Source organism: Artibeus jamaicensis, unplaced genomic scaffold (genome assembly GCF_021234435.1).
Source record: "Artibeus jamaicensis isolate MK-2021 breed Jamaican fruit bat unplaced genomic scaffold, CSHL_Jam_final contig_432, whole genome shotgun sequence".
Classification (NCBI taxonomy): domain Eukaryota; kingdom Metazoa; phylum Chordata; class Mammalia; order Chiroptera; family Phyllostomidae; genus Artibeus; species Artibeus jamaicensis.
Window position 1 is genome coordinate 12,589,183 of NW_026521828.1, and position 102,158 is coordinate 12,691,340.

General features: G+C 54.8%; 2 protein-coding genes, 1 long non-coding RNA gene and 1 pseudogene across 11 annotated transcripts; 2 read left to right on the plus strand and 2 right to left on the minus strand.

Moving 5' to 3' along the window:
* Nucleotides 1–7,209: 7,209 nt before the first annotated feature.
* Nucleotides 7,210–65,858, minus strand: NDST1 (N-deacetylase and N-sulfotransferase 1). Of its 8 annotated transcripts, XM_037161920.2 has the most exons (17): nucleotides 65,665–65,858; nucleotides 64,783–64,840; nucleotides 64,329–64,512; nucleotides 36,633–37,530; nucleotides 30,437–30,931; nucleotides 27,247–27,334; nucleotides 25,971–26,125; nucleotides 25,136–25,321; nucleotides 24,475–24,603; nucleotides 21,544–21,726; nucleotides 20,521–20,617; nucleotides 19,190–19,313; nucleotides 17,248–17,422; nucleotides 15,095–15,265; nucleotides 14,439–14,548; nucleotides 12,782–12,884; nucleotides 7,210–12,003 (listed from the first exon to the last, which is right to left on the minus strand). In XM_037161920.2, the coding sequence occupies exons 4-17, from the start codon at nucleotides 37,143–37,145 to the stop codon at nucleotides 11,884–11,886; spliced, it is 2,649 nt and encodes an 882-aa protein (XP_037017815.1). In that variant the 5' UTR covers nucleotides 37,146–37,530; nucleotides 64,329–64,512; nucleotides 64,783–64,840; nucleotides 65,665–65,858; the 3' UTR covers nucleotides 7,210–11,883. The 8 variants fall into 8 exon arrangements, with proteins under 8 accessions (XP_037017815.1, XP_037017819.1, XP_037017817.1 ...); XM_037161924.2 differs by lacking the exon at nucleotides 64,329–64,512; XM_037161922.2 differs by lacking the exons at nucleotides 64,329–64,512; nucleotides 65,665–65,858 and adding an exon at nucleotides 65,258–65,399.
* LOC119061382 (uncharacterized) lies at nucleotides 65,857–72,784 on the plus strand. The gene is made up of 4 exons (XR_008391751.1): nucleotides 65,857–65,945; nucleotides 66,424–66,994; nucleotides 68,049–68,712; nucleotides 72,157–72,784. It is a non-coding gene; the product is annotated as an uncharacterized LOC119061382 (long non-coding RNA).
* Nucleotides 72,785–87,302: 14,518 nt separating this feature from the next.
* On the minus strand, nucleotides 87,303–87,814 carry LOC119061383 (GTP-binding nuclear protein Ran-like; annotated as a pseudogene).
* Nucleotides 87,815–88,661: 847 nt separating this feature from the next.
* On the plus strand, nucleotides 88,662–93,642 carry RPS14 (ribosomal protein S14). 2 transcript variants are annotated; one of them, XM_037161947.2, is made up of 5 exons: nucleotides 88,662–88,771; nucleotides 90,002–90,152; nucleotides 90,737–90,898; nucleotides 91,906–91,982; nucleotides 93,534–93,642. In XM_037161947.2, the coding sequence occupies exons 2-5, from the start codon at nucleotides 90,004–90,006 to the stop codon at nucleotides 93,599–93,601; spliced, it is 456 nt and encodes a 151-aa protein (XP_037017842.1). In that variant the 5' UTR covers nucleotides 88,662–88,771; nucleotides 90,002–90,003; the 3' UTR covers nucleotides 93,602–93,642. The 2 variants fall into 2 exon arrangements, with proteins under 2 accessions (XP_037017842.1, XP_053521919.1); XM_053665944.1 differs by lacking the exon at nucleotides 88,662–88,771 and adding an exon at nucleotides 88,899–88,920.
* The last annotated feature ends 8,516 nt before the right edge of the window (nucleotides 93,643–102,158 follow it).

Sequence of the window (102,158 nt, forward strand, 5' to 3'; positions counted from 1 at the left end):
TTGCTCGTACTTTCAACCTGCCTGGAACCCTGTCCTTTTCTGCAGCTGCTAACCAATCCTGCAAGACTCAGCTGAGCAGCCGGTGCACTGGATGCTGGCCTGGCCCACTGGGCTCCAGAGCACACCCCCGCCAGTGAGTCCAGGACAGAGCCCCGGGGCCTGTGGGCCTTTCTCTGGGACGGGCCCGAGGCAGAACCTATCCCTGTGGAGGAGGGAGAAGCTGCCTCTCCCCTCTGTCGGGCATGGCGCCACCTTCTCACACTGGCCTTCCCTTGTTCCTTCTCTGACTCAGTGGTCTGTGGGGTGGAGGCCGCTGCACCCACGTGGCTACATGACGTCATTTGTCTGACAGGTCACCTAGCAGCTCCTCGCCTTCCAGCAGTGCTCTGAGCCCCACTGAGACCGTCTCTGGAGGACGGTTTAAGGAACCCGCTGCCCCTGCCGTTTTCTGCACAGACTCGGGGTCTTCATATCGCCAGTGGCCACGGCTCAGCCAAGGGCTGGGCGTGCACATCTCTCTGGGCACCGCCACCCAGACCCGCCTGCCTTTGGGACGACGGCTCCGTAAGGGCTGTTACAGAAGCATCCCTGTGAAAACAGCTACGGGCGTGCTCAAGGGGTAAGCTGCAAAAATGTTCGGTGTGGCTTTGTTGATGCTACTAAAAATCCAAAGTCACCCACATGCTCAGCAGTTCGGCGACGTGTGGTGCATTACAAAACTGAATCCCAAGATGAATAATCGATGACCCCAGCAGATGGTCACAATTCATCTCGAAGAGGAAAGGGGCAGATAGAAAACACTGTGTAAAAGCAGGGACACCTGCAGGGACAGAGGTCAAAGAAGCAGGGGTGCAGAGTGAGTGTGAGCTCGGACGCCAGAGGGCCCAAGTACAAAGGCAGATCTGCCACCCTGCAGCCGGGAGACAGCGGACAAGTCACCGGACCTGAAAGCAAGCATCACAGTGTGAGGCAGGAGGGCTGGGAGCAGGCGGCCAGCGGAGCCCCAGTACCCAGTCTGAGAGGCTTCTGTGCCGTGCGCGCCTGAGTGCGGGCGGGGCTGAGGAGGGCGCTTTGAGTGATGTCCGTTCTCTCACGTTCGCTGATTTGTTTTTAATTTTTCTGTACTGCATGTATATTACTTGTCTAAAGGAGGCAGCCCAGCGGAACTCATTCCTGCCAGCGGGCTGTTGAGGGTGCAGCTTGTGATGGTGCACTGCTCAGGGCTGGCAGGACCCCACCGGTTCTCGGCACCGGGGCGCACCTAACACACCCCACCAGAGAGACTGAGTGTCCCCAGGGGACCAGAGTGGTCTCTTCACAACAATCTGGTGTCACCACAAAGTGGGAATGACACAATGCATTGTAGTAGAAAAACACCTAATGACACATAAAGATGCTGATGACTTATGATGTTCAAGGAGAGATGTGCAAAAATGTCCTTTCTACAAGAACAACGGGACACATCGGATGGAGAGGAGACGTCCTGCGGTGCGAACAGCGGTTGCCCCAGCCTGGAGGACACACACGTGTGCATCTCCCTCCCATTTATCTGCATGTTCTCCAAGTCCCACCGTGCCTATCTGCAACTTTTGTGATAAAATAACATCTCTTCTTCAGAGGAGAGGTTCAGCCCAACATTTTGCCTGTATTAAGTGTCTCAGTCACGGGGGACTACATCTTTAGCCTCTTTCTTGCTTCCCCTCGCTCCCCACCACTGTGCGCCCCACTTTCTCGCCCACCTTTCCCTGGTGCCACCTTTACTTTCCTGCCTGGTCTTTGTGAAAGGCCTGAAATCCTTGTTGGGAGGAGGCGAGGCAGAAGCCGAGGTGCAGGTCCAGCCTGCCTTCCCCGTCGGGTGGTGCCTGGCCACCCCACACCGCCTCCTGGAGTATCATTCTAATTAGTGGGGACGCAGAGCAGACCCAAGGGCAGAACTATACACACCAGAGGCAAAGACCCGTAAACAGCTGGGTAACCAACTCCAGCCGCGCAGCGGACTCGCCCCCTCCCCTCCTTTACAGTGGGGGCCGTGTGGGGCTGGGCTGGCCACTGAGGACTTGCCCCTGCCTCCCCTCCTTCCCCATAAGCTAGTGGCAGTTAGAGATTGAGTAGGTCAGTCTTAAGTGCTTTTACGTTCAAGTGAGCAGGGAGTATGGGGGCCAAGGCTCCTCAAAGTCACCTGAATCCTATTCCCTATGCCCCTGAGCCTCCATTCACCTATGTACAAAATAAGTAAGAAAGAACTAAGGAACTGGATGGGCCTTCTCAGCTCCACCACATCATGCTTAACTCAAATCTGTGCATGGGAACTAAATGCCTACAGTATACCTATCTGCAGAATGATGAAAATACGTACTGTGATAATAGAAACACATGCTGTAATCAAATTATCTACAATACAACCCATATATCATATTCTATAGTATTGTATCACACTTGTTAAATTATATTTTAATCTTTTTAAAGGACTACCCATGAATATCTGTGATCACGAAGTATACAGAGGCAAGCCAGGAAGACTTCCTGTAAGAAGAGGGATTGAAGGGCTATGAATCTGACAGAGGAAATGAGCCTCCAAAAATGTCATGATGGAGGAGAAGGGAGGAGAAGGCCCGAGGGCTGTTCGGGGCTCTTCCAGGGAAGGGATCTGTGCCCGTCTTGCTCCACACACACACAACTCGGCACGGCAGGGGGGAAGCTCAGTATCGTTAAGTGGCAACTCCCCAGTAACCCATGGCTTCAACACAGTCCCCATTAAAACCCCAGCCACCTGCTTTTACAGAAATTGACAAGCTGATCCTAAAATTCACATGTACATGCAAGGAACCCCAAACAGCCAAAAACAATTTTGAGGAAAAAAGAACAAGGCTACAGAAATTAGTCCTGACTTCAATAATTACTGCAAAGTCGCAGTATTCAGGACAGTGTGAAACTGGCTGTAGACCAATGGAACAAAATTGAGGGTATAAGTCTGTACTTATATTTGTGGTCAGTTGACCTTTGACAAGGGTGCCATGGCGATTCAATGGGAGAAAGAACAGTCCTGTCACAAAATGCTGCCGGAACAACTGGATACCCACCTCCAAGAGAATGAAATTAGACTTCGACCCCACATGGTGTACAAAAATTAACTCAAAATGGATCAAAAACCTAAATAACCTATCTGATAAAGTTCTAGTATCCAAAATATAAAGAGAAACTCTTACAATTCAACAACCAAGACAAAACAACCCAATTAAAAAATGGGCAAAGAACCTGAATAGACGTCTTTCCAAAGGAGACATACCCATGGCCAGCAGACCCATGCAAAGACTCCCATTGTCATTAGTTATCAGGAAAATGCAAGTCAGAGGCCAGAATGAGATTCCACTTCACGCCCATTAGGACAGATATAATGGAAAGTGAGAAGTTCTAAGGGGACCATGGAGAACCTGGAGCCCCAGGAATGTAGGACTAGCAAGTGCCCGGACCTTTGTGGACAATGGCTTGAAGTACTACTACCCGCTGCAACACGAGGGACCTTGAAAACAGTAACTTTTCATTCTCTTTCCCCTCAGCTCTTGGTAACCACTAATCACCTTGTCTCTATGAATTTGCCTGTTCTTGATATTGTATACAAGTGGAATCATCCAATATTTTCCTCTGTGCCTGGCTTATTTCACTTCGTATAGTATTTTCAAGTTTAACTCCTGCTGTACCATCTACCAGAATCCCATTCCTTTTTCCCAACTGAACAATATTCCACCATGTGCACAGACCATAGTTTGTCCACTCACCCACTGATGGGCATTTAGGTTGAGCCCAGCTTTGGCTGCTGTGGATCACGTTTAACTTTCTGAGGAACTGTCTTCTGCAGCGGCCGCACCGCTTTTACAGTTTCACCAGCAACATAGGAGGGCTCCAGCTTCTCTGCATCGTCGCCCAAACTAATTTTCCTTCTAAAAAATTGTAGCCATCCTGACAGGTATGCAGTGGTTTTGATTTGCATTTCCCTGGTGGCTAAGGAGGTTGGGCATCTTTTCATGTGGGCCATTTGTGCATCTTCTTTGGAGAAATGTCTTTTCAAATTCTTTGCTCATTTTTAAATTGAGTTGTTCTTTATACATTCTGGATGTTAAACCCTTACCAGACATATGGCTTGCAAACATTTCCTCCTATTCTGAGGATTGTCTTTGCGCTGTCTTGACAGTGTCTTTTCATGCACAAAAGTTGTTAATTTTAATGAAGAATAATTCATCTATTTCTCCTTTGTTGCCTGTACTTTGGTGTCATATTTAAGAAGCCATCACCAAACCCAAGGTCATTGAGATGTGCATTTATGTTTTCTTCTAATAGTATTATAGTTTAGCTCTTCATTTAGCTCTTTGATCAACTTTGAGTTAATTCTGGTACATGGTGTGAGGTAAGGGTCTGACTTCAAAGTTCTGCATGTGATTTGTCTACAATGGCAATGATAATACCTACCTCAGAGGGTTGTTGTAAGGATTAAGAGGTATTATCTAGTTGACTCAGAGTGAGCAGTACTTTTTATTATTCATATATTTTAATTTACTGATGTTGTTTATCGCATTATTACCCCATCACCATTAACCAGCAGCCCAGTCTTGTGGGCTGGTTCACACTGACCTCAGCTTTGAGACGCTGGTGTGATATTGCCCCCTGGTGGACATATTGTGAACTGCACCACATAAATTGGACCCACTAGAGTAAGTCAAAATTCAGCTCCATTTCCTTCCTCTTACCTGTAAATATTTCAGTGTGTACTACTTAAGAACAATGATATACTCTTACATAACAGTACAATAATCAAAATCAGGAAATTCAACACTGATACAATACTATTATCCAACACACACCGTCTATATTCACATTTTGCTGGTTGTCCCCAGGGTCACACACGCCATTTGATTGACTTGCCGGGTCCCTTTAGCAGACTTTAATCTTGAACCAGGTCTCAGCTTTCCCTTATCTCTCAGGACCTTGACATTTCTGGAGCTCAGGCCAGTTATTTTGCAAAACGTCCCCCTTGGCAGTTCTGCCATTTTCCCTTGACTCATGTTACCAGTTTTACTCAGGAATGTCACAGGCTGCGTGTGTCCTTCTCGTAAGATGCTGGTCTGTCCCAACGCTGTGATGTTAGTGAACTCTGAGGCCCCCATCCCGGGCCAGAGGGCAGCAGAGATTTGCTTGCAGTCACACAGCAAGTCAGGATCCTCAGCTCAGGGCCTTGACAAGTGCTCAAGGAACTTCAGCAAGAACGTCCCCCACTGCCCTTGGGCCCAGCCCCGGATGGGAGCCCCCCGGCCGGTGAAGGTCAGTGGTGTTACGGCCTTCACGGCCCCATCTCACGCCCGTCCAACTGCCCGCAGCACCTCCTTTCTGCCTCGCCCAGTTCTAGTTACTCTTATTAGAACTTTTTAATTCCACAGATGAATACATTATCTTAATTTTTTAAAAACGTTTCGGCCAAAGCTCAAGTCCCCTTGGAAGACCCCTCTCCCCTGTCCCCTCCCCTGTTGCCAGTTCAGTATGATATATGTATGACACATAATATATCTATACTCCCAGAAAAATGACACACTATGTAGTGATCTCTTTCCACAAATAGTCACACAGTATAGGTAGGTCCGTCTTGCAGAAACGTCCCCGGTAAGACTAATGTTTTCAGCTGCACTGTCGTGTTCCAGCATGTGGAACATGTGGCTCCACCGGAGGCTATGTAGCTCATTCCCTGCGGACGGACATCGAGGTTGTTTCCGGTGCTTTGCTAGTCTGAAACACCCACCCTGGGCTTCTCCGAGACAGATGCTCCTGGGGTCGCAGACTCCCAGACCAGCATCCCCACTGAAGGGGATGCGCAGGGGCTAGTGTGTTTTTGCTCACCCCACCTGGTAGATTTGCAGGACTCTTGGGACCTCTGAGAGCAGCCCAGTTGGCTTTTCACAGTATGTTTCAAGGAATCGGCGGGCCCCAGATAGGATGGGGGACAGGGAGGGGGAAGTGGAGCTGGTGAGAGGCCAGACTCTCACCCCCACTCCAACCAGAGCACCCAGACTTCACCTGGTTTCCAATTACATTTCTCTTTTACAGAATCTTTGCTGTTTTTAAAAGTCAAACACTTCTGATGGAGCCCAACCCCGTAGCTGGTGCAGGTGCTCCTTCTGGAACTGTCCCCACTGGCGCAGCCTCCAGCCAAGTTCTCGTCGGCGGTGCTGCATGCCCCGTGCCGGGCTCCCAGATGGCACACCGAGAAGTCATCTCTGCAAGTGCGGCTCTCGTGCTGGTGGGGTGGGTGTTCCAGTGTATTCCAGCTGGGTCCCAGCATGCCCCTTAGCAGCGCCCCACATTTGTCACCTTCTCAAGCTCACACTAGGTGGCACTGTGTTGAAATGCACATTGCTGGGTCCCATTCCCATAGGTGCTGATTGAGTGAATTTGGGGGGGGGGCCTGGGAATGTGCATTTTCAAAGCTTTGTAGGGGGGTTTGAGGGAGCAGGTCCAGAACCATCACTGTAGACATCTGGCCAGGGCCCTCCCCAGCAAATCCCAACCAGGCTGGGGGGGCTAGAAAGGCATTTGTTTCATCCAAAGTTTTTGTTCCTTGGACAGAGGGACTCTGAATTAATTAGAGCCTGTATGGAACCGTCCATCTGAGCCATGGTTCCCTTATGCGGGTGCCTCAGCATGCCCCGGAGATTGTTAAAATGCAGGTGTTCAAGCCCATGCCCAGATCTTCTGGGCAGCCATCTCTGAAGGTATGGCCTGGGAATCTGGTGTTTTAAGCAAATTCTCCAGGGGCAGCCACTAAGTCCAGTTCCCTCCAAACCCCTAAAGGGAAGGAAAACTGAGGATGAAAAGGTAAAAGGGACTTGTTCCCAGTCACACTACACATTTGTGGCAGAACGGGGTCTAGATGCTGAGCCTCAATGCCCAGGGCTTTGTTCAGTCTGGCACTTAAAGACCTGGGCTCTTTCCTCACCTGAGATGCCTCACCTGGCGGGCAGCTGTGGGGCGGGCCTCTGCTACCTGGAAAAGCTTCCATTTACAACCCCTTGGAAATGACCTGGGATTTGACCAAGTCACAGTGTGTATGTGTGGGGGGGGATAGCCAGAGGGGCCATGCGTGTGAACATCTGTATCTCCATCCTCCTCTGCAGGCCCTGAGAATATGTCAGACAGACAGACAGACAGACAGACATGACCAATGCGTACAAATGGAACCCCACTTTATTAGCAGTTAGTTCGAAATTGTACATTAATGGAGGAAGGTTCCCACTTTTAACACAACCCAAAACGGCTGGTTCAAGAGCCCTGATTGGGTGAGCTGGGTAGCACCCCCTTTCCACGCCTGTCCCCACCCCCACAAGGGAAGGAAACCTCAGCCTGCTCCCCCCGCATGCCCCCCACCCTCTCTAATTAGCCCTCTCCTCTCCCCAGGAAATGACATGAATTTCATGCACAAATTACAAAAGGAGCCCTCTTGCTGATAGTAAAAGCTCGCACAGTCAGAGACCTCTCCTCCCTCACCCTCCTCAAGGGCCACAGAGGGGAAGGAGAGAGGAGGGAGAAACTTACTAGGATAAAACGCTGCCAGAGGCCCTCAAGCCCTTGACGTGGACCCCACACAAAAGAGATGCCCACCCCACCAAAGGAGCTGAAAACCTTTCTGTCCGTCAGAGGGCAAACCCTGGGGGCAGCCAGACCCAGGACCGCAAACCCGGAGCTCAGCATCCCCCCGAGTGTGGCTGGCGTGTGGACGGGGGTGGGGATGTGCGCGGGGCCTCTGTCCTCACTTCGACAAGAGTAAAGCTACTTCCTTTCTGCCATTTGAAGACCCCCGCGGTGGCTCCCCCTGCTCGTCCTATAAATGGGGAAACAGGCCCTGGGAGGAAACCTGTCATGCCGAGACCGAGCGTCCTTGGGTGGGGTGACACTTCCCAGCTCCTGCCTCCAGCCCAGTGCTTTCCTCCTCCTCCCACGATCTGTGGGAGGCAGTTCCCTGGCTGGACCCGCCCCTGGCACATCCTGCGGCCTGGCTCTGCTCCAGTGCGCACGGACCATGGCCTCCTGGAAGTGAGGACCCTGAGACCACAGCAGAGAGAAACTGAGACAGAGACTAGAAACAAAGAGCTAGAGAAAGAGACGGATGCAGTCTGGGCCCCTGTGCTCCGTCACCAGAGAGGTCTCATTTCCGAGAGGCTCTACACTGCTGGGTCCGGCCTCTGTGCACAGGCCCCTCCTCCCTGAGGGCCCCCAGCCCTTCCTCCAGACCCTGCTGAGAGGCTGCCTGCCTGGTCCCCCACTGAGCTCCTGGAGCTCGGCTGGCCCCTCTGTGCTCGTCTGGCACGCGGTACAGGTGACAGCAGAGGGGCACCTTAGGCTGGAGGGAAGCTGTGCGGTCAGCACAAAGCTCTGCACGGCCTGAATCGTTCCCGACGGCCCAGGGGCCAGGGAACTCGACCTCCAACAGCGGAAGGAAGCCAGAGGACAAAGACACAACGGCGGGCTCCTCCGGGACGGCAGGCCCGCTGGCCTCAGAAATGACGCCACTTAGAAGTCAAAGTGAGCAGGAGGACTTCTCAACATTCAATGAGCCTTAAAAACACCAAAATGCAATGTGTGCCCCGACTGGACCCAAATTCCCAAACCAGGTGCAAGTTGTTTGCGGGGAGAGGGATGTGGGCGGAGAGCAGACGCCGGCATGTCACGGCCACTGCGCGACCCTGGGCGACTCAGGGCACCGTCCTGACTGAACAGATGCAGGCTGCCGCATTTTGGGGCGAAGTCCCACGACTTTTACTTTTAGGCAAGCTCAGAAAAAACTCTATGCAGCAAGAGAAAACAAATATACCAAAATGTTCATTTTAAATCTAGATGGTGGGTTAAGAGCCTATGGAGTCAGCCAGCATTGGGACCACCACCATCTCTGGGGCAGCCCAGCAGTTGTCTGCTCCTGGGGACACACCCTGCCCCCTCACCTGGGCCCGAGGCACTGGCCGCTCCTGCTTTGGGGCCCAGAAAAGTCCCATCACAGGATGCCCACCCTACAGCTCGCTCTGGAACCGACCGAAGCAGCGTTAGCCAGACTCCCCCTACAGACCTCCTGGGGGGCAAGGGTGTGTGGTGGGGTCAGCAGGATGGATGGTGAGGTCACCTACATGATTTGGTGCTCTCCCTCACTCTCGATCTCCCTCCTTGGCCAAACGCTTCCAGTGAGCTAGAGAACATTCAACAAGCTGATGCTGCTGGACCTGCCAACCGCTGGTTCTCTCTTCCCACGAGGGGACCTGTGCGCTCAGCAGCTGAGAGCCCCTGAGGGACTTATCTGTCCCCTCTGCAGTACCTGCAGGTGCTGGCAGTGGGCCCTTGAGGAAGATTCTTCAGTGGGAAGGGAAGAGCAGTGACCAGACTTAGAGGTGGCGGTCAAGTCCCCTGCCTCCTGGAAGGGCCCGGGCAAAACCCCCACCGTCTCACACCCGCCTGCTCCTTCCTCGGCCCAGAGGCCCTGAGAAGTGGAGCTGCTGGCCCATCAGGCCTTCAGGGCTCCGAGGGGCGGGGGCCGGCGTCCAGGCCCAGAGGGTAGACTGCGGAACGTGGGCGCTGGAAGGTCCTCTCGGGTCACCGAGCCCGGCCACTTGCTGACCTTTGGGAAGCGAGGCTCGGAACTGGCACTGTGGAAGTCAGCGTGGGGGTCTGGATCCTCGGCGTGGCCGCCCTGTCCTGGGACACGTGCTTTTCCTCCCCCACAGGGTGGACAAGGCTCAGGGCTCCCGGGCTCAAAGCCCCTCGGGAAGTACAGTGAGACCATGCAGCCACCCACTCTGGACCCACTGAGTAGCCACCACTCTCTGGCTCCGTGGAGACCTGGGGAAAGGGCATCGGTTCAGAGCTAAGAGAGACCCGGGCCCTGCAGGCTGGGAAGGGCCTTGAGAGGTGGAGGGTGCGAGGCAGGGATGCAAATGCGGGTCTGAGAAAACTCGAAGGCACCCTGGCTGGGAAGAAGTGGTTTGTCCCTATGTCCTGGAGTGACCACGGGCGTGACTGAGGAAGGGACGGGAACCTGGCACAGAGTAGGGTCCCAAGGAGAGGCTCAGAGGCAGTGTGGCGTTGGAAGAGGCGCGCTGGACTCAGAACTGGGAGCTACAAATTCAGTTCTCAGCCTTGCTCCCAGCCCGCTCCGTGACGTCGGCCAAGGAAGCCACCTCCCGTGGTTTGCACAGCTGAAGGACCCTTCCCACCCCAAGACGCTACGGTCTTCTGAACAAGGCAAGGCTTTCCAGAAAGGTCTTCCTGGGTGTCAGTTCGAAGCTGAACTGGGAGTGGGGGGGTCTGGGGGGGTGGGGAGAGTACCCCAGTTTAGTCACTTCACATTGTTAAAAGGAGGGTAGGAGCGGACCCCAACCAGAAAACAGCCCGGAGACCCGCTGTCTGCAGGGGGCCTGGAGGCAGCTCTGTGGTCCCTGTGGGCCCCCCAGCTCCCAGGGCAGCTCCCCACCTAGCACCATGTGAGGGGAGGGGACAGGCCAGCCTCTGGCCAAGTCGCCCACACCAGCCTGGCTGTTTCCTTTGGCTAAAGCTCCCCCAGGTCTCTGCACTTGCGAAGCTAGATTTCCTAGACAGAGCAGGTCTTCCCTGTGTGTTTCACCGCCTCCGTGCACCTGCGCAGCCCTGGGCAGCCAGGGCTCTTGGGAGGAGACACAGGCAGCTCTCCCAGGGCACCCCGCACCGTCTCCTCGAGGCCTGGACACAGGAAGACGCGGCCGCCCCCTCCCTTCCATCTCATTTTCGTGCACGGGGCTGGGGCTTGCCACCATTTTGTGTGACTTAATTAAAAATAAACCCAACCAAAAAAATATAATATATATATACAAATTATATATATATATATATAACACAGTGCAACCCCAGCACCCAAAGTATAAACTCTGGCACCAAGAAATAAAACAAAATATTAAAATACTTTAGCTTCTTAGTATTGGGGAGGTCAAGGGGGCCTCTGGGAGCCCTCAGCCACGGCCCGCCAGGGCACAGCCTCTCCCCGGCTCTGCAAGGGCTGGCTGGGGGCCAGGGCTGGGGGTGCGGGGCGGCGTGTGCGCCGGAACACGGACCCTGGCAGACTCCCGAGCCACCTCCATCTTCTACCACAGGAAACACCACGCGTGTCATATCCCGGGGAGAGGGGGTGGAGGCCCGGGTCTCTGGGTCCCAGTGGTGTGGCAGTGCCCCAGGCCCCAAAGGAGGCCTCGAGGATCAGGTGGATACTCTAGGAGTCAGCGACTCTCTCCCCGGAAAGGGAAGGTGAGAGCTGAAGATATGAACCAGGACGTATATGGAAGTTCAGCGTCCTCTTGAGGGACCCCACTGTTGTCCAGTCTAGCTAGTGACCGACTTGGGTACCCGGCTGGCCCCTCCGAGGGTCCAGTCTCTCTCCTTGGTTTGGCAAAAGGCCCAGCGGGGCTCTTCCCCCTTACTGTCCACAGGACAGGGAAAATGTGGCCGCTAACACTGAGGGGACACCCTGCTGGGGCGGGAAGTGATGGGACAAAGGGGAGGCCTTGGTCGGTAGAACACAGTGAGGGACAGAAAAGAGAGTCTCGAGGACCCTTTCCTACCAGGGAGTGGCCTCCCCGTGGAAGGCTGTGGACAGGGTGGACCTCCGGCAGCTCAGGAGGTACTGGAGGCCGTGGACCCAGCACTGGATGCTGAGGCGCTTGCGGACCCATCTGGGCTCTTCTCTGGGCCCTGGCGGGGCCCCGGCAGAGTATTGCTCATACTGCTTGGCCGGCCCAGGCCCAGCTCCCTGTTCCGCAGGTCAGTCTGGCTCAGTGCACGGCGGGACGTTCCTGCCATCACAAACGTTCGGTCTGGCTGTGGCGGCTGTGGCTACCTGGTGTTCTGGAGGTCCTCCCGCAGCCAGGTGGGCAGCGTCTGGCCCATCTTGTACAGCAGCTTGGAGAGCTCGATGTTGTGGTCCCGGTAATAGTCCTTCAGGAAGGCGCGGGACTGCAATGGGAAGGACAGCTCAGAGCAGCGGACACTCTCTCAAGAGCGGCCCCTCCTCTTGAAGGCTGCCTCGCCGCCAGCCCATCCCATTCACCTAGTTCTCATTCACAGTCTTCTCCAAAAGGGCAACCTCCAAAAGAAAGCCCCTCCCTCACAGGAGTACCAAAATACAGCACACAAACTCAAAATTCTTGCGATAGAAAAGAGAGAAAATTCATCAAAACCAGGGACAAAAGGGAAAAGGCAAACAGAGCAAAAGTCACAGTGCGGGACTTTTGCCCTCTGTCCTTGACCTGCCTTCTCTCCTACAACAAAGCCTCGTCCTCCCCTGCCAGAGGTCCAGATGCGGCCGCCCAGGCCCGCCTCCAGAGACCCCTCCCAGCCTCCGAGAAGGTTCCTTCGCCCCTCCTGGTCCCGGACTCCCCGAGCCTGGACCTCTGCGACTTCCTGCCTTGGACCCCACGCCCTGGTGTGGACCGAGTCCCCCCTAGGAGGGAACTGCTAGACTCGAGTTCCTTGAAGGCGCAGACACGTCCGACTCGTCCTCAAAGGCCGGCAGCCCTCAGCCCTCGGGAGAAGGGCATGAACGCTCATCTGACTAACTCGGTCCCGACCCGCCGCATCCCAACCCACATTTCCTCCTCTTTAAGAACACCATCCAGAAGAGTCAAGGCCATTAACAAGCTGGGCGTAGGGCGAAGGGGAGGGAAGGCTCCTGCCAGCACAGGGACACTGCCTATTTACCCCGCCGCTGGCAGGCGGCGTGTCCGCCACTTACGTCCAAGTCCATCTCCGGGTATTTCCGGCCCTTGCTTTTGCCCAGACACTTGGTTTTTCCTCCTTCAAGCAGCTGACACCAAAATCCCTTCTTTGGATCGAACCTGTGGAGTGGAGAAGAAAGCCCGTGGAGGGGGCTGGCCGGCTCGCCTCCTTCCTGCTTTAACCTGGGAGGGAGCCCCCCGGACCCACGCCCTGTGCACACTTGGAACCCCAGACTGTGTGGCCCCGTCCCCGACTCCACTAAGAGCGCCTGCTCTCTCCCCCAGTGATGGGCGTGCTGAACTGCAATGGCAGATGTTGCCTTTATTCATGTAAGAGCTGGTCCCCCCCTGAGCTGGAGAACGCTCAGGAGAGGTTCCTGGGGATCGTGAAGGTGGGGTGTGCTCACGCTGTGGGCTGCGGCAGGAACCAGGACCACCGGCCAAGAAACAGGAGGCTCAGAGCACATGAGCCGCCGTCTGGGAAGTTTCACTTTTGGGGTAAATTTCAGAAATGATCAGGCGAAACTGCCTTTGGGATGTGAAGCCATGCTGGGCCTTCAGGGTCCTTGGGAAAAGGAGATCTGAGGCTGTCCCAGGGAGGGGAGGCACAGTGGCATCAGAAACTGGCCCCAGATCAGAAACCAGTAGGAGATTCTGGGCAAATGCGGACAGCAGGAAAACAGAATTCACGTTTGGCAGGGGAAGGAAGCAGGGATTCCCGAAAGGGCCACAGGGTGGGCACAGATAACGCTGCTGCTGCCGCCGCCACCAGCGGCTGCATTTCCTCGGCGCACTCTGCCCAGGCGCCGAGCTGAGAGCGCAACGTGCACGCTTTCATTTCACACAGGGACCCCGGGAGGTGCGAATTATACCTTCAGCCCCAACTAACAGGTGAGGAAAATGACGGCAGAAGGAGTGAAGACATTTTTCCCAACAGTACCCAGTTAAAGAAGCCGCGGGTGGGTCTGAGGTCCTGACCCGAGCACCCCGGAGTCACGGCCCACGCCCCTGGCTGCGGCTCCTTCCTGCCCCACCACGCAGGACTGACTCCCTCTCCCACCCTCAGCCTCCACGACAAGGAGAAGCGAACACTCTTGCTGTGAGTCTTTCCTAGGAGGGCGGCCAGGGAGGGTGGCTCTCTTCCCCCGTCGCTGGAGCCCCTCTCCCAGCCGAGTGTGTCGCTCGCCCGTGACGCAGCCCTGAGCCGCTGCGGCACGAGCCGGCACGTACACACCGGGGGGCACTACCAGTGGGCTAGCACTGGGTTCGAATGACGGGGACTGTGAGCCGTGACAGTATCTGTAGTTTCCTTTTCCCCAAATTACGTCGAAGTCATAATCTTGTACCTAGAAACCCTGTGGGAACCGGGCTGCTCACCACTGGTCTGACTCTGAAAAACCGCGAGACGGGACTGACACGAACGCCCCAGACTGCAACCGACCCGAACAGAACCGATTCTTCAGCTCCCTCTTTCTTGAGTCAATACCTTCACGAACACAACTCAGGCCGTGTCAATACCAGCTTTCCTGCCGAATGCCATCAAACACAGGCGCACCTCCTCACACTTGTTGATGCCAACTGACCGGTGTCTCTCCCGCAATCTTTCAAGCCTTTGGCTTTTGGCCCAGCTGCCTTGCTTGGGAAACCCCATTTCAAGGCCAAAGCCACACTCACGCCAAGGTTTTGTGGTAGTCGATGGTGTTGGTCACCCCAAGGAACTTCTGCACCGTGTCCATCACCTTGGCAGGTTCTGTTCGCAGCAGTTTGCCATCCAAGACCAGAATCTGGAAAAAGAGAAAAAGGAGAAGGGCGATCTGAACCTGTTCTCACTCCAGAGGCCAATGGGCCCCCAGTTCCCTGGGTTGGCAGCCACGGTCACAAACTGGGGCCCCTGCACTCTGGAGAACCTGTTTCCTCCTCCACCTCTGAACAGCGGGTAAGCAGGTGTCTGCTTCCCCTCACTGATGGCATCCTTTCCTAGTGGGAGCCGCCACCAAACCCTGCCCACCCCTCCTACCTCTGCACAGCCCTCTCTGGCCTCTCCCCAAGCTTCTGGCCTACACATCACTCTCCTGCCTAAGTCCTCCAAGTTTTCCTAAAACCCACCATGCAATCTGGATCCCCTTAGGGCTGCTGTCCCTGTTGTGAAGGGACAACAGGACTTAGGTAATTGTCACACATCAACCTTGAGATAAACCAGACTGAAACTCTGGAAGGCCCCAGAGATCTGACTCGCCAGTGCTGGCATTCCGGCCCGTGAGCAGCGAGAGAGCGTCTGTGGCCCCTGCCGGCCGAGATCACCCTCCCAGGGGTGAGGGATAGGCAGCTACCTGGCTGGCGTGAAAGGCGCTGAGCCAGCGTTCAATGTGGGTGGCGTACCAGCCGGGGACCAGGCAGCGGTTCTGGAGGGTGCGCAGCTTCGAGGACGCGTCGGGCCCGGCTGTGATCACCTCATGGAAGGTGTACTTCAGGGCCACTGGGTCATCGTGGGCTCGCTGGTGCTGCAGGCAAGGGGGCGGGTCAACATGTCACAGGAAAGGCACAAAGTGGGAAGCTGCAGTGGCAGAGCCAATGAGGCAGCGAGAAGACCCAGGCAGAAACCAGGAGCCAGGGTTCAAGTCCTGCCTGTGTTTCCCATCATCACCTGACCTCAGGGAAGTCACTGGCCCCTCTGAGGCCTAGTTTCCTCATCTTTGGAAAGATTTTGTTCCTCAGCTCTAGCCTGAGCTGGACTAGAACAGAGTTTCCAAATGTTGGTAATTTGCACACCATCTCTGTAATTTCTGCCGCATCCACAAAACACACCATAAAAAGTATGCGTCAACGCCAAGGTACTTCTGTTTATAGGGATTCACCTTTCTTATTCACATAATTTCAACCTAAAACCCACTACCTGCTCCATAAATGGGAAGTCAAAACAACTGTCCATGCAGAAAGTTCATGAATATAACAAAAAGAATGCAATGTTCTCAAATGCCAGCCAGACAGAAATGTCTGCTGTAGGTCATGATCCGGAAGTCCGTACTCTCTGTTGAAGACACAGCCTAACAGTGTTAGAGAGGACTTAAGTGCCATTTGCACCAAATTAAGAATTTGTCCTTTAGAGAAACAGAAAGTGTTATAGAGGGAATGTCTGTCCTGTCCCCAAAGGTATACATTGAGGCCCTAACCCCCAATGTGGTAATATTTAAGATAGGACCTTTGGGAGGTGAGGAGGCATAGACAGGTCATAGACAGGTCACGAGGGTGAGGCCCTGGTGATGGGATTAGTGCCCTTGTAGGAAGAAGCACCAGCAGGTCTGCTCTCTCTGCCGTGGGAGGCCACCGGAGAGGGCGGCTGTCTAAAAGCCAGGAAGAGCCCTACCACCGGGAACTGTATCGGTGGCACCTTGATCTTGGACTTCTAGCTCCAGAACTGTGAGAAACAAATTTCTGCTGTTTCGGCCAGCCAGTCTACGATGTTTTGTTATGACTGCCCATGCAGACTACGACAGAAGGATTGGGAGGGAATCGGAAAGGTGGAAATGCCAGGTTTGAACCACCTGAAATAACGCCATGGGCTGTGGGCAGCTGCAGAATTCCCACAGTCCACAGATCAGGGACCTGCCACCCAGGGGGGTCCCTCACCTGTCCCCACCCTCCCACTGAGGACCACGTCCAGCTCAGAGGAAAGGGAGGTCTGTGGGGCCAGAGCGCAAAGAGGTCTGCAGCAGGCCCCTGACAGTGGTGGGGGCCCAGCGAGGCCCCGGAGCAGAGGTGGCCACCTAGAGCACCCAGGTGAGCAGGGTGACAGGGAGCTGCCCAAAGTGGCCTGAGGAGGCCTGGACCAGATGGTAGGCCGGGAACTCCCAACACCCTAGTATGTGGCAGACAGAGGACACCCCCCAAAAAGGCCCAGCCTAAGCTGTCCTTTCAGCCCAGTAGGATGGCTCGGCAGAAATTAAGTCAGGTCATCAAAATTAAAGGAAGTTCTGGCTCTTACACAGTCCAGTAAGGACTAGGAGTCACACTGTTCCTGGCATGGACGCAGTCCCGGTAACTTCCTTACCTGGTCAGGCATTTGCACCCTCCACCAAGAATAGCAGGTCCTATATGTCATCCTTCCCTGAATTCCTGCCCTCATCCACACTGTGGCCCAGCGTCCAGGGAGGGGCCGCAGTTCGAATCCGCCCAGATCACTGCCCACCAAATCAAAGTAGGGACAGCCTTCACCTCTTACTGGTGTCATACTGAGAGGCAGGCCCCAGACCAAGCCAGGAGAGCGGGCAGGTAACTGCTGGCTGGGATTCCAAGGGTTTCTGCCCTTCTCTTCCACCAGGCTAGAAGCACTGTGGAGGCGGCCCCTCCTTACCCACCACACACCCCGGAAGCCTGGGGAGGGCACATAGCAGGTGATTAATGAACAGCTGCTGAGTGAGTGAGGAGCTGAGTGGCAGACGGAGCCCCACGCCCGCACCCAGGACCCTGCTCCAGCCTGGCTCACCTGGTACCAGGAGTAGGCCCGGTCCGCCGGGTTGATGAGGATGGTCAGAACCTTGGCTTTGGGCAACAGGGCAGCTGCCCGCCGGGGCGCCACTTCTGAATCAAAGTAGTTGGCGCTTTTCTCAAAGTAGAAGTCGGAGGTGGTGTTGGAGGGGATGGGGAAGAACTCCATGTACCTGCAGAAAGCCCAGGGAGGGGGCTCACAGTCAAGACCCATGAGGAAGGGGCTTGAGGGATAGAGCACAGGGGGCAAGGGTCGCTGCAGTCTGAACTTCCGAAAGCAAGAAGGGTGCATCGCTCCCTGGCAAGGGCTCACTTCCAGCAGGGGTCCTGGAGGAATGGCCACTTCGCAGTCTCCCTCTTCAGAAATCCCTGTGGTGAGGGGAGCTGAAGACTTTGGGTGTGCTATCTGTTGTGGCAGGGGGAGGGGTTGAGTCTCCATCCCAAACGCGCACTCCCAGAGTGAAGCTGACAGGGCCCTAACGCTCACTGCCACTAGGGGGCGAGCTGGGGCTGGGATCTGCAGCTTTCCAGAGGAACCTGCCACATCTCACTGGGAGTAACCGTCCACACCAGTCCTTTGGGACCATCTCTAGGTTAAGGATCCCTCAGAAAACTAAATGAACACTCTGGACCCTCCCAGGAGCACCTATTCACGGGAAGGAGAAGTACATTTTCAGGGGTTCTTGGGAACTGAAGCTCATGAGGCCCGCCCTAGTTCATGTGCAGGACCCCTCCTCCGCCCTGTGAGACAGGGATTCCCCAGGGCGGTCCCAGGGGCCCCTTTCATCAGAGTCATCTGGAGGCTTGTGAGGTTCCTGCACCCACCCTACACATCTCTACAAAGTCAAAATCTTAGGGATGCAGCTGAGGACTTGCTTTCTCTCTTGTTTCTGAATTCTCTTCATAAAATGCATCTTCCTGTCCACGATCCACTGTAATACCTAAACTGAGAAAGCTCTGAAAACTGAAGCTTCCTCTCTATGTCTGTAGCAAAGCCACTTGGCAGCAAAACCTGACTTACTCATCTCACTTACTACAAATATTCACACCCTTTGCCACAGACACGTTGACGTATTTGCTATTGGGCGCTGCCTAGTCCCAGCAGAAGGTGTGGCCTAGACGGGGTGTCGAAGCACATCACCTCTCCGAGATCTGACACACACTGACTTCCAGCAGCACGTCTGGCCACCACATGCTCTAGATAAGAGACTGGAGACGTGGTAGAGATACAGACAGAGACAAGTAGGTAGGTAAATAGAGACATGAAACATGAGAGAGAGAAATACACACAGAAAAAAAATCCCAGCACTGGAAGAATGGCCATAATCTCCCCACCCTGGGAAACAAACCACTGATATAAAGATGACAAACAAAAGTAACACAGAGATAAGGTAAGAAAAGATAAACAGAGAGAACGATGCAAACTGAAAAACACAGAGCCATCCCCACACGGTCCTACACCCCGAGGTGACCTCTGGTGACAGGCTCTACAGGAAGCTGCCATGTCGACCACCCCCCCGGGTCTCCCTGAGGGCTAGTGGGCCACCTCTGAAGGACACATGAGAACAGTGGGAACGGCCATCTCTCGCGTCAGAACACTTGGACTTTAGCCCCTGCTCTGTCCCCAGCTCTCGAGACCTTGGACCTCAGGATGTTTCTGTGCAAGCAAGGGAGGAGCTGGACTCTGACTTCCACGGCCTCTGACATGAGCAGTAATACAGCAGGGCAAAGGGCTTCCTCATCAAGGGTGCCATCCCCGACAAGGCTCCAACACCACGACTCCAGGGTCACTGCACTTTGTCCCTGTTTACAGGAACTTGACTTTGTGTGAGCAAGCACCAGCTGCTTCCTGCTGTGGCCACCTCCTTACAGCAGACCTCCTCCCGGGCAGGCTTTGAGAGGGCTGTCCTGTCCCGCTGTGGACTGAAAGGCCCACTCACCAGTCGATGCCTTTGTGATAGTTGTGGCCGTTAAAAAACTGGATCTCCTCAAAGGTCTCTGAGCTGGGGTAGTTGCTGCTGAGGTCCGGGTGCATGCTCAGGAACAGGTAGAGGGCCGTGGTGCCTGCGGGGATGGAAGGTGGCTGAGACCAGGGCATGGACCCCAACACAAGGATGGAGTCTGAAATCCTGGGTTCTGATTCTAGTTCTCCATTATTCACTGCAAGATCCTGAGAAAGCCCCTTCCCTTCTCTGGGGCTTAGCTTCCATCTATACAGTGAAGGAGTCATACCAAATCTGCAGGGCAAATACATGGCATGCATGTGAGTATCTCAACTCCTGCACCCATTGCAGACATCACTAATCTGCCACAGCATTCTTCATCACTAAATGAGAAGTTGGCCTCAAAATCCTTTTCACCACTATACTCCAGCAGCCACACCCAACTCACTACCACCTCCTCATAATCCCAGAACCAGATGTTTTATGCTGGGCCCTTCCAGCTCTGGACCCCTGCTCTCTCTAGCACTCAGGAGGAGCGCGGGGGGAAAAGGAGCTCTGGACCCTCCAGTCTGCAAATGTGAAATTCCGGAAGGGCTAAGAAATCTGGCTCAGAAGATGCCTCCTCTTCTGGATGCCCTCACTCACACCCATCCTCTCCCTCTTCTCCTTCAGAGTTCATTCCTGCCTTGTGTGTGAGCCTATGGTTAACATGCTAGAATGTTAACCAGCAGGGCAGGAGACTGGACTGGTGATTGAGAGTGTATATTTTAGGGCCACAGAGACCAGGGTTCAAGACCTGGATCTGCCATTTCCTAAGTGTGTTAGAGAAAGTCACTTAAATTCTCTGAGCCTCAAGTGTTTTACCATCAAATGAGGGGACCCACTTGTGCCTTACGGAGTGTGGATGGCAACTGCTTAACTATCATACCACCACTTCTCCCCCTTGCACTTCCAGCAGACATGACTAATGGATTGCCTGACTAGCTGATCGCAGCCCTCTTTGCCTGGAACCAGTTTGACCTGGCACTGTTTGAACTCACCGGGCAGGTCATCTGGGCTGCTCTGCCTTGACTCAGAGACTCCCAGGGCCCAGGGAGAGCTCCCTGAGGCTGTGGTTGCAGACAGATTGAAGAATTCCACGCCCACCCTCCACCCTGTTCCCACCTCCACAGTGACAGGCAATTCATGTTCACCCCAAGTTTACTCCTACTTCCTGGGAAAGAGGGTACAGGTCATTGGGGAATGGGACTAGGACAGGCCGGTCCCTGGAATTCTGGGGCTGGTACAGCGGGCGGTGGGGGAGGCTGACCCAGAGCGAAGAGACCTGCCTGTTTTCTGGGGGCCAATGATGAGGAGTTTTGGGAAGCGGTCACACGTCTTCTCCTTGGACCAGATGTCTTTGTGGCGTTTGTCCTCGCAGGGGTCCTAAGACAACAGTGGACGGGCTGTTAGGGCCCCGAGATCCAGGGGAGGGACTCCCACTGCACACAGGTTTACTGCTCGCACAGCCCTGACTGACAGGTGCTACTACATGGGTCCCTGTCACATCCCCTCCACGGGACACTGGGCTGCTGGCAGGGCAGGCAGGGACCACGTGGGGTCAGTCCTAGCAAAGCGCGCAGCCCAGCACCTGGCGTACCGCAGGGATTCAAAGTACTTGCTGAATTTAACTGCCTGAGATGTATCTCCACCCGGTCACAACCATTTACTATAAAGTTTAGTAAATCTTTTGAAACATTTAGTAAACACGAGAGGCTTGGAGACGATCCCGTTCTGTCGCAACTGCTCGACTCCAGTGCCACGGCCTGGAAGCAGCTGCAGGCAGTACAGGCAGGAATGGGCGTGGCCGGGCCCCAAGAAAACGCTGTTCACAAAAATAGACCATGGGCCACAGTCTGTGGACCCTTGGTCTGAACTATGAGCACAACATGAATTCTAGCTTCTGTGTGCAGTTTTTGACAGCTACCAGGGACAGACTTCCCCCCAAACTGTCCCCGCCGCCCTCCCCTCAGTCTCCTTTCCCATGGTTCGGGGCCTATGGAGAGAGGAAAGCAGAAAAAAACAAGTCTAACCAGGCGGGGCAGTTGCTTTCTATGCTTCATCTACATCATATTTACTTACTTCTGTTTTCTCAGAGGCTGTGTAGGAGTACGCATGCCTGTGAGGTGGCCTATATACACATGTGCACAAGGACGAGCGTGTCTATGCTGATGGGCAAATAAGCACCTGAGTTTGCACTGAGGGTCAGAGGGTGTGAGTGGGCCCCCCGAGCCCATGTCTAGAGCGAGTATCTATGGGCAGTGGGCAGTTCATCCCTGCAACTAGGCCTCTGGTTCCCTGCCCCCACCCACCTGCCAGAGTGGGTCCTTCTCCTCCGAGAAGATCTGGAAGTACTTCTGGGCCAGCTGCACGGGGGGCAGCGTCTGCAGCCGAAGGTTGGTCCAGGAATGCAGGAAGCGCACCAGGTGCTTAAAGGTGTACAGGCCCAGCCGGTCGTTCCCGTAGTTGGACAGGTGCGTCATAAAGATGCTAATCTGCTCCAAGGGAGGGAGGCCGGAGGCAGAAGTTGGTCAGCCTCTTAGCTGCATTCGCTCTACTTCTGACCTTTTGGTTTTGCTTCACTTGAAGGGCCACTCGATGACCAGGTGTAATAGGCCATCAACAAACTCGCTGTGTGACCTTGGGCTGCTGCACAGCTTGGTGAATGCAGGTCTGACTGACCACCGACTATTTCAGCCCTGGAATGGGAAGCTGACCTACTGCACAGTTACCTGGGTATACTGTTTAACTTTTTTTGGTGGTGGTAAGGAGGTAGGGTACATGGACAATAAGGAATATTTAGTTATCCTGACAAACTAAATAACACTACCACTTGATATGTACTTAGCATCTTAATATCTACATTAAAACATGAATGATGGGACTTCCGCCAAGACGGAGGCATAGGTGGATGTGCTGTGCCTTCTCACACAACCAAGTTTAGAGACAACTAAATATTAGCAACAGAAAACACAGCTAGAACACGGAAAATTGAACTTTTCGGAAGTCCGTTAACAACAAATTCTTCAGCCTGACCAGTAAGGGGCGAAACCAGCAGCTGTCGGGGCTGGGTTGCACAAGAAAACTCGGTGGGACGGACTCAGGATCCCGGAATCCAGGCGCGCGGAATCCAGGCGCAGGGTTGGACTTAGTGAGCAACCGAGCGAGCAACTGAGTGAGCGACCATGGGGGAAACAGCGAGAGAGCAGGGCTGCATGTTGACTGTGGTCGCGCATTTGTGCGCGGGTGGACAGGCGAGGGAGTGGGCGGTTGGACCTGGGCCCGGCAGGTCCCACGGCAAGTGGCAGTGGAGGGCGCTGCCATTTCCCTGCTCTGACCCCACCTCCACATACAGCATCATAACCCAGCGACTCTGAGTGGCCCGGCCCAGGGGAACCACCTAAGGCGCTGCTTCCACCTAAGGCGCTGCTCCTCACCCAGCTGCAAGAAACAGCAGAGGGGGCCGCCATTTCCCCGCTCTGACCACGCCCCCACATACAGCGTCACAACCCAGCGACCTGGGAGTCCAAGGCTCTGCTCCTCACACTTAAAGGGCCAGAACAGACCAAAAATGTCGCAAGAATATCTCAAAGCCCCAGAGCCCATAGATCTAAGCGATGAAGAAATAGCAAAACTCTCAGACGCACAGTTTAAAACACTGGTCATCAGGATCCTCACAGAACTGGTTGATTATAGCCACAAATTAGACAAATATATGAAGGCGAAACTAATTGAAATGAATGGAATTGCACAGGGCACCAATAGTAATGAAAAGGAAACTGGGACTCAAATCAATGGAGTGGACCAGAAGAAAGCAAATAATGGCCAAACAGAAAAGAGTCAAGAAGCAAGAATTCAAAGAAATGAGGAGAGTTTTAGGAACCTCCAGGACATCTTTAAATGCTCCAACATCCGAATTATAGGGGTACCAGAAGGGGGAAAGGCACAGCCACCAGTGGAAAACTTATCTGAACAAATAATAAAGGAGAATTTCCCCAATCTGGCAAAGAAAATAGACTTCCAGAAAATTCAGGGAGCTCAGAGAGTACCAAAGAAGTTGGACCCAACAAGGAACACACCAAGGCACATCATAATTACATTAGCCAAGATTAAAATGAAGGAGAGAATCCTAGAAGCAGCAAGAGATAAGGGGACAGTCACCTACAAAGGAGTCCCCATCAGACTGTCAGCTGATTTCTCAAAAGAGACCTTACAGGCAAGAAGGGGCTGGAAAGAGGTATTCCAAGTCATGAAATCCAAAGACCTACAACCAAGATTGCTCTATCCAGCAAAACTTTCATTTAGAATGGAAGGACAGATAAAGTGCTTCTCAGATAAGATTAAATTCAAGGAGTTCATCATCACCAAGCCCTTATTATATGAAATATTAAAGGGACTTATCTAAGAAAAAGAAGTTAAAGAAACATGAACAGTGAAAGGACAACAAACTCACAATTATTAACAAACACACCTAAAACGAAAGCAAACTAAAAGGACAGCTAGATCAGGAGTGGAAACATAGAAATGAAGATCTCAAGTAGGGTTAGCAACAGGGGAGTGGGAGGAGGAGAAGGGGGGAGAAGGTACAGAAAATAAGTAGCATAGACAGCAGATAGAAAATAGATGGGGGGGGGGCAAGAATAGCATGGGAAATATAGAATCTAAAGGACTTGAGACACATGGTCATAAACTAAAGGGGGGTAATGGTGGGGATGGGGGGGTAGGGTGGAGGGGAATGAAAGGGGGAATAGAACAACTGTAACAGCATAATCAATAAAAATTAAATTAAAATAAAAAATAAAAAAATAAAACATGAATGATTATTTCCATTTTAAAGATGAGGAAAGAGAGGCCCAGAAGGCTCAGGTAAATAGTTTACACTATACTCATTATATATAGCTCATATATAGTTATAGTTTAATATATTAATAATTTGCTATGTATATTAATATATACTTATATATTTATACACACACACCAAGACTGGAAAGAGAATATGGTCTAAAATGTTAACACTATTATATGTGTTGAAGTGCAAGATTCACTTGCAATCACTTAAAAGGGGGAAAAGATAGCTCAGATTCTCTGTCCAGGGTCATGCAGTAGGTCAGGGACACAGCCAAGGCAGGAGAGTGGGTTTCCCAAGTCCTGGCCCTGGCGCTGCTCCCCAGGCCTGGGGCGGCCGGCCTCAGGGCAGCCAGGCCATCCGCAGCCCCTCCTCACCCGCAGGGCAGAGCACTCACAGGATTGAGGAGCACGGTGAGGAAGAGCTCGCCCCCGTTGATAATCTTGTCCAGCTCGCTGGAGCCGCCGGGGTACTCGTTGTAGAAGATGGTGTGCGTGAAGAGGCCGCAGGTCTGCCGTGGGAGGACCTGGGGATGGGCCGAGGGGAGCTCTGGCACCTCCCGGCACGGACGGGGGTGGGAGGACCCTTCCTCAGAGCAGCCAGGGTGTCTCCTTCTATGTGACAGTGGAGCCCCTGCCCTTGAGGATCTTCTCCCACCAAGACCCACAGCCTAAGACGACACCGGCTGACTCCTGGAATGCCAGGTTTACTAGGGTTGAGGCTTCTGTTGGGCTTGCACATGCCTGTACCCTCGTGCGTGGAAAAGGGTCGGGCATGCTATCAAAGCTCATGAAAATTGTTCAAGTAAGCAAACAAATGAGAGACAGAGGCCCGTTCCAAGGCCTCACCAGAAGTCCCTTTAAAGAATGTTCATCCTATCACAACGGCTAAGAAGGAGCTTGTGGAAAGGGCAGACCAGCGGCCGTATTCACTGGGATGGAGACCTCCGATGCCAGAGGGGCGGCAGAAACTGGCCTGCAGCCCCTCACCAGCTCACCAGAGCCATGCCTCCCGGACAGTGTGTGCATACCCGCCCCTGCAGCCAGGGGCTCACGTACCATGATGCCATTGTGGATGAAACCACGGCGGTAGCGGGCTGGCTTCAGGTGCGGGTACTCCTCCGTGCTGGTCACTCGGATGCTCCACACCTGCTTCCAGGCCTCGTACAGCTGCACGTGCACAGGGTACACGCCCGAGTGGTGGGGCGCCACTGCATACCCCATGTCTGTGGGAATGCCGTGCTCCTGGAAAGAGGGTGGGGAGCAGGGTGAGCATGGGGTTCCGGCCCCTCTGGGCCTTATTTCCCCCTTTCAGAATGGGAGGGGGAAATCAGAGGCCAGAATGGCAGGGCAGGGGTCCAAGGCCTTGTGGAGCAGATGACAAACTGAGGCTTTGGAGGGAATGAGCTGGGCTCAGAGTCTCCGGGTGAGACACCGACAAACTGAGACTCCAACTCTCTGCCCAATGCCATGCCCTCCAGTGCTCAGGAGAGAGGACCAAGACTGGGCTTTTCCTGCCTCTCTGGGCCTCGACCCAGCAGGCCCAGGCTCTGCCCGCACTGGGCCTCACTCCCTCCTGCTGGAGTGCTTCCTCCAGCTTTCCGGAGCTCCCATTCTAGCCTGAGCAGAAGAGCGTGGGCTCAGCAGACAAACAGGCTGGGGTTGAGTCCTGGCTGGGCTCTCATTAGCTGGTGTGGCCTCCCTGAGCTTCAGTTTCTTGTCTAAAAGTGAGGCTGTGGACACCCGCCTCCTGGAGCGTCTGTGAGGCTTCTGTGAGACAGTGGCTGCTCACACAGCCATCAGACCAAACTGTGAAAGCAGCTGGGGGCCCGCTGTCGGGCCCCAGCCCAGCCCCTAGCCCACCCGGCTCTGGCCCGTAGGGAATCTTACTCACGACAGCGAACTTCTTGTTCAGGGCCATCTGCTCAGCCAGCACAGACTGGTTGTGGAAAAGGTGGGGCTGCATGTGGCTCCACATGTGGGGGAACCACCAGAACTCCTTCACGTAGGACAGCAACAGGTCATCCCCAGCGTCTTCAGCATCAGTACCTACAGCCCAAGCACAGGCGGCTCAGCCCGCCTGGCCCACCTCCCACAGGGTCCTCCAACCTGGGCTGGTGTGCAGGAATGGGGCAGGGGGTGGCATGGTGACACCCTACCCCCACACTCCCACCAAGAGCTTGGAACAGCTGCCGGGGCTGCAGCATAGGAGCAAACAGAGCCCTAGTCCAGGGCCCTAGATTTCATTCTAGGGCGTGACTTTGATGCACTCGGGACCTTGGCCAAGACCTTCTCTGTGCAATGCAGGCTTCAGAGGCAATGGTCCCAAAGTTTCTTCCAGCTCTGACACACCTGTTCCAGTCCTATTCCTATTTTCTTATCGGGTCATTCATCTTTTACTTACTGATCTGTTGGAGCTCTTTGCACAAATATACACATAATGTTTAATTCCATCATGCACATCCCTGCAACCATCTCCAATACGCTTCTAAGGGTGAGAATATCCAGAATGTGGAGGGACAACCCAGTGTCACTCTTATGTGGCTCGGGCTGTACTGTGCACTTGCCCCCAGAACTGCGGACTAGCGGGGACCGGCCTGGGACTCAAGACAGGCCGTCCTTGTGGCGGCGAGAGGAGCCGCTCACTGTGGAGACGCTCGGTGTGTCCCTTGGGTCGGCGTGTGGGGAACCCGAGGGGCTCGGAGGAACCCAAAAGAGGAGAGGAGGCACGGACCAGGCCGCCCGCAGCCCTCCACCTCAGGCCCGAGGACTTGAAAACAACTCGTGACAGGGCGGGTATAATTATAGGACATTTTCACTTTCTATGCTATACATTTCTGTAATTTCTTAACATTCAATCACATTTTTAAGCAGAAGTAGTACAAGTCATTTTAAGAGGTGGGGGTGAAGGGGTGACAAGCGGGAGAAAACGCTTCCCCAGGACACCGCAGCCTGCAGGCTGGGAGACTCAGCTGCTGCTGTCCCCACAGGGCCACTGCCTGGGGCTGCGACTGTTCCGGGAGCTGTTGGTTGCTGGGTAGGAGAGTGGGGAACAGGGATCAAATGCACCACCAAGGTGGCCCATCACATCACCTGCAGTGCTCTGAGGGTCTGTCTGGACCTGAAGGCCACAGGAAGTTGCTAGTGGGGACACAGGCAGACCCACTTACCTGTGTGGAAGAATTTCCCTGAGTAGCCCAGGTTGAAGGTGAAGTTTGGGATGTGTGTGCGTAGTTCATTCTGTGTATCAAACAGTGCCTAAGATGGGCAGAGGAAAAAGAAGGGGGTGAGGGGAAAGCCGGGAGCCCTGCCCCCCCCCAAGGGCCTGGATGCGCTGTGTTGCTGCAGACCGGCTGAAGTCTGCAGGGCCCTGTGAAAAACGAAAACGAGGGACTCTCGCTCAGAGGCGAGTGACAGCGGAGTCTCACACCTGGTCCGGTCCTTTGGAACGTGGGGCCCTGAGTGGGCGCACGGGCCCCACACCCATGACGCCAGTCCCTCGTGGCCACCTGCACTGGGATTCTGGCACGATGAGTCCTAGACTCCAGCCTGGCCCTGCTGTGCATCCTTGAGAAGGTGTCAGTTTTCCCAACAGTAAAGTGGGGACAATAGCATCTCCCTTATGGAGCTCTTGGAAGAATATAATAAGAGGTTGCACGTTAAACTGCCTGACGTTTGGTCAATGATAAAAAGTGGCGGCATCACAGGTCTGCCTGTGGTCACTGCCCCTGCAAGCCCCTTATCTCCACCTGTCAAATGCAGAGGATTTCTGCTCATAGGTGAAACCAAGGCTGATGTCAAAGGGCCACAGCCTCTCCAAAGATATACTGGACACCCAGCAATGCCATGTCCCTGCGCAGGGCACGCCCAGTGCTCTGCAAGTCAATGAAGGGTTGCTGACATTTCTGAAACAAATGTACGATTGGATTCTGGGGTCAAGGCTCAAAAACGTCCTCGCATGACACAGAGGCTGCTAAGAGCTCTGCAAGAGCCTGCTGTCCGAACAGTCTGCAGAGCCAACGTCCTGGCCCTGCTGGGGCCACAGACTGCCTGATGACACCCACGCTCCAGCTGGGTGGCCTTGGGCAGGTCACCGCAGCCCTCTGAGCCTCAGTGTCCTGCTCTGTGAAATGAAGCTTAAACAGTGGGCACCTCAGGGGGCTGCTGCGAGGAGCCGGAGAGGCAGCGCACCCAGGGCTGTGGAGCGGGCACCGCCCGGCCTGCCCTGCACACACCGCTGCTGGTGCCTTGTTTGAACTGCACCGCACAGCCAGCACTGTACCCCTTCCTGAGGCAACATTCGTGCCTCTGAAAGAGCGGCTCAGTCGCAGCCTGTGCTCGGGATTAAACAAAAAAAAGTAAAACAACTCTGTCCTTTTTGACTCACGAGGACATTTAAGGCAAACGGGACCCTGGCTGGCGAGGCGCTTTGCGGTGTGTGCTGAGCTAAGTGTATGGCGGAGGGCCACTCCTGGTGGTACTCTTTTACAGAACTCCAAACTGCTGGCTGTCCTCCCACTCCAAAAATGCGGAAAGTGGGAACTCAGCAGGGTACCCCCAGGGTTCCTGGGGACACGGTGAGCCTGGAGCCTACCTTCCTCATGGGGGCCAACCCTGACAGGCAGCAAAGACCTAGGTTACAGCAGGAGCCAGCAAGCTTGGGCCACCAGATGACCCCCAGTGAGATCTCAGGAGGAAGCAGGGTTTGTGGAGCAGATCGAGGCAATGCTGCCCTGTCTGGGGGGAGTGCAGCCGGGAGGGCTCAGGGCCCAGCTGTCTCACACACCCCTCAAACCTCACCCAGCACCTCTGGGAGAGCCTAGGGTGTCAGAAAATACCCCGAAAACCTCCCAGCCACCTTGCCTTCTTACTTTATAGTTGAGACTCGGAGATGGGAAGGGACATACCCAAGTCACCCAAGTGAGGGTCAAACTGAAACTTGATTCCCGATTCCCAAAACAGTGCCTACTCTCCAACACCATCCCACACCGCCTGCTCCGCCCTTCTCCTAGGGAGGTGCGAGGAAGAGCAGAAGAGCACTCACTCTTGACCAGGCGGGACAGTGGCACCCCAGCCCCACCCCAGCCTTCCTTCCAACCCCCAGCAGTGACTTCAGAAGGATGAGTCGGCACAGGTGATCTGAGTTACTCGGGGAGAAAAGCATTCCTCCTGGACATCTCTTTTCCAGTCCTCCTGCTAACATCAAACAGAAGTCTCGGTCTGCTGCTAACTCGCCTCTGACACTCGCTAATGTGGGAGAAGAGCGGACAGGCAGTCAGAGGCAGGGGTGTCTCTGCATAGTCCGCCCACTGTGTTGTCACTGGAGCAACCGTTCGACTGTCACGCTGCCCTCCATTTACGGCAATGGGGTCTGCCTTCCCCACTCACACACGCGAGGGCCTTTCCTTTGTTAATAACCGTGAGTGAGTAAAACAGTGAGTACACGAAACTTGTATTTTAAGGATGACTTAATGGTCTCAATGTGCAGGCTTCTGTTCAGTTCTGAGCTGCGTGTCAAACTTTGTTAGTTTGGTAAACACATTTTGAATTAAACATATGCATTCCACTATCTATACAGACCTCAGTTAAAATATGCCTTCTGTGAGATTCAAGCTCTAGTTCTAAGAGTTCAGTAATTCTGGTACTGGCACAAACATTTTTGGGAGTTAAAAATCAGCCCTGCCTGGTATAGCTCAGTGGATTGAGCGCGGGCCTACAAACCAGACGATCACAGTTCAATTCCCAGTCAGGGCACATGCCTGGGTTGCAGGCCAGTTCCCAGCAGGGGATGCACGAGAGGCAACCATACATTGATATTTCTCTCCCTCTCTCCTTCCCTTCCCCTCTAAAGATAAATAAATAAAACATTTTTTAAAAAATCAGCCCTGGCTGGTGTGGCTCAGTGGATTGAGTATCAGCCTATGAACTGAAAGGTTGCTGGTTTGATTCCCAGTCAGGGCACATGCCTGGGTTGCAGGCCAGGCCCCCGGTTCATAGCACGCAAGAGACAACCAATCCGCGTGTTTCTCTTTCTCCCTCCCTTCCCCTCTCTCCAAAAATAAATACATAAACCTCTCAAAAAATGTTTAAGAAAAAACCATGCCTGGATTAAACCATGCCTGCCCCGGCGACTGGGTCCCTCCCTCCACAGACACGTTCTTTCTTGAGTTCCACGCTCCAGACGCAAAATTGAGTTGAGTCTTCAGAGTTGAGACTTCAGTGTAGTGTTAAATGGCCCTGGCTTTGAGTAAGGCAATTAACAAACCCCCCTGGCCAAGGGAGGGGGACTAACAGCACAGGGGACATGCAGGCAGCGAATTCCTGACGCCCGCATGTCCCCGTCTGGCACGCGGGCCCTACCTTCACGTCCTCCACCTTCATGCGAGTGCCCTCCTTGCCCACGAAGATGTCATCGATGTCCACCAGGATGTAGCGGTCCAAAGGCAGCGAGAGGCGCTTGCCCGTGAGGAAGGCCACGGCGTCCACAAAGACAAGCTTGTGCAGCCAGAAGTTGAGGTTGTTGCCGAAGAGCACGCGCTGGATGCCATCGTGCAGGCCCAGGTCCTGGACCACGGTGGCGTGCAGCGCGGCGTGCAGGCCGGCATCCGCGCCCAGGTGCGGGATGGACTCGGACGAGCGTGTCTTGGCCAGCAGCACCGGCTCGTAGGTGGAGTGGTTGGACTGGAACACAGTCCAGTCCTCGCCGGGCAGCACGCCCTTCTCCACCTCGCTGGGCCGAGTCACGTAGAGCAGTGGGGACCGGGGGTTGATGCTGCAGTCCTTCAGGCCCAGGTTCGAGTGCAGGAACAGGGGGAAGCCTTTGAGCTGCGCACTCAGCAGGCTGTTCTCATTGGCCTGCAGTCGGGGTGAGGCAGGGAGAAGAGAGCAGCTGTCAGACCCGGAACCCCAGGGACCACAGCATCTCAGGTGTGCGGGAAGTCAACAGTGTTGGTGAACCCTCACAGCAGGCTTGCGCATCTCTAGCCCTGCAAACCCAGCTCCACCTGGCTGACAATGTACTAGCGAACACACATACCATCCTCACCAAAGTCAGGCCCGGTTTGAGCACTCTACAGGCAGAGGTGCTGGTGATGCTCAGTGACCCCTGTGATGGAGGCATCGCTATCATCCCCACTTTACAGATGCGGAGAATGGGGCCCAGAGAGGCTAGGTAACTTGCCCAAAGCCACGAAGAGAGAGGCCCAGCAGCTGACAGCATGGACCCAACCACCTGGCCCCAGGGAAGCTGGGTGACCTTTCTGTGCCTCAGCTCCCTCTGCTGTAAAATGTGGCTGAGAACTCGGTAGATACCTCAAGGGGCAGTGGAGGAGGAGGAGTGGACTGCTGGCGGAGTGCTTAGGACTGGGCCAGCACTGACTGCTCATTCAGCCCCCACATCAGCCCAGGAGGAAGGTGCCTTTGCGACCCCACTTCGCCGGTGAGGAAGCTGAGGCTTCGTGGGGAGCGTGGGCTTCAGCCACACAGCTGTCAGGAGGAGCCATGGTTTGCCACCGGGTGTCTAGTTCCGCAGCCCACACACCAGGCCGCCAGACTCCACTTCCTGGGGTTCCCAAACTGCTTTTGCACACAAAACTTTCTTCAGGAGAAACCTGACAGGATGCCAGGAGACGAGATCAGAGAGGAGGTATCTACTGGGGGTGTGTAAACAGTGACGTTCCATCCTGCAGCACCCCCAACCCCCTTGGGCCCCTAGCACTTCCAAGGCCACCCCCTCACAGGGTCTGTCTGCTGCTGCCCAGCTCCCTGGGGACCTGCAGACAGTAGTCCCGGACCATACTTCTCCTCTTCCCTGGGCTCCCAGCCTCTCAGCCACCTGCCTCTGGATATGGTACAACTTGTCCTTGTCCCTGCACCAGTTCCATTCTGTCTTCCTGGCCTGGCAAACTCCTGCTCATCCTCCGAAACCCCATGCATATACCCTCTTCCCTGCACTGGCCTCCCTGGGACCACATTAAAGCCTCGACTACAGCAACTTTTACCTGGGCTGATGCATTCCTATTCAGGGTCTCTCTCACCAGCCTGTGCCATCTTGAGGGCAGAGGCTATGTCATTTCTACCTCTGGGTCCCCGGTGTCCAGCAAAGGCTTGACACCCAGAGGAAGCAAACACCTATTTGATGAGCAACTGACTTTTTAAACAGAATGAAAGAGGAACACATGGCTCTCCAGCGCCTGGCACGCAACCGCTGTTCAGTGCAGGTTTCATTTGTTCGCTCCACAACTTGTCACCGTGCTGGACACTGTTCCGTGTCAAGGACACAGCGAGAAAAAAACAGATGGGGTCCTTGCCCTCATGAACCTTAAAGTTGAGCAAGAGAGGAAGACAACAATCAAAACCGCAGAGATAAACACGAAAGGTCAACGAGGCTCAGGCTGCACAGAGGAGGCCCACAGCTCTGGGGCAGCAGATAACTGGCCACAGTCGACAGGCTGCAGAAAGGCCTCCTGGACACGGGGACTTTCCTGCAGAGTGGGACTGGAAGAATGAGTAAACATCCACTAGGGGAGAGGTCGAGGCCAAGTTCAAAGAACAGCAAGTGCTAAGGCCCAGAGGCAGGAGAGGGCTCAGCACAGCCAAGGAGCAGTAGCAAGAGGCCAACACTGAGTGATCACGAGGGAGAGAGGGTGAGGCAGAAAGAAAGGTCAGCTGGGGCCAGACCTGCAGGGCCCTGAAGGCTGCAAGTGGCAGCAGGAGCCATCAAAGACTCCCTCAAAGAGATGACAGGTTCAATTTGCATTTTAAAGGCCCATCTGGCTGGTGTGTGGAGAATGAGTGGGGTGTGGCAAAGCAACAGTGGACAAAGGGCAGCAAACCAGGCCAGAGAAGGAGGCGGGGTGGTGAGCAGGGCTGCCCCAATGCTGGCCTTGTGAGCACTGCACAAGGGCACCTGGCTGTACCCCAAGGGGCAGTCGCATCTGCCCAGAAAGGTGCCTTTTTCTAATTCCCACAAAGGCTCTGCAGGTCCCTGGCCTTGTAAGCTGTGATAAGGAGCTACATTTGATGTTACCAGTGTGTGCAGTACCTACCAACTCCCCATGCTGTCCCCAGCTGGCCTCGGTGCAGAGCACCCCACCCAGAGAGGCCACCTCACCCAGCCCCAGGCTCCCCACGAACCCTAGGCCAGCGCTGGTTGAACAGAACTGCAAAGACAGTGGGGGCCAGTGACATTTTAGGTCCTGTCCGTCACCTGCTGTGGCCTGGGAGGTCACAATGGACCACAGGCACTGGGGGATCCCGTTTCAAAGCCCCGACCCTGAGCTGACTGCCAGGCGCTGACAACTCAGCCGGCTGCCCAGCTGGGAGACACTGAAGAAGGAAAAGCCAAGTCACTGACAGTCCGCCCCAGGCGACAATGAGAGGAGCCGGCTGGGAAAGGGAAAGGGGGGCGTGCCTCACACCACAGAGGCCGGCGGCCACAGCAGGCCTCACCCCAAGGGAAGGGAACCTGCGTGCCTCTCAGCAGCCCTCAGGAGACACTGAATCCTCCCGTGTGGTCCTCCAGGCCGCAGGAGGAAACCCTCACCCGGGCACAGGGAAGCCCGGTGCAGACTCAGGGACTAGCTGATGACCTCGGGAACCCAGGTGTCCGCCCCAGGCTTCGGGCCAGCTTGCTCTGCAGTGCTTACCTGCAGCCGAATTAGAAGCACTGAGTGTGGCTGTCAAATCCTGGCTCTGACTTAACAGCTGTGTCACCCTAGACAGCCATGTAACTTTGTGAGCCTCACTTCCTCCCCTGGAAAGAAAGTGCCGTTTCACAGGGTAGTTGTGCAAATCACTCATGGTAAGGCAGCAAAGCAATGAGCCTGCACACAGTGAGTGTGCAAACAGGAGGTCAGGCAGCCCTTGTCCACCCAGGAACTAGGCTCCTGATGAAGGCCTGCTCCCACTCTGAAGGACCCCACATGCCTTCAGGACTCAGAGCCACAAGACGCCCCTGCCAGCTGTTTGCTGACACAGAGGTGACAAAGCAAGACAGCTGCCATTTACTGAGTGGCCCCAGGGACCAGGCACAGTGCTTGTGTTTTCTACCCACTGTCTTGCTTTATCTTCAACACAGCCCAGTGAGACAGGACCTGTGACTGGCCCCACTTTGCAGATGGCTTGGGTAGTGTCCAAGGTCACTCTGCTTCTAAGTGACAACAAGATCTAAACAAGGGTCTGGACATTTCTCCCCTGTTCCAACACCAGTGGGGACTGGAAAATGAGTCTCCAGATCCCCAGGGTCCACAAACTGCCTGGGTTTGGCTGACCAAAGCAGGTCTTGCAGAAAGAGCCCCCCCCCTGCAAAAAAGTAGCTTGACCACCAGAGGGCGCCCATAAGAGTAAAAAAAAAAAGTCACAAGCTTCTGCTTAAAACCAAGTTGGGTCTTATGCAACAGAGTAGGAAGAGCAGGAAGACCTAGAATTGCCACTGACTCCACAATGAGACTGAGCATGTCCCTGACCCCTCCAGGGCCTCGTGTTCACCTGCAGAGCAAGGAACTGGGGCTAGACAGGATCACGTGCTCTGTTGAACCAATTGTGCCCAGTTACCCTAGCCCATTACTTGGTTCCCAGAGACTGGGGGCTCTGTGCACCGGATGTGCCCTCTAATGCAAATTCTCCTAAATCAATGGTACCTGCGGTTCCTGAACTCACTGCACAATGGTTAAGACTAAGGCCTCAAGAGCCAGACACCTCCTGCTTCCAACCCCGGGTCGGTGCTATTGGACGTGAGTATGGGCACATGTCTTCACCCCTCTTTGCCTCTGTTTCCTTCTCTCTTGAGATCAAGATGGTATCTACCTAGCTTGGAGGATGGCTGGTGAGTTAATTCATGCAAGGCATACAGGACGGGGCATGGCTCTGGGTGAGCACTCAAGAAATGCCAGCCATTCTGAAGCTGTCAGGCTGGGGGCTCTGACTCGATCTGAATGAAGTTCTCAGCAGGAACAGAAACAAAGTCCAGGAGAAAAGGAGAAACAGACCATGAAGACAGTCTGACACTGTGCCACTATAAACCCACGAACCAGGTCAGTACTTCCCAGATAGTGCCCTGCAAGGTGCAGGGTTTTGTGACCGAGCCAGCCAGGGAACAAACCTCACCAGGGTACTCCACTGCAGGACTCCTGGGGGCCTCCAATGACCAGGCCCACAACACCTTCACCAGCAGAGCACCCTGCTGCAGTAAGGCAGGGAAGTACACGCCGCGGGAAACCCGCCAATACACCGGGCTCCTCCCACACAGGGCCCGTGCACAGGGGCAGCCACAAGTGCCCGGTCACGAATGGCCATCCGACAGTGAACATGGGCCCCTTGGGTCCACCTCCTGCTCCCCTCCGCACTCACGTCAAGCAAGACCCGGCTCTGGGACCAGGTCCCTCCAGCGTGGCAGCCCCTTCCGTGCTGCCCAGAGGGCCACACGACTCTTCCCTCACCCCCTTGCAGCCACTTTATCAAGGACGACTCTCCCAGCCATTCCATCAAAAACAGTCCCGAGCACCATACCCACCCCCCCCCCCGTGCCCCTGCCCTGCTTTGTTTCTTTCTGAAGGTGTCACCACCTGCCACATGGCATATTCATTTGTTTACTGTCACCCACCCTAATCTGCGGCAGTGAAATGTCCGCTCCATGACAGCAGGACTTGGCACATTTGGACCACAACTGTGTCCCCAGTACCTAGCACGGGGCCCAGAACAAATTCAGTAAATATTTGCTGAACTGAGAGACGAATGCTCCCCAACACCCAACTGGAGTCCCAAACAGTGCTCGCTTCCATCTGACAGGTCAGAGTCCTCTGGCCAGCGCCTCTGGGTGCCCCACGCAGCTGCCCCCAACCTGCCCCTCCCCAGGGACAGCGTCTCCACAACACTTTCCGAGGGGATCCGATCCGGCAGCCATTCTAGAGGCCCCCCAGAGCCCAGAGTAGCTCGCCCGCCCACCGGGACTTCTTCCTCCCCTTTCCCCCACTGCAAACTGGCTCGGATTCAGGAGGTGCATACATCCCACGCTCCACCACAGACGAGAGGGAAGGTCCTGTGATCTGGAGCCCAAACTCTCTAAGTCTGGGTTCAAATCCTGGCTCTCCCACTTACAGGCTGCACAGACATGTACACAGAACTTCGCCCTCCTGAGCCTTGGTTTGCCCATCTGCAAAATGGGAACGACATACCCCATCCTTCAGGAGGACTGCCAGGACAGGTTTTGGGGGCCTAGCAAGGCACATCCTCTCCTACCTTGCACCCACCCCGGGGATCTCCTTCAGCTGCGTGCCCGCTACAGGCCAAGCTGCATCCGCAGCCACCAATGCCCCTGCCCTGTGCCCCTAATGAAACCTAATCCTTAAAAAGCACTTACTAGGCACCAGCATGGTCTGCTGCAAATGCTTCGTGTATACTCACCCATTTAACCTTCACAGAAACCCTGGGAGGCAGGCACTACCACTACACCCATTCCACAGATAGGAAAAGCCAGGCACTCAGTAAATGAGAGTGGAGACGGGCCTCAGGCTTAGCTGGAGCTCTTGACTGCTTGGGGACCCTGCCCCCTGCGTACCTTGAAGAAGCCGATGATGCCCACGCCATAGGCCACACAGTACTTGTCCAGCAGTTCCCGGTTCCAGGCGTCCAGGTTGACGTACTTGAGGATGTTCTCGTAGATGATGAGGGCAAAGCGGCCTCGGCCCTTGTCAGTGAGTGTGGGCATGTCCCCCTTGCCTGGCGCGATCTCCGTGCGGTACTTGAAGCGGCTCGACTCCAGGATGGCCACCACCTCCTGGCCCAGCTGGGAGTAGAGGCTCTCCACGAACACCAGCACCAGCGGGTCCGTGCGGGAAGGGGCGGCCGCCTGCACGGGCTTGAGCGGCAGTAGGCGGCTGGGGGCCACGGGCGGCGGGTCCCCACAGTCGGGCTCGGGGGCGTCAGCCGAGGGCTCCAGGCCCCGCTTCCAGCCATATAGGTAGTAGGCGGAGACGAAAACACTGAACAGGCAGAAGACGAACAGCAGGAAGAGGACGGTCTGTGGGGACACGTGCCGACACAGCCTGCGGAAGCGTGCCAGGGCGGGCATCCTGGTCCTCGAGACTGCGGCCCCGGCGGCACGGCCCGCCCCGGCCACCCCGAGGCCCCCCGCAGGAGGAGATGCCGGAGCGGTCCACTGACCGACAAATTCACAGACACTTGTCAGGCGAGGCCCTCAGTGGGCAGCAGGAGTGGAGGACCGGGCCGCTGGCCCTTCCTCCCAGCCAGGGGCGCCGTCCGCAGGCTGGTTGTGCTCCTTCCTTCCTCCACGCCCCTTTATGTCACCATGGCAAACCCCCACGTGGTCCTGTGCACAGCAGAAGTGCCCCAGGGCGTCAGGGCCTCCTGGGGGGGCCGGGCAGCTGGCGGGAGGACACTGGCCAGGCCCGGGGGTGCCACATGCCGCTGACTTGGTGGGGCCCCTGGGGCCAAGGCTGTAGAGAGAAGAATCAGAAAGGGAAGAGTCAGAGTGTGGGCTCTGGGGGTCCACTGACGGTAGATGCACAGGGCCTGACCTAGGCAGGCCTAAGTCCGAGTGCTACCGGCCGGCCTGGCTGAGCGATTTGGGCAAGCTCTTTAATCTCTCTGAGTATCAGTCTGCCTACTTAAAAAATGGGGCTGATGTTAGTACCCACCTCATAAGACAGACTGAGGGATTAGGTCCAATGATGCATATAAGTCACTTACAGCAGCATCTGGTGTTTACAATGGCAGTTGCTACTTACTATAATTATCAGAGTCCAAGACTAGACCAAGAACACTCCAGAAGCAGGAAGAAGTGAACAATAAACATTTCCCAGACCTGGAAGCTGGAGGTGGAATTCTAAATCTCACACGAGCGTTCCCCTCAATTACCCGTAGTGCTTTCCCCCATTTCTCTCTCTGAACAGGCCCAGCAGCCCCATCTGTCAGATAAGAAGACTGAGGCTTGCACAGAGCAGCCAGGCCAGAGCTGTGAGGCATCAGTGGCCTCGCCGTGCTAGAAGGCCCCTTCCAGCATCAGTGCCAGCATCTGCAAAACAGCCACCCCGCAGCGCAGAGGAGAACCCAGCGAATTAGTGGGAGGGGCCGGGCACAAGCAACACTGAAGAAACGGCAGCCGTCGCTCTCTGCCCCAGTGCAGCAGGTGCCTCTCTTCCTCAGGGCACACGCCAAACCGTCCACACACCGGGACCCCGAGGGACTGGTGGGCAGGGAGGCATCTCCGTTACTAGGGCTCTGTCCACCTAGGTGGCCAGAACTCCAGGTTCCGGCCTCCCCTTTGGCCGACCGTGGACAGGCAGGCTGCCTGGGCTGTCTCCCTGAGTTCACAAAGTGAACTTGAGTTCAGAGTTCACAGAGACCGCACATGTGCACCCACAGCCCTCAGGCCCCAACTCCGGCCCTCAAAGAGCAGCCCCCCACCTCAGCTCGAGTCTCCCTTCAACATGAGCCTAAGCAGCTTTGGAAAGCTAGCAGGACAGCGCCCAAGACGGTGGGGATGGGGACAGGGGCAGAAGGTGCGAGGGCCTGGGCCGGTGCAGCCAGGGAGGGAAGGCAAACCTCAGACTCAGACCCGGGGGTGAAAACATCCCGAGTCCCCCCAGCTCCAAGGCTACCCGGTGTGTTTGGCAGGGGCACAGCACACAGAGACCCTGAACTTCATTTGAGGACCCTGTCCTAGAGGCAGTGTCTGCAGACGTGTATAAAGATTTCCCCACAGAAACACAGCCCCCAGCGCTATTTATCAATGTATCAGTAAAGGGTGGCACTTCCACACAGAGTGCCCAACACAGGGGACTGCCCTTGGCAATCGTGATGCAAACGTGTGGTGGTGTCCCGGCAGCCCTTCACAACAGGTCAGAGAAGATGTTTACTGACACGGATGTATGGTCACCATGCTGACTGTTGAGGCAAAAAGCAGGTAAAAACAGTATTCACCATTACATTCGGGGTAAAAATGTTCATGCATTGGCCAGAAACTGGTACTAAATACAAAAGAAAAGTTAACGATGAATACCTGAGTGGTTTATGTTGTCCTCTTTTTGTTTGTTTCCTAAACTTTCTACAAGAATCATTTATTTTTGTGAAAATAAGAGAAATAAATGTTTCTGAAAGACAGGCTCAGAAGCGAGGGGCGGGGGTGTGACTCGAGGACACGTCCCGGACACCAAGTCGGCTCCTGGCTCCACGGCCTGCGCCGTATGACCCCACGTACACCCAGCGCCTCTCTGGGCCTCCTGCCAGTTAGAGAGGGGTTGGGCCCAGTGCTCTCTGGGGACCCTTTCACCTCTGAGACCCTACAATTCAGCCTCCGTTATGTGCCAGCACCACAGGAATCCAAGGCCACCAGGAAAACAGGCACCGGCAATGTGGGGGAGGAGTGTGCCAGTGGGGAGGGAGGGCCTTTGAAAGACCTGAGGGCCGCCTAATGTCCCTGGAGGGGCAAGGCCCAAGGAAGGCTTCCTGGAGGAAGTGGTACCTGAACTGACCAGAACAATGAGTAACGCTGCCCAGGGGTGGGAGCGGGGAGGGGCACATACCAAAGCCTGGAGTTGAGGGAGTGCTGGGAGCTTTCCAGGGACTCCACCAGTTAAGAGCAGGAGAAAAGGGGTAAGTTTCCTGGGCGGAGTCAAGAGAGCTGGCTGGCTGGTCCTATCTGTACCCAGGCTGCACCTGCGTCCTACAGACCACAGATAAGGGCAGGCCTCTGCCCTGCGGTCACCATGAGCCCCGCCCCTCGGCCCGGGGCCAGGAAAGGATGCCATGGGTGGGGAGGCGGAGCTGCCCCAGCGGTGAGCTGCTGCTCACCACTGAGGTGTGGGATCACCTGAGCCCGCTGCCTTGGCAGGCCAGGCAGTGTGGCCCAGCCTGTTGCATTAACAGCCTTTCAGTGTGTGCACTAACGATGCCATCGGCGACGTCTCAGGCATCTGGGGGACACAGACCCTTGTGGGAATCAGACAGCATTTTCTCCCAAAGCTATGCTCGTGCCCTAGAAGAGGCTGCAGTGGTCTGGGGAAGTCCAGATCCCACGACCCCAGACTACTCAATGGACCTAAAGCCCTAGGCCCACAGCACCTCGCGGTTACCACGGGAGCCAAGTGGCTTCGTTCAAACCCCAGCCCCAGCGCCCAGGCATCGTGCAATCCCGGGCAAGCTATTTAGCTCTCAGTGCCCCGTTTCTTCGTCTGAAAAGCAGGGGAACTTGTCAGACTCCCCAAAGTCGTGATTACATGAGCTGATCCATCCGCAGCGCTCAGAGCGAAGCGACGTGCACAGTGGGCAGGGTCAGTCACTGTTACCTCGAGCCCCGTCTCGTATACTTGCCACATGGGAGAGAACGGAGCCCGCGAAACACTGTGAAGCTCTGTGCGTGCTCTCTCTCAATCCCCATTTTCAGAGGCTGTGGCCTTTCCCAGGAACTAGATGGACGTGTGGGGAGGGGCCAGATGGTTAGGGGTCAGGAGGCCAGGGAGGAGGCCATGGCAAAGCGCAGGCCCAGGCTCCAGAGAGGGTGAAGGGAGCAAGGGAGTGGGCCCACCAGCCCCCGTCCCCTGGGGTAGGGTGGGGGAGAGCCAAGAGCTTGGTAAACAGCCCGCTGGCCTCTGGTGCTGCCCCGCCACTGCAACCCCGCCCCCCCAGGCTGTTCAAGGCCCTCCCCACAGCCTGCGTTCCAGAGCCCTGGCTCCAGGGACGGAGAACTGGAGGTTTTCTAGTCCCGCCGGAGCCACTGAGGCCTCAAGGACAGCAGAGGGCTGAGGCCTCGACATCCCCTAATGCCTTGTGCCTTGCTGACATCACCAGCCAAACTCCTACCCCTCCCAACCAGTGGCCAATATTGGTCATGAATCTAGGCTTTTCTAATGCAGTTCCCATTGCCTGGAATCTCTGCCCCTACCCCTTGGGACTCTTACTCGCCCTTCGAGACCCCAGTTCCAGTGTCATCCCTCCTCTTCGTCCTCACGCACCCTGCCACCCCATCCCGGAAGGTCCCGTTTCCCAGGCTCCGCCCTTCCCCATTACACAGCCAGAGGCTGGAGACTAGGGTCCTTCGGCCAGACCAAGGCGTAGACTTACGTCCTTTGACGAGCAAAACATTTCTCTTTGATTTAAACTCAGGAGATTTCGCATGAAAGTCAGAACTTCTAAGATGTCTTTAAAAAGAGCCCACTCTGCCCTGGCTAGGTAGCTCAGGTGGTAGGAGCATCATCCTGGTACACCAAGGTTCCAGGTTCGATCCCCAGTCAGGGCACCTACAAGAATCAACTAATGAATGTATAAATAATGGATCATGAAATCAATGTTTCTCTCTCTCCCTTCCTCTATCTCTCTAAAATCAATGAATAAAATTCTTTTTAAGAAAAACAGCGCATTCTGGTGACATGCAGCATACATCCCTACTGGCCACATCAGCTGAGGCACTTGCACACCCTCCCCAGACAGGCTGGCCACACACTCCGCAGTCAGCACAGCCCCACAGTCGGCCCCCCTCCCTCATCTGGCTTCCTGCCCAGTCTCTGGGTGCACCTGAGCGTGTGCTCCATACTGAGGAGGTGTGGGCGTTTCTGCCGCCGCCCGGCGCTCTGCAGGCTGCAGGGCCCAGGGCTGGACCAGGACTCACTGACCTCTGAAGGGGCAGGCCCTGCCCGGCAGCTGGCACACAGAGGTCCTCCCCAAACACCGATCTCCTCTCTTCCCCTTCCCCAGATGCCTGGGTGTCTTCGAGGACGGGGACAGGACTGACTGACGCTGGAAGCTTCCATGACTTCCCCAGGCATCCGTCCTTCCTGAGTACCCAGGATGTGAAGAAGTGAGCAGCTGTTACTGTTCCCAGTTTACAGATGAGAAGACTGTGGCTTCAAGGTGAAGTGACTAGTCATAGTTACATAGGAAATGCTAAATCGACTCAAAATCTTGTCATTTCTCCATGAAACTCAGGGGTTTCTATTTTTAAAAAAACAGTAATACCATCATAATTATTGTCATTGGTATTTTTACTGCTGCTGTGTGCTGAGCATTTATCGTGAGCCTGGCCATGTGCTAATAAGCACTTTCACACACCTCATCTCATTTAATCCTTGAAACTAATACTGGTATTTTCACATTTACAATTGAGAAAAATGAGGCTTAGAGAGATTAAGTCATTTGCCCCAAATCACACAGCTAATGGGTGGCAGAGCTGAAATTTGAATTCAGACCCCACGAGAGGGGGTCCAGAACCTGCAGGGGAAGCTTGGCCAGGACGGGGGACAGCAAGAGGGAGCCTCAGTCACAGAGGCCTCTAGCCCTCAGCCAGGCTCCCACTGTGCTCTCCCAGCCCTAGGTCCAGCTTTCCCTGCCAAGGTGCTGGGGATAATGAATGAGATGCTCTGGTTGTCATGGAGACACCATGGCAACTCCGCACTTTCGGGAAATACCACAGTAACTGTGGCCACTGCTCAGGAGTCGAAAGTCACTCCCTACCCCACCCTCCACTCTGAAATGCTCTGATTCCCCCACAATCCTCTCTAGGGCCCAGAGAGAAAGGAAGCAGAGGTATACGGGCTTTCCTAGAGACCAAGCTGTCTGGAGATCGGGCCGGGGAGGGTGTCTGGCTGTGCTCTGGATGGACAGGGAAACCCTGGGGGTGCAATCGAGAGCTCCCTGAGATGAAGTTCCTCGCCCCTTTCATGGTGAAGTGCACATATCATGTGATCTGAGAGCACTCAGTGCCTACTGTGTGCAGCAGGCCTTCTGCCAAGGGCTGTATATTTGCCTCAGGCTGTGTCGCCCCAACAGTCTGAGAGGTAGCAGTGGGGTGGCTGCCAGCATGGCAGTTATGGGCTCAGGCTGGAGCCAACCAGCCAGGCTCAAGTCCAGCCTCTATTATTTATTGGCCTATGACCTCTGAGCAAACCTGGCAACCTCTCTGAGCCTCAGTTTCCCCAAGTGTAAACTGGGGTTTATGCTTTTAGATATGCTGCCAGACTAAGAGAGATGATGTGGATAAAACAGCCCCATGCCTGGCACTCGGCAACATAGGTTAATAAACTTATTATCCACTTAACAGATTTGGAAACTGAGGCTCAGGAAGGAACTGGCCCAGGGCTGTAGATCAAATTAATAGTGGATCCAGAAAGAGAAGAAGGGGGGTCAGGTCTGGGAGCAGCCTGGGAGTTAGGGACAAGCCGGTGACAGCTCCTGTTCCTTCCCTCTGTGCTGACTAGGAACGAGGGTGGCCCTGGGCACGGAAGATGCAGGGCTCTGGGCTCCAGGGTTCCACGTCTCTGGTATGGGGCTGCTGCGGCCCCTACAGCCCCACATGCTCGCCCAGCCCAGATCTGATTTCTCGCCTGGGCTACTCCTGCCAATGTCCCCTGTGCCTCCTGCATGCACATGCACACAAGTGCACAGACATACTCATGTGGGACTTCCATGTTCACACGGTGCCATCAACAGGCATGTGGGCCACAGGTACAGGAGCAGGGCTGGGGTGCTGGGAGGAGGTGCAGGGAGAGCCTTGGAAGCAGGCTCAGAAGTATGTGAATGGGCCTTGGGCTTGGGGGAGGAGAGGTGGCCGCAGGCCAGGTTCTAACAGCCCTACATGCAATCCCAGGAACACTGCCCACAGCTGACCCAGTCCCTTTCTGCCTGTCACACCCCGGCACAGTCACCTCACCACCCACCACCCAGCCACACCCCACAGCCACCCCGCCTCACCAGACGCCTGGCCCCAGCCCACCCCACCCACCATGCACAGCCCAGGGCAGAAAATCCTCTGCATTTGCGTCCCAGCTGTGCAGGACTTCCTCCAGCTCACTCAATCACACCCCTGGGAGGCCCAGACCAGAAGCAAATCCCTCCTCTGCTGGAATTCGCTGTGTCCCCCACCCCCACAGCCCTGCAGTGCCACCTGGCCCGGGGCCAAGCTGCTGCCCGTCAGTCATCCTGGAGGCCAAGGCCACCATCGAGGGACTGTTGGCGGTCTGGCTCAGAGTCCAGGGCCAAAAAGTGTGCAGTCCATCCTGCAGCGACACACAGGGACACTGAGGCCCAGAGAGAGAAAAGGATCCCCCAGGGGTTGCACCAGACAGGCCTGCCACACCCCCACCTACCTTGGCCGGTTTTCTTATTCAAGAAAACCCTGTCTACCCCCCTCCCTGGCCAGCAGTAGTTGGAGGTTGGACCTTGCCAGCTGTGGATTTCCAAAGCCCTCCTTGTGAGCCCCCCTGCTCTGTGTCCCACCACGAGGTGCCGGACTTATGCGGCCAGATGTCAAGCTGCTCTCAAGACTGGAACTCTGGTGGCCCAACTTCATGGGCAGCTTTCCCAGGAGAAATGGCCTCCCACCCATGGAAGGTACCCGAGAGACTCGAGCCCTGGCCGGTTACCCCCATTTGAATCCGCTACGAGGTGTCTCCAAGCTGAATGCCTCAATAGTACGGACATCACTCACTAGACAGGACACGCTTGTGCTGTGTGCTCTTGGTTAGCCCTTATGACAGCACCATCACCTGCTTTCAGCTCCTTTCACAGATGAGGAAACTGAGGCCCAGAGGGGCCCACGAGCTGCCCCAGTGCTCAGAGCTAATGAGCAGGTGACGGGGACCCTCAGCACAGAGCCACCTGCGTTCGCCATCCTTCAGAACCATAGGTCCTCCAAGCTCGCCCAGGACCTCCCACCCACTCGCCACTCCCTCTAAATGGGGCTGTTCCTGCTTTTATTTTCACCCATTTTACGTGTGTTTTAACTTACAAACAACCTTAAACTAGTCTTCTTGGAAGCAGCCCCACGAAGCATCAGTCAATCCACAAGCAAACGAAGCCTAAAACCCTGGTGCACTCCCAGGCTCTCAGCGGGGGTCCGTTGTGGGTTTCCTGGCAGGGAATGCCCAGCAGGAAACCTCAGGAACTTAGACCTGCTGGTTGGGAATTTGTCTTTCTTCCAACAGGGCTGAGCTGAGCCTGTACCTTTGCACCAGCTCTGAAGAAAGGGCTCACGGAGCAAACAAACAAGACAACTGTGGGAGGGGTGGACTGGGGACAGGCAGGTCAGGGCCAGCTGCCGTGCTGTCCCGAGGACAGGCTCACCTCCAGTCCCCCCAGAGCTCCCAGCGCAGACTGAGACGGGCAGGCCCATTACAGGGCATGCTCCTCATTAGCCCACTCCGCTTCCCAGAACAGGGCTGCCCCCTCCCGACCCCCAAATCCACTTACGACACACTGGAATCCACCTCTGACTGTTTTTCTTAGACTCAGGTCAGAGGCACACAAAAAGACCAGAACATGATTTCTCTGTAAACATCATAATCTCCCCAGCTGACAGCAGCCGGCAGAAACTGAGCTCCTGGTAACTCACCAGCCGCACACTGGGCTGTGCTGAGCACTTTCCCTGAGTTATCACACCCTGTCCTCACATCCTGAGAGGTGGTGTCACTGAGATGCACTTTACAGATGAGGAAACCTAGGCTCAGAGAGGGCAAGCAACTGACTCAAGGCCACCCAGCTGGGCAAAGGTAGAGCTAGGACAGCCCCTAGCCAGGCCACTTACAGCCCCTGCTTGTAACCCCTACATAGTCCTGCTGCCCCGCATTCCACAACCATTCTCGAGCCAGGTCTTCAGCCCAAAGCATACTCAGAAAGAGGTTTTCTGCAGGTGATCAGCCCAGCTGCCAAAATGTAGGCTAACCCAGAAGAAAGCCTTCGCTGGCAGAAGGGGCACCACAGTGCCCAGAGAGGCAGGCCCCCACATGAGAAAGGGGGCTGCCTCATGCCCGCTGCAGGGGCTCCTACTGAGGAAGAGGAGAGAGAGGCCGGAGCGGAGGTCAGAAGTGGCAGAGCTCAGTTAACCACCACGACGGAGAAGGACAAGGGTGACCGACCTGCCTCCTGGTCTAGGGCACGTGTAGCACTCTAGAAGGCATGTTCCACCGGAGACCTCACTTACTTGTCCTGCGGTTCCAGTGAAGTAGAAACAAGTTTACCGTGCCCTGAACTGTCTGCCCCCCACAGGGGAGCCGAGGAACGCCGGTCAAGCCCAGCCCCCCGCCCTCCCACCTGCCCACCCAGGTTGCCAGGTGCCCCGGGAGAGGATCCCAGGAGCAGGCGTGTTTGGGGGTCTCCACCTCATGGATGCGGAAGCCACACTTTACATGGGCTTGAAGTCCACGTCAGCACCCCAGCGCCCTGAACCCGCTCCCTGTGTGTGCCTGCGAACTTGGCCCCTGCCTTCTCTGGGCCTCTGTTTCTTCATCTGGACGAAGCGGGGAGTGAGCTAGACCAGAAGCCGATGGCCTCCTGGGGTCACAGAACCCTTTGAGGATACAACGACGGCTGTTCCTGGGCTCTCTCCTGACAGGCGCCACAGATGCAGGGTGGCTGCAGCTGCACTTTCCAAGCAAAGGACACAAAAACCCTCTGGGCCTGGCCCGCCCTGAGGAGCCACAGCACTCCAGGTCCAGACAGGACTGAAGCCACAAACGTGACGCCTGGGTGCCCTGGAGCCCACCACTGCAGCCCCACCATGCCCTGTGGTGAATCTCAAACTCTCAGACCTGTTGGCTTCAGGTGGATTTGTGGATTTGCCAAGCTCTCGGGAGAGGTTGCAAGAGAAACTGATTCCTTCCTTCCTTCTCACTCCCAGCCACCAGCCACCTCCTTCCCCTCTACGAGGACGCTGCCAAGTCAGCCCTGGCGTGGCCCCAGAGGCTGGGACACTGAAGGAACCTGCTTCTGGGCCTGAAGGCAGAGGGGACCCAGCACTAGGCTCCAGGGCCAGCGGCCCCAACCTCTGGACCGTGGGCCCCTCCTGCGTGGGTATGAACACACGCACACCCTGTGCACACGTACTTCCCGACAGACCTTGGAGGCCTGGACAGGAAGGAGGGCACTAAGGCCACAGTCAGAGGGTACGGGAAGCCAAGGAGAAAATGACAAGACCCACCGAGCTCCAAGCAGCAGCCACTCAGCTCCGAGTCTCTTCTCCTCCTCGCAACGGATCCTCACTCCTCACTTAGCACGGCCGCACCTAATCCCGGAGCCAGGGCAAATGGCATCTCAGTCAGCCCAGTCCCCTCCCTGGCAGGGAGGGACAGAGGGAGGTGCCCTAGGGCACCCTGAGCCACCAACCATATCCCCAGAAGCCTCCGGCCTCCCACCCCCCATCACATCTCTCCTTGGAGGCCACCAGCCCCTACCCCCTGAACCTCAGCCCAATTCAGCCCCCAGTCCAGGGACCCCTCCGCCAGGCCGGGGCCCTGCCGGAGCTGCCTTCCACAGGAGATGAGAAAGTATGCCCCTGACCCTGTGCGGACGAGTCCTCTGGTCCCCCTCCAGAAAGGTGGAGCCCTGACCAGTGTGCCTCACTTGGTTGGGTGGGCACTGTTCCACAAAGTGCAAGGCGGCTGGTTTGATTCCCGGTCAGGGCACACGCCTGGGTTTTAGGTTTGATCTCCGACTGCGGCACATCCAAGAAGCAACCGATTGATGTTTCTCTCTCTCATCTATGTTTCTCTCCCTCTTCCTCCCTCCTTTTCCTTCTCTCTAAAAATAAGTAAATAAAACCTCACGTGCTGCCTGCTGGCAGCAAGCGCAACTGACTTCAGTCCCGCCCGACTGCCTGTGTGACCTTAAAGCAAGGCCCTCCCTGCTCCAGGCCTCAGTTCCCCCCAGCTGTCCTTCAGCGAGGAGGAGGAAAGACTGACGTCCCCTGGCGGGCCAGCCGGTGGTCCAAGCCTCTGTGACGTTGGCTTTTGGCCCCTGCTGCATCCCAGCTGACCCGCCAGGCCCTTCTCGTCGCCCCGCCCTGTAGATGGGGAAGAAGGGTGACTGCCAGCGTGGAGGGGCAAACCATGCCAGAGCACCAGGTGCTAGAGCCGAAAAGGACTGACGAAGCCCAGAGAGGGGGAGCAACTCCCCCGAGGTCACACAGGCAGCGGGAAAGGGGCCAGGCGACCCGGTTCACTTCTCGGCAGCAAACATGTAAGAGCACCTGCAACACTCCTGTGTTTTTAGAGGACACCAGAGAGGGCAGAGGCAACTTGCTAAGGACAGAATTTCAAGCCCCAAGAGCAGCCACAGGAAAAAAAAAGGTGGCGTGTTTGGACGCCTGGGGCCAGGCGAAGCACACAGGGCAGGCTGTCCTAGGACCCCTCGGGTCACACTGTGAGGGTGGCCCAGGATCCCCCCAGCCCCAGGGGAACCCCAGGCACCCCTGTAGGAATTAGCAGTCTTGGCCACCGCTGACCAAGTCACCCGAGGCCCAGCCAGCAGGCCTGGCAGAGGTGATGGGGGGACTGGCCCAGGTAGACACATGGAGACCAGTCTGCCAGGAAGACGTGAAAGCCCTGGGGATCTGAGAGGCTCCAGGCCCTGTGGCCAAGCAGAGGGAGGCCAGGTACACGGCGGGTGATGAGGAGGGAGGGAAAGCTTTGAGGCACTTGGAGCTGCAGAAGCGCCTAATCTTCCGGAGTCCTGGTGGGCACAACACGGGGGCTTGCTGAGTCAAGGCCCACATCAAAGTGGCCTTGCCCCTCCAGACTTGCTGGGGCTTGTTGCGGAGGCAAGAGCCCACTGTCAACACGTGTACATGGTGAGGGGTTCAACACCTCAAAACGCACAGGGTGCGGCTGGCAGGGAGGGAGCAGAAGGCGGGCAGGAGGGCCCCGCTTTCTCTGGAGCACAGACAGCCAGAGTGAGCAGAGACTCGGCAAAAAGCGCCGGGTGACCTACATATCACAGGCTCCTTTTAATGGGACCCAGGGGGCCTCAGTGAGACTCCAGAAGGTGCCTCACAGATGTTCCCGCACTCCCCAGGCTCAGGAAACAGCTCGAAGGGTCAGGAGAGGACAGTTCCAGTCCTAGACCTCCAGGGCGGGGCAAGTGAGGCAGCTGGCACAGATGTCACGCGGGGGCCCTCTCAGGTGCTGCTGGGCTCCAGCGTGGCGGCGGCCCTGGGAGTGAGCGCCACCTCAGAGCAAACACGCCTTCGAGTTAGCTCTGGGGGCCCCACTTGCCTCATCTAGTGCCAGCCTTGTTTGTGACCTCAGTGACGCCTTCCTGGGCCTTCTTTGCTCACCTGTAAAATGGAATAAAGCCAGCTGGCTCCCGGGGCCCCCCTCTCAGCTAGGCGATTCTGTAGGGAGCATATCAGCCCCAGAAATGGGCACAAGGACCCCCACTCCCCACGCTCCATAAACCTGTAAGTCACCGTGCTCCAGCTGGGAACACATCATACAGCTGCAGCTGGGTCCTGGGCCCTTTGCTAATTGCTTGGCTCCACTTCAGCTGGGCATCATCTCACATTTGTGGAAACTGAGGCTCGAGGCAGTCAAGCAACTCGTTCAAGCTCCCAGTTGCAAACTGCTTAGCTGAGATCCGACCTGGTGCCTGGCTTTAATCCCTGCATTCCGTGGCATCAGCCACAGATTGCCCAAACCCACTAGGGCTTGGAGGACGCCACCGGGTCTTTGCACCTCCCACACTGAGCTCGAAATGCTGACACTAATGTGAAAGGCAGGCTGGCGGAGGCCGGGAGGAGGCGGGGACGGGAAGCCCGCGTGGGCGCTGGGCATCTGCAGGCTGACCGGCCTCCAGCCAAGCCAGTTGTCCGCCGCTGTGGCTACAATGTCCACATCACCACCAGCACACCGCAGTCACCGCTGTGCCATTTTTAAATCAGTCCAAAGACGCAAAGCTTTTTCACAGACTGTGCTTTGGCGTCACATGACCCCCTCACAGGAACGGGGCTGGGATCCCCTCTCCCTTGCACACGTGAGGGAAGCGGCAGTCCCCTGGGGGAGCAACTTCCCAAGAAGCACTCAGGAAGGCAGCGCTTGAGAGTGAATTTGGCGCCTGCATCTCCCACCTCCCAGTCCAGGGCTTTACCTCGCCTCTGCGCCCTTGACTTTTCAGTGTCACCGCATCGACTACCGTCATAAAGCAACAATGATCATCACTGAGCTCACTCTGCAGGTATTATACCCAGCACTTCACACAGTCTCTCTCATTTAACCATCACAACATCCTTGTAAATTAAGTACTGCTACCATTTTCATATCTCAGATGGAAACACCATGGCTCAGAAATGTGGAGCAACTGGCCCCAGGTCGCCAACTGAGGAAGGGGCAGAGCTGGGGTTCCAACCGAGGTCAGGCTGGTGCTGGGGCCTGGGCTCAGAACCTCAGGGCTGCTCTGCTCTGTCTGGTACGGAGAGGCTGGGAGACCAGGCGCACTCCAACAGGGTGTGCATCTGGCAGACATGGCAAGGTTACCATAATGGAAGGACAAACAAAGCTCTTGGAGAGCCCACAAGACTGAGGCTGTTGCAAGCATCTGGGCAGGAGGCCAGGAGTCTGCGCAAGGGACATGGGAACAGAGGGAGGTGACAGGTGGGAGGTGGCCTTGCGAGACCCTGGTCAAGTGCCTTGCTCTCTCTCAATTTACCCAGCTGTTGAGAAAAGTCTCTGGAATATCTTCAGAGACCCCTCCACCCCTAAAACGCCGGGGACCCTGGGAAAACAGCCACTGCTTGGTGACAGCCTGGCTGCGAGCCCCGGGGGACTCTGAAATGTCCTTGGCCATCCTGGCCTGGCTCGACTGCGGGAACCAGGCTTGCAAAGGCACAGGGCGGGGCAGCACGCCCACGCACCACTGAAGTGCGGGTCCTGAAGGGGCCACGTTCCGCCGCTGTCGGCCTCTCCACGGCTCCACAGCAGCACGCACCGCCCAACCGGGACCCACATCGGGAACCAAGGCCACATCCGAGTGTCCAGTGGAATGCCACTCCAGGCCCACCCTGCCACCGCTGGTCCTGTTTGGGGCCCTACATGCAACTCAAGTCCACTTGCTGTCAACCGACCCTGGATGCCCCTCACTCACGCTCCGTAAGCTCAACCCTGGGCGGGAGAGACAGGGGCCCTGGAGGAGACATTGGGGAAAACGACTAACCCCATGCCAAGGGACCCATGCAAGGCAGAGGCTGCCCACGCCAAGTCAGCGACACCCCTCAGGAGGGGGAGGGCAGGAGAGTCCATCAGGGCCAGCCCTCAGTTCTCACTCTGGCAGGCGGAAGGGGCTCAGCCCAAATCTCCACACTTAAAGCTGGCCCCTCAAACCACACGTACGACATGCTCCTACTCAATAACCTTCCATGGCTCCCACCACCTACCAGGCAAAACCCCCTTAACCTGACCGACTCCACAGGTCAGCGCTGCCAACGGCCTGCTGAGTGGGTGCGGCGTGGCTGTGCCCACGCCAGGCCCTCGATAAGTGCTGTGTGCACACCTTCTCCCTTAACCCTCACAGTGAGCCTGTGCCGCGGGCACTGCTTACAGATGGGAACGCTGAGGCTCGGGGTGGCTGCGTCACTGGACCGGAGCCTTACAGCCAAGGAATTATGTCCCTGCCAAAGAAAGGATTCACACCCACGCCTGGACTGAAAGCCCCGGTTTTAACCCTTGTGCCCTGTGGCCTCCTCGAGTGCTCCAGGCCACACTCAGAAGCCTGGGACCAGCTCAATGGCTCTGTGCACAGGAGGGGAAGCCAGGGCTCAGAGAAAAGGCCCTCTGTGCTGGCAGCGGAGTCAGGGTGAGGCCTGTGGCCTCCAGCCTCCCCTCCCAGGGCTCCCAGCACTCCCAGTCCCGGAGGAACTCTCACGAGAGAGACATGCCCACGCCAACTCTGTAACAATTAGTCCACAGAATCCGCCTTGCTCCTCCGTCCAGGAGGAGGTTTGCAAAGAGAAAAAAGGCCAGGAAGGGCCCGGGACATCTTCGCTCTTACAGACCAGACCCTCGGCGCCCAGAGAGGTTCCTGAGGGTCCGTGCCAATTCAACACCCCTGACCTGAAATCTCCGTCCGTTCTTCTCCCCCAAACTGCTTGTCCTGTAGTCTGCTCTGTTCTCGGTAAATGTCAACAGTGTCCTCGGGGAGCCACCAGCACCCTGTTCCTCTCACACCCCACATCTAATCTTCTGGCTCATCCTGCAAAATCGGCCCTGAGTCCGGCCCCTGGCCACCTCCCCGTGCCCACCGGGAGGTCCTCCCTTGCCCGAGGGAGTGCAGCAGCCTCCTAGCCAGGGTCCCACTTCTTCCTCCAGCCTCTGCTCCATGCGGCAGCCCTGTATACCCAAGCAAGTCAGACCCCGGCCCAGCCCCTCGCAGCTTCCCCTTTGCTCAGACTGGACAGCAAAGGCCGCTCAGTGGGCTCAGAGGCCCCGCACACTCTGTTGGGCCCCAGCTCCCGCCAGCACGGCTCTCGCTCTTCCTGCTCTGGCCTCCCCACTATCCCTCCAGCACAGCTCGCACCCTCCAGCCTCAGAGTCTTGGCCATGCTGTTCCCTCTGCCTGGAAGGCTCTTCCCTGGATAAATCACGGCCCCCTCCTTCCTGGCATCTGCTGTCCCCGCGCCAGAGGCTCCGTGACCACCTGACACGGCAGAGCCACTCCCTGAAGTCACCCGTTCTGGCCACAACCCAGCTTTATCTTTCTTTCAGGCACTCCTCACACCTGACTAACAGCTAGTGCAGGGCTGGCAGGTGCTGGTTTGTTGATTCTATCCCACCGCTATAATGTCAGCCCCAAGTCTTGGTCTGTTTTGTTCACGGCTGTGTCCCAGTGCCTAAAAAAAAAAGCCTGGAACAAAGTAGATGCTTACTTAAAAAGAACTGTTGAATGAGGGACTGCTGCCTTGCCCACGTGAACACACCTTTCAATTTCTGTGGTCCCCTAGAAGGCTGGGGTCACTTGGAGGCCAATCCCATACCCCACCTGTGCCAGCTGAAACCCAGAGGGTTGTCGCATGAACAGTGCCCCATCAAAGTGTCTTGGGAAAACTGAGTGCTTGGACCAAAACAGGACAATTACGCTGGTCCTTGGCCAATGCCGCTGGCCACCCTTTCGGCTGCTGAAGGAGAACTTTCTGAGTCTGAGAGCTGGGCCCATGGGGCGGCTCCAGTCGCCAGCAGGAATGCGAACCAGGCTGCTGCCGCCCTCCCTCCCAGCCCTCTGGAGCTGCCGGGGTCCAGCATCTACAAAGGCTGTCCCATGCTCCCAGCAGGAGGAGGCGGAGGAGGGGGGCCCGGAGCCACGCCTGCCCTTTTCCTGTTGTCAGCAGGAGGAACATCAGAAGGAAGCTTTGTTCTCAGAATAAAAAACGTGGAGCCCAGTGCCAGGCGGAAATGGGCACAGGCCCATAGGCGACAGTTGAAGGAGAAACAAAACAAAAAAAAAAATGGGATAGAGGATGGTTGAAGGGTCATTTGCACCCCCCACTGGTTTCATGCCTCTGGGGTGGCTGTGACATGCTGGTTTCGCTTCTCCAGGTCCAGGCCTGGAGGTCACCAGAGACAGCCCTGGCCTCAAGCAGACACCTGTCCCAGCTGAAGGATCAGGCAGTGGCCCTGCAGAGGGAGGTGGGGACAGAGGAGTGAGGCCTTGCCTGGCAGTCAGAGACTAGAGTCTAGGCCCAACTTTCCACATGCTCACAGGACACTCAGAGGGCCCGCCCTCTGTAGTCCTCAGTCTACCCATCTGTGCGTGGTATGCCCAGGTCTGCCCTGGAAGGCCCAGCCCACCTGCCACGAGACCACACACACGGGGTGCCCCTCAGCCTGCAGCCAAGTGGCGGGGCTGTCCAGGCACTCCCTCCCTGGCCCTGGGCTCAGGCCCTTCCACCAGGCACAGCCCCTGCCCGCTCTGACGGGGGCTCCCAGCCTGCCTCCCCCGCCAGCATCGGGGCCCTCCTCTCCTGAGCCGTTGCCTGAAGAACGTGAAACTCCTCTGGGCCTGGTCAAGGTGAGGCCAGGAGTCGGGGTTCTCCCTCCGCCCAACACTGGTGCCCGTCCCCACCCCCTCTTTCGTGGCTCACAGGGCACTTTCAGCCATGACCCCTGGGAGAAGCCCAGTGAGCTGGTACACAGGGGACAAAAGAGAAGCCCAGAGGGGGAGGGGCACGTTGCTCCCACACAGCACAACTGTCACCCAGGGCCCTTCCTACCAGCCCTGGGCTCCACGAGCCAGACAGGGTCCCCAAGGTGTGTCTCATGTCCGAGTCTTCCGAGTGGGGGAGGCTGTCGCCTCACAGACAGGACAGAAACTGCACATTTTTTATAAGCTTCCAGGTTTTTCTCGTACCCAGAGCCATATGACCTCCTCACAGCTAAGACTTCTTCCAGGTCGAGACATCTCAGCTGGCCTCAGGGGGTGTCTGGGATTTCAATTAAAAGAAAGAAATAAACCTCAGCTGGACAGACAGCTGGATACTCGAGATGATGGATCAAGTGCAACTCCAGGAGAATGACACAGAGAAAGGCCAAAGGAGGGGAAGCCCGGTCCGGTAAAGCACCTGAAATGACCCGCCGCCCCGGCCCCCTGTCCCCTCCGGATGCAGACCTGGCACTGATACCCTCTGAAAACTGCTGATCCCAGCCTCCCTTCTCCTCCCAGGCTCCCCCAAGCCCCCCAGGAGAGTAAACCATGGGGACGGCGGTGGGTTCAGAGCCCCTCTCCTCGGCGACACCGCAGCACCTCCAGTGACTCTTTACCCACACCGTAAGAAGCTGTCTGTGTACCGGCTAAGCAGCCACAGCTTGTGTGGGAGAGGATTCAGGGGCCGCAGGGCAAGTGGACCCAGGGCCTCTATTAAACGGGACCGTTGCATACAGCGGGAGCACCACTGCCATGCCTGGGCTCAGAAAGGAAGCACTTAGTATGCTCCTGCTGTGTACACTGCCCTGAGCCCAAGCCCGAGCCCTAGCACCGCGCTCCGAGGGACACAGGACCCTCAACGAGCCCACAGAGCAGACACAGAGGCACCACCTGGCGACACGGGAGAGAAAGCAGCCCATGCCATCAGGACAGGGTTGCAAATTCAGAAGCCCAGAGGGCCGGGAAGATCATGCAAGTGTGTGACATGGACGGTGGCGTTGGGGCCGAATAGAGCGCGTGGGCCCCTGTCCTTCCAGTAGTGGCCATGGCAGCATGGAGGTTGAAAATTTTCTGATCTTCCCGTTCCTGAAGTAAGGCCGGAAGTTGAGATTTTTATGTAAAATCTCCTTTGGCAACTAGCTCAATTTTTGGCATGGGCCCAGCAAAATCTGCCTGTGGGGCGGACGTGGCCTGCCAGTTTACCGCCTGTGTTTTCTTAAAAGGGACAGAGGACACGCCGTGGAGCTCAAGGAGAGGCCAACATGCCTGCAGCTGAGATACCAGGGAAGACTTCCTGGGAGAAGAGGCATCAGTGCTGGGCTGCAAGGGTGGGGAGGGCACTCCTAGGGAGGAAGTCGCGGGGAGGGGTGAGTAGACCTGCTGGAGCCACAGGGTCAAGGGCCCCCCAGCCTACTGCCTGCTTTTCCCCTATAAAGGAGTCCCTGTCTCCCTTCCCAAAGCAGGCACAAAGGCATTAGCTCTGTCTGTCCCCAGGTGGCAGGAGGAGGGGCCACCTGCCCAGCAAACCTCCAAACCAAATCAATGGGTGGCAGAATAGCACCGGTTCGATTTCATCCCTGGAGCCTGAAGAACAGGTCAGCTAATGCAACAGCTCCAATGGGGAAGGCGGGGCGGAGGATGGGGAAAGGAGCGGAAGAGACAATGGGGACAAAACGAGGTTGAGGATGGTGTCGTGCCTGGCCAGGCCCGGCCGATTACATAACCCTGCACCAGGACGAAGCCACGTTCAAGGCACCAGGGGGGCCTGGACTGGGGAATCTCAAAATCCAGAGGGTGGGCCCCTCCTCCGGTGTCCACCCCACGCTCCAACTTTGCCCTGCAGCTGCTGGAAAGCCTAGCACAGAGCGCAGGGCTGGAGATGGAGATGAAGACCCCCAGGATAAAGCACTTAAAGGGTCGCACAGCAAATAAGCAAAAAGTTGGAATAAAAAATAATAGCAAACTTTTACCCAGTGATTATTGTAGCAGGCACTGGAATAAGTCACTTTTGTGTATTATCTTATTTAAGTCCATCATATCCTAACTCTTATTACTCCCATTTTACAGATAGAGAAACTGAAATAAAGACACAGTAACTCACCCAAGATCATGCAGCTCGCAAGCGAAGGTGCAGGCGAGACCCCGACAGCGGCCCCACTCTGAACCACGGCCCACCGCACTGCCACGGGGCTGCTTTCCACTGGAACCGCACAGCCCCCTCTCCCAAGCCTGCTGTACAGACTGGCGGCGCCCACTCTCCTGCCCGCACTTTGAGGGAGGCCAAGTCCTCTCACAACCTGATAAAACCTACAGGCTCTCTGCACAGAAATGCCTTCCAAATGCAGCCTGTGGTCTCGTGGGCTCACAGATCCTTGCATTGGTGAGAATGGAGGGGTCAAGGTCACAGGATACACAGGATCAAGACTTAGGAGGTGGCAGAGGGAAAGGACTCCCTGAAGCCCGCTGGACCCCCTCATATCTGTCAACTTGGAGCCCAAACACACAGCCGCTTGGGTCCACAGGCGTGGGCACAATTGGGGCTGAAGGCCTAGTCATCCCTCAGGACTGGGAGAGCAGAATGAATCACGACACACGACAGCCCTTGCCTCTGCACCCACTGGGTGTGACTCCCAGCTCCCAGCTGCTGGGCAGACGGTGCATATCTGAGCCCCGGCATCTGGACAGGGGTGGCATCACCATGAGAACCCTCCCATCCTCCTCCTCCTGCCATGCAAGTCACTGCCCGGTGGGTCCACCTCGCTGAGGACAGGGCCTGGCCTCACCAAGGATGGAGTGGCTCCAAGTGCTTTCAAAGGGACCCCCACAGCCCCTGCGCCCGGCTTCCCACCAGGGTCCTAGGAGAAAGGTAAGTCAATAAAACGGCTTCTTTCAAGACACCACAAGACCCAGGCTCTCATCCAAACTCTTCCACGGCCTCACTGTTTGACCTCAAGCCCCTCCCTCCTCCGAGAGCCTCAGTTCTACCAACTGTAAAATGGGGAGACGACCCTCTCAAGTCCTTCCCCCACCCAAAGCCCTGAGTCTACAAACAAAAGCCCCTGACAAACTTCACGGAGCCCTGGGATCCTGCTTCAGGAAGTTTCATAAACATCCTCCAGAAAAACAAAAGTCAAACTTAAAGACTCTCTCTTTTTTTTTATAGGATATCAAGAAGCCCTTTTTATAGTCCAACTTCCCCCTTCCTACTTCCATTGTTCCAATATCCTCTGAGGACCAAGAAAATGCATTTGGTTTCCGTCTGGGGTTCAGGCTTCTTGGCACTCTTCCTCTTGGAAGCCGCCCCACCCTCCTTGGCAGCTTTCTCCCCAGCACACACCCATCTCTGCCCCCAGCACTGGTCTGGGCCACCCTGCGGGCTCCAGCTACCCAGCCTGCCAAAGATCAGGGGCAGTGGGTGGGGAGCAGGCAGGGACAGTTTTTGGGAAACAAACCCGCCCCTGGTCAGAACAGAGATGGCTCCGGGCTGTGGTCCCAATCGTGACGCCATGTGTGGGCCTGTGTGGGCTAGTCCTTGCCTCCCCTGGGCCTCAGTTTCCCACTGAGAAATGAAGTGGAACAGTGTGTTGAGAAAGCCCTTGGCCTCCTGGGCAGTACCTTAGGACACTGAGACAGAAAAGAACAGCAGGATAGACAGTGGGCTCTGACCTTGACCCCACCCTGCTCCTGCTAGAACCAGAGAAGACCCGAGTTTCTGTCCCCAGTTTCACCCCTTGCCCTCACTGTGGGACCTGGAACTCAGCATGGAGTCTCTCCGGGCCCTGCAAGGCCCGTCCCTGAGACAGGAAGAGTGACGGTGTCTGCAGTGGAGGCCCCAGTTTGGAGGCTGGAGACCTAATGTCCCCAACACAATCCCCAACACACACCCCAGCCTGACTCACTCATGTGACAGCGCACGTACCCTGGTATCTCTAACAAACCAATCTCAGTTGTGCCTGCCACACCAATAGCCCAGGACAACCCCCCACTGCCCCTTCCCCGTGAGATCCCGCTCCTAAGCACCCTTACAGAATTCTCCAGAATCCCTGCACCTACCACCTCGTGGCTCCAGGGCTTCAGTGTTTTCACCTACAAATGGGGACCATAGCAGCGCCTAATTTATAGGATTACTCCAGGGATTACTGCAGATACGATTACAGAAAAGTGCCTAACAAGCATTGATAAGCTCCCAGGAAATGTGAGCGGCAATTATACGATCCTCATTAAAATTATTGAGATGCTTAAAACCCCCAGACTGGTGACAGTGAAGGCCCTGACCCCTCTCCAGCCACATCTGGCTGCGGCACTCACCCACACGTGCTCGCAGCCCTGCCCCGGCACACCCCCGTCTCCCAGCAGGACCCACGCTCTCTGCCCAACCCCAGCTCTGGCCCCAGTCCCAGAACACAGCCAGCTTGCTCCTGGCACCCATCCTCACCACCCACAAATCGCCCCCTGCCCTCAAATCCCCCCACCCTGCCTTCCTCAAGTGGCCCCAGCAACGTCTCCTGCAATCCTGTCAGGGTTCTGTGAACCCCATCACTGCATCGCGAGATCTGCTGCTGGGGTCAGAAAGCTGTTACAAAGTGGGGGCTTCCTTGAAGACAGGGTAGAGCGAGACCAAGCTTTCCTCTGGGTTCCCCACATTCGCTGGGTGTCTGAACATGCTGACGGCTCAAGGAGAGGAGCATCAATTTTTAAAAAATTACCCAACCAGGGTTTCTCGAGCGTGAGCGTGCATCGGAATTACCTGGAGGGCTTCTGAAGACAGACTGCTGGTCCCCGTCTTGCTCCCATCTCTCCCACCTCCCCCTGCACCCCCCCCCCTTTTCTGATTCAGCAGGTCTGGGGTGGGGCTAGACAATTTGCATTTCTAACAAGTTTCCAGGTGATGCTGGTGTTGCTGGTCCAGAGACCAATTTCGAGAGCCACTAACTTGCCCTGCAGGTGAAAACGGGGAGCTCGAGAAGAGGTGATGCTGGCACTCCTGCGACAGCGGGAGAGGAGGCGGGGAGTCTGGGCAGAGGGTGCAGCAGGCGCAGGCCTGAGACCATGACGACACTGGGTTCTCCTCCCCGGCCTCTGCCCGGGCAGGCAAGGTAAACCAGAGGTGGCTGCAGCTGCGCAATGACTGCAGCAAACCTTCCCCGACCGCCACCCTGGATCTGCCCAGACAGGCCGGTCCTCGGCCGCCTGGGGCTGACGGGAATCCACACCCGGCCTCGTGGGGCCGGACCCTGCGTCTGAACCAGGCCAGAAACCTCACCGCCTCTCAGCCACGTGAGTGCCAGGATTCTGCCCCGCACCTCCAGACACAGCCCCTCCCCCTTGGCCAGCTCTGATTATTTACGTTTTCTCATTTCTGGTGCTTCACCTGGCCAGAGCAGCCCCTCAGAATCCAGCGGGCCTGACGGTGACCCCCGGAGCCTGGCCCTCTCCAGGCTGAGCCGTGCACTTCGCTGAGCCTTGGCTGCCACGTCTGCCACACGGGAATGGCAGAGCGCCCATCTCCTACTGCTGATGGGAGAAGGGCGAGGGGAGCTCCCTAATCAACCACACCACCAACTGAAACAATCACCGTAACTTACACGGGCCGAGCTTGGAGTTAAGCACCTTCCTGCAATACCTTTCTAAACACTGGGAGGTGGGGGCAGTTAGGGTTCCCTTTGTACGGATAAAAGAATTCCAGGGCTTGCCCCGGCCCCCAAGTAGGAAGTGGCCCAGCAGGGATTTGAACCCACACTGTCTGGCTCCAGAGCCTAGTTTCCGCCCTCTCCTTTGTGTCTTTCCCAGCCTCTGCTCTGCTCTGTGTCCTAGCCACCAGCTCCAAGACCTGGCCCAGGTCACCTCTCCCTGCCACGGTCTTCTCCCCTATCCCAGCACACAGGGAGGTTGGGCCAGGCCCTCTGGTGGCTCCACCCCTCAGCACACATAGCTTTATGCTTCGCGTCCCTGGGTCTTGGGGGCAGCCCCAGGGCCTGCCAGCCAAGCCACCTGACGGCATGAGTTTTAGATGCCCTTCAACACGGCCTCCAGTGGACTTCCATAACTCGAGCACTTAACCTTAATAAAAGGGGAGAAGAGGAAAAACAGGTGTGACAAAAAGAGGAATCCGCCAGGCTTCCTGGATAAGACCAGCAGCTCCCACACCCCACACGAATTGCCCTGCCTCTCCGGGCCTCGGTTTGGCACCTGAACAAGCCCTCTGGGACCATGGGACAGAAAGTTCAGGAACCCAGACTCCCAGGAGTCTTCCCCCGACCTCTGAAAGGACAGATGGCTCCCTAGATGCAAACAAACAGTAATACTAACAACCAGTCATCGCTGAAGGGCTCCTGCTTGCTGGGCTCTTACTCTGATCTGCTCAACCGCCCTAGCAGAACAGGGTTCCTCAGCCCCTCCTGCAGCTGAGAACGCTGATGCCCAGAGACAGCAGGTAATTGCACTGGATCCCACAGCCAATGCTGGCAGTGCTGAGGTTTGAACCCAGGACTTCTGCGTCCACTCTTCAATGCTGCCTGCTCCCACCAGTGCGGAAATGGGCCACACGCAGCCCCTGCTCCCGCAGCACCGAGTCCAGGAAAGACGAGGCATGTTCGTAAGGACCCCAGCCCAAAGCTGGGCCCCCGGAGAGGGCCGGAGAGCAGGCCCTGCGCACACAAAGCAGGGACCAGGCAGAGCCAGCTCTACGGGATTAGGGATGACTGACTGCGGAAAAGGAATGAGTGCAAGTAGGGGTGACACCAGAGCTGGGCGCTGGTGGGGGAGACCTGGGGGGTGAAGGGAAGTGGCTGGGGTGCAGCAAACTCACCGTCAGCAGAGACATGGAAGCAGGAAGGGAAGGGGTGCACACAGGGAGGGAGAAGCTGGCTCAGCTCCAGGGCTGAGGGGGACAGGAGATGGGGGCACTGCGGTCACATGGCCGACCTCCCGGACCTCACCTTCCCGTAAGTAAGTGTTCATTTATGATACACGTTTTAAGATTTGGTAACTCCAATCTGTATCAAAAAACAAAACATAGGAATGAAAGTGGCCAGGAAGCCCCTTAACACAAACTCCCCTCTACCTAGAAAAGAGCTTCATCGCCGGTGTGACTCCTTTGGTGACAGACTGGCTCTAGCCCTGAGGCCACACGGTCCACGCCATCCATGTCCACCCCTTCCACCAAGCTCCAAACCTCCTTAAACCTCTATTCAAGGAAGGAGCAGAGTAAGCCTGCCCCATGCCCCACCCCTCCCACTCCTTACCTTCAAACCCACCAGGCCTTTCCTCCAACCCCTGCCCATTCAGCCTGATTCATGGTTCAGCTTTTTCCTCATATTTGGGGGAAGAGAAATTGAACCCATTTCACAGATTGGGGAATGGGAGAAAAAGGTTCCAGTCCTCTGTGAAACCACAGTCCCTGGCAGCACAGGCTCTGGCAGCTGAGCGCAGTTCCCGAGAGGCCCCTAGTAGGTCAGCTGGGCTGCACCTGTTCCAGGGGGCAAGGGCCCTCCCAGGTGGAGCACTGCGGGCCCAGCATCTGTGGGGAACTTCCTGAGAGGTGCGAGAAGGGGCAGTTCTGAAAAGCTATGAGAAACACAGGATGGATGTGGGCCAACCACCACCCTCAGTGTTGAGGTTCTACAGTAAAATGGAACTGAAAGAGGTCACCCAGGCCTGAGCCTCCTTGTACATGCTTCCTGGACCCTCTCCAACCCCTCTGCATACCTTTAGCGACAGGGACCTCGCCTCCTGGCTGAGGAGCTTATTCCTGTTAACTCCCCTGTCACCTTGGTGCTGTCTGTGCCCACAGGAGCTACACAGGATAAGAGTATGCCCTCTGCCTGTAGAGAGCCCTCCAGGAACTTGAAAGCTGTGACACTGTCACTTAAGTGTCCTTGCCCAAACCTTAGACCACCTGTGATGGCTCCAGTCCCCAAGGCAGCTACCAAGTCTGGCAGCCCCTCCTGCTTCCCTCTCAAGCCCACGGCCTGAGTCAGACTTTGGTCAGCTCGCTGCTGGACCACGATTAGCGTCATCTCTGGGCTGGTTGCAACCCAGCCAGTCTTGCCATCATTTTTGGCCAAATGACCTGGGCAGAAACAGTTCAGGCCTGCGTTCAAATATAGCTCTGTAAGTGACTCGAGCCCTCTGAGCCTCCAGCTCCCCGTCTGAAAACGGGGCAGGGGTGGGGGTTACCAGCAGCAGCCGCTCCTTTGCAGGGGTATTGTGAGATTTCAATGGAGCGTCTGTGAGAAGCCTGGCACAAGGCACAGTACCAGGCATCGACTCAACGAGCTGCTTACAACCCTCTGTCCTCCCCACCAGCGCAGGACAAAATCCAAACTCCCGTGCAGATACAGCAATCTGCCCACAAGCTGCCCACACCGATCGCGTCGCCCACTGCCCCGATCACCCGTCTGCAGTCTCACCAAAACTTCCTCCCCCAGGAAGCCCTTTGGACAGTAAGGGCCTGAGGAACCCTCCCCTCCCCTCTATCACTGACCAAGTCCGCCATCACTTGATCCTTCTTGCCTTCCCTCCCCCCTCAGTTCAGCAGCCTCTCCAGTCAGAAACCAGCAGCACCTTCAGCTCACTTCCCGTCTCTGTCACCCCGTCCACAGACATTTTCCATATATATTTAACAAATCACCCTAATGTTCCACTTCAAGTAAAGAATGTCCAAATCTTCTCAACAGCCCACATATTTCAAGCCATACTCCAAAGCAAATTCTAGCCCAGCAGAAATCTGCCCCGTCTCCGGGGACTTTCAGGCCTGGCTTTGGTCCCAAAGTACATGGAAGACAGGTCACGCAGGCCCCCCCCCCCCCCCTGCACAGGGCAGAGGGAGACTGGAGTCCATTTCTAAGTTTCTCAGATACAGAGTGTGTTAGCTGGCTCCTAGGAAAACACCAGCCTATGATTTTATATCTGTGACCACATCCTCAACTTGCAATTGCAAAACTGTTCCTTGCATACCCCCTTGTTCACAGGAGCCTAGCTTTCCATCCTTTCTTGCTTTGCTGGCCACCTCCCTTCACCTGTTGATTCTCCAAGAGGCCTCTCCCTCCTCCTGCCTTGAGCACAACAAAGAGAGTCTGACCACGCGCGAACAGTCACCCCCACTGTACGGGACTCCTTTCAGCCTCCTGGCCCCTCCACTCATTTCCCTGCATTTCTGAGTCCCCTCAAAGTCCAGCTGGTAGTGGAATTTCCATGGGTTTCCCACAAGCTGAAAGCGAATTGTGCACCCAGAAGGGCCCGTATTCCCAGGGCCAAGGAAAAGCCTACAGACCCTGAAAGTCCAAGGCGTAGTGCAGGAGCAGCCCTCGGAGCGGTTTCAACAGCAGTGCACCAACTTCATCTCCCAAGAACTTCCCTCATTACCTGCCACCCTCCGTTGTTCTAAAATGTCATTTATGAACTAACAATTTGCTTTCCATGTTTTAAGAAATCGCTCAAAGCCCCATGAGACGGTGCCCCCAGCACCGGGACTGAAGCCAGTGGGAGTCCTCGCTAGCCCACCAGGTCACTCACGGGGTATTTTGTGAGCACCCACAGTGCACCCTGGGCTCCGACACCCACGCACACGTGCATTTTCCGTTAGGATCCTGCAGTCCTGACGCTGGCTCAAAGTCCCCTCCCCCTAACTGTCCTCAAGGCCCTCTGGGGCTCGGGCACCTAGAGCAGCCCATAGCTTAGCACTGAGGTCTCTGATGATGAGTCACACAAGAGGACAGACAATAAGATATCAATCCCCTCGCCTCAGATCTCTCATCACCCCAAGGGCTTCGATTCTGGGCCCTACCTCTGCCCCCTGCTAATCTGCAAGTGACTCAGTCTAATGGAGATGAAAGGCACTGCTCTCCCCTGGGTGCTGGGGAGAGGTCTGTTGACAAAGCCACCAGCTGTCCCCAGCCAAAAGCCAGGGAGTCGGGCTCCTCCCTGTACCACCCGAACTGGGAGAGCACTCCTGCCAAAGATTCAGCCAGTGACAGAAATTGGACCACCACGGAGCTGCAGGCGCAGGCTCCAACTGCCTTCCCCTCCTGCTCCAGCTGCCCACAATAAGAGCCAGGGCATAAGACCTCACCCATAGCAGCAGCAGCCTTGGAGCATCACTTGGGGGTAAGGGTGGTGGGAAGAGGGGGCAGGTGTCCTCATAATTTCAACTGAAATGAAACTCCCAGCTGGGTCACAGCAGGACCTTATGGAGTCCTGTCAGCTGAGACTCAGACTGGGGGAGGGGAGTAGAAACCAAGCCTTGCCACTTCCCACCTGTGGACCTTTGCTGTTCTGTGCCTCGGTTTCCCCTCTGTAAAATGTGGTTAATAGTAACACCAAAGAATGAAATAAGAACACATACAATTAGCCTGGTGCCTGGCCCACGGGAAACAGACATTCAATACTTGTTGAATACAAGCATGCCACTGCTGACTGAGGTCCCAGAGGTGCTCACGTCATCCTTATTCTGGCAGATGCTCTAGTCTGCCCGTTTCACAGGTGAGGAAACTGAGGCTTGGAGAAGGTAAGGCACCAAGGTCACACAGCTGGGAAGTAACAAACACCCAGGTCAGTCCAAACCTCAGACCAGGGGGACAGTTCTGCCCCAGACCATTCTGAATGCTTTGGGGGGGAGTTGTGTGGGGGCGTGGTAATAGCAATGGGGCGTGACTAGAGTTAGGGTTCTGTACCCCCTGGCCCTGGCATGGCTCCTAGCTGACCCAGGGGCTCTACTCTAGGAAAGAGCCAGGAAGCCAGTCCCCAGATTCCCCGCCTGCCCAGAGCCCGTCACGCGTCCACGGGTGCCCCCTCCTCACCCGGTCTCAGGGTGTTAAAGAGTAGCGTTCAAAGCCGGGACTCGTTGCTCCCGAGAACCTAAGGGAAGAGAAGAGCTATAGACCAGGCCGCTCGCAGCCCAGAGAAAACCGGTCCTGCTGCCTTACCCTTCCCGAAGCCGGGACCCGGCCTCTAACCCCCTCCCTCGCCAGACAAAAGTTTCCCCTGTTTGGGAGTAGGGAAGGGGGGAAGGGGGAGGGGGCATTCCTCGTGAGTGACATTATCCGTGACCTACAGCTGCCGCGCTGCCCTCCAGCGCACCCCGGCCTGCCCCCGGCCCCCACGCGGTCCCCCACCCCTTTGTCCTCCCACCCCCAGCGCCGGGCCCGCCCGGCGCCCGCCCGCACCAAACTTGCGCCGGCTGCCGCTGGGGCCCCGCGCGGCCTGCACGCCGGGCTCGGCCCCGCCGTTTCAGGGACCCGGGACCGCCTGGTCCCGGCCCTCCCGGCCTCTTACCTGCCACAGCCGGGGCGCTGCCCGGGGAAGGGGGCGCTCTGGCCGAGCCGCAGGACGCCGGGGTCCTCCGGCCGTGCTCGCGCCGCCGGGCTCCGGCCGAGGCGGAGGTTAACCCCTTCGCGGCCGCCTCCTGCCGCTCCCACCCCCGCGCCGCCGCCGCCGCCGCCGTCCGCCCCGCCTCCGGCTCGCTCTCCTCCCCCACCCCACCCTCCGGACGCCCAGCCCCCAGTCCCGGCCCCCGGCGGCGCAGGGGCAGCCTGCAGCCTTCCCCTCCTCCCGCCGCGGCGGGGTGGGGGTCTCCCTTCAGCCTGGAAGTTGAGGCGAGCTCCCTCGCCCCCCCTGGGCCCGCGGAGCGCAGACCGGCGAGCCCGCGCTCGGGGGAACCCCCCTAACCCAAGTCCCCGTACCCGCTGCGGCCCGGCGCCTGCCTCCCCGATCGCGGCCGTGGGAGCGGGGCTCGATCCCGTGACGGGGCGTGGGTGCGGGCCGGAGATCGGCCCGAGAGGCCCCGGCTGCCGGCGGGCGTGCGGCGACAGCCCCAGGGCAGGGGCCGGGGCGGGACCCCACGCTGCTATCCGGGCTGGATTTCTCGGCTTCCACCCGAATTCTCCCTCGGCTCTCCCGGCCGATTCGGTGCTGCTCGGCGACCACGTGACACAGACTGCCTTTGACCCCTGTCTCGGAGCGGGTAGGGGGCGGGGGCGCGGCGAGAGCCCCGGGGCGGGAGGGGGGTGTCAGATGCGCGACCCGTGAGGGCTGGGAGCTGCTGCCGGGCGTCCCGGAGGTGGTGACCCCAGGAAACAAAGCCCGGGGGAAACCAACAAGTTATTCAGGGTCAAAGAGGGAACAGCGCTCGGGGGTCGGAGAGGCTTCAGAGAGAACCAGGAAACAAAGACCCGCGCCCACCGCGCCTCCCCAGGCCCTGGGAGAGCCCTGGCCAGGCCCCGGGGGGCCTCCCGGCTCTGCCCTCAATGGGCTTAGGACGGCCCACCAAGGCTCCCACCATCCAGGCCTCTGCTGGTGTGACCCCTCCGGGGCAGGCCTTCCAGGCGCCCCCTCCCCACCTTTGCCCCAACAGAAAACCCCCTTATTTCCTTTATTATTTGGTTCATTTACTGCTTTCATTGTATACTAAAATGTCATCTCTCCCAACAACTTGTTCCCAGATGAGTCCCCAGAGCCCGGCACATAGCAGCAGGTGACCTTGTGCAAATTTCTTCTGCCAGTGAGCCTCAGTTTCCCACCCACAGTGTCATTTCAACCACCTCCACCACCCTGCAAGGGCAGCATCGCAGTGCTCATCCTCACCAAACGGATGGGGACCAGGAGGCCCAGAGCCCCAGATCAAGATTTCTGGGAGCCTCATGCACAGTGAGAGCCCCGGCCTACGCTCGGAGCTGACTGCTCCAGGCAGGGACTTCTTCCGATCACTGAGGCAGCCTACAAATGGGGGGAAGGAGGAATTTAATTAGTGAGCCTGAAGGAGCTTGCTAGTATGCAGATTACCAGGCCCCTCCCCCAGAGATACTGCTTCCAGATGGGTCCAAGATGAGGCTGGGCAAATCTGGAAAACAGCGCATTGGTGTCAAAGACCTTCAGAGGCTCAAGATCATCTAACTGGAGGAGCAAAGCTCAAAAACATGAACAGAACAGAGCAAAGAGAGGTAGAGAAGCCACATCTGACCCCGAAAGCAGGACAGACTCATCCTGGTCCCCCTCAAATGCAACCTCCTTTCGGTGAGAGGAAAGGCTTTTCAGCCAGATGAATGTCTCAGGGGAGGAAAGAGGCCGGAGAGCGGAACCAGGCTTCTAACTCCCAGACGCGTTCATGTGACAGCTTTGGGTGGAGCATAATCAGACAGAACCAAACCTAATGGTGGCGGCCACAGCCTCAAGTGCAGGCCCTGCTCAAAGATAGGTTTGTGACTTCCTAGCACACACTCCCAGCACACCTGCAAGATGACCAGGGAAATCAGCACCCACTGGCAAATTTTTCCTTATGATGTATGTTCCTGTGGTCTGTGACCTCAGATCCTTGAACGTGGTCTGAATCTTAGGCAGCCTCAAGAAGTCCCTGGAATCTTACTCATGCAAATCTCTGGTGTGGAAGACCGTTTCCATCCCCAGGAGGCCCCTGGAGCATCTTCTCTGTGCCAGGCACTGTGCTCCTGGCAAGGAGATGCAAGGCGTAAAGAGATGTGGGTTTGGAGATGCTCTGCATGTCCCTCCCTGTGTCCAAAAGCTATCAGAGCTGAAGGTGGGCTAGGGACACCTAGGGCAAGTGCTGTAGCCCACAGCAAGAGGAAAGCAGAATGAGGAAGCTTTGGGGGAAGGCGGCCTCTGACCTGGATCAAGAGGAATGGGTGGGGTGATTGGGGTAGGGAGATGGACATTCTCAGCACCAGGGACAACCTGAACAAAGGCCATGTGGAAAGCACTCTGGAAAAGCTGAGTGTTGCATGGGCGGCAGGCAGGGGGCATGGGGAGATGAGCGGAGGAAGCAGAAAGAATGATCAAGAAAACTGGAGAGAAGGGGTAGGAGCAGGTGACAAGTGACCTTGTGTGAGGAGCTCCACAGATGGCACATTACCTGAGGGCCTGTTGGAGGGAGAAGGTTGGTAGCAGGTGAAGGAAGGGGTAAGAGCCACACTGTAGGAAGGAAGCAGGGAAGGAAGGTGCCCTGAGCTGAGTGAGAGACTGCATCTTGCCATGTGAGCTGCAGATTCACTGCTTTGGGGGAGCATCTGTGAGTTGCTGTGACCCCCATCACTCATGATTCTATTTTCTTCAGGTTTTCAGAGCTGCTGCTCACCAAGCTGGATTCAAGGCCCTCCAGCTCACCGTCACCCGGAAGGCCTGGAAGGAGGCAAGGCCAAGTGTCCCCCACCCCCAGGGAAGGCCTCCGTGGGTCGCAGTGAGGCTGAGGACTCGCGTATCTAACCACACCCTGGGAGACTCCGGGAAGGCTGTCCTGCTCCTCCTCCCTCTCAGGACCCACCCACATCTCCCAGAACTTTGGGGACCTTCTCTGTGCTGACAATCACCGCTGCCCAAACCCCTCCTCAGCCCTAAATGGCCTCCCCCTGCCCACTGAACACTCCCTTGGCCGTCCCAGGACACCTTTCTCCGGCTTCACAAGTCAAAGGCTGGACTCGTGGTCCACCCATTCATTCCTGTGAGCTCAATTCAGAAATCCGACACCAGCCCCTTGTCCCCAAACCACCCATTCACGAGCCAGTCCCACTGGTTCAGCCTCCAGCTTTCTCCCTAACCCACCCTCAGTTCTCCATCCCTGCCACCCTAGTCCAAGCCACCATCTTGTCTCTGCCTTGTATTAATGTCTTGTCTTAACGGCCTCTTAAACACTCTCCCCGCCTCCTGCTGTGTCGTTCCGAAGCAATCTCCTCGCACCCAATTCCTACTTAAAACCACCAACAGCTTCCTACTGCTCTGAGGTGAGTTCCCTGCCTTGTCACGCAGTCTACTGTCTTGTCCGAATTGGTCCCCCCGCTTCACCTTTACTTAGTTCCTCCCTGAGTGTGGACTCAAGCCAGGCTGCCTGGGTTTGAGTGCTGGCTTTACCCCTTCCAAGCTGTGTGACCTTAGGCCAGTTTTCCACCTTTCTGCGCTCAGTTTCCTCATCTCCAAAGCAGGGGTAGCAGTAGTGTGTACTTCAGAGGGCTGTTGTGAGAATTACATGAGCTGAATATATAAAGTCCTCGGTGTGGTGTCCGTCACGTGATAAGCACACGATAAGCCTGGGTTTGAATGCCGGCTTTGCCGCTTAGACACTAAGTGGTTAATTGTGACCCTTTGGGGATCAAGTTAAATTTCATTTCCTCCTGCTGCTTTCCTTACACCCCTAATCCAGACTATGATTCCTGGTCTATTTATCATCACCCCTGGAGTTACTTGTCACCTGCCCGTCTCTCTAGAATGCACACTCTGCAGTGGGGGCGGGGGCGGCACATTTCTCAGCTCCAGGCACAGGGTAGCGACCCGCACGTACTAACTGCCTAAGCAGGTGCAACCGAAGTTCATAGAGTTATCAGAGCACAGAGGACACTGTGTCCCTGCGCAGTACCCACCAGTGGTACTTCATTTGTTTGTTCCTTCGACGTTGGTTAGTTTCTCTCTCACACTGTTCCTCACACCATCCTTGGCTGGCAGGGAGTAGAGGGGCACAGAGATGAACGAGAAGTGAACAAGGCCCCTGTGCTCAGGAATGTATCGTCTGCCATGTAAATGAATCAGAAGATACAATACGATATGTGGTTAGAAGGTCCGTAACAATTTTGTTTCCCAGGAGGTCTTCAGAGCAATGAAAGTGAAACGTAATGGAAACCAAATACCGCTGCCCATTTCAGCCAGCATCCCGGGGTCCCTGAGTGCAAGAAGGGAAGGTCTTCTCCCAAGGGCATCCAGGCCACCCACTTTCTCTGCCTAGAGACCTGGTCAGCCTTCAAGGGCCCGCTGAAGCAGCACTTCCTCCAGGAAGTCTTCCTGCTCCTGCTGTACGGACCCCAGTCAGGAGTGATTTTCTGGGACTATAGTGGGATTTGTCAAGGACAATTCAAATTTCATGTCATTTGCTTCTTTAGAAAAGTGAAAGGTGATCCAATGAATGTGTAACTCAACATGATTTCATGTTGGTCTTCAGTGGAGGTAGAAAAATAGCCTCTGTCAGGGCATGTGACTTGATTTGTGGTTGGATAACACGGCCACCGTAATTACAGCACTGACCACAAAGTGTAACAGTTTCCTCCCTGCCCCCCCTTCACACACAGCAAATCCTTCCAAGGCCAGGGCTGTTTGCTTCTAGCAGAACTTGAAGCAAAGTTCTGATAAAGGAGAAAATCCGTGAAATGGGATGGTAATTCATGCTTCTGAGAAACAATGAATATAAAGTGTTCTGGAGCCCTGGCTGGTGTAGCTCAGTGGATTGAGTGTGGGCCTGTGAACCAGAGGATCACAGTTCGATTCCCAGTCAGGGCACATGCCTGGGTTGTGGGCCAGTTCCCAGACAGGGACACATGAGAGACAACCATACATTGATATTTCTTTCCCTTTCTCCTTCCCTTCCCCTCTAAAGATAAATAAATAAAATCTAAAAAAAAAAAAATGTTCTGGAAACCAGCCGGAGACTGTGAGGCGGGGGACAGGAGCAACGAGCAGTAATTGGTTACTGACTCGGGTGCACGGCACACGCCTTCCACTCGCTGCTCGGCGGTTCAGAGAGCACGAAGCTCGGAGAGGCCAAGCAACTGCCCCCAGGTCACCCCGGCGGGAGTGGTAGAGATGGCCTCAAATCCAGATCTATCCACAACCGAAGGACCACGTTCTTCTCACTGTCTGTGTCACCCCCCCCACACACACACCGTGGGTCTGCCCGGGTCTGGGCTCCGCCCCTCATTTCCATGGGGCTCTGTCCCCACCCTTCTCTCCCGTGACGCCTGTTGTGGCGAAGGCCGCTGCTGTTCAAGGAGCACGGGCAGCTGGTCTCCACAGCGGTCCGCTCCGCGGCCAGGCTCCTGTCGCAGAGGCAGGGTCTGAGGATGCGGCCACACCTTCCCCTGACCATCCCTGACTCCCCGGAGCCGCCACTGGGCCAGACACTCCTCTGGCACAGCCCCTGCCCCCTGTGGCAGTTTTCCTGTCTTGTTTTGTTTTTTTGTAAAGCGTCTTCCCATTCTGTAAACTAATTCCTGGGGCCCCACAGCAGTCCTGAGAGGTAGACACAGTAGAGAATTTCACCACATTTAAAAAAATGATTTATTTATTTATTTATTTTTAGAGAGGGGGAAGGGAGGGAGAAAGAGAGGGAGAGAAACATCAATGTGTGAAAGAAACATGGATTGGTTGCCTTTCACACGCCCCGAACCAGAGACCTGGCCCAAAACCCAGGCATGTGCCCTAACTAGGAATCGAACCAGTGAGCTTTCAGTTCATAGGACAGACAGCATGCAGTCCACTGAGCCACAGCAGCCAGGACTCACTCTGTTTTAAAAATGAGGATATGGAGCTTCGGCCAAACTGTGGGAGATACCCTCAGCTTGCAAAGGAGCCGAGCTGTGCTAAACATTTTTTTGGACCATCTGGCCACATTTTTCCGAGTCTCTGGAGGGTTCAACTTGACCTAGAGAACAGGGCAGGGGGAGTGAAAGATCTTTAGAATCCTCACACCCAGGAGATAATGGCTTTTGTAAACAAATGTAAATTGCTTAATTTCCCTTTTTTTACGGTGTTCATTGTGATGCTCCAATTACAACCCAGCAAAGAAAAACACTCAGAAGCATGTGTGGTCTCTAAATGCTGCAACAGAAATCAGCTCAAAGTCCTCTGAGGGCAACTCGGGGCTGGGCCAAGTTCAGCCCCCACGGGGCAACAGGTGCCCAGGCCCAGAGCTGGGCGAACTTTCCCAAACCTCTGCTCTGACCTCGCCCCCACCCAGGCCTCATCCCAGCCACTCCTCCGCTCTCTGTCCTGCTCATTGTTCAGTTCCCTTTCACTCGATCACCTGGAGTGAATACTTTTCATAGCGTTCAAAGCAAAAGATTATATTAATTTAAAGAGAGGGTGGGATTTCTCCACAAGATTTCCACTGATTATTTTAGTTCATTCTCACCAGTCCCTGGGGTAGGAGGTAGACATAAAAATTCCCACTTTCTAGTTAAAGAAACTGAGGCTCAGGGTCCCGGTGCCTCCATAGCACAGGTCCAGTGAAGCGGGGACGATGGTCAAGGTCACCTGGTCTGGGGGCGTTGCTGCCCAGTTCTCCGTGGCCACCACTCCACACACACTCTCCCGGTCCACTTTGTTGGTTTGCATTATTCTCCTGGGCGGGCCTCCTTTTGTCTTAGTTTAGGATTCCTTAAATAATTCAATCCACCTCCTTACAGAAATGAAGCAACTGAGGCCCAGGGAGCGGGGAGCAGGAGCAGGGGCCTGCCCCCGTCGCTGGTGTCGTGGCTGCGCTGGGACCACCGGGGAGGCTCCTGCCTGTCACTCTCCCCACTGCCCAGCCGCGTGTGTGCATCAGAAGCTGAGAAAGAGGTGGCACCAGTACGGCGAGGCCCACAGGGTCAAGTCTCAACACCATTCCTGAGCCCTTGCAGATGTGCCAGCATGGGGGGCAGGGAGGGGCAGAGTGTTGATTCCAGTGTTGGCTCTGGGATCTTGGCCAGGTGGCCAGACTCTGTCTGGGGTTATTTGCTCCAACAGGCATGGAGATTCTTATCATTCCAAGGTCCTCCATTCACACCCACCTGTAGCTGAGGTTGGGAGAGGGAGGTGTGGGGGAACTGGCAGGGTTACACCCCCACACACAGGGCACAGCTGCACTGATCCACTCGTAAGCGGGGCCTCTGCTCACCCCCACCCACCACCCTCCATTTAGTGGTTAGAGCTTTGTGGTAGGTTAGAGGGTCGTCCCAATACGCCAAGGTCGTGGGCTCCATCCCCAGGCAGAGCACACACAAGAGTCATCCAATGAATGCGCAAGTAAGTGGAACGACAAATCTCCCATCTCTCTCTCGTGTTAATAAATAAACTTGTTTTTAAACAAGTACTTTGGAGCCAGACCATCCGTCCTGTGTCGGAATCTACGGTCAGCCCTCACTTACAGTCTCATAACTTGGCTTCAATTGCTTGTTTGTAGAGTGGGGATAATAGTACCTCCCTCAAAGTGTTGTTGAGAAGATTAAATATTAGGAAGCCACTCAGTGCCATGCCTGGCATAGCTATAGTTGTTACTGTCATCTTGCCCAACACCTCTCTCTGCAGCTCCCCGGGGTTCATCTCAACACCCCCCCACCGCACGCACACACACACACACACACACACACACACACACACACACACACGGAGGCTAACTCCCAGGCCGTCCTCAGCCAGATGACCCACCCTCACAGACCTGTCACCTCTGACCCCTCTACTCCAGACAGCCTGGGGCTCTCGAGGCCTGGGTACGTGCCATGGGTGCCCAGCACCCACCTCTGCCCAGAATGCACTCACCTCCACATTTTCACAAGTCTCGCAGCCCCCTTTCCTTGAAGTCCCAGCTCCAGCCACATCTCCTCCAGGAAGCCTTCCCTGACTGGCCCCTGGTCTTCCTTCTCTGAAATTCTGAGGCCCTCTGAGTGAGTCACTGCCACTTGGCACTCAGTCAGCGAGAAGGCCTCTTCCTTCTTCCTCCCTAAAGTCTCCGAAAACTGGAAAAAAGCATTTCCCAGGCAGATTTGGGGCCCCTTTAATCCCCCTCCTGATTCCTGTGTCACCTCAAGTTCTAGCCACTGTGGTCACCCATCACGCATCTTTGTGGAGCTGGAAACAGAGCGAGGCCGACAGGCCATGAGCACAGGCCACTTACCCAGGTGGACAGACAGGCTAACTTACAAACTGGGAGACGCTGGAAGGCCCCTCAACCCGTTATCGGAACAGTTCTGCTCAGGGGTGGGGAAGCCGAGGTCATCTGCATCTGAGGGTCCCTGCTGGGGGAGGGTTTCCCGAAGCCCACCTACAAGAATAGGTGTCAAGATGGGCCCTGCAGCCTGCAGGACCAGACTCCCACCTTTCATGGGGCAGATGTGGATTTGCTCACAGAGGCGGCGAGGGGCCTGCAAAGTGCTCAGCAGGCCACCCATGAGGTTGAAAGAAGCCGTGGGGAGTGGGTCCTACCCGACTCAGGGAAACGCTAGCCATCCAAAAGCCCAGGAGCTTCAGGGACAGTGAGCTCTCCACCAAGTGGCAACCTGGGAAGGGAAGGGGCAGGCAGAGGCTGGTCAGCACTGCTCGGGGTACCCCAAATACTATCATTTGGACATGTAATAACATAAAGAACTTATTAATGAGATGTTTTAAATTCTTCCTTTTGGACCGAGCCCTCCAAACCCTCTCTGTGTTTTATACTCGCAGCACATCTCAGCTCAGACTGATTGCACTGCAGGTGCTCGGCGGCCACAGTGGCAAGTGGGTGCAGTGCTGCCCCGAGTTTGGAAAACTCAAGTCAATGACTCACTTTTCTCAAATTCTAGGAAGCTGAGCCTCTGAGGTTCTAGAATTCTGCGGTGGATGAAAGTTCTGTAATGCTACAACTGAGATTCCACCGGATTAAAATGTCTCCCAGAGCCCTGGCTGGTGTAGCTCAGTGGATTGAGTGTGGGCCTGCGAACCACACGATCACGGTTCGATTCCCAGTCAGGGCACATGCCTGGGTTGCAGGCTGGTTCCCTGCAGGCCAGTTCCCAGCAGGGGACACACAAAAGGCAACCATACATTGATGCTTCTCTCCCTCTCTCCTTCCCTTCCCCTCTAAAGATAAATAAATAAAATCTTAAAAAAGGGGGCTTCCCCTGACACGCCCGTGTGTGGAAAGAAACGAGGCCCATGCAGAGCCCCTGGTGGGTGAGGGAGCAAGGAGCTGTCCCCTCCGCTGCCTGCACCGTCCGGCCCAGTCCGCAGAAGCAGGGTGGGCGTGCCCGTGCGCCCAGGGCGCTGGTCTCTCCAGCCATCCCTCCAGCTCGTCATCTCTCCATCTGAGCGCACAGGCCAGAAGTGCAGTTCCTGCCTCTGAGTCCTCCTGGGGAGGGCGTGCCCCTGCCTCCCCCTCCTGGTTTCTGTCCACTCCGGAGAGCCCCTGGGGACGGCTGCAGCAGATGGAGCTGGGGAGTGTGATTAAAACCCCATGTGGAATCCCTGGAGGGTGGAAATAGTCTCCCGTTTGCTTGAGGCTGCAGCCTGGAGAGCAGAAGTCAGGCCTGGGGAGGGCAGAAGCCAGAGACCCACTGTCTGGGGCTGGGAAGGCCAGAAGTCTCTCCGTGGTCCTCTGATACATGCCCCAAATGGTTCAGATGGGAAAGCAGAAGGCATTTCCTAAGCCAGGCACAAGGTGCCCGTCAGCCATGGTTCCCCTCTCCCTAATCCTACACTCCATCTCCCGTCTCTGCTTTCATTTTCAGGAAAAGTCAAGCTGCAGACCCAGCAGGGCAGAACGTCAGGGAGGCTGTGGGGAGGCCCCACCCCACAGCGTTATATTCAGGTGGCTGACTTCTTGGGCTTGGGGTGCTCATTCCAGGCCCAGGGACCTCCTGGTTCCAACCTCGCCCTGGGCTCCCCCTGGCCCATGCGCACAGGTCCTGCAGAGGGTCTGGAGAGCAGGGGCTGGAGCACAGGACAGAGTCTGGGTGAGGCGGAAGCTGGCGTGGGATGGGAAAGGTCTCAGTCAGCAATGCCCAGCGCCTGTGTCTGCTCCATCATCCAGCCCTGTATTCCATTGCAAAGTCCTTTTGTAGCCACAGTTCCATCTCATCCTCAGAGCCCAACAGGAAAGGTGGGCAGGAGGACTTTCCCAAGGCACGTAACCCTGCGGCCCAAATGCCGTGCAGAGGCTGGCACCCCCGCTTTGTTACTCTTCCACTCTTTGCAGGCAGGGAAACTGAGGCCCAAAGTGGGGCTATGACCTGTCTCAGACAACAGAGCCAGAGAAAGACCCCTGTGGAACCACTGGCTGGGCACCCGCCCAGAGAGCCCCCACCTTGCTCTGCCCGCAGCACGCAGATACTCTGCAGCCAAGGAGACAAACATCAGGAGTCACCTGCAGTCATGCTTTTTCCAAGCCGAGCTCTTTCCAGGCTGGGTTTCCCCGCTGGGGAAAGCCCCAAGGCTGCTCTGAGCGGTCCAAAGAAGGGAGGAAATGACAGAGATCCTGCTAGAAGGCAGCAGAAAACAGCCGGACCTTTGGTTTCTAGGATCTGGCTCTGCCAAAGTAGGCGGGGTGCGGGGCAGCACGAAGGCAGACCCCGAATCCAGATTTGGAAAAGCACAAACTTGGGAGTGAGGCGGCCTGGGTTCGAGTCCCAGGGTGGGTCCTCACCAGCCGTGTGATCTTGTGTCCATGACCTGGCCTGGGTTCCCTCCTCCGGTGACTGGCGGATGCCCACCTCCAGGGCAGGGGGGTTGGCGTGTACACACGCTAAGCCCATAGCCGGTGCTGAATAAGTGTTAGTTCTCTCTCAAATGCCCCTCCAGGAACCAACCAGACCCAGGCCCTCCCAGTTGCTACCCTTTGCTGCCATAAATATGGTCCATAAATACTTATTGATTAAATAAATGAATGGATGATTGTTGCCAGCCCAAAACACAGCACAATGCAGGGGGCAGCTTTGGACTGTTCTGTCAGGAGATCTGGCAGACCACCTCGACTCACTGCACGGCCCCAGGCTTTGCTCAGAACCTTAGAGCACGGAGTTCTCCCAGTAGCACTCTGAGAATGGGTGACTATTACCCTGTGTTCCAGATGAGGAAACTGAGGCACAGTGAGGCTAAGCTGCTGGTCGGCAGCCATGCCTAGAGGTGGAGCTGCCATCCTGTCCCCAGGGCGCATGGGCCTCCCTGGGGAAGGGCCAGGACTCCTGTCCGGAAGGAGCTCCCCGCACCCAGGCTGCCGCTGGCGCTGCTCAGGGTGTCCTGTGGGGTTTGGAGGTTCCTGTCAATCGGATGAAGTGGGGGCTCTGCCCACTCAAGACTGTTGCTTGGGTCCTTTGTCAGAGACTAATTATCACTATTTTCTGGGTGTTTCCTGCCCAGAGGGGGGAAGGAAGCAAGGGCTCCAGATCCTTTGTCCTCTCTCAGCTCATCCCCCCCCTCCCCTGCCTCCACTTCTGGACCTTCCTCTTCCTTGTCCAACTACTGACCTTAAACTTGAACTTCATTCCCAGGCAGACCTTCTAGCAACAACAACTCAGGGCTGTGCCCTGCCAAGAACCAAAGGTGCTTTCCTCTCCCGCTGGGCAGATTTGGAGACATCCTGCCCCCAGATGTGGGAGACGGGGGGTCGGCGACGTGCCAGTGACCGACATCAGTTTACAACAAGCTCCACAGTGATGGCGTGAGGTCATCCCAACCACCCTGCTCAGCAACAGTTCCACTGTCATCACCCAACTTAATAGAAAAGGAAACTGAGGCCCAGGAGGGTTAAGGGACTTGTTCCTGATTCTGCAGACATTTGGAGGCAGAGGCAAATGTTTACATCAGCTTCCAGATATTTATCATTATCATAATAAGTACAAATATTACTGAAAATATTTACCAAGCTCTGACTCTGCCAAGAGCTTTCCTCTCACGACTGCAGCAACCCTCAGCAGTACAGCCCACATCGCGGACAGGGAACTGAGGCACAGAGAAGCACGCCGTCTTCCGAGTCCATTATCAGCGTTCGCAGAGGGTCAAAGCCAAATCGGAACTCAGCCTGTCTGACTCCAAAGCCTCAGGTCTTACAGGCAAGACAGGGTCACCTCCCCCTGGGGTGCAAGGGTCACGGCGTTTCCTGAAGTGGAACCGGGGTGAGCCTGGCTTTGCCCCCCTGTTCATGGAGCTGCTTCAGGCCCAGGGAACACAACCGCTGGGAGCTCCCCAGACAGCAGGCCATGCAGGGCTTTGGGCACGTGGGGGCCACGTCTGTCTGTGTGCCCTCTACACGTACGTAACAGCAGTCCCTGGTCTAGGTCAATGTGGCCCTGTGACAGCTTCACAGATGACCCCATACAGAGATTCCTTCCCCTCCCTTCCTCCCTCCCTCCCTCACCAAACACCAGCTAAGAGGCCCTCATGTTTCTGCACAGACATTTGCTTCTTTTGCTGACCCCCCAACAGGGACAGCTGCATAGTTTATGGGGCTCAGCACAAAACAAAAATGCAGAACCTCTTGTCCAAACATGAGCATTTCAAGACGGTAACAGGACAGCCTCCGACCGAGCATCCGCCGACAGAGGCGGCGCCCCACTCCTCTCCTCCGCACCCTCTCACTGCCCCCTCCTGCCACCTGTTTTCCATTTACATCCTCACACATTCCAAGTGTTTTCCCACCTCAAGGCGTTTGCAAAGGCTGGTCTCCCCGGCCACAGACCTTTTTCCCCGTCTTCTCCCACGACTGGCTTTTTCTCATCAGTCAGTTCTCAGCCCCAAAGCACTCCTCCGTCTAAAGTGGGCGCCCGCGGAGCTCTCCATCAGGTCTCCTGGTGTCCCTTCCTAGTGTGCATCATACTCGAGACCTCACGTGTAGTGGTCAGCTGTTTACTGTCATCCTCCCAAGGGCAGGGCTCCCTGTTTAGGACTGAACACCCAGGGCCCAACCCGGGGCTCGGCACAGAGTAGGTGTTCAGTAACTGTTTGTAAAACAGTGAATGGATAAATGAATGAATGGACGCAGACATCCCAGTACACCCCTCTCCCACTCCTCACCACCTCCCACCCTCCCTCTACAACCCGGACAAGCACAGGGTTGCTCCCCAAACACCCCAGTGCCCCACACAGCCCCACACGGAGAGCCGATGAGACGCACAGGGGCAGGTGCAGCCGGAGGCCTCAAAGCACGGGCAGATAGAAGTGCAAAGCCCGGAGAAAAAGAGAAAGAGAAGGGGGGGGGGGAGGACAAGAGCAGCAAAAAAGGAGACAGAGCTGGAGGAAGGAGAGAAGAGGCAGACAGAGAGGGGAGGACGGGCTGGGCTTGGTGATAATCCCGTGCCTTCTCTTTATCGGCGAAACTAATAATTACTATTAATGCCTGGCCCCTCCCTGGCCCTTTCATCCAGGCTGGTGGGGAAGATGAAAGTCCGGGGGGCCTCTCAGGTGCAGGTAACAGGGCTTCACAACCACTAATTAAACTTGGCAGCTCCCTCCAATTACGCCCCCCACCCCCACCCCAGGATGCTGAGCCACCTGACTCAATGCCTTTCCCGGTAGGCAGGCAGCAGCTCTCCGGGCCTGGCCCCCTCTGAGAGGTGCAGAGTGGCTGCCCTTGGAAGGGTGGGGCCGTCAGCCCACAGAGACCTGGGGGAGGTGCGGGAAAGGAGAACCTCGTACCAGGTGGCACTGAAACTAACGAGCCCTGCCCTCAGCTGAAATTACAGCCCCATCACCCCTGAGGCTGCTCCCGCCCCACACCCCACCACAGGGCCTCTGTCTCTGGGCCCCGCCAGATGGCAGTGGGGGACGTGCCGCTGGGAAGGAGGGTCTGTACAACAAGGAGACAAAGTCAGCATGTCGGGCTCCTCCACACAGCCCCGAGACCACCGGGGCCCTGGTCTCTGGCTTCCTCAGAGGCCATTTCGCTCCACCTCCCTCTAAGGGGCCTCTTCTCTCTAGCAGCCTTGACTGACGTGAGCCGAGGTCCCCCCCCAACACCTGCAGCGAGGGGCCCTCGCTCCCTCCCATTGTTCACTGTTGAGCTGCCTGGACTGTGGGCTGTGTGATCTCATCCAGTCCCTTGACAATCTAGAGGCTCCTGAAGTTACATCAGTAGCCCCCTCCTTTCCCACGAGCTCCACCTGCCTGCCCCCTCTTCCTGCTAGGACGTCACATGGGTGGCTCCAGAAATAACAGGGCCTGAGCTTGATTTCCACCCTCTACCCAAGTCATGATCTTCCCACCCGGGCTGCAGGCGCCCCATCTCAGTAAATAGCTGCACCTGTTTACTGAGTCCACCTATCGCTCCATCCTAGGACCTGGAATCGTCCTCACCCCTGCATCCAATCTCTCTGTAAATCCTACAGATTCTACTACTAAAGTAGCTCTCAGACCTGAATGTCACCCTCCATCCTTACAGGATGGCCCTGCACCACCACCGTCTCTCACCTGCATGACCATCGTCACCTGCCTTTCCAAACAGAGCCAGAGTGGACTTTGAAATACACCGGTCAGAGTACACCATGCCCAGCTCATCTCTGCCTCCCCATGGTACGTGGAATGTAACGTAACATTGGCTTCCCACCAGGGCCCACCAGAACCCTGGCCTCCTGGACGGTCTCACCTTTCTCCCCTCTTCGCGCCGTTTCCACCCCCAGGCAGCCCCTCAGACTCTCCTCAGCCTCAGCAACTTGGCATCAGCTGCTGCCTCTACCCCAGCGCTGCTCTCTCTCCAGCCCTCCTCATGGCTGCACTTTCTTACTCTTCGGGTCTCTTCCTCGAAAGTCCTGTCCTCCCTGCCTCTAAGTGAGCGAGCCCACTCCTCTAACCTTCTCAGGTCTGCTTGTTTCTTTCACGGCACTTACCACACCCTGTAATGATCAAATGATTGGATGGTTCACTTGTACGAGGGCTGTCTGTCTCCATCATGTGTACGCTACCCATTGCTCATTGCTCTCCAAAGCCCGGCATAGTGCCTGGCACATAGTAGGTGCTCAGCAGATATGCTAAATGGGTAAGTGACTGAAGTACCATAGCCTGGTACCAGCAACCCACTGGGTCCTGTTCTTCCCTTTGGGGTGACCCAGAGCAGGTCCTTTGCCACCAGGCCCTGCGTAGGTGTGGCGAAGCACACCGGGGCTGCATCTGGGCCTAGGAGGCCTGGTAGCAATCTCTGTCCATCTGCTCCGCTGGGAAGCAGCTGTGTAACTTCAGGTGATCTCCGCCTCAGCTTCCTGCTCTGGAAAATGTGGACAAAAATCTGAGCTCCTGGGGGTGTGATAAAGCACAAAAGGAGTGTGCACCCCAAGGCCACCTCACAGCCATGTCCCAGGTGGGTGTCCTGACTTGAGGTGCCGATTTGTATACTCACACTTCCAAACCAGCACCCCTCCCTACCCTGCCACCAGACCTTGCGTGCACACTCACACACATGCACACACACCAGTCTCCATCAAGGCCTGTCCGCCTGTCCTTCCCCTGCAGGGTGGAGATCAGGCGTCATCTAGTGGAGACATAGGGGACAGCAGGCATTGTCAGCCCCTGTGCTCCACGTGGGGCGGGACCAGCCCTGACTGGTGGGTCCTCACTGGGCAGAGGGGAGCCTAGGAGCAAACAAAGGAGCTGCCCATGGGATGCTTAATCTCCAGCTCACCACATAAAGTCCTGACCCAGAACCCCTGTCGGCCCAGCCCCCCGTCTTTCAGCTCACCTCCCACCATTCCCTCCCTCCTGCCACGTAGAACTTCATGCATGATTCTGAATGATCCCAGCTTTCCTTTGACTCAAGACCTTCCCACAGGCAGTTTCTCAGCCTGGGAACTCTCCCCCCGAACTCTTCTCCCTGTCCTGGCTAACTCTTACTCCCACGCTGGGCCTCTGCTGCAGTGGCCCCTGTCCAGAGGCCCATGACCAGCTGGAGCTGCCCTTTGTGGCTCCACCGCCCACTCCGTCCCACATCCCACCCTGCCACTGCCAAGCCTGCTCCTCTGACTCCATATTTCTTGCTTGAATTCTCATTAGACAAAGACCTCGGCTGAGGCCCTGAGATTCGAGTGCTGAGGGAGGCTGGGGCCTGTGCACTCGGGCTGCAGGCTGGCCAGTCACAGCCTGGAGAGGTCGAAACCGGGGTTTCTCAGGAAGAATGCAGGGTGCCGCTTCAGGCGGGGCCCCACCTCCAAGCCCGGGGCCCACGGGGCTGCAGCTGGCCTCTGACTCCTGGCCATGCATCTGGGGTGAACTAACTCCCCCTCTCTGGGCCACAGCTTCTTCTCCTCACTCATTCCTTGCTCCCTTTTGCAAAACTTCCCTCCAGAGGGAGGAGGGGATGGATCCCGTGGGCAAATTAAAGTGTGAACTTTTGCTAAGAATGGGAAGTACAGGGCTGCCAAGCCGGGCTTGAGAGTCCAGGAAAAGCCTTGGGTTTGGCTCTCGCAAGGGCAATACCCTTCTCTGCATTCACGAGCTCAGCAGACATTTGAAGAATGCCTGGACCGCGGTGAGAAAGCCTGGGGTCCTGGAGTCAGACTGCCTGGCTGAGCTCCCGGCGCCACCACTTAGGCCTGGTGACCGCTAACTTGCTTCCTCAGTTGGAAAAGGAGGGCAGTAAAAATTTGCTAGCTCATGGTTAGTGAGGGCATTCAAAGAGATGGGGCACGCAGCTCAGGATGGGGCTGGAGTGTTGTAAATGCTCAACCAACGTGAGGGCTATCGTGGCTGCTGTCGTTCACTGAGTGACCGCAGTGCCAGCCGCTCATCTCGTGCTGCCTGGCCCGACCCAGGGCCTCCTTGCCTGTAGCACTCTGGTCCCTGGGGGCCCAGGGCAGCCCCTCCCCCCCCACTCCCTGGGATTCCCCCTCCGGCGTCAAAGCCTTCCGCCACCCTCAGGAATTCCAGAACATCTGGCGCGGGGTCCCCGCACCCCAGTGTTTTCTCTCATTATGTCCTCTGTCCTGCCCTACGAAACCTGCCTGTCCGGGGAGGATGCTGCTGTCTCTCCCAGGCCCCCCAGGGCTTCTCCTTTCTCTTCCGCAGCCTGTGGAAGTGAGAAGAGGCCGGGAGAGAGGAGGGGGAAGCCACAGGGTGCAAGGGTGTTGTCCTCCCTACTCCTTATTGTCACTTTCAGGCTTTCGCTCCTCCCTTCGGGACACTCATGTTGAATCTTGCTCCTGCACCACAGTACCTGTTGCTCCACCTCAGTACAGGCATCCACCGACCCCTGGGTCGCACCCTGCCTTCCTCGAGGGCTTCACCCTGGACTCAGTGACTCACGGTCAGTGTGTCCCTGTTTTACTTGTCGGTCATCTCAATATTCACACAGGTGATGCTGCCGCTGCGTGGCCTCTGGTCCCTTGGCCTGCTCTCCTTGGATGAGCTGGCCCCGAAGCCACTCACTCCTGTGGCAGTTATCAGTGCCTGCAGCTCCTCCCCAACCCTCATCTCCATCTCATGTCCCCCGTCCCGCACCACCAGCCTGAAGTGGTGGCTGGTACCTGACTTGGGTCATACCTCACCTCACTGTGGACTGCTAACCGTTTGTTCCCACTGCCTGTTTGCTGCCCCTTAGCCCCCAGCTGTCCAGCTTCAACGCCATGCTCCATCGTGGCCACCATTCCTCTGCTCACAGCGGGCTCCACCCCTCTCTCAAGTTCTCATCTCTTGGTGAAACCACAACTCTGGTTACACCCAGCACCCGGCCTGTTCCATGTCTCCATCTATGCCACCGACTGTGAGAAACCGACCACCAGCCTCCAGTGGACCCTTCATCCTGCCCTGGAACCATCCTCTAACCCCCTAGACCTTGGCGACCATTGCAAGCTTCCTCACAGCCTCCGGCCTCGTAGCTGCTGGCTTCCCGCTTCCCTGGTGAGAAGGCTCACAAGCGCCCACTCACACTGCCCCCCTGCCCTCCAGCCTCTTCCTTCTCTTCCCCTGCCCGCACAGAGGCATTGTCCGTGCCCCTGTCTGCAGCCGATGCCTCCGCTCTCCCCTGGTCAAGGACGCGGCTCCATTGTCAATCCTTCACTCTCTCAGAGACCAGTCCCACAGGGTACAAATATCTGTTATCGATCCAATCATAAAAAAGGAAAACCAACCTTTTCATTCTTCTTCTGCCCCTTTGCACACTGTACTTCCCTCTCTTTCTCCCTTAATCTACCCCATTGGAGCATTTGCAGGCCCAACACACACACGGAAACTGCTCTTGTCCTGGTCCCTGCTGCCCTGCGTGTTGTTACATCCGGGTCATTCTCATCCCTCATCTTACTTGACCTCAGCCCATGCACCCAGCTTCCCACTCCCTCCTCCCCGACTCCCTTTCTTCACTTGGCTTCTTGGACATTTCCTCTCTCAAGCTTCCCTCCTGAACTGAGGAGGAAAAAGTTTTCCTTCAGTTCAGGGAACTGAACTGTCGCACATTTCCCTGCTCCCTTCTCCTTGGATTTCTCCTTGTCCCATCCCCACACTTTGACGCTCAGTCCTTGGCTCTCTTCTCTGCCAACACTCAGTCCCTCAGTGGTCACCGTCTTGTCATTTTAAATGCCATCTAGGTGACCCCCCGGGGACCCCCACATTTATACAGCCAGCCCAGTTCCTCTCCTGATTTCAGGCTCATCCATCCCAAACATGTCCTCAACAGCTCTCCTGGGATATGAAACAAACATCTCAAACTCAGGCCCGAGACCGAACATCCGATCGCCCCCCATCCCGGCTGATGGCAGCTCCGGCTTTCCAGTTCCCCCAGCTGTAAACGCTAACGCCATCTTCGATAATCTCGTTTTCTCATGCCCTGTGTCTGAGCTATCAGGAAGTGCTGTTGGGTCTACTTTTGATCACTCCTTTGTGATCAAAGTACAGTCCAATTTTGATCACTTCTTTTTGCCCCCACTGGTGCCACCTCAGTCTCAGCTGCCAATATGTTCTTTCCCCTCTTGACCAGGACCTTTGTGTTAGCTCTCCCCACGCCCCCAGTGAGAGTCCTCCACAGAGCATCGACAGCGAGCCTGTTAGAACAGAAGTCAGGACCTGGCTGGCGTGGCTCAGTGGGCTGGGCACTGTCTTGAACTGAAAAGTCACCGACTTGATTCCTGGTGAGGGCACGCGCCTGGGTTTCGGGTTCATTCCCTAGTCGGGGTGCATATAGAAAGCAACCGATCAATGTTTCTCTTTCACACAAAATTTCTCCTCCTCTCCTTCTCTCTTCCTTCCCCTCGCTCTAGAATCAATTTTTGAAAGAAAAAAGAAAGAAGAATGTACAGCAGATTCCGGCAGTCCTTTGCTCAAAAGCCTGCAATGGCTCCGCTCAGAGTAAGAGTCAGTGTCCTCACGATGACCGGAGGCTGCCGCGATTGATCTGCCTGCCGCCCCCGCTGCCTCTCAGCGCCCGTCGCCCCTCACTCACCTCCTCTCCAGCCACAGCGGGCTCCTCTCCCTCCTTAGGGTGCCGCCCTCCCGTGCTGTCCCCTCTGCCTGCAACACTCTCGACGTCGGCGAGGCCTGCTCCCTTCCCGGCCTCACACCTCGGCTCCAGTCTCTGTCACTCGGGACCACCCCGACTGCCCTCTCTATTCAATTCTGCCGACTGCCGCACCCCTCTCCTCAGACCCCCAATACCTTTTACATTTCTCGAACTTTCCTTCTTTCCCCAGTACCAATCACCTTCTAACACAATAGAAAATTTACGGAGATATCACGTCTGCTGTTCCTGCCAAATGTCAACTCTCAGGGGGTTGGGATCATTGTCTGTTTTGGTCACCACTGTGTCCCAAGTGTCGAGAACAGGGCCGGACACACACGAGGTGGTCAATAAGAGTGACCGAATGAACGAGCGAGGGTGAGAGTGGTGGTCAGCACGTTTCCAGTGCTCACGGCCTGGTGCGTGGGGTGGGGTAGAGTGGAGAAAACCAACAAGGCAACATGGAAGTAGGACCCTGCAGAAGGTGGCTCCTGCCACACCTCCAGCCTGACCTCCCACGCCTCTTCCCTCGTGCACGATACCCCACACTGTACTGGCCATGTTTGGAATTCCTTGAGCTCCCCAAGGGCCTTCCCACCTCAGGACCTTTGCATATCCTGTTCTTCCTGCCTAGACCATTCTTGCCCCCTGCATGTAGGTAATTCCTGTTCTGTTTTCAAGTCTTAGTTTGAAATCTATTATTATTGTATTTCAGAGCTTAACACTAAGTGCCCAATAAAGATATGTGTTTCAATATACATGGAAAAAAAATCTTGCTATTATCCCGTTTTACAGAGGAGGAAAAAAAGGCCCATGGAGGTGACAATTTTTTTCCCCAAGGACCCACAACTAGTAACTACTTGTAGAAATAATAAACATGTTGATTAGATAATCACGGTGGAGTTTGAAGGCAGTGACTTTGATGATTCCTGGGGTTGGTAATAAGCTGTTCCTGTGGAGAACTTGACCTGAAGCGGTCTCGTGGACAGAGCGGTGCTCGTTTCACCGGGCCTTTCCATGCTGAGGGTTAGCGGTCTGGTTGTTTAATGCAATTCTTACGTGAAGCAGGAACCCGCCCCATGAGACTCCAGCCTCTGCTAACACCCCTTCTCCACTGGGAAACTCTCTACTTGTGAACAAAAAGCCCTCTTCTTCACTGAATACACACAGACAATTCACGGAACACATGCAGACTCTCGGCACAGCCCACGAAGAGACGTCTGCGCTCACCGACGTGGAAGCCACAGGACGAGGAGACATGCGGAGCTGCTCCGTGTAGCAGAAGTAAAAACTGACGTGAACTTTCTGGAGGCAGTTTATATATATAGATTATGTAAAATACCTATTCCTTTCTACTTCTGGCAATTTACTTCGAGGAAAGAATGAAAGAATAGTACAGTTGAAAACAGTGTTCTCGACAGTTTTGTTTATATTCGCAAATTCTGAAAATAGCCAAATGTCCAACAATGGAGGACCGGTTAAAAAAATTGGTGGTACAGCTATAGAAAGGGATATCATGGAGCAGTGCAGAATGATTCAGCACAGGCGTTCTGATCGCTGGCGAGGAGTGGGTCGCTGTGGACAGAGGTGAGAGGAGAAAGGCTTTTTGTTTGTATCCTTTTTGGTAACTGCAATTTTTAATTTTTGTGAGTGCATTTAATATTCAACATGATAAATAAAATTTAAAATATTTGTAAAAATGTCACAGATCTCTACTAGCTGTTATGGGGAGATGTCTATAATGTTGGTGAAAAATAGAAGTTACCTGGGGGCGTATAGAACATAATTTCATTTATGTATGTTCTTCTTTAAATTGAGCTGAGGTTGTTCAGTAGTAATACTTCCAGGGCACAAAGGGCTATATGCTATTGAGCATAATCACTCATTTTGTTCAATAAAGCCCATTCCATGGGCTTTATATATGTATAGGTGTATACCCTATACACATCTCACACACACATATGTACATACACACATATACACATACACAAATATATATAACCTACTTCTTGGCCCTTCCCTGTATCTCCATCTATACATTCTTTCAATCTTTTAAGGCCCGTCAATATTGTTTGTAGAGGGACACATGGAAGTAGCTATTAAACATATATGCTTTGAAGTCAGAATCCCAAATCGGTCACGAATGTGTAATCTCAGTTAAACTTCCTTATCTATAAATGGGCAATCAAAACAGTGTCTGCTTGATCACCCTGTGAGGATTAAATGAAGCAATGCAGAGAAATCAGTCACCCCAGGCGGGTGTACAATAAGTACTGAATAATTTATTTTTTCTTTTAGAAATTTGAAGTACAGCTTTATTCTGATTCGAAACAAAAAGGAATGGGAACGATAGCAACAAACAAGGTGTCACCACTGAAGACTGTGACGAGGCGGAAGCAGTCTTATACCTGAAACTCAGTCAGGAAACGGCTGTGTTACGAAACTCACGTTGTCGTTACTTTTGGCTGAAGTTTCATGGTACTGAGATTCTTCTTTGGGTGGAAGACAATTGACTTTGCCTCAGCTTTCCCACCCTTCAATCCACTTTGTTGCCACACAACATGATGAGGATGTTTTCATACATTCCTACCAGATCTCCACGCCAGTTAGGCGTAATCTTGTAAGTAACTCTCAAAGGTACATCAGACATTATAATGCACACTGGCTGGGTGTATATAAAACACTCATCTCTCCGTCCACCAGATTTCTCCAGGGCAGCTGTAGCCCATACATACATTGAACTTAACAGATCCTCTTGTTAGTAAGGAACAGGAGAGGATGGGCCTCAGCACCCGATGTATCTACCTACTTCTCAAAGTCACCAGTTAGATGATGGTTCACAAGTGCGGTTTTTCTGGTCCCATCACTTGTACTGGTCCAATCAGTACAAGTCTGAACTGAACCTGAGGTTCTCTTTGGGCAGCCATTTGATATTCCTCCTGGCCCTATGACTGAATAATTTATTCTTATTTTGACTCGTACATAGTATGCCAAACTCTGATTTCCTGTTTTTATTTTTAAATGGAATTTATTTTTAAAGATTGTTTATTTATTTATCTTTTCATTTTTTGTTGAGAGGAGAAGGGAGGGTAAAGTGAGGGAGAAAACCATGGATGTGGGGAGAAACATTGACCCACCGCCTCTCCTATGTGCCTCAACGGGATACCTGGCCTGCCACCCAGGCAAGTGCCCTGACTGGGAATCAGCTGGGGGACTCTTGGTCTGCGGGTGGACGCCCAACCCACTGAGCCACACCAGTTAGGGCTTTCATTGAATATACTGGGGTGACATTTGTTAATAAAACCGTAGGAGTTTCAACACAACATCTGCAAATTGCATTGTGCAGTCACCACCCAAAGTCAAGTCTTTTTTCTCCACCATTCATTCCCCCTTTGCCCTCTATCATTTCCCCGCAGCCCCATTTCCGTCCGTCAATCACTGTACTGCTGTCCGTGTCTAAGAGATTTTTCTTTCCTCTTTTGGCTGAATCCCTTCATTGCCTGTTTTGTTTTTGTTGTTCCCCTCCGCGCCACAAGGTGCGCTGTCGCCTCCAAGCTGATCAGTCCGGAATTAGAATGGCGGAAGTTTTCTAGCCGCGAAGGCCGCCATCTTAAAACAGTCCCGCCTCACCCAGCAGATGTAATGTGGTGGCGTCCCCAACCAGCTCCCGGGTACACCCAGTCCTTACTCCCTTTAGCAGTCCCTTAAGTAAACTGTTTTTTGAGTGCAAGTCTTAATCGCCTTAGGAACGCAAAAGGCGGCACATTCCAAGAGGCCTATCCCCGTGACCTCAGACACACACTTCCGGGAACAAGAACGTGACCTGTCGCCCCGCCCTCTCCTAGTCTTTCTTTCCGGTGGCGGAGTCTGGACCCGAGAAGCAGGTAGGTTCCTTAGACGAGGGCAATCCGGTGCAATCCTTTGGCAAAGGGGGTCTCCGGGGCCGGGGGGCGAGGGGCTGGGGTCTTTACGCAGAAGCCGAACCAGGTTCCGGGCGAGAAGAGCGCGGCCGGCCGACCGACCCCAGACACAGGTTCTCGCCTTGTTTTGGGAGGCGGAGGTGAAATAGGGGCGAGTGCGAGTCTAGTATTGAAGGCCTTGGCGCCGCATTACGACCACCGCTACGTCTAAGCGGCCGCAGGGCGTGGTTGGGAAGGAGCGAGGATACTAGTTTGATGTGGGCTCCCATCTCTATCCCGCCTGCTTCCTCTTGGGCGGACGCAGGCAGGCGTATATATCTATTTAATTTGTCTGGAAAACAGGAATAATTGTCGCGCCGATCCCATAGGGTCATAATGAGGATCCAAGGAAGGAACGCAGGAAAAACGGCCCTGTATTGGCTGTTTCCTAAGTCTGAGTGGTTTCTAAGTCCGGCACGCTGCAAGTTCTGGGCGCCCGTCCAGGGCCAGGCCTCCCAGAGCCAGAAATTGGGGTTACGGACTGCACGTCGGTGTTTGCTGACCACCTGTCGTGCTTGTTATCCCCGAAAGCAGAGATGGGGGTGGGACTTAAAAAGACTCGTCGGGATCGGTAGGGAAGGGTTGCAATGGGCATTTTCCAGTAAGACACACCTGGGAATCCCAGCTGCCACAGTCTTTCCAGCAGCGGGAGGCCCAGGCATGTCCGTCTTGGGCACTTGGCTGGGATCCCTTGCAGGACATTAGGTCCTTCCCAGAACGTCCAGGGAGACATTGGTCCACCCCGAAAAGCCCTTGCTCATGTGCCGTTTATTACCACTTAGGCAGTCTAGGTGGGGAGAGTGATTATTGGCAGTGCGTCCATGGCACAATTATTGAACCAGTAAAACATGATGGTGTGTTTTAACGTATTAATCTTGTAAACCAAAAGTATAAATAAACGTTAGGAGTTCTTTTAACCCTAGGGACTTAGAAGGGAAGGGAGAGAGAAACTTCAATGTGCGGTTGCCTCTCCACACCCCCCCCCCCCTTTGCCAGGGACCTGGCCCACAACCCAGGCATGTGCCCTGACTCAGCAACCCTGTGGTTCCCAGGCCACCACGCAATCCACTGAGCCACACCAGCCAGGGCCTAGGGACGTTTTTATAAGCATGATTTTTTTTTTTTAAACTTTGGGATTCTTTGATTTTCTTTCAGAAATGGCACCTCGCAAGGGGAAGGAAAAGAAGGAAGAACAGGTCATCAGCCTGGGACCTCAGGTGGCTGAAGGAGAAAATGTATTTGGTGTCTGCCACATCTTTGCATCCTTCAATGACACTTTTGTCCATGTGACTGACCTTTCTGGCAAGTGAGTATCTGGTGGAGAGGTGCAGGGCCAACTAAGCAAGGGGCTGGGGGACAACATAACCCTGGGGCTGAGTGGCCATTAGAGGGGTTCTCTGGAAATAATTAAAAAGAACATCAAACGCGGAAACGTGGTTGGTTGCTTACTAATTTCCCAGGCACTGGGGTTACAAGAGAGGAGAGAGTTTGTTTATGCCCTTACAGTGTGGTGGTCATTGAGGCCTGTGTCTCTTGGTACTTTGTGGAGAAGTGGCAGATTCAGTGTTAGCCCTGGGTACAGGTTTTGGCAGCCATTAGCAAATTTTTGTGATTCATCTGAAGTCACTCAAATTCTAAGTTTGGTTTCCGTGAGTTAAATGCAGAAGTAAGTGAATATACAGTGTTAACACAGTTTAACTATATTGGGTCTTTGAACCCCATGAAGGCAGAGCCCGTGGCAGTGTTGCCAAAGAGCAGGATGCCTGTTCAAGATGACCTTCAGCCTCTGCCATACCCCAGCTGTGGTGCTCTTTACTCATTAGGATGTGAAACGCCCTCGGAGTCCTCGTTGGATGAGGGAGAAATGACCTTGTACTTCCTTGTCCCCAGGGAAACCATCTGCCGTGTGACTGGTGGGATGAAGGTGAAGGCTGACAGAGATGAGTCCTCTCCATACGCTGCCATGTTGGCTGCCCAGGACGTGGCCCAGAGGTGCAAGGAGCTGGGTATCACCGCTCTCCACATCAAGCTCCGGGCCACAGGAGGCAATCGGTAAGCCTCAGTGGTAAGGTCACTGGGCTTGGCTGTTCTCTGGTGACTTTGCATAAGATACCTTAGGTTTATGCATAATCAATAACTGGTTCCTGCATGCTGCTCAGCCCCTCCCCCAGCAACTTACTGTGTTTATTGAACCCTCACTGCACGCTGGTCTGTGTTCCAGGTATTAGAAGAGGGTGATGGGGAAATGGAAAGGGAACCCCCACCCTCCTGTTGGCGCCTCAGCTGTTTAGAGTCAGGCTTTAAACAGCACAGCGGGGGATTTAGGGGGCAGCTCCCATTTTCAGCAAGTGCTGGGAAACAGAAGTACAGTGCTGAGGATGAATTGGTGATGAAGTGTAATTTAAACGAAGACCTAACTGTGCCAAGAGTCAGTCTAGTGAAAGAAGGACGGTGGAGTATCCCAGCTAGAGGCAACTGCTAGGAAAAGGTCAGAGAGGGGAATGAACTTCTTACATCTGGGGGAAGGTGAGGCATGTGGTGCGGCCAGAGAGGTCTTGCTGGGTCGCGAAGGACCTGGTGAGGATTTGGCTCCGGCATGCATGCTTTTTTATGATGGCTGGTGGAACTGGGGTTTGTTAAAGATGACTTCCGTGTGAGGAACAGACCAGACAGGAAGCTGTTAAACCGGGCCGGTGTGGAGATGGTAGTTTCTTGGTCTTGTGTGGGTGGAGTAGTTGGACATGGACAGATCACCAGAGAAGACAGACTGAGCATGTGGCTGAGAGGGGCAGCGCCTTAAACGGACCAGGCAGAGCAGGGGGCAGCCTGACCCAGGAGCCAGGTGGGGCCTGCCACTTGTTTTTGTGTGGTCTGTGGGGTGAGGATGCTGTTCATGTTTCGTTCTTCTTTTTTTTTTTTAACGTATGCCACAAAAGTAAGTGGACTCTAAGTGGCCCACACTGAGCCTACTGTCTGGTCTTTTAAGGAAAGTTCGTAGATTCCTGAACTAGAGGGCTGTGAGATCTTAGAACCCTGGATGACTAGACCTTTGTTCCTAGGACCAAGACCCCTGGACCAGGGGCCCAGTCAGCTCTCAGAGCCCTCGCCCGCTCGGGAATGAAGATTGGACGGATTGGTAAGCAGCCCTCACCCTTGCCTGTAGCTAATGCTTGGACTGGCTTTGAAGCATCGACCCCAGAAAAAGAGTGTGGTGCACCCCTGGACACAGGGCTCAGTCTGGCGGCTGTCGGCAGTAGGTTCGGTAATGCAGACTGCAAGGGCTGCTAGCCTGTGACAGAATGTCTGACAGTGGCTGGTGGAACTAAGAGATGACCCCCCCCTTTCTTTTTTAAAGATTTTATTTATTTTTTAGAGAGAGAGGAAGGGAGGGTGAAAGGGAGGGAAACATCACTGTGTGGCTGCTTATTGCTCGTGCTCCCTACAGGGGACCTGGCCCACAACCCAGGCATGTGCCCTGACTGGGAATTGAACCGGTGACACTTTGGGTCACAGGCCAGTGCCTAATCCACTGAGCCACACCAGCCAGGGTGATTTTTCCTTTCCTTTACAGTGTTCTCAAGTACGTTACTACTGGTGTTTGGTGTGGGCTGCCTCCTGCCTGGTCCTTGCCTACTACAGGCAAAACTGTTCTATTGTGCTTCGCAGATACTGTGTTTTTTACAAGTGGAAGCTTTGCGGCAACCCTGTGTAGACCTAGTATATCAGCATCATTTTTCTAATGGCCTTATCTGATGGTTAGCTTTTTTTAGCAATAACATTTTTTAATTGAGGTATATAGACCTTTTTTTTTTAAAATTTTTTTTTTTTAAGATTTTATTTATTTATCTTTAGAGGGGAAGGGAAGGAGAGAGGGAGAGAAACATCAATGTATGGTTGCCTTTCGTGCGTCCCCTGCTGGGAACTGGCCTGCAGGGAACCTGCCTGCAACCCTGGCATGTGCCCTGACTGGGAATCGAACCGCGATTGTCTGGTTCGCAGGCCCGTGCTTAATCCACTGAGCTACACCAGCCAGGGCGACCTTTTTTTTTTTAAGACACGTTGTCTGCTTTTTGTGGCATACTGTAAATGTATTACAGGCACCAGGGAACCAAAGGTTTGTGTGGCTCACTGCGCTGAAGTGGCGTAGAACTGAGCCTGCAGCATCTTCCGGTGCACCTTCAACTGTCAGGAATGCCAGTCCGGACAAGAGCCAGTGGCAGGGGGCAGCAAAGCACTTCCCAGGGTTGCCAGTCCTACCGATCCTCTGCCTCTGTGTGGCCACAGGTGTTAGCCCTTCTCTGCTGTGTCTGTGCACCTGTGGCAGCGTGTGCTGATCCCTCATTTCAGCCTTTTATTTATTCAGTTACATTGTTTACGAGGATTTTTCTGCTAGGGGGTCTGGGCTAGGGTGTCAGGACCCTGGATTTGTCGAGTGCTTCTGACAGCCTCTGCAAGTTGTGTACCCTCTCTGAGCCTCAGCTTCTCGTTCTGGAAAGCGAGTTCAAACCACTTCAGAAAGTTTGAGGAAGCAGCAGATGGCGCAGCTTCAGAGCCATCTGTTGGGTACCGAGGACTTGCTTGCGGGCGCAGTGGGTCCACCGCTGACCCGTTACACCCTTGGCACAGGGAGCCTTGGGCTTCTTCCCTCCCAGCTCTAGGCAGTGATGTTTTCTCTTCCTCCCTGCAGAGGATGTCACCCCCATCCCCTCCGACAGCACCCGCAGGAAGGGAGGTCGCCGTGGTCGCCGTCTGTGAGCAGGAGTCTCAGATTGTAATAAATCGCCTTTGTGTCACTATTTTGACTCCAGTTGTCTCTCCTTTGTCTAGCCGCCCTCCCTCCAGGGAAGTTTAAATTCATTTCTCTTTAAACAGGTTGTGGGACTGACTCGAGATCACAGGTGCCGTGCTAAGCCAGCAGACATTAAGTAGATACATTGCCTTAGGATGTATGTAACCTATCAGATAGGAACACAGGGTTTGATTCAGCCCCTGACGTGGGACCGTAGATGAGCCTGTGTCCTGCAGATAGGCTTCCTGGGAGGAGGAGCCCTAGCTGGGCGGCGTGGTTGAAGCATCCTCCTGTGCACCAAAGGGTTGTGGGTGTGTGTGTGGGGGGGCAACTGACCGGTGATTCCCTCTTTTCTCTTTCTCTAAAGTCCGTACATGTAACCTCTAGTGAGGATTAAGATGAAGAGATGAGAGATCGGTGCTATGGTTGGGTCTTTTGTAACACTGCTTGTGGCATTAAGCTACCTGGGTCATCTAAAGCAGACCAAAGCTTTGGAGACCTTGTTTTGAAGGCGGAGATGTTGCTTCCAAAAATGGCCCGATTCTTTAAAAAGAGCTAGAGTGGAGTGGAAACTTGAGCCAAGTACATCCTGAGCAGAAGAGGAGCCTTCCGGACTCCATGTAAAAACACATGTGGGTGCAGACTAACCCCCCACACCTTCTGTGCCAAACCGGTAGGGCGCTCTGTTGCATCTCGCATTTTCTTGCTTGGCAGATCTTGGGGATTGTTCTACATCAGTACATAAAGTACATAAAGATTCAGTCACCCCGCAAGTACACACCAAGTCTTGTTTTCAATGGCAATTTTAAAAAGTTTTGCTTTCCGGAAGCTTGTATCCATCTCCAAAGACCCAGCGGCACCAGATGGTGCTGAATGCGAGTGAGTGTTCCACCAGGGCCTGATGCTCCAGTGGGTGGTTGGAAGAGGGGGGACGACGACGCATTTCTGATGTTCGTCTCGTGGCACGAATCTGGTACTTCAGTGCTGAATGATGTTTCATCGTTTGGATACAAGGGTCATGTTCTCCACAACTCTGATAACTTAGAGGAGTCCTGGAGACCCAGGTCTAGCCATGACTTTTGCCAACTTTGTTGAACAAGACAACCCCTTAAAATTGTCTTCATCTTAAAAATGAATTTGATTACTTCCCAAAGTAAAGAATAAATCCATGCAGCCCTGGCTGGTGTGGCTCAGTGGATTGAGCACGGGCCTGCAAATCAGAGGATCGCAGTTAGATTCCCAGTCAGGGCACCTGCCTGGGTTGCAGGCTGGTTCCCAGCAGGGGACACACAAGAGACAACCATACATTGATACTTTTTTCCTTCCCCTCTAAATATAAATAAAATCTTTTAAAAAATTATGCTGATGTAAGTGATTTTAATAAATGGAGGTGTACATTTAAAGGAATTCCAAGTATATATACTCCCTTTCCAATAAATGGAAGTTAATTTTCCCTTCCCTTGAGTGTGGGCTGCACTTTGTGACTCCAAAGGATGGGACATGGAAGTGAGAGGATGCTGACTTTGCTCTGAGAGACCTGAACCAAACTGCCAAGGGTAACAGTGTGGTAAGTCATGTTGATAATCGTGGGACCTGACTACGAGGTGAGAACACTTCACTTCTGCCATATTCTTTCTGAAAACCCATAACCCAGTTAGAGGACATTCTTCAAAGTAACTACATGAATTGTCAAAAGTCATGATAAACCAGTAGAGAGGAGGAGCTTAAGCAATGGGTCCTGGACCGGAAAGGGCATTCATGTTTTAAAAAAAAATCCAAGTAAGATCTGGGGTCCAGTTTCTTGGTTTGACAAGTGTACATGGTAATACAGGATGTTAACAGGAAACGGGACAAGCAGTATATGGAAACTTCGAGCTTTCCAACTTTTTGGTAAACCTAAAGTTACTGCAAAATAAACAGGAAAGAAATGAGTGCTTTCCTGCTGTTGCCCTGGTCGCTGAGGCACAGACCCTCAGAGGTAGACAGGTCTGGATGGAAACCCTAGTTCTTAGGCTTCAGACTCTGAGGCAGGTAGAAAATCACAAGAATTAGATAAGATTAAAGTTAAGCCCAGTGCCTGGTATTGAAAAAGCTGCTATTCTTATGCTTGTTTAGTTCTTATGCCAAGCAACATGAATGACAGCTGGCTGGAGTCCTGGTGGAAAAATGCTGGCAGTTGCTGGAGCATTCTTCTATTTCCTGTGTTGGGACTTTGCAACTCGGCCTGCTGTTTCTTGGTAACCAGAGATAAAATCAGCCAGATCTTTGAAAGCAGTTCCTTTCAGGGTTGGTTTTCAAGGAGAGCTAATTTCTGCAGATTAAGTTGGGATGTAGCAGCCTATTTGGTCACTGAGGCAGGTGAGGCTGGACTGAGCTGTTGGCCACCTGACATTGCAGACAATGGAGGCCCAACCTTGGCAGGTGAGCCTGATGCTGCTGCCAGTAACTACAACCCAACCAGGTCCCTAGAGATGCCTCCGACTTATGGTTCTGCTTTCTCTGACCTGAGCTTAGGATGACGGTCCCCTAACAAGTCTTCCCATCCCCCCTGACCTATCTCTGGACACTCCTGCAGCTGGGTGGTCTGAAACTAATGGGATTATGTCACTCTCCTGTTATTTTATCACTACCCACACCAGGGTGTCTTGGGGTCTTCAGTCCCCAAGTCCAGAGAGTCTCAACCTTTAGGATGCAACCTTGAGACTCAGATTCAGTAAATATGGCACAGAGGCCTGAAGATTTGCATTTCTAACAAGTTCTAGGTAGTGCTGATGTCTGTGGTCTGGTGACCACACTTGGAGCACCACTAGACTTGCCTGTTTAGGTCACTCACTGCTGCATCTTGGCACCGGTAACAGTAAATGAGAGGAAGTGCTCTGCAAATATTTGTTGATTCAGATTTCAGGCATCTCTTAATTGCTTCGAGGTAAGGACTCTTGTCCACATTTTACACGGGGGGAAACTGGGCATCAGAGAAGTTAAAGTGACTTACTCGTCCAGGGACACATAGCTAGAAAAAAGCAGAGCTGAGATTCACACCTGCGTTTGTAACCACAGATTATGCCCTTAATCACTGCTTTGTCATACCCCTGACATGTTGCGGTTCAGTGTGCTCAGCCTGGCAGGGAGGAAGAGGAGGGTCATCCCTGTCCTCGTGTCTCTGTAGAGGTGTGGGCAATAGATGGCAGCAGAGCCTCGCTCCTGAAGGAAGCCAACTGCTGCAGGAGCTTGCTGCAGTCAGACCACCAGGGGGCGGCATCTGACACAGCGCCTGCTGGGATGGGGCGGCCTCTCTTCTGCTATTACTCCTGAGGCTCCAGGCATATTCCATTTCCTATGTGCCCAGTTTCCCATATTTACAGAGAGGAAATTGGCTCTCATAATTTCCAAAGAGCCCTTGCAGCTCAGATGCCATCTACAGGAGATAGCCCAGTAAGATCCAAACGCCCCCAAATTTGATAAACCGTTTCTCCTCTCCTGCACTGGGAAAATAAGCGCCCCCCCCAAAACAGAAAAAACTTCCACAAAACCCCACTATAATAGCACTAAAATAAATATAATGGCTATCATAAAACTGAGCCACGTGTAATTTCAATTGTTTTTTTAGTGGCCGTAATAATAAATTATAAAAATGAAATTAACTTTAAAAGTATATTTTACTTAACCTAATATATCCAAATATTTTTATTTCAACATTAATATAAAAATTATCAGGATATTTTACCTTTTTTACTAAGTCTTTGAAATCCAGTGTGTATTTTATACACTTAGAGCAAATCTCAATCTGAATTAGCCACATTTCAAGACTTCAGCTGCCACATGTGGCTAGTGGCTGCCATATTAGATAACATAACTCTAGGATATTTATGTCAACCATTTATCGAGATAGAGGCTGTGCCGAGTATTCCATATTCATTATCTCGAATCTTCACAACGCCCCGTGAAGTAGACAGGATTACTAGTCTTCATTTTGCAGATGAGGCCACTGAAGGTTCAGGGAGACTGTCTTAGCCAAGATCATAAGCAAGTAAGCGGAAGAATCTTGAATTTCAACTTGACTCCATCTGGCTTGAGTCTGAATCTTTCTATTCTTATTTTTTAAAATGATTTATTTATTTTTAAAGAGGGGGGGGGAGGGAGAAAGAGAAGGAGGGCAACACTGATGTGTGAGAGAAACACTGACTGGTTGCTCCTCGCATCCCCCAGCCGAAGACCTGGCCCACAGCTCAGGCATGTGCCCCGACTGGGAGTTGAACTGGTGACCTCGGTCTGGGATAATGCCCACCCACTGAGCCACATCACTGGGGGCTGGGCTCTTAAACTTGACATACTCCTTCCTTGATAGTAATTGGTAAGGGTGTTTTATCAGTGGGCCCACTGGTGGGGGTGCTAAGTCCAGGCCTAGAGCCCGCAAGCGGGCCTGTACTTCCATTCTTCCAGCCCCAATTAGTGTTTAGCAACTTTGAGCTTGCCTGGCAAACAACCAGGGACTCTGTCAAGGAGAAATCATGATCTTAGGAAAACCATGTTTGTATGATGAATAACTGAGCTTGCGAAAAAAAGTGGCATTGGGAAAAAATGAAAATTGAGAAATGCAGAACAATAATACCTGGCAGGTGAGTGCTGAAGAGAATAGAAAGCCAAGGGACAGGGTGAGGTGCAAAGTATGGAAGTTATAGTAAGGAGAGTTGTAGCTCTGCCTCAAGGAAATACCAATAATGGTAATGCTGATAACAAAAATGCATTAAGCAACTAAAAGGTAGCATTTAATCCTCACAGTCATACTAGCAGAAATAAGAAAGTAGGTACTGCCCTGGCTGGTGTGGCTCAGTGGATTGAGCACTGGCCTGCGAACCAAGGGGTCACTGGTTGGATTCCCAGTCGGGGCACATGCCTGGGTTTTGGGCCAGGTCCCCAGTGTGGGGAGCATGAGGGGCAACCACACATTGATGTCTCCTCTCTCTCTTTCTCTCTCCCTTCCCCTCTCTCTAAAACTAAATAAATAAAATCTTAAAAAAAAAGAAAGTAAAAAAAAAAGAAAGTAGGTACTGCTGTTATTACCATTGTACAGATGAGGAAACTGAGGCATGGCATGCTAGTAGGTAGCAGAGTTGGGATTCAGCCAGAGCAACTTGGGCTGGAGTCCACTTTTTGGATTGCCACACTGTCCTAGAACTGGCTGTTCATGTAGGTAATGAGCTTTCTGTCTTTGGAGGTATACAAGCAAATCACTAGGAAATGCTCAAGAAGGATATTCTTGAGTAGGACAGAAGCCTAGTGAACTGATATTAAGCTTATCTGGAGACTAATGGAGGTACAAATTGCCTACATGAAACAAAGATTGGGAAGGAATCCCATCTGTCTTTCTAAACTGCCTCTTTTCCTAAGGGAATAGAGACCACAGGAGGCATGACCTTCACTAACAACTGGTCCAAGTGAGTAAGGGGTCTGTGGGAGGCAATGTGGCATGATAGTTAAGTGAATGGGCTCTGCAGACAGCTCAGACCTGGTTTCAAGTCCTGAAAGTGCTAATACCACTTATTAGCACTTAGTATTTATGCATCTCATTTAGATTCACAGGGCTGTTGTGACCTTAAAATGAGAAAACACAGAGTAATTTGTACTTAATCAAAGAGAAGACACAGCATTCCACCAAGAGGGAATGAAAGTCAGGAGCCAGGGACTTGGTGTAATTCAGAAAGTTTCACTAATTCCTCAGACCCAGTGGATGCGGCGGTTGGTGGCAGTATTTGGGAAATGAGCTGCCAGGCGGAGGAAGGGGGTCTGAGTGCTGGGCGCAGGAAAAGAGCTGGCAGGGAGCTGGTTTTGTTGCCTTGGAGGACAGACACTCAAGAGCCACTCTTGAGATTTCCAGCCAAGATGGAGGTGTAGGTGGACACACTGTGCCTCCTCACGCAACCAAAATTAAGGACAACAAAAATTTAAAAACAAAAAAACAACCAATAGACAGAAAATTGAATTGTACAGAAGTCTGACAACCATTCATCCAGACCGTTAAGAGGGGCACAGTTGGTGGCCAGCAGAGAGGGGTTGTGGCAGGAAAAAGTGACAGTTGGCAGACCTGGGGTGAGCAGGTGGTGGCCGGCAGACCCCGGACACAGGGAGGCAATGAGCAGACCCAGTGAGGTGCACAAGGCGGCTGGCAGACTGCGGTTGCACATTCACATGCAGACAAACTAGGCAAAAACAGGCAGTGAGACAGACTGCACAACCCAGGGTCCCAGTGCCAGGAAATAAAGCCTAAAAGCACCGATTGAAAACACTTGTGGGGGTTGAGGTGCTGGGAGAGACTCCCAGCCTCACAGGAGAGTTCGCTGGAGAGACCCACAGGGTCCTAGAAGGCACACAAGCCCATCCACCCAGGAACCAGCACCAGAAGGGCCCAGTTTGCTTGTGGGAAGTGGCAGAGGGGACAGAAATCCGAGAGAGCAGAAGAGCAAGCACCATTGTTCCTTCTCTGACCCTGCCCCCACACATAACGTCACAACTCAGAGACTGGGTTTCCCCAGCCTGGTGAACACCTAAAGCTCCGTCCTTCATTCATAACAGGTGTGACCTGACCAAATAAAAATGGCTCCAACGCAAGAACAAATCAAAGCCCCAGAGCCAATACTTTTAATTGACCAAGAGATAGCCAACCTATCAGATGCACAGTTCAAAGCATTGGTGATCAGGATGCTCACAGAATTGGTTGATTTGGGTCACAAATTAGACGAAAAAAATGAAGTCTACACTAAGTGAATTGAAGAAAAATGCACCAGGGAGCCAATAGTGACGGGAAGAAAACTGGGACTCAAATCAATGGAGTGGACCAGAAGGAAGAAAAAAACATTCAACCAGAAAAGAATGAAGAAAGAATTAAAAAAAAAAATGAGGAGAGGCTTAGGAACCTCCAGGACATCTTTAAATGTTCCAACATCAAATTATAGGGGTACCAGGAGGGGAAGAGGAAGAGCAGGTGGAAACCTTATTTGAACAAATAATAAAGGAGAACTTCCCCAATCTGGCAAAGGAAATAGACTTCCAGGAAGTCCAGGAAGAAGCTCAGCTCTCTTGCCAAAGAAGTTGGACCCAAGGAGGAACACATCAAAGCACATGATAATTACATTACTCAAGTTTAAAATGAAGGAGAGAATTCTAGAAGCAGCAAGAGATAAGGAGACAGTCACCTACAAAGGAGTTCCCATCAGACTATCAGCTGATTTCTCAAAAGAGACCTTGCAGGCAAGAAGGGGCTGGAAAGAAGTATTTCAAATCATGAAAGGCAAGGACATACATCCAAGATTGCTCTATCCAGCAAGACTTTCATTTAGAATCGAAGGGCAGATAAAGAGCTTCTCAGATAAGGTTGAGTTAAAGGAGTTCACCATCACCAATATTATATGAAATGTTAAAGGGACTTATCTAAGAAAAAGAAGATAAAAAATAATATATGAACAGTAAAAAGACAGCAATCTCATGGTTATTAACAGCCACACCTAAAACAAAAGCAAACCAAGCAAACAACTAGAACAGGAACAGAACCACAGAAATGGAGAACACATGGAGAGTTAGCAACAGGGGCGTGGGAGGAGGAAAGAGGGGGAAAAGGTACAGAGAATGAGTAGCATAGACGGAGGGGAGAAAATAGGGGGAGGGCAAGCATAGTATGGGAAATTTAGAAGCTAAAGAACTTATGACTCATGGACATGAACTAAGGGGGGTGATGTAGATAGGGGGGTTGTGCAGAATGGAGAGGAATGAAGGGGGGAAATGGGACAACTGTAAATATAATTAATAAAATATATATTTTTAAAAAGAGCCACTTCTGCCTGGGGAGGAAGCTGGAGGCCAGAGTGACAGCTCTGTGGAAGCACCTGGCAGGAGGTGGGCAGGACACCGACCCCCAAATGCTGGCTTTACTTCTTTCCCTCCCAGTCACCTCCCAACCCAATTTGCAGACCTGTTCTTGTCTCATGACTCCATGTGGCCAAGTGCATGGGCATCTCTCAGTCCTCCTGCCTTGCCCTCTTGCCAGTATTTGACACGGTTGACACTCCCTCCTTCACTTTACTGGGATCTCTGACCGTCCCTGACCGCTCCTCCTGCTGGTCAGGGCTGCTCCTCCATTTGGCCTCTAAATGCTGAGAGTCCCCAGAGCACAGCCCTAGTCCCGTGGCCTTAAATTATTGTGTGCAGGTTGATCATTCACAAGTGTATATGTTTATTCTTTAAGTTTCAGGCCAATATCTTCACCCATCTACTAGCTGTCTACGCGTGGTATCACCCGAGTACAGCTGGAACAGAGCTCCACAGTCTGCCCGTTCTGGAACGCGTTCTTCCAGTCCTCCCCATCTCAGTGAATGCCAGCATCCACTGTACATTGGTGCCCCAAGCCCGACACCATCTTTGACCTCATTCCCACAGCAAGTCCTGACATTTCTACCTTCAAAACAGCTGTCGGGTCCGTCCACTTCTCCACCACCGCCACCACCTGAAAGTCGCCCTACTTCAACTTCTAAC

Bases quoted from the DNA above. Each gene is read 5' to 3' on its own strand.
- NDST1 (XM_037161923.2), bottom strand. From the start codon at position 37,145: ATGCCCGCCCTGGCACGCTTCCGCAGGCTGTGTCGGCACGTGTCCCCA. The intron at 27,335-30,436 runs GTAGGGCCCGCG...TGCCCATCTTAG, and splicing joins TGAAGGTGGAGGACGTGAAG to GCACTGTTTGATACACAGAA. The intron at 19,314-20,520 runs GCAGGTCTCTTC...CCATCCCCGCAG, and splicing joins CATTGGCCCCCAGAAAACAG to GCACCACGGCCCTCTACCTG.
- RPS14 (XM_037161947.2), top strand. From the start codon at position 90,004: ATGGCACCTCGCAAGGGGAAGGAAAAGAAGGAAGAACAGGTCATCAGC. The intron at 90,153-90,736 runs GTGAGTATCTGG...CCTTGTCCCCAG, and splicing joins GTGACTGACCTTTCTGGCAA to GGAAACCATCTGCCGTGTGA. The intron at 90,899-91,905 runs GTAAGCCTCAGT...CTTTGTTCCTAG, and splicing joins CGGGCCACAGGAGGCAATCG to GACCAAGACCCCTGGACCAG.